The following is a 141,553-nucleotide window of genomic DNA, read 5'->3' on the forward strand; positions in this document are numbered from 1 at the left end:
ATCTGAATAGAATAATTCGTAGTAAGCCTGCAGAGGGTTCAAATTAGACTCGACATCATATGTATATTTTGGTCATTAAGCTTGCTTGTTGAAATGTTTGCTATTTTGACTTTTATATGTCGCAGTCGGTTCAATTTTGTCTTGGACTTTCATCTCTAGTAACATGTCTTTTGAACTTGTTTTTGTTTAGGTGACATTTCCCTTGATGCCCCTTTGCATAATGCCACACTAGGATTATTTTCAAGTGCTCTTTTATCCTGGGATTATCCCATGATGCCTATTAGATCTCATTCTGGGAATGACTTGCTTTTACTGCACTACTATGCTTTAGCTAATGTGGGTGGTTTAAATTTTTCTTTTGGCAGAGTATGATGCTGATGATAAACCCCAAGAAGAAACTGTCAAACCTATGGTAGATGGTGGGACTGAAGGTTTTCAAGGACATGCCAGGATCATTATGCCAGGCATCACTCCATGCTTTGAGTGTACAATCTGGCTTTTCCCTCCTCAAGTGAAGTTCCCTTTATGCACACTTGCAGAAACCCCTAGAACTGCTGCTCATTGTATTGAATATGCTCACCTAATTAAATGGGATGAGGTAATGGATTAGTCGTTATGTTCCATCTTCCCACTGCTTTTACTTTAAAAAAAAAAAAAAATGCTATTACATGAATATGCTATCTAAACTTGCATTCTACATATAGGTACATAGTGGAGAGGCTTTTGATCCAGATGACCCTGAACATATGAAGTGGGTGTACGATGAGGTCAATTATGTGCAATTATTTAGTGATTTCTCTGTTCCCTTTATGGACCTTTATATATGTTCCTTTCATTTATTTATTTACGTATTTGTTTTTTGCTCCCATCCAATAGGCTAACAAAAGAGCTGAGCTGTTTGGTATTCCAGGAGTTACATTGTCTCTCACTCAGGTATATATACTTAAAGAAGTAGTTAGCCCTCAGATTATTTTTGTCGAGTTTTTTCTGCAACATAACTGCATAGTTTGGCTTTTGCTGTTAAATCATGTGGGTGAGAAAAGGATTTAGGACTTTGAAACTTTGGGTAACTAATCTTTTGGCTTACAGCTTTTGAACTTTTTTCTGTCACTCTTGTTGGAAGCTGATTATGTTGTCAACAGGGCGTTGTGAAAAACATCATACCGGCTATTGCTTCCACAAATGCGATTATATCAGCTGCCTGTGCACTAGAAACATTGAAGATTGCATCTGGATGCAGTAAAACTCTATCGAATTATCTAACGTGTGTTCCTCTGTCTCATCAATAACTACACTAAATATCCTTAGAAATTTTTTCCTAGATGTCATAAACCATTTTTGGTTGTATAACAGATGCATTGGATTATCATTTTCTATGTACGAGCATAACATTAGATCCAATTGTTTACTTGTTTGGGAAGTCATTATAACACTCTCTATTAGAAATACTTAGCACACCTATTATTATACTAGCAGAACATATTGTCTAGGTCCTGGTACAAAGGAAATCAGAAGTGGAAAGTCTTCTGGTTGTGTGTCTAATTTGTGTTCACAGTTCTGATAAATATTTGTTCCTCCAATTTCTTATTCGGACCTGATAGCAAGTGGTCTCTGCATGTTGATATGAAGTGTTGGTGCAAAAAGTGGGTTCTCACTGAGGAATCAATTCCCACTAAGTTTTTGTAATTTGTATGTGTCATATATAGGTAGTTAGTTATCCCATTCTAATGAGATATTTTTGATGCACCATTGCATTCCAACCTCTTTTATGCCACCTCTGTGCACGATTGATCTCTGTTAAATATAGGTTTGTAGCAGCCAACTTTCTGCATAGATGTAGGAATCAAAACCCATTCTTTTATTCTCCTACTCTGATAAGTATATGGGACTCATAGACATCTTGTCATTGTTACTAGTTTTCGACATTCCCCCATATTTTTTCACGATCAAATGCAAAGGTCGTGCAAACTACCAATGTTTTCTTGCATGTTCAAATTAGCAGCTCTGGCAGCTCCTGTTAAATATCAATGTGAAGAATAAAGTGAACACTTGCATTGTCTTTATTGTTATACTCTAATCAAACAAAGGCACTTAAGTGATCAGAATCTTTTGTAGGTATAATGGTGCAGAAGGTCTCCACACGAAAGTGACTGAGTTTGTTAGGGACAAAGACTGTCTTGTATGTGGCCCAGGTGTTCTTATTGAGCTGGACACCTCAGTTACTTTGCAAAAGGTATTTTCAGTTTCCTATGGTTTTATTGGATTTCTGTGAATTATGAATAGTAAGAGAAGAAAGGTCTAGATTAAGAGTACTAACTGGTATAGCCGTATAGATAAAGGCTTCTATAAATGATGCTAGAGTCCGTGTTGTAGTGTTCCTCAGATCAATTAAAAGTGTTTGCTTGTCTAATCCTTGTTTAATTGAACTTTTGTGTCAACAGTTCATTGAGCTACTTGAAGAACACCCTAAATTACTGTTGTCAAAAGCAAGCATTGCACATAGAGGGAAGAATTTGTACATGCAAGCGCCACCTGTACTGGAAGAGATGACCAGATCAAACTTAAGCAAGTCTCTCTATGATCTAATGGGTAAAATTCCCAAAGATGTTGTCCATGCGACTGGTACTACCAACAAGAATGACAAAAAGACTTCAGTTCTGAGGAAGTTACGAGTTGTCTTCAAGGGAGTTGATGAGATTACGGATATGGAGACTGCAGCAGGTGGGGCATGAGTTTTATACTACATCATCTAATCAAACGCCAGGACTTGATTAACTTTTGAAGATTGTCTATTCTCTAAAATTGTGGAAGCGAGCACACAGTTTGGTGAGGCAAGGTCGATTACCATTCGAACCTATAATTTTTTGTTTCTCGAATACAGATAAGAAAGCATCAATCATTTGATGTCAGGGAGAGAGCAATGAGATTTCACAGTTCTCAGTTGCACTCATAAGTCATTTGGATGAGAATGTGTTGGATGAAAGGTGCAGGGGGCTTTTGTTATGAATTCCTATAATTTCCAATTACCTATGCTTCATGCATTTTAACCTAGTAATATTAGTGTAATTGTACATTTTTGTTTCATTAATATCTGAGCTTACCTCAAGGGAGAATGATTTTCAGTACATCATGAATATGATTTGGATATGATATAACTGGGAGTGCTGTTGGCGTCGATAGGCCATATGGGTTTGTATGGTGGAACCTATCCTGTGGTTTCAATTTCTTTTGGGAAAACTTAGGTAGATAATATGCCCTCTTGTTGAGGGATTTCACTGCAATTTTTCTGTCAGTCCTAAACCCAAAGATTCTTGTCCGACCAAAAAAAAAAACCCAAAGATTCTTATGTTTCGTTGCCAAGGAAAACTCAAGAGATCCAAATATCACACCAAGTCAGTTGTCGAGTATCAAGTAATTTTACTTAAGAACCTATTATCTGCCTAATTTTCTCAGGTTAGGAAAAAACATACTATTCTGAGTTTTATACTATTCAAATAGAGTCCTATATTTCTCCAAATAACTGCCTTATATCTACTTATGCATGGTATGGATTCTAGTTGCAACAAATTAAGTGGAACTTGTTCAGGTTGTAATGCCAAAAATTTGTCCAAATCCCCAACTAATTGGAACGAATTTAGAATGAGTTTCTAGTTCCATTCTAGGATCCCACTGCAAACCAATATTCCACTCCAAGAACTGAGGACAATTTTTACATTAATAATTCTTATTCAATGCTTATAATGATAACCAAAAATTATTGTTGTTTGAAGATAATCTTGAGGGGTCATGAAAAATTCCATGAACCACAAAGCTCAGCCAACGCCAGCCAGGAATGTCGAAGCAGAACGTGGACTACAGAGCACCCACATACATGTAACTTCAACCCAGTCGCTTTCCAGAGAAAAGAGTAAAAGTACAAATGCAGCTGAGGCCTGAGATATTACTATAAATATCAACAAGTGGAGAGTAGAATAATCTTTGTTACTAAGTCTGGTGCTAGTAAACAAATTGACTGACTGAAACAGTTGGAGCCTAGTGTATGACAGCACCAGCTCTATGCCTTTTATTGATATTCTTCTTTCCCTGTTCGGTTTCTTAAAGAGGAGATGAAGAGGTGAGAAGCACCAAAAAAGTCTATTTTCTTAAACCACTGCAAGTGGCCTAGTGGTTCTTGCCTAGTTGGGTGTGCTCCCCAACCTAGGTTCGAACCCCGAAGCTGTCAAAGTAGCGAGGCACTGTGCTGCAATGCACAGTTGGAGCATTTCACATGCGCCGAAGGGGGTTTATCTTGGGCCTAGGAAGCCTTTGGGTTCCCCTTGACAAAGTAAAAAAAAAGTCTATTTTCTTAGTTATGAGTAGTTGCCCCACTCTACTTGACTCCAAGGGTGGTTTAACAAGGATAGCATTTGGGTTCCCCTTGACAAAGTAAAAAAAAAAGTCTATTTTCTTAGTTACGAGTAGTTGCCCCACTCTACTTGACTCCAAGGGTGGTTTAACAAGGATTTACAGTCTCTATGAGTATTTTGTCAGAGACCAACATGTTGCTTAACCATGTCTCTCACTCTCTTGTGAATCAAATGGTGTTATTTTCATCCTCTGGTGATATATTTTTATTTCATGCAAACTTTCATTTTCAAGCACCCATCACTTATCCCCTTCTGTCTTGTACATGTACAAGCCTACAAGGTCTGAATCTTGGAAGTAGATTCTCTGCAGTGCTTACTTGTTTCAATTTCGGCGGCATTACAAACTTAAGAATTTTAGCATTTAGATCTTGCATTGACAGATCCATGAATTTATCCCTCTATTCCTAGCCTTTACTTGCCTAGTTGCTCTAGCCTTAGTGTATTGAAGAAATTTGTTGCATACTCTGACTTAAGCTTTTTACGCATGCGTTAACCCTTGATTGTACTTCATCCTTTTAATTACCTAACCATATTTCCAAGCATGTTAACAAACATCTTACTCCGAACCTTAAAAGAGAGAAAATCATAACAAAAAAGTTGAGCAGACCGGGTTAGTTGACTTCGATTATCCTCACTAGATCCCACTTGGATCCTACACGCTCAAAAGTTTGAGAGTTCATTACTTTGTTGCCTTCTTCTTAGTTTTTTTAAGACAATTCATTGAACACTTTGTCTTAACCTCTTTACACGCGCATGTGAAGTAAAGCTGTAAAGAGAAGCAATATTACATTCAATCACCCCACTGATCATGCATACTCCCACTGATCATGCATACTCACTTCTTTTTGCTTGCATGCAACATTAGATCTATAATAAACGTCAAAGATCATACAAAAACAAGTAGATAAACACCTAGTTAGCAGAGGATTTGGACTCGTGCATCTTAGAATGACAATAGTTTTCCCCTCAACCCTATTATACTAAAATATCCATACAGATAGGATATAAGCACTAGGCAACATCAATATACTATATATGACTGTTTATGTGGACTGTATATGAATCTTGAACCACAGAACAAGTACTCTCTTAGGAAAAATATGGATGAGAGGCAGAGAACTGATTCACAACCAAGTGTCTAAGTTTTGCTTGAGATTTTGAGTCTATCTTGGATCGGATTTGATATCTGAATGTGGGTTGTTGCCGGCTGTTCCTCATCTCTTTTGGGGCAATTGGATAATATGATGACACACTTCATGATTCTTGTGGGGGCACTCAAGACTTAATTTACAGATAGGTCCAACTGCCACTGCTAATACCCCACCACTCCACATGGCTTCACAACTCCATGTGTACGCATCATCCCCATGCCTCTTTCCCCTATTTAAAATCCTACTGATTCCCCCATTGGATTTGAAGAGAGCTTGAGCTTGAAGAGACTTGCACAGACCCAATTGCTAGATTAAGCATAAGAAGAAGTATGGAGGTGGCCAAGGAGCTTGAAGATGACTTGTTCTTTGCAGACTTGACTAAGCAAATCTCTCTTCTTATCATGGATGATGATGATCAAGACCCTATTGCCACTTGCCCTTCTGTTTCTCTTCAGGTACGTTATTTACTCGCTAGCATACCCTTTATGCATTTCATTGCTTGGTTATTCATTTTCAGCTGATTTTAACCGAAAATGCACCGGATCCCATTAGAACTTCGGAAGTTAAGCTTACTTGGGCGAGAGCAACGCATGACATGGTTTTAACTTTGTTTATACTTTTTTTTTTACAGGCTTTCTCTTGTGCAATTCATCCACCAGCTCAAGTCCCTGCTTATCTGTATGAGCAATCTTGCAAAAGAGAAACCAAAGGAACTGGAGTTTTCATCCCGCAATCGACAGCGCCGAGAAGAAAGCATAATAGGCCAGGGAAATACACTAATGCATACAACAACACAAAACCCCACAACAGATCACAAGCTGATCAGCCCAACAGGAAAATGGTTTCCCAACTACCTTCAGACTTTGCTTTTAGACCAAGAAATGGCAGAGAGTAGAAGAACAACAACCTTACTAAGTTTACAGTGAAATAAAATTTCCACCGATGAATCCCTTTTGGGCCAAATTTGGCCAGGCAATTCAAGGAGTTTATGATACTACTTTTAAAGTTATGGTGATGAAGATGTACATGTATGGCAGGGCAAGGAGAATAAAGCTACATATTTTTGTAAAGGGGGAGGCTTAACCAAAGGTTTTTAAGCCTCCAATTGGGAACATGTATGGTTATTGTTAGGTTGGATATAGGATGAGCATTTCTAATTCATTAATTAGATGCTATTAATCAAATTGTTTTATTCTTATTTTTGTATCAGTTGATAACCAACTCAATAATGTAATTGATTTTCTTGTCCAATTTGTATGGAAAATTTCAATTTATTGAGTGAAGGTGCCATAGGATTCGAATTTACGATCCTATGAATTGAAATAGCAACATAATTAGCAGATCTTATGAGATTCTGCATTATGGTTTTCTGAAAGAACAAGTACTTTAATGCTTGATATCCAAGCAAGTTACCCAGTTGGCGAGCATAAAATCAAATTGGAGGAAGAAGATCTTGGAGAAATTGATTGAGCTGAAACATTCAGAAAACAAAGATCGTTAGCTTGTTGGATCTTCAATTAGAGAAAATAACTTGGTTTTATTTATGCATGGAATAATTGGAAGAGGAAAAGGAGTTGAAATTATTGTGACAGCATGTGAGCAATTTGGTGGGTTGCAAATCGACCTAAAAGGAAAAAGGAAAAGCTATCTATTGGGTGTCAATATATGCTCTTGTTCACCATTGGAATCTCTTAGGGTAGTAAGAGCTGCATCATTGCAGGCATAAACTTTCAAACTTCACTTTAATCATGACATAATTGATCAAATCCCTTTCCTACTAGCATTGAATATGATTAGGCCTAAGCTAGCTAATTGATCTGTTAATCCAAGAGGAACTAGAAGCTTAATTAAATTAATTAGCTCAATTATTAAAGAAAGCTTCACACTCAATTAATAAATAGCTGAATGATCCTAGCTAGCTCTCTTTTGCTGCAAAAGCCCTTTAAACTCATCACTCTCTTCATGTCATTTTTGCAAAGTGCATACATTCCATAAGCTATTCCATTCATTTTAGTGGTCATATTCTTTGATGTCCTCTTTGACACCATGTTTTCCATTTCTTTAGCAATCGGTTTCATTCATTTTCTTGTATAGTTCTCAACTTCTCTGTCACCACTTATTAGTAGCCCTTCAAGTACTCGTGAATTCGTGATCATGTTTAGGATACTAGGAAAGGCCGCCCCCTAGGCTCTATTATCCTTAACATTATTTTATAGCTACATATGTTTTTCACTTTTCTTTATAAACTTAAGAACAAAGTGTTCGATGAATATCGTTAAAAGAGCTAAAAGCCTAAAACAAACTACTAGTGAGCCCTAAGAAGAAAAATTCATAAATCTACGATGCTAGATGCATGGCCTTTCACTCCCAATAGAAACCTTATCCAATCATTTGATATCTTGAGTTGTGTGAATCGTGCGGGCGGGCATGTGTTGAGTCCCAACATTAGTAATGTAACCAACATAAGCCACTGCAAAGAGCCTCATTACTGAGTAATCCTTAGCAGTGACAGATAGACTGATGAACTAAGAACTCCAGTAAACAAAAGAGTTTGCAGGATACTAATTATTGATGAAATGGAACATTAAAAAGACTGGGAAGGACAAAGTACAAATTAAGTTGAAGAAAAAAAAGTAAGAATATCACAAGTCAGGGAATATTTGCTTTGAGATGGATCTGGTCCTATATAAAATTCTTTTTTTGGTTCAGATTTGAGATCAGAGATCTAGATAACAGTTGCCATCTGTTGTTGGGTGTGTGCCAAACTTGAAACAATCGGTGAATTATTTAACGAACAGAATGAATCCTGTGGGTGACCACCGCAACAGTATGTGTCTCTCTCTGTTTTTGATAGAAAGATGCATTGCTATCAATAGTTAGATCGATCAGAACATGCCTGGATTTTCATGAATCAGATTCATTATTTCGATTTCATGTCATTCTCAACAATCCTTAATCGTTGTAAAGGAGGATGGATGGGAACTATAGAAGGACCAACATCGTAAGTGAGAACTATAGAAGGGCAACTTTGGGAACTATGTTGCCCTAAACGTGTCGATCTAGGTCGACGACCCAATCAGTGAGGCCAGGTTGGAGCTGCAAAGTTGATCTTGACAATCCATGAGCCCACTTCTTGTTATGGACCACAGGCCTATCAACAAGCCCACTATTTTCCTAATAAATAAATAGACTAAATGAAACAAAGGGAAAATGGTAGTTGTATCCAACTGAAGTATGTATATTCTCATCTCATATGGACAGGATAAACTTTATGAAGTAAACCCGACAAATCAAAGGACTAAAAGTCCAAACGCCAAGATGCCCAACATACGAGTAGTAGCCAATATCTAGCCGTAGGAAGCTTGGAGAACCTAGCAATTATTGCAACCACAAATCACAATCCCGTATATCGCAAAGAATGAGAATGCCGAGATAATCACAAAGCCAACCAAAAATTCCCTAGTTCATGGAGCCACAAACACCTCTACCATGCGAGTCGCCATCTTCACAGATTGCATAGGACGATCATAACTAGCCCTGGGCCTAAAGGAGATTGAAGTGCTTCATGAAGGCAAATCTCTAAGGTTGAATCACTGCTTTTAGAGTCTTAGTTATGAGATATAGAGCCGGATACATCTAGGGGTCATTATTTGGCCCTTACTCGGGCCGATCTGGCATTTTTTCAAATAGGATAAGGTAAGGGCTATGGAAATGAGGCCCGGCTCGACCCATTTGAGCTCATAAGAGCCAATTCCGGCTCAGTCTTTTAAGCCCGCCCAAACAAGCCCTAATAATTTTTATTTTTTCTATTTCTTAAATATATTCATCTTTTTTTATTCACATACAACTTATCCCTTTATTATTTCGTAATTAATTTAGAAAGTTTTATTTTCTTTAATATTTATTTTCTTTGTTAAATAATAATTAATTTTGAGAGATTTGGAGCTAAGGGACCCTTTGGGTTTGTGCGTCTGCGGTGCAGTGGATTAGTCTGGCTTTGCCAGGCTTTCGCCGCAATGTCGGTGCAGGTGTCCTGGCGCTGGGATACCACTGCATGGGTGTGTGAGTTACTAACAACTAACCCGATCAAAAAAAAAAAAAAAAAAAATTAATTGTATATAAGTACCATAACTAACATTTATAAATGTTATTAAGGTAACTTCAAAAAAATGTGTATACTAAATAGGGTCAACAAAAAAAAAAAGAGTCTTGGATTACCCATCAATACAACAATTGAGCCACATTTTGCCAAAAAAACAAATAATGTAGTTTATGTTTAAGGAAAACTGAAATTGGGACAGAATTGAGTCGTGCTTTCATAGAGCTCTATATTCTCAATATTCTCAGGAATAGGTTCTGACGTTGAGGCGTCCCCCAACGATAACCATAATCCGGAAGATTCTCATGAGACGGATTTTGAGTCTTGATGATCAAAAGATTGGAATGCGCCAAAGTATCCTTCGAACGCATGGGCCTCCTATGCATCCTTGCTGAGGCCATGGCCTAGAGTGCCACTCTCTTTGGCGTTGGCGCTATGCCTACCTCCGTGTACGGTGGTGCTACGTCCTCTCATAGGGACGTCATTCCTTGTAGGCATGTTTGCAGCATATTTGTGTGATCACGTCACTTTAACGGGGATCGAGATGAGACATAGTGGGGACATACCACAACAATTCTTGTCGTTCCTGCTGAACATTAGTGTTCTTATCTCCCTCTAACGAAGGGAAGACTGCTTATCAAAGTGACATCCGCAAATCTAGCGGTAAGGAGATCGCCTAGCAAGGGCATTAAGTGGCGGACGATTGTTGGAGTCTCAAATCTAACGTAGTTGCCCATTCGTCTGTAAGGACCCATCATAAAGCGTTGTAGCGGCACAATTGGCACATAAATGGCACACTCAATTATGCGTAAGTACGATACTTATACCCAGTTACTTGCTATAACGCAGAAGTAGATTGAGTGGCGGTGGGTCGTAGATAAATTAGCATAGCTGCATGTTATATTGCATCACCCCAAGCGGATATTAGGAGATTGGTGCGCATTACTAATGTTCGGACAACCATCGTAGTCGTTTCCGCAAGACCATTTGGGTGTGCTCATGGGAATATGATGTCCAACATCAGACTCTCTAGCATAGTCAAATCCAATTGACTGAATAGGATGATTCGGAGAGTGATCTCGTTGTCATATCATATGTGCTAGGAGTGTAGCATAAGCAGCATTACAAGTGGACAATGGCACAACACGTGACCAGCATGTTTGCGTGTCAACCAACATCATGAGATATTTAAACGTCCGCAAGTTGGTTGAACTAGTCCACAGAATCCCCACGGATTCTATGTAAGAACAGAATGAGTATGTTCATTTTCTTTGCATAGGACGGTCTCAGTCCTAATTTCCCTTAGGAACGGGCTTTGTAAATTGATTGATATGCCTTAGAAACAACCAATGAGAATTGTGGTTGGGCCTGAGCGTCTGAAACGCTATTGGAAGCAAAATTGGTGATTGCAGCATCACCAGGATGGACACCATCCATGGCGTCATGGGTAGGGACTGTGCCAGCCCTAGGCTGGTGGTGGACGGCGGCGGCGCCAAAGGCAGCAACGGTGGTCACACTTAGTCCAGGAATTAACTTTTGATTCATGCTTCGTTATGCTCGAGAGAATAGATGTCTATGTGAAGTCTTTAGTAGACGGATCATCATATCATGACTAATTAAGATGACCTATCCTGTCGTGACAAAGCCAATATGTGTCTAAATCCAAGAGATCTTCTCTCATGACTTTATTGTATTTAATAGCTCGAATAGTGACATAGAGTCTACTAGAGAGACACATATCTCTAAGATGCGCATTTGTTCGCAATCATTAGAGGTATTGCAAATGAACTCATTTCCGTTCTCTACATGCATTTTCGCATGGAATCCGTTGGCTATTCATAGGTGCGATTTGCCCAGGAGCGTAGAGAGTTTCTGTGACGGTAATCAAGGTGCCATTTGGCTAGGGGAACTTGGGCTAGTCCATGTCCTTGAATTAACACTGATGGCCTTGTTTGGCTCCAATTTTGTTGCAGCTGGTCAACAGTCTCTTTTATGCGCGGGCGTGCCAGCACCGTTCGGGTGCGGTCGTCCGGGGTGTCCCTTGACCTGACTTCTATCAAGCGATTGTAGACGAGGAGAGCACCAACCTCGTCGTGGGATTCTTTATGCCTCGTGGCGAGGACTTTTGCTGAGCTTCTTGAAAATCACAATCGATACTCGATGTTGTAGATCGAGCAGAGCGAGAACCACTGGGAAGTAGAGAGAACTTGCTAAAGCGTGACTTTAGCTTGGCTGGGTTGCTAGGGCGTTACCCTTGCTTGGCTGGTTCTGTAACCGTTGTGGTCGCGGCACTACCGTCGGCTCCCGAGGAGACTAGGACCGAAGCACGTTGACAGAGAGTTTGGTGGCACTGAAAGTCGGCTTCTGAGAAGACTAGGACTAGGAGTGTGATCACCGGTAAGAGAAAGAGAAGGAGAGGAGTTGCTCTTAGAGAGGTTGCTCTAGAGAGAACTTAGATCATCTTAGAGATGTTGTTGAATTGTGTTGTTCTTCTTTGGTCGCGGCACTACCGTCGGCTCCCGAGGAGACTAGGACCGAAGTACGTTGACAGAGGGTTTGGTGGCACTGAAAGTCGGCTTCTGAGAAGACTAGGACTAGGAGTGTGATCACCGATAAGAGAAAGAGAAGGAGAGGAGTTCCTCTTAGAGAGGTTGCTCTAGAGAGAACTTAGATCATCTTAGAGATGTTTGTTGAATTGTGTTGTTGTTCTTTGATACTTGTTGTAGCCTCTATATATAGGCTACCAAGCAACACTATTTGGCCTTAAACAACTCATAATGGGTTAGGTTTTAGCACTTAAACATTAATGGAATGTTAGGTTTAAGCACTTAAAACACTAATGGAATGTTAGGTTTAAGCACTTAAACACTAATGGAATGTTAGGTTTAAGCACTTACTGCTCCAATTTTGCTGCAGCTATATCTCCACCAAGAACTCAAAATGGGTCTTCGACCTCTTCACATCAAATGATCCACAATGAGTGTAGATCATTGTGGCAAATTTTCAGAGCTTTCTTCCATGTGGTTGGGCCGGAAACGCTGCTGGACCTCTTACAGGTCCAGTTTTCCAGTTTTGCTTCTGCAGAAAATTGGACTGATTGTTTGAAGGCCTTCCACTGAAAACTAGCTCTGACACTATTCATAAGAAATGATCCTTGGGATGTCTAGAATGGATCTGCAGAGTTTCAGATCATTTAGAGTTCATTTGGTCAGGCGGCCGCTCCTTCTGTTTAGCTCGGTTTCTCCTAGCCGAAGTAGGAAAATGTGCTAAAGTTGACTTTTCATGCTTCCATAGTAGGCTTTATTTAGCCTCTAAATATATATTTCGAACTTGTCGACAATATATAGCTTGAGCCACTGACTTTGGCTCAATTTCTCCAAGACGTGCCTTGTCAGGCAAAAATGCTCATTTTGGGTCCAAACAGGCCTAGCCATCGTAGTCACAAAGTAATATGCTCAGAATCAAAATGGAATCATAATGAAAAGAACTCAAAATTTTATTCATGAGCCAATGGAATACATCATTGTCTCTTAACCATTAGGGTTAGTTTCGGAGCATAAAAGGCTACCACGAAAACGTATAAAATTTCTAAGCGTAGTTGCTCCCAAGAAATTATGAATTTATGAGCATAATCGCTTCCAAGAAATTAGGAATTTCTTAGGATAATCGCTTCCAAGAAATTCAATTCCAAGAGGTATTGGATTAGATCAAAACAATGACATAAGTGGTCGATCATAAATTCTCTACAAACTCTAAGTTTGGAGATCTCAACAAGCTCCAAGCTTGGAGTGAACACGAACCCCCACAGTTCGGCTTAATTAGGTCTCCCCTATGTTGAAGAAACGGGGGTAGAAGAAGGGAGTTTGCAAGTCCCCGAGAAAAAGAAGAGAAATTGAATAAAAACTCAAAAAACGGGAACTTTTAGTAAAAATTACCTCAAAATAAGTCGCCGGAAAAATTGGTCGGAAAAAGTCACCAGAAAATGGCCGGAAAACTGGTCGAAAAAATCGCCGGCGGTGATGTGGCAGTACTGGAGCTGACGTGGCAGTGCTGTTGCTGACGTGGCTGTGGGTGAGCTGGCGTGCTAACGTGGCACCGGAGGTGAACTGACGTCAGTGGGCAGTGGTCTAAAGTCAGTGGGCCAGGTGCTGCACTCTGGGCTTGCGTGGGCTTCTGGGCTGCACTCTCGGTCCTTCCTTTTTTTTTTTTGGGTTGTGTCTCTTTGGGCCGCGCCTATCTGTTCTTTTTTTTTTTTTCTCATCTGCCAGTTTTTCTGCAACAAGTTGTGGCGACCGGTTTAGTTTCTTCTGGACCGGTTTCTGGTGTTCTGTTTCCGGTTCCTGAATTCCTGGTGTGGAGGGCTTCAAGGGGTGAGGTGGAGGCAGAAAAGGATTCAAGGTTTTGTATTCGAATTTAGGGTTTTAGTTTCTTAAATCAGGGTTTGGCTACTTGTTTCAAGGTTAGGGCTTCGTGCTGATAATATGTTTGAGGAAAACTGAAATTGGGAGAGAATTGAGTCGTGCTTTCATTGATAATAGGGGCATCTTTATATAGAGGATTACAAGACATAGAATCAGAGTTGTACAAGGAAAGATAATCGTACAATTAATCTGATATCTATGAATATCTCCGAGAATATCTCTAATTCTAAACTCTATTACAACTATGTCAAGTAACCTAGAGTTTGGGCTAAACACATATTCTGGGTTTACTTGAACAGTTTATTCATTTTATTAAACAAAGTAAGGCTCTTTCTGCCCTTGTTAACCCTATTAGGAAGGCCGGCCCAGTCCTTTTGACCCTTATGGGATGGACCTTAGAGAAAGTTCACCCTTGGGTCACTAAATCAAGGCTAAGGCTACTGGTCACTGGGTCATATGTTGTTCACTGCTTTTTTATGTTTGTTTCCACCCATTGGGTTTGGGTCAGTGTCCAAATTGACCTGGGTCACTTTGGGTCACTCTCTGGGTCAGTTTTCTTACTTACAAACTGACCTAGGTCAGTTTGGAAACTGACCCTGTGACCCAGACCCAACTGGTGGAAACAAACATAAAAAAGTAGTGAATAGTATTTGACACAGTGACCAGTGACCCTTACCTAGTGACCCAACGGATGAACTTGCTCTTAAAAGCGGGTAATGGCTTACATATTGAAGGCTCTGCCTGGCCCGGCCCTAAGTTTCATTGACTTTGACTAGGCCCAGCCAGACCCTATCCTAATCCCTAAAATTTAGAATAGGCCTGGCCCATGATGACTTACCGTGGAATTATTTGTCAGCAACAATCTTTATAAATAAATCAAATAAAAATGGATACATGTTAGCAGACGAACAATTCATCGTTATAGCCTCCAAAAAAATAATAAACAGGCTAAAAAAGGATAATTTTGTGCGACAAATTAAATAATTTAAGCCTCCATAGAGAAAATAAAAAGTGACATACTTGTAGTAACAAATCTTTCGTTGACAAGATCCTCACATGAGAAAAAAAAAATGTCGACCAATGACAAAAATTATGTCCAAGAAAGCCTCCAATAGAAAAAAAAATTAAAAAATAGGAACACACGTATAGTCCTGTACCACCAAATCTATTGTTCCTACAAAATTCCATCGTTGCAAGCTTGCTATAGGAAAAAAAAACCAATCAAGCTAGGAGGTTATCCCCACACGTCCATGTTATTATTTATCCAAATTGTAGCATCGCGGGGGTGGGGGGCGCCCCAGGGGGGGTACGTAATACCTAAACCCCTAGTGTTCATAAGTGCATTACATCTAGTGACAGATCAATGACATAACCTACGCAAGTAAAGTGGGTTAATCTATCTACCACACACCTATACTATTCGATTCCCAAAAAATGTGTTGAATTACAATAACATCAAAGCATGTAAATAATCTTTACAATCATCAATAATTTGACTAACCTCTAAATTATCCTCCCCTTGCCAATTAAGAGCATTCACCAAAATGGAGGAACCACTCTCTAATTCAATCTCCTTCCACCCTTGAGGGACAGCTAGTAGTAACCCTAGTCTACATGCCTCAACCTCACAGTGAAGAGCTGAACCCACATAAGGCAGAAACCTGGACCATGCACACCTAAAGCTTGCAGCCTCATCACACACAACCACACCGATTCCTTCACTGTCATAGTCACTCTAAAAAGCACCATCAAGATTTATGTTAGAGTAAAAACTCCAAACAGTACCTGAACTATTGCGAAGGTACTTTTTGGTACCTATGAATTTTTCTACCTCAAATTGTACCTGAAGTATTGAGCCGTTACCAAATATAGTACTTACGTTAACTTTTCCGTTAAAGTCGCCTACATGCCATGTATTTCTTTTGATAAAACTACAAATGGTACCTGAACTATTGCAAAATGTATTTTTTTGGTACCTATAATTTATTTTATTTTTACCTCAAATGGTACCTCAAGTATGTATTTGGAGTTTCATTTTGAATTTGTGATTAAAATATATTTGAGGTACCATTTGGGGTAAAAGAAAATTATAGGTACCAAAAAATACATTTTGCAATAGCTCGGGTACCATTTGGAGTTTTTATTCAAAAAATACATGCCATGTAGACAAATTTAACTGAAAAGTTAATGTAGATACTATATTTAGTAACGGCGCAATATTTCAATATCATTTCGGGTAAAAAAAATTCATAGATACCAAAAAATACCTTTCGCAATAATTCAGGTACCATTTGGAATTTTTATCCTTTATTTTAAGTCTACCACGAGGTAGAAACACCCACTTAGCAGCTTCCACTCTCTTGCTCTTCTTGGTGACGTTCAAAGGGTGGATGCGTTGATATTCATTCAACAAGTTCAGAGACCAAGCGGCAGCAAGCATGGGAATAAAGCTACCTCCATTTCGAATTTTTCAAAGTATATTTAATTAATACTTACCGAATTATTCACATACGTATTTTTTAGGGCTAAATACAGATTACTACCCTGTGGTTTAGGTCCAAAATCAATTCAGTCCCTGTACTTCTAATTTCATTAAAAACACCCCTGCACTTTCAATTTTGATCTAATAGGTCCAATTTGTTAGTTTTCCGACAATTAAGTTATTTAACTTATTAATGTGACTCATATATGGCCTATGTTTTATGATGTGATGTCGAGGTGGTCTGCATAGTCAATTTAGGAGTGAGTCCTACTATTAAAAATAAATAGTTTTTCAACAAATAATCCAACTATAACTTGAACCCATAACAGAATATTAACGAATTGGACCTATTAGATCAAAATTGAAAGTGCAGGAGTGTTTTTGATGAAATTAGAAGTCCAGGGACTGAATTGATTTTGAACCTAAACCACAGGGTACTAACTAGTATTTAGCCCTATTTTTTATGTTTAATTCCCATTCCGAATTAATATTACTAACTATGGGTTTTTAATTAAATATATGCATTAAAGTATTGATCCATTCAGCATTTCATCAGTTCATGAAACCAATCTTTTACTGATGATTGGGATCAAATATATTTTTCCATGATTCTCCGGGATCGATCTTTACCGTAAATGAGAAAGCAAAAAAAGGAATTTTGCAGCCATGGTATTTGATATGGAATAGATGAGCCGGTTTGCCAAGAAACTGATAAGGGTAAAATCTTTATATGGTACCTGAACTATCACGAAATACACTTTTTGGTACCTATGAATTTTTAGGGAGTCTAGTGGTACCTGTATTATCCCTCCGTTATCCATTTTAGTACTTTCGTCAATTATTCCGTTAAAGTATGGGTAAAATAGTAAAACACCTATTTTTTATATTTCTTTTACAAATTTTTAACTAAACTAAATTAAACTAGGTTAAAAAAAAGACCTAAAATTGAATGTAGTGAATATCTAGATTTACCTACCAACTCCATTGCTTAATCCTATTAATTGTTCGAGAAAAAAGTTATCTCATTAGTTGACCCAAATTAATATATATTAAATTTTCATAAAAAAAAAACTAAAGAAAACTAGAAGTACTTAAATAATTGCCCCAAGTATCTCGAGAATAGTGAAGAATAAATTGGGTATTATTCTTTTTTTTTTATGTGTCAAATTTTTTCTTTAATTATAGATATTCAATATATTAAATTCTATAATTTTTAAATATGAATGAAAGACTATTTTACCCTTGCTATTTTTGTCACATGAGTGTCACATAACCGCCACATAGACATTTTTAACGGAATAATAGACGGAGGTACTATAAGGGCTAACGGAGGGATAGTACATGTACCACTAGACTCCCTGAAAATTCGTAGGTACCAAAAAGTGCATTTCGTGATAATTCGGGTACTATATGAGGATTTTACCCAACTGATAATGTTATTGTTCAGATACCCTAATAGTACAAACGAAGCTATAGCTTGCAGAAGAAGGCAGGAAACGTCTTCTGCTTATAATATGAGCGTTGCATATCAAGATCATGCATGCCATAGACACAGGCATGCTTACTCCAAAAGAGAGATCATGCATACCACTGTATGAGTTGGTCGCCAAGATCCCCAGAAGAAAGGTCAAGTACTTTTGGCAACAAAATTTTGTTAGTAAAATCCTCTCATATAAAACAATTAAATTTGGGACATTGACAATACTTGTTGGTCGACAAAAGCCTCCTATAAAAAAAATGACACTTGAGACGACAAATTTAAGTCGAAAAAAACTGGTATAAAAATATTAAAAAATAGGGACACACTCTATGCCAAGTCAGTGAAAATTATGCTCAACTATCCTTAGATCTAAATCTAACGGTGGGAATAATCAATTTTTAAGTTTAAGTAATTTTATTTTCTACCTTTAGATATCTAACGTTGGTTAAGCATAATTTTCTTACTTAATTACTGTGTAGATGAACAATCACTGTATATCGACTATATGTCTAAATGTTTGTTGGCCTAAGCCAAACAATTAAAAAAAAAAAAAAAGGCCACACTCGTGTCGATGAAATTTTTTTGTTGAAAGGCTCTCAAATATAAAAAAAATTTGGCCATGCTATACCTGGAGAAAACAACCCTAATCTCTCTCGCAACGCTTATTCTCACACTCCCTCTAACGCCACCTCCTGTTGGCGATGCATACAGTGGTTCCGACCGACTCCTTAGCCCAAATTTTTTGGGTCCGATCTCTGTTACCTTTGTGGGTGATGGGAATAATCCTTCTTGGAAGAGCAGATTTCTGCTCGAGGAAAGCCTGAAGTGGTGGTCTGATCTCCCGGGCTATGGTAGGGGCGGCAGCGAAGCAGTCTGGCTGCTAAAGACCTCCCAATCTCTCTCTTTGTCTTCAATGGCGTTATCGTCGTTGCTTGAGACGCAAATGACAAAGGGTGCTGAGCGAAGGTGCAACGCAGAGGTTACAGATCTGGAATGGATGTTGAATGGAGCTTGGGCGCCGCTGCAGACGTGGTCAAAATTGTCGATGACTTGCCGATGGATATGGGTGTCCAAATCAATAGGGCAGGACTGTTTTTTGGCTCATACTCGAGCCCAGTTCTCGGTGATTCTGATGATGATGGCCCGGTGGTGTTCTCTAAAAGCTACGTTGGTCTCGAGTGGTGGTCCAGGTGGCTGGGTGACTCCCTGCGACGGAGATGGTGGTGGCTGTAGCAGAGAGGCTACTGCCTTCGTGAGATTGGGTTTGGGCCCAAATGGGCTAGGGCACACTGTTGGGCCCGTGCTTAGGGCTGCTGCTGTGGGCCAGAAAAGGAAGATGCAAGAAGAAGGTGATGGGCTCGGGCTAGCTATTCCTTAACAAATCCATTCGGATCTTTAAAAGTTTGGGCAGTTGTGGGGCCCACTTCACCGTGCTATTAGGCCCAATCTCTCTATGGATCGGACAACTTTTGTGTTCGACAAAATCTCCTAACCCTACCTTGAAGGGCAAGGAAAAAATATAGATAGGTGTGGTAGGGGCCTATTTACTATGTCTCACTCTTCTCCATAGTTTATAGGCTCACTTTAAATAAGTGAGCGATTAGTTTGAATATAGGTGGTCTGTTTCTATGTATCACAGTAGTTCTCTTATTACAACTTCTTGATCTGTCTAGTCGAAGGCAGCAGAAGGATATGTAATGACCATCTTGGCATGCGTTAATGAAATCCACATTTCTTTCAAAAAGCTGACCTCTCATAAAATATAAGAAATTAACATGCTGGAAATGAGGAACATTTCTTCGGAGAAAACTTCCCATTAAAAAAATAAAATAGGAACACACTTGTCCCGATAGCTCTTTCATTGACGAAAGCCTTACATGCATAAAAATAAAATCACAGAAGGGACACTAACAAAATTGTCGAGGTTAAAAGCCTCCCACAGGAAAAACAGAAAAATTAGACACCTTTAGCCAACGAACATACCTTTGCCGATGTTACCAAAACCACACATGAATGCACCTTGCCAACAAATAATTAGTCAATAAAATCATCTCTTAAATAAAATGAAAAAGATGTATGGCCAACGAAATATTTATCGATAAAAGCTTCCCAACAAAAAAAAAAAAAAAAAAAAAAAGATGGATTATCGTCATCTTGAGTGCAAAATGTGTAGCAATTTACCACTTCGTCTAACGAATTTAGAACCTTAATTTTGTTTTTATCTAAAAAGAAAATAAAGTTTATTATTTCTCTTTTGGTTTGCATGAACGTACTCATTCATCATACTGATAGTGATTCGGTCGTCGATCTCTACCAAAAATAAAAAGAATAATAGTGCTATGAACGTACTCATTCTGTCATTCGTCATACTGATAGTGATTCAGTCGTCTCTACCAAAAACAAAATGAATAATAGTGATCACCCTGTAGGCATGCAGCTTCCTACACCACCCTATTCTATATATAACCATTGGTAGCTACTCCTGCTTCCATTCAAACTCAAACTCAAACTCAAAGTCTTAAACCAACACAGGAAGACACTACTTATTACTACTACTCCACACTACTTGACTCCACACCACAATCAATGACGGACCCCAACTTCTCCTCCCTCTCGCTCTCCTCCTCATCCTCCTCCTCCACTTCATCGTCCGCCCCCGACCCACCACCGTCCCAATCAAGAACCGCCACGTCTTCATCACCAGCGGTTTCAGCGGCATCGGCCTCGCCCTAGCCCACCGCGCCACCTCCGAGGGCGCCAAAGTCTCTATCCTCGCGCGCTCCCTTGACAAGCTCGAGGAGGCCAAGAACTACATCCAGCTCTCCATCGGCATCCACATCGCCATCTTCACCGCCGACGTCTGTGACTACATCCAGTTTCGAAGGCTGTCAAGGCGGCGGGCCCGATTGACGTGTTCGTCGTTAACCAGGGAGTGTTTGTGGCCAAGGAGTTGGAGAAACAGGTATTGGATGAGGTCAAGTTCATGGTGGACGTCAATCTGATCGGTAGCTTCAACATGATAAAAGCTGCTTTGCCGGGAATGAAAGACAGGAAGGACCGTGGACCGGGCTCGACTTTTCTAATGTTGTCTCAGGCAGGTCAGGTTGGGATTTATCTCTATGCTGCTTATTCAGCTAGCAAATTTGGGCTTCAGGGTTTGACTGAAACTCTATAGCAAGAGGTCATTGCAGATGACATTCACGTTTCGCTGATTTTCCCTCCGGATACTAACACTCCTGGACTCACTGAAGGTAAACAAAACATGAATGATGTGGTAATTATTGTCAATTTTAGCAATGTGGGATTTCATCCCATCGAGCTTTGCAGTCTGTGTCTGAATTGCAACACTTTGATTGGGGATTTATGAATTCCTTTGGTTAGTAATGTAAATTTTGAAATGTGCACTCAATTGCAAAAACTAAGACAAGGCCGCAACTTACCAGCACTATAGTGGAAACCTCTGGTGCAATGAAAGCCAAGGAAGTTGCGAAGAAAGCATGGATGGAATCAAGTCTGCTTCCTTTATTGTGCCTTGCAACTTTGTAGTGCTTTTGTTGTCCATTGTTAGTGTAGGGTTGTCGCCCCAGAGATCATTCGTCATGGCATTTGTGGAGGTGGTTGCTGTTGGTGTAATACAGATAGCTGCTCTGGGATTTTAGTGAAATTGGTATGCAAGTATACACAAGTTTCATGGACAAAACAAAGTAAGTAGTCTGCTCTTTTATTTCACTGCTGCTTGAATAATCTTGTTTAATATTGAATTGGATATTACTGCATAGGCCAATTATTTATGCTTTCTGTTACTCTACCTTGACAAGTAATCTGCCTAGTTTTGATGCTGCCTGATATCTTTTGCTCTCTCTTGTGTTTACACTTCAGATATTGCATGCACTTAAAACTTGAAAGTGAATCATTTAGCTAAAGAACTTTGAATATGAAGAGGAGCTTAATATGTTAGAGAGAGTTATTATAATTTCCTTGGTATTTTGGCTTCTGTGTCTGCGCTCCAAGCCTACAAAGTATATTGATCAATGGATCCACCACCGAAAAGGAGTGACTTAATCAACATAGAGGATAGTGTTAAGAGAAGAAGATTAGAATAGAATAGTGCATGTAGTGCTTCACTGCTTGGTATTAGGTAATGATTTAAAAAAGAAAATACAGTCCATCATAGGATGCCCCTACTAGTTGGTAGTTGGCTTCCACTAATTAGGGAAGAGGAAGGCTCTGGTGCTGCCCCTGCTAGTTGGTAGGAGATACAAGTGAAATTATTTTGCATCCAACTAGCTATAGCCAGATTAAAGAGTTGCAGTCTATTCTAGTCTTTGTTTTTTCTGCTGTGCAGCTCCTTTTTTATTTGGTGTATTAACACTTAAGTAATAGCTAGATTCCTATTTCCTTTATTGATTTTTCCACAATGGGCATCTGTTCTTTGTTTGTCCAACCACAATGGTATCTAAAAACCCTCTTTTCCTTCTAAAGCAACACTCTTAAGAATCCCGTTTTTTCCTTTGCCAGCAATGATTTCCATGCACTAATTGGTTATCAGTGAAACTCACACAAATTCTTGCTTTCATATGATATCGCTTATTTCAGGGACCTGAAGTTCTTGCTGCATGAGTTGGTACTTGTTAGTTTCTGAAGTTACCAGAAAGTTGATTTTAGCTGTTGAATTATGCGCTGAACATAGATGCTGGGAGGAGAATTTCATTTTTTGACTATATACATTCACAGAGTTTTAGACACAGGGAAGCCGAATTATATCTTTGAACGTTGAGTTTAGGCTTGGAATTCCATTTTGCTTAGATTATCGTTTTATTTTTTGTTTGAAATAGATATCATCGTGTTTATTAGTGGTGTTGAAATCGAAAAGTGTAGCGATAATTTGAAATGGGTTACCCTATTTCAACAGCAAACATTCAATAATCTCGTCTAATGAAATAATTTGCTGCATAAAAAGTTCAAAATGAATGAAGTCCTGGACTTAATTGTAAAAAAATTAATTTGTTTGTTCACTTAATTGCTATGCTATAAATATGCACTGTTAATAGTAGAATCTTTTTTTTTTTATTCGAATGAGGTCAAAGTTTATTAAAATAAAATATAAGGATTACAACAATGAGATGCAAAAACGCATCAGAAAAAGAAAAAGAACAATGCAAACTAAAAGATGCAAAAATTGCATTGAAAATGCCTAGAAATTGAAATAATCACTTCAACACAGAAAGTATCAAAAAGAACTTTGACGCAAAACAGAGGGCAATGTTCCACCAAAAGATCGAAGCCGGTCAAGGGTGTCAGAGCATGACCATGTTGGCAGGCGATCATTTACGAACAAGTAGCATAAATCCAGATCCCTAATCCAATACCAATAACAAGTAAGGGCCCAGTACCAATCTCTTTAGATTGAAGCCCAATGTGCATCGCAGAGGTTACGGATCGTCACCATGCTATCTCGTGTTGTTAGCAGGGTGATGTCAGGCGAGGCTCGGCCGGAGTTGAATAAGATGTCAGAGTTAATGGGACACGCCAATGGATTTGGGTGTCCAGATCAGTATGGAGGACTATTTTTGGGCTCAAATATAAGCCCAGTTCTCGGTGATTCTGACGGTGGTTGCCTGGTGATGTCCAAGTAGCTGTGTTGGTATTTGGCAGTGGTCTAAAGGCATGCGACTAGCTGGGTGATTCCCTGCAACAGAGATGTCATGGATTATGGCAGTAGTGCTGCTGCCTTAGCGATATTGGGTTTGGACTCAAATTGGCTAGGGCAAACTATTGGGCTATGCTTAAGGCTCATCAATGCTGATGTGGGTTAAAAAAGAAGATGAAAGAAGAGCGTGATGGGAACGAGGCATCCAAGTCAATTATGGTTTTCAGGAATTTGGGCAACTGTGGGGCCCACTTCACCCTGTTGTTAGGCCAAATCTCTATATAAATCAGGAAGCGATTGTGCTCGACAAAATCTCCTAGCCCTAGCTTGAAGGGTGAAGAAAAATCTAAGTTTATGTGGCACTAGGCCTATGTACTTTGTCTTGGTGTCTCCATAGTCATAGGCTTGCTTTAATAAGTGAGCGTAAAGTTCAAAAATAGGTGGTCTATCTTTATGTATCACAATAGTTCTCCAATTACAACTTCTCAATATATCTAGTAGAAGACATTAGCTGGATATGTAATGGTCATCTTGACATGCGTTTAATGAAATCCACATTTACTCAAAAAAAGAAAAATATCTGGAGTGTTTGGATGAGGGATGTGAAGGAGGGAGATGACTTTTAAATGGGATTAAAAGTCCCACGTGGAAAATCCCTTGTTTGGTAAATAAAAGAGGAAGGGACTTAAATTACTGGGATTTTGAGGGGGACTAATAGACGGGATATGTACTAAGTTACTAAGAGCAAGTTCACCCGTTGGGTCACCAGGTCACCAGGGCACCAGGGCAGGAAACTATTCACTGCCACTGGATCTTTGCTTCCACCCGTTGGGGCAGGGTCACCAGTCAGTTATTGTTCATCGAATATTTTATTAATTTTTTTTTTGGAAAATGAGAAATGTATGATGTAAATAAATAGTATTGATAAACAATTTTTTATAGAAAATTTTATATTTTTTTCATCTTCATTCGGACACATTCAGCCACCGTTGGATCAATGGAAAGATTCAAAACCAATGGTCCAGATTTGTGGACCGTTGGCTTCAAAAATGAAACCAGCCCAACGGCTAGTCCACGTCAGCGCGCACATGATGGCTACCGGACAAAACCGTGTAACCCACGCGACCTGCAGCTGTCCCCGCTAGAAGACAAGAATCCTTGCCTTGGCGCGTCCGTCCGCTTCTCCCATTTTGGGCCACGCTGGCGCCCTAGGTCACGGGCTCAGTCACGAAGTTGCCCGAGCTAGTGACCCAAGACAATTACTGTTGAGGAGCCCATGCCCGGTGGAAGGTCCAATTTCGATTTTTTGGTGACTTGGGTCACCAAATGACGTGGTGCCCGGGCAAGAGTGACCCCGGTGAACTTGCCCTAACAGAACTCCCTACGTTGAGTTCCACCTCTTCAGTCCCAGAAAGCGAAGAACGACGATCAATTTCTCGCTCTCTCTTCTTCTTGCATCGCTCATCTTCAGGTTCGGTCTCTACCTTGGGCTTTAGTTTTTCTTTGTATTCTAGGGTTTGATTGTTGAGTTTTGGATCTTTGCATCTCTAATTTGATCGATCCATGGTTAGGCATTAGGATACTTGATAATTCTTCATATGTGTTTATGGTTTAGTTATCTAATTTGATTCCATTGGCTGCTGGCTTGTGTTTCTTTCATTTGAATTATAGTTTCGGTGATTTTTGCAACTGGGTTAGCTGCACAGCCTCATTTTGGGTCTGGGTTTTTGGAGAACTGTTTCTGTTTCTGATTTCTGCACCAATACTAGTTGCATTAATTAAGCATTTATGCTATGATTATGTTTGTCACACTTGACCAGATATCTCACACTTGTCAAACTTGTGGGGATTATGTTTGTCTTTGATTGAAGTAATTATGCTATGTTGTCAATTAGTCATCACTAATATCAATACTTTAGCTGAGCCTTATAATAAGCATGCATGATTCATGAATCATGACTTTGTCTACATAGCAACAAGTTAAGGTTCAGTAAGCATATTTTCAATTTGACCTTGGGTGACAGCTGCTCTTTGCGTTAGAACCTAAGAAGCACCGAAACGGGTACGAGTTTCCGGATACGATACGATCGGAAACGTGGAAACGGCAAATCTTAAATGTAATAGGAAACGGAAACGTGAAGGAAACGCCAATTAAATATATATATATATATATATATATATATAATTAGAAAAAAAATATATGAAACATAAACAAAGTACTAGTTCATGACCTCTCTCTCGATCTAGGTCTGTTGTTTTTTTTTTTTCGTTCAATTTTTGCAAGTAAAAAGTCAGTATTACCCCCACGTTTCCTATTTATTTACATTCTGGCGTTTCCACATTGGATACGGACGTTTCCAAACCGTTTCCAAATTCGGATACGCGTTTCCGAGCGTTTCCAAGCGTTTCCGACCCGTTTCCGTTTCCGAAACGGGAAACGCGGCCATTTTGGCGTTTCCATGCATCATAGGTTAGAACTATGTTTGCAGTTTGTATTTTTTGGACAATGAAATATCAATCTGTTAATGAAGCAACTCGTTTCAAGTTTTAACACATAAGACCATGTGAGGCAGAGAGCCACAGGATTGTTTGTAAATTAATTTTGTTGTAACGTTTAGGATGTTATCACTATTATTTTTATCAGAATATTTGACATTTTAAGTCTATGAATTCAAGCAAGACCAAAATCGAATTGTGACTGTGAAATTTCAGTTGTTGCATTTTTCAAATTTCTAGTGTTTTTCATGATTTTTTCATTTTAATGGAAGTTTCGGAACTAATTAAATCCCTTCATTAAAAAAATTACCCAAACAAGACACTTAAATAATCCACCACTTTATGTCCCTTTATTTTAAGATCCCATCACTTATAATCCTTTCACCTTATAATCCCATCACCTCAGAATCCCTTGGAACCTCCAAATCCCTTACCCAAACACTGCCTAAGGGTCTTGCAAGAGAGTATTCAGTACATCAATGTGCACTTGCACTAACAAGAATGAACGACCGGAGAACATCAAGTCCATGTTTTTGTTATTAAAAAAAAGTTGTCTATAAATATCAATGGTTGATATCTGCTGAATTTGTTGATTAACTTACAGTGTCAGTGCCTAGAAGAATTTTTCATTGCTGAAAGGATTAGTGATACATTAACTAAACTAGTTCGATTAAGAGATAAAACTGGTATGAAACTACTCTACTTGTTATATCGGTATCTTAATCTACCACAAAACATGTCAAACTACAGAAATCTGGACATAAATTTCTTTGCAAATAACGAAATTTAAAGAGAACTTATAATATCGAAAAAAAAAAATTTAATATGCTATTATTGGTCAGCCATTGACCCGACGGATCTACCCAACTTTAGAGGCGGAGAGCACAAACACTAGTTACTCTATTCTAAATGTCTAACTAGTGAGAGCGCTAGAGAACCTGGAGGTGGAGGTGGAGTTGCTGGTTTCAAATCTTTTGGAATTGCGTTGGGAGAAATAGAGGCACCTCTTCTCAATTTCCAGGTAACCTTCAGATTACATCTTCTCAAGCCGATTTTGGGCCGAAAAAAAAAAAAAAAAAACTATGTATATACTTTCGCTGTTTCGCAGCCGCATAGCGGCATAGGTCTGAGACTCTGAGGTCCGATTACCGATGACCGATTCTTCAGATTGAGTTCTACTCTTCTTCTTCTTCTTCTTCTTCAGTTCTTCCTCTCTTAACTGTGTATTGCAATTTGGTTGAGTTTCAATCGATTCTTTGCTGGGTTGCTGGCACTTTGTTCTTCCACTGCGGACTAGTATGAATACGGCAAATGAAATGAATTGATAGCATAACTAGTCATAGTATATCAAGCTTTCCACTTGGGGTTTCGTGTTCTCTTTCGGGAATCTAAGGGATGACTTTTATCAGATGCTTTGATTTTCTGTTTTATAATTGTAAAAGCAGCATTCCTTTTATCTAGAAACTATGTATTTGCTGGATATCTGATGTGGGTTTGTATTTTCTTTATTTTGTTTTCTGCAGATTTAATGCTGTTTGCAATTAGGATAGCATGTTTGTGTTTTGCTGTGAATCTGATAGCATAATTAGGATACCAATCTGATAGCATGTTTGTGTTTTAGGCATCCAAATGACCAAATTATAAACTCTAGTTGTTCTATTACTCAAACGGGAATTTGATAGCTTTCTTTGACTCAGAATGCATATTCAAAACCAGTTCAAAAGAAGTTGGCTAAAAATCTAGGTAGTTTTTACTTCAGTTCGTGGATAGACAAAATAATATTGTTCTTCATGATTACATTTTCTAAAAATCACCTTTTTTTTATTTTTATTTTTCCTTTTCAAATTGATCTTTTCCTGTACATTAAGCTCTAGAGGAACAAAATCACCAACCTGAAGTTCATCTTCACTTCTTTTAAGTTTTTCTCTGTAATCTATTACCCATTACTGTTTGAAAAATTTAGAAAATTATCTGCAAATGACTCATCATTTTGGTGGCTGCTATTGGAACAATGCTACTTCTTAGCTTTACCCATGTCAGGAATTACTACAAATTTGGTTCTCATCTCATTATTACTGATCAAGTTGTTTTCTTTCCGAATCTTCCATCGTGTGCTTTTTCTGTTTACTTTTCCAGGATTTGAATTCCACGTCTGATATATAGGTCAGACTCTATTAGCTAAGTTTGGTTTTCTACCCTTATAGCACATTGTAAGGATGGGTTGCAATTTCTTGATTTCTATCTGTTGAAATGTTTTGTTGGGATATAAAATTGATAATCAATGGTGTGATGTTCTGAAAAATTGCACAGACTTGGGCTTAAGCATGGATTTTCAAACGAAATGGCTTAATCTTATGAAAGGGGGAAGAGTGTAAAGATTCCCCCTTTTGTTTGGTGTTGGCCTTCACCGAGCAATTCTTTAAGATCATAGTTACGTTGGCGTTGAAGAGTAGGGGACTTGATCAGGGTCTATCTATGCTGGCATTTGTTCTAACCGAATGGAGTTTGTCTGTCTTTAATTGAGGGTTTAGTACTCTACATTTGTGATTGTATTATAAGTGATGAATAAAAGTTGGAACAGTGATACTATATCTCTTTTGGTGTTTGAGGTAGAGGTGTGGATGTAGCAATCAAAGTTTGAACATGGACCAGCCCAGCTCACCTCTACGCCAAGGACAAATCCTACTTCTCTCAATTTCACATTCTGCTTATTCTTTGCTTTGGACTTAGGGTAGGATAGAGTGAATGGAGAAAAACATGTACAACAACTGTACTTTTTGTTAATGCATGACCTGCTACTGCTGTCCAAAGCAGAATCCTTTGTACAGTGTCCATAGAAATAGTTTGTCCTCCTTTTCAATGTAAGTATTGTGTTAATATATACCTCCAAGATAAAGCAAAAACTTATTTTTGATTACGAAGAAAATCATTGAAGTGATATAAGAATACAGATTTCTGTTTGAGATGGTGCTGCAGCAAATGTAGCTTTATATATACCACAGCTTATTTTTTTCTCTTCTATTTTTCATCTATTTGTGCAGTGGTGAAACCTGTCTGAGCTGGCATCTCTCTTATTGGATATTGTTTGAATTAATTGATTGTTTATTAGTTGAGACAATGATAGAGGAAAACAGGACATAAATTATAGTGCCCGCTTAAAGTCACTATCTGAACCCTATATTGTCAATCAAGGGTTCTATGATAAGTTGTGAAAAGGATTCTGTGTGTGCACCAGATTTTTTTAATTTTTATATATAATTAAGAGACCCAGAAAATCATGTAAATAAAGTGGAAAAGGGGCCTAACTTATATCACTTGAAATCATGGGCATGCCTTTCTGTCTGATTTCCCTTTAGTATAACATCTATCTTGATTTTTTTGTTTTCTGCTATATTAATTTATGTATAATCTACCAGAAAAAGCCCATAGATGAAGTTTATAGGGAAAGAGAAAGAAGGGACCTTGACCATAACTTTGCTACTTTCTTTTGGTTACTTTTGGGGTTTGTAATTCTGTCGGATTGAGTGATTGAATGCTAGGGTGAAGTATTTGCTTACCATGAAGGTCCCATGTTTAGGGTTTGTTTCTTTTCTAATTTGTTTTGAATTGGTTTGACTATTTGGATCATATCCTGGTATAAGACCTAATTTCTCAAACTCTTCTGTCTTTGAACTATATATGTCTATAAGCCAATCTTGAAATCTTAAGTTGACTTTTACTGCTCCATATTGCTTTTGTGATGCTCTCCACTAAATTTAACGTGTTGTAGTTAATCCAATGAAAGGGACTGAAAAGTCCACATTAGTGAGCATACATGCAAGAATTTGTATCGGAAGTTGATTTAATCATAACATAGGTGTAAATGGTGGAATCTGGACTTTGTAGGTAAACAATGCAGGAGTGGTTGGATGCATACTAAACCCTGAAGCTTTTAGAGCAGTACCCAGTAATGTAAGGTTCAATATACCCTATATATCTTCGTAAATGATGACTTTGTTTGATGCGGCATTATTTGATGCTCACTGTTGTCCTTATTTGGCTTCTGAAAGTAAATGTTTTTAAATGGATCTGTGTAGTTCAGTGCCTTGTCCTCCCTTTCTTACTGAAAAGTACACATTCCTTAAGAATCTAAGATCATTCTAGCTTGCATCTGTAATATGATATGTGTTGAAGCCGAGTTTGGTGTAGTATGATCTATGCTTTGATATGAATCTTTCAATTTTGGATGCTGCTGAGTCTATTGTTAGTGTTCTCAAAGGAAATCATGCCATATCTAGCGATACACTTTCAAATTTGAAACACAAGTCTTCTTTCATTTGTAACTTTCTTCACCTTCATGCAGAAGCCAGAAGAAGTCGACTGGGCTGAAGTTTCAACACCAAAGTACGAGTTATCAGAAGAATACCTGAAAACAAACTACTACGGCACAAAAGGAGTGACAGAGGCACTTTTGCCCCCCTCGAGCTATCCGATCACTAACAAAAAAAACCAGCAGCAAAGCGCAGGTTGTCTCACTAGTTACTACTACTAGTCCACTACTCAACTCCACACCAAAATCAATGGTGGACCCCAACCTCTCCTTCCTCTCCCTCCTCCTCCTCCTCCTCCCTCTCGCTCTCCTCGTCCTCCTCTACCTCATCGTCCGCCCCTGCCCCGCCACCGTCCCAATCAAAAACCGCCACGTCTTCATCACCGGTGGATCCAGCGGCATCGGCCTCGCCCTGGCCCACCGCACCGCCTCCGAGGGCGCCAAAGTCTCCATCCTCGCCCGCTCCCTCGACAAGCTTGAGGAGGCCAAGAATTACATCCAGCTCTCCACCGGCATTGACGTCGCCATCTTTGCTGCTGATGTCCGTGACTATGACGCCGTTTCCAAGGCCGTCGAGGCGGCGGGCCCGATCGATGTGTTGGTCGTCAACCAGGGAGTATTCGTCCCTGGGGAGCTGGAGAAGCAAGGATTGGATGAGGTGAGGTTCATGGTGGATGTCAATTTGATGGGTAGCTTCAACATGATCAAAGCTGCTCTGCCAGGAATGAAGGACAGGAAGGACCGCGGACCGGGTTCGATTGCTCTGATGTCGTCGCAGGCCGGTCAGGTTGGGATTTATGGCTACACGGCTTATTCAGCTAGCAAATTTGGGCTTCGGGGTTTGGCGGAAGCTCTGCAGCAAGAGGTCATTGCAGATGACATTCACGTTTCGCTGATTTTCCCTCCAGATACTGACACTCCTGGACTCACTGAAGGTAAATAAACCATGAATCCTGCGGTAATTATTGCCAATTTTAGCAATGTGGGATTTCATTCCATCAAGCTTTGCATTTTGTGTCTGAATTGCAACACTTTGATTTGGGATTTATGAATTCTTTTGGTACTGTAAATTTTGAAATGTGCACTCAATTGCAGAAACTAAGAAGAGGCCGCAGCTGACCAGCATTATTGCGGAATCATCTGGTGCAATGAAAGCCGAGGAAGTTGCGAAGAAAGCTTTGGATGGAATCAAGTCTGCTTCCTTTATTGTGCCTTGCAACTTTGAAGGGCTTTTGTTGTCCATTGCCACTGCCGGGTTGTCGCCTCAGAGATCATTCGTCATGGCATTTGTGGAGGTGGTTGCTGCTGGTGTAATACGGATAGCTGCTCTGGGATTTCAGTGGAATTGGTATACAAGTATACACAAGTGGCATGGACAAAACAAAAGTAAGCAGACTACTCTTTCATGTCACTGCTTGAATAATCTGGTTTTAGTATTGAATTTGATATTACTGCATAGACCATTCTGTTTTGTAAACACAGTTGCCATTTATTTCTAATATTCTTTCTGTTACTCTAACATAACAAGTAATCTGCCTAGTTTTGATGCCTGATAGCTTTTACTATCTCTTGTGTTTGCACTTCAGATATTGCATGCACTTCAGCTTTTACTAGTAAGTCATATAGTTAAAGAACTTTGAATTTGAACCGGAGCTTGAATGTCAAAGAGACTTACTATCATTTCCTTGCTATTTTGGCTTCTTGTTTGTGTGCTACAAGCCTACAAAGTATATCGATCATCAATAAATGCACCAACTAGAAAGAGTGACTTAATCAACATGGAGGATAGTGTTAAGAGAAGAAGATTAGAATAGAATGGTGTGTTTAGTGTTCTGTAATGGGTAATGACTTAAAAATAATCATATCATAGGATGCCCCTGCTAGTTGGTAGGAGATACAAGTGAAATTATGAAATTATCTTGCATCCAACCAGCCAGTTTAAAGAGTTGTAGTATATTCTAGTAATTTGTTTCCGCCGTGTATTAACACTTTTACTATACTAGCTTCCCATTTCCTTGTTCATTTTTCCACAATGGCATCTGTTTCTTTTCCTTTTAAAGAAACACTCTAATCGGTTAATTGGTCGTTTCCTTTGCCCGTGATGATTTCCTTGCATTAATTGGTTATTAGTTATACTCACACATATTCTTGTTTTCATATGATTTCTTATTTCAGGGACCTGAAGTTCTTGCTGCATGATTTGGGTACTTGTTAGTTTCTGAAGTTAGCATAAAGTTGGGTTTAGCTGTTGAATTATAGCGCTGAACACAGTTGCTCGGAGGAGAACTTCAATTTTTGACTATGATGCTTTCATGGAGTTCTAGACTTTTAGACACAGGGAAGCCGAATTATATCTTCAAACTTTCAGTTTAGGCTTTGAATTCCATTTTGCTTAGATTGTCGTGTTTGTTGACCCAGAACGAATGTAACTCCTATAAGGGTATTGATAATCGAAAAAGTGTAGCGATAATTTGAAATGAGTTGCCCTATTTTCAGCAGCAAACATTCAATAATCTCTTCCAATGAAATAATTTGCTACATAAGAAGTTCAGAGTGAATCAAGTCCTGGAATCTTTTTTTTTTTTTTTTCATTTTTGGCAATGTTTCTTTGTCAAAGGGTTAATAGTGAGCCCGGGTGAACCGGATGAACCGTTACGTCATCTCTGATAGACCGTAATAACCAACTATTAGTTTAAAACCATTATCACCGATACCCAGTGTGTTGTAGACCAAAAAGCAAACCCAAACGAATCGAGTGAGTCGACTCAGCTCAATGGCGTCTACACTTCTAAAGCGAGCGTCCTACTCCGCGATGAGATCGGCCGTCGGAATCGGAGCCTCCTCACGAGGCTACGCGGCGGTGGCAGTCGGGACGGACTTAGTCTCCGCCGCACCCGATGTTTCCCTTCAGAAAGCTCGGAGCTGGGACGAGGGCGTCTCCTCCAAGTTCTCCACCACTCCTCTCAAAGACATTTTCAAGGTCTCCCCTTTTGTCTCTCTTCTCCACTACCTTTCTTCACTTCTTATTTCCAAACATTTTGGGTACTCAATTTTCGTGAATTCTGTGTTTTCAGGACAAGAAAGTCGTCATCTTTGGCCTCCCTGTAAGTTGCTCTCTCTCTAATGATTTATGTTTTGTTTTTGTTTCTGTTTTGCTGAGTGTTTCAAGTTTGCAAGGGATTTATATAAATGGGTTATTGTTATTTGTGTGTGTTTGTGTCAGGGTGCGAATACGGGGGTTTGTTCCCAGCAGCATGTGCCTAGTTACAAGAACAACATTGATAAGTTTAAGGCTAAAGGGATTGATTCTGTGATTTGTGTAGCGGTTAATGATCCCTATGTTTTGAATGGATGGGCAGATAAACTTGAAGCCAAAGATTCGGTATGTCATTTATCTAACTGCTGTTCCATCTCTTCGGATTTCCAGAGATATATATATATGTTTTCTCAATTTGCGATACCATGCTCCTTTTGTACTGAATATGAATTCCCTTATTCTCTGTATTCGCTCTTTATTTTACTTGGGAAAGTAGTTACTTAACTGTTAGCGTGGCCACTCATGGATCACTGGATCTTTTCAATTTTTGCATTGTAGTGAGAATTATATTATGAGGAAGTTATCTGAGTTCTAGAGGATTTAGCTTTCCTTTATGTGTAACTTTTTTTTTATATTATTTTTTCTAATCAGTTTTAAGTACTTTAGGAAATAAGGTAACTCGTGAGCAATTCCTTCAAAGTGTGGCAATAGTGTGATTCAGTTTTTCCTTCCGTTCAAGGTTCCAAAATCATATTTTGCATGGTAGTGAATTATATTACCAGTCACTATTGAGGTAAATTGAGTTCTAAAGCAATTAGCTTTGTTTGTTCATACTTCATAGCTTCTGTTCATGTTTGAAATGTTGTTTGTCAATGTAAAGTAAACTAATTAAGGAAATAGCGTAACTTGTACATAATGCAAAACTCCTCCATAGTGTGGCAATGGTGTGATTCAATTTTTCCGCTGATGCAATAGTAATTTTATTGTTTCCGCTTAAACTAGAGCAGCATTGTTTGACTTAGTTGAATACTTGCCTTAATAGATTGAGTTCTATGGGGATTTTGATGGGAGCTTCCACAAAAGCTTGGAGTTGGATAAAGATCTCTCTGTTGCTTTGCTTGGACCTCGTTCTCAGAGGTATAATCTCTAGTCCAGTTTGTTTGTTGTTAGAAATTGGCTGCATTGAATAAAAAAAAAAAAAGAAATATGAGATGTTCTCGAACTCATTCTATCCAAAATTTATCAACACATTCCCTCCTCCATCCTCTTTTCCCTACTATTGATGGGATAGAGCCACCCTCAGTCTGTCATTCTATTTTTATTTTACTGTATCGATTAAAGTTTGTCAGTCTTGAAGATATGGTTACTCTCTTTCTGCAGATGGTCGGCATATGTGGTTGATGGGAAGGTTAAAGTTCTAAATGTTGAGGAAGCCCCATCAGACTTCAAGGTCTCTGGTGGAGATGTCATTTTGGGACAGATCTAGAGAGACAGTTTACATGAATGCTTCTGAGACATGTCATCTGTTTGCATCTTGATAACTTCAAGATCTTGTATGCTAAAAAATTACTCCTGGACCTCAGTAGTTGTTCTCCTTCAAAATAATATGCTTCCTATGCAAGCTTCAAACTACTCTGAGTAACTTCTCTTTTATAATGGGGCAAATGGTAAATGGCTTAACTATGATGCAAAGAGTTATCTTCACCACATCACCATATCCCAATCACGAAGAGCTAGCTCCAATAATCCAATTGGTTCAAGTTAATACCAGAAGGCAAAAGCTGAACAAGCTTGTTATACCATCAACCCCATAGTGCTTGCAATGAGGAATAATATTTGTGGCTTCAGGTTTCATAATTCATCTTGCCCCAACATCAGTATAAACAAACATTAGAATGATTAGATCGAATTTAACAAATATTGAAAAACCCACAGTTACATAATACAAAAGAAGTTCCGATCACAAATGGGCAATGACCCACAAAACAAATGAAAGGGTTTGCTAATTCATAGGACTATAGGAGATGCAACATCCACACTCACAAATGACAACTACAGTTTTTGTGCCGGTCAGTCTCGGAGTTGATAATTATTTCAATCTCACAAGTCTTGGAGCATTTTTGAAACTTCAAAGCTTTCTTATGCAACTTCTCTGCTGTCATTCGTCGAGTCTTAAAAAGATAACTCTCACGGGTTGAAATAGTTAACCTCCTAAGAACTTCACTATACTGCAACAAATATTTGACCACTTCAAACTCATCATCATATCCCATGAAATTAATGATAGAAATGGTCCTGAGGTGCGAGGAAACACAAATAGGAACAACCTCTGGTGGATTGAAGGCCCGGTACCCTTTCACATATTCTTGTTTACCCCATGTCCAAGTCCAAATATCCAAAACAATATCTTCCAGATTTGGTGATCTCTTGAGCAGCTCGATTACATATCCCCAATAAGAGCAACGAAACAGGCCAACCTTCAAATGCTTCAAATTATCGAAGGAAGGCAGAGAACGTGCCGAAAACATAGGAGTTAAAAGAGACAAATATTTAACACCAGAGACTCCTTCTAGCAAAGGAGGTGCCCTTTCAACATGATAAATATTCTCTCTGCTATCACCATGGATTAAATGGATCTCAGCTTTGACCATGGCTTTTGCATTGTTCGAAAAGTAGTAATTTGATGAACCAACTTGACCTGAGACGACAAGGTTTTCAAGCTTTGGGGCATTGATAGAAAACCTGTACTTATCCGCAGCCATTAAGCTACCTAGAATTCTAAACGTTTTCATTTGCTGCAGGGATATTTAGAGTATAGACATTTCCAATTGTACATACATCGATGGTCAAGTCTTCAAGCACAGGACACTTGGAAGCGAGCATTTCAAACATTGAGGCACTATCAGGCCAACCAAGTCTATAATGGAGGGACTTGAGACTTGGAAAACAAGCTGATGCCGAAGGAGGAGGAGCAAGGTTCATACAATTTGAACTCACCTTCAAAGCCACAAGAGTTTTGCATGTGAAAAGGCTCACAGGCAATTGAAGGTCTCCCAACCTGCTAGAACCATGATTATCAAATATATGAAGATCAAGTTCTACTATGTTATGCCTCATGGCGTCGCATATCCATCTAGAATTGCGAGACAAATATTCATCTCCATTATTATAGGAATTTCGACTACATAGACGAAACTTTTGGATGTTTGAAGAGGCATGCAGTGAAAGAACACCATCAACAAACTCCCCAAATTTATCACTTGAAACCTCACGCTGGTCGAAGTCTAGGTTGGGAATGGAAATCCAAAGGTTGTTCCATCTTTTAGGCAAAATAGTGGTTCGTACTGCATCTCTCGTGGGAAGGAGAGAAAGGATGTGAGAGAGAGTATCATCCGGTAATTGACTGATCCTGTCTTTATGTATAGCTTCCCACGCCATTCTTCTTGCCATTCTGGCCTTGTTCGCATGCTTCCGAATTCTGCGATCCATTCTTCTTTTATTTTTGCTCGTACTTTTTCTTTTCCCGTTGTTACAACTCTACCAGTCTTATATACTACTTGATCGATGGCTTTCTAGAATTCCATAGTGGATTGGGTTTTTAGGCTGTTATTTTAGGGATAGGAAAACGGCCTTTTAATGTATCGGAAGCCAAAGCAGTATGGTAGTAGGAAACCATCCACCACAAGAAAAGGAACAAGTCTATCTATATACGACTCAAGAATATCTTAAGGCTGTGGCTGTTTTCTTATTTTACCCTATTCTCTCCTCTCTGCATCACCATAACACACGATTTTTTCTTATAAATCTGATTTGTTACAATTGCTTCTATACTCGGTGTCCAATTTGAATGTAGAAACAACAAATAGGGTCGCATCAATTCAAAGACGTCGTATAGTAATCTGGAATTCTGGATATACGAGTCTTATTTGAAAAGTCATAAAACCATTTGATGTTAGTTGTTAGTGATTGATACAGCTGAGTAATACTTTACCAACTTAATCAATGTTAATGAATATGATCGAGTATATATATATATATATATATATATATATATATATATATATATATATATATATATATATATATATATGTCCTCTCTCGATCCGCTCCATATATTAGGCCCGATCAAGAGAGGACATCCGCACTTTCGCTAAAGTGTGGACGACGGCGCTGCAGCCCCGCTCAGGCCTCGACGGCGGCGCGAATCGGGCCGGAAGCATCCCAGACGGCTTCTGGACAGCGATCGAGGTCGGAGGAGGTCGTGGTTGCAGGTTTCTGGGCAGCAACCTCACCTGCAACTGCAACATGACCTGCAGTGCTGCAACCTCGTTGCCGGCGACTCCACCCGACAGCAGACTGGTCCGTCCGACCCCTGGCCTCCCTCCGGCAACTGGCGCCGCACCATCGTGGCCTGAGTTGGGCTGCAGCGCCGTCGTCCGCACTTTAGCGAAAGTGCGGACGTCCTCTCTCGATCCGCTCCATATATATATATATATATCACTTACAATTCTAGTACCTGTAAAGACTTCCTCGGGTTGTTTCATTGATTCGCACACATAGATATGATGCTGAAATAATACTAGGCCAGAGCAATCAGTTATTTGCACATCCTCAAGAGAGGTGCAAAATTGGAGCCCACTCGGTAGGCTTAATAATCTTTGACAAGAAACGATCCTCAACCTCCGGAGAGATGTGATGCCCTGGGTGAATGGAATTGATGTTAGATTATCACATCCCCATAGCTCCAATTCCTTAATAGAGGCGCAGTGTTGAGCCACTTCCTAGGCTTGATATCTCTGACACCATTGGATATTCAATCTCCGGAGAGACGGCGTTCCTTGTGCCGTTGGACTTATATATTGACATCAGATTAGGGCAATGACGTATAACCAATTCCTGAAGAGAGGTGCAGTAATCGAGCCCAACCTCTAGCCTTGATAATCCCTCACACCTATAGATCTTCAATTCATGAAGAGATGCAATGCCCTGTGTTATCCGAATCGACTCTAGGCTGGGACAACGTTCTATCCTCAACTCCTCAAGAAGAGGGAGCGTGTCCAGCCCATCAGGCAAATGCCTAGTTGCTTACAATTGATAACAATCAGTGATCGAAGAGATGTGCAACAACCAGATACATGGGGAGCAATACAAGTTAACTCACCACAATCATGTATCTCCAAATATGTGAGACTCTTGTTCTTCTTCAACATCCCTTACGCCTATAGTACAACTCTACGTGTCTTCTTTATACTACTAGATCGATGGCTTTTTACAAGTAATTGATTGGGTTTTCAGGCTGTTATTTTAGGGATAGGAATTCAAAGCTTCTTGTTTTTATGGTACTAGGAATCCATTTGTGTGTGTATCTTGAACTTAGTTTCCCAACTTCATCCTTGGATTATTAGTATTTGATTCTTCTAACCAGTTCAATACACACACAAACACATATTGTTTTTAGATTTTGCAAGTTACTTGGATTACCCAAAAATCGTTCTGCCTGTTTGACATGAAAGACAAATCCAATGCATTTCTATGATAGATTTTTTGAAGAAAAGATAATTTGATTATTTATCCATGGCCAGAAGACACGTGTATCAGATGCTGTCTTATACCAAAATCATAAATGGCACAAGCCGCCAAGTAAAATATAGGTGACCCTCACTGTTAACACTTACGCTCCATTATTGGGCCTAAAACAAAGAAAACAAATCCTCACTACCTACCTCCCTTTGAACAGTAACCTAATCGCCTAGAGACCTCAATTAGTATACAACTAGAGGAACTAAGATGCTAGCAGTAAAAGACCATACTTCTAGTGTTAGACACAGAGGATTAGAGGGACATCTCACCCCCCCCCCCCCCTTGCAAAAAAACAATTGCCAAGCTGCTGAGTAATGGATGAGGGTGTCAAGGCACCCTCCATATATGCCCAGCTAGCAAATGGGTCAAAGACCCTACAATCTCCTTGTAACCCATTTCTAGAGCAAAGCCGAAGAGCCCAAGCCTAGAGACGGGGAAAGGAGAAGCAGCCTATAAGCTCCATCACCTCGTCGGGAGGTCTTCCTCCCCAGCAAGACATCGTCGGCGATGGACTCTGCAAGCTGATGTCTGATGAGCCTAGAATACCGATGATGTGATCGACAACGAGGTTGGACTTCAACCACCGACTCCACGGCTGGAAATGACTAAGAACCACCAAGAAAATGATGATTGATAATGCTGGGAACTATAACTACGCCACTGAAATTGAAACGAGGACGTCGCTGGGATGACTCGCGTTGCAATTGAGAATGACAACTAGAAGACTCGCGTCGCTGGGTTCAGCTCGCGCCGCTGGGGTGGCAACAAGTGCCGTTGTAATGGAGAAGAAAACCTTGTGGAGCTAGGGTTTTGGCCTCCTCTTTATTGCCTCTGAGAGTCTGTCCGCATTTCTATGATAGATCAATTGTGAATAGTTTACTTAATTCCAAAGAGGACTCTTTCATATATTAAATTTGGTTAAGTTAGCCATGATATCAATAACTATGGATTATGGCATTTTTGCACAGTAAGCCAAGCTTGAAAGTAGTCAAGGCCATCTTGAACATAATTAATTAAGCTTCTCGACCTAGCCAAATCAAGTCAAGCATTATGCTCAGTGATGCTCAGTTTGGTTCTGCTCTCTGAGTCACATTACTGTGGGTAGATGCCTAGTTACTCCTCCCTTAATGTCTTTTCTAGAGTCTTTCAAATTAGAGTGTTCTAGCTCTTTAATTTGTTGGAAGCATAGCTTCATGTTATAAGGAAACCTTCTGCCACAAGGAAAAAGCGAACAAGACTTATAAAACACTATTTTCTATTTTTTTTTTTAATGTAAACGTCAATAAATAACTAAATGTTCAAGTAAATTCTTATTTGTGTGTCTGGCCCAAACTCTAGGTTACTTGACCTAGTGGTAATAGGGTTTAATTAGAAGGATCTAGATATTCCTATTCAATGTATGATTACCTTTCCTTGTATGATTCGGATTCTATGCATTGTAATCCTCTATATAAAGAGACCCCTATTATCAATGAGAATATGCAGCAATTCTCTCTCAAATATCGTTTCCCTAAAACACATTATCAGCACGAAACCCTAACCCTGAAACAAATAGCCAAACCTTGATTCAAGAAGCTAAAAACCTTGAATCCGAATACAAAACCTTGAAGCCTTTTCTGCCTCCACCTCACACCTTGAAGCACTCGATCCCAGCAGTCCAGAACCGGCGGCGCCACCCCAAGAACCGGCCGAAAACCTACCGAACCGGCCACCGGAAGCTCCATACAACCCGCAGCAAATATTCCACCGGTTCACCATCTTCCGGGCATCCAATTTCAACCAAATTTTGTCACCCAACACCTCTCAATCTGACGATTCAGGAACTGAAAGAAAAGGCACAAAAAACGGCCTAAAAGTGGGTGAACCGGCCGACTAAACCTTATGCAGAAAACCGGAAGAAAAGAGAAGAAAAAAGAAAAGAAAAAGGGAGGAGGCAGCCCTAGCCGAACCCAAGCCGCGGCCCACTGACGCAAGCCACGTCAGCAGCACGTGCTACGTCAGTACTGGACCCCATTGTCACGTCATCATTGGACCCCACGGCCACATCATCAGTCAACAGCCGGTCAACGACCGCATAAGACTTTTCCGGCGACTTTTCCGGCGACTTTTCCGACCACTTTTTCCGGCCAAATTTTCCGGCGACCTATTTCAAGGTATTTTTTACTAAACGTTCCCGTTTTTTTAGAGTTTTTTAATTCAATTTCTCTTCTTTTTCGGGGACTTGCAACCTCCCTTCTTCTACCCCCTTTTCTTTATCATAGGGGAGACCAAATTAAGCCGAACTGTGGGAGTTCGTGCTCACTCCAAGCTTAGAGCTTGTAGAGTCCTCCAAACTTAGAGTTTGTTGAGAAGTTATGATCGACCACAAACACATCATTGTTTCGATCTAATCCAACCCCTCTTGGAATCAAATTTCTTGGAAGCGACTAAGCTCGGAAATTCCTAATTTCTTGGAAGCGACTACGCTCAGAAATTTTATATGTTTTCGTGGTAGCCTTTTACGCTTCGAAACTAACCCTAATTTCTTGTTCTCTTTCAGGATGAGTAACCTGAACAAATTGGACTTTGCTCCATTAGGAACAACTGGCCCTGAATATCACAGGTGGGTTCATGATGTTCGCCAGCATCTCAAGGCCGATGAAATCCTGGATACGATTCTCGAGCCTAGCCAGGACGTGCTAACTGTTGAGCAAGCTCAAGCTTTGGAAGCAAATAGAGCAGCCTTAGAGGCAAATAAGGCGAAAGCCATCATCCTAATGACTCGTCATATGGATGATTCACTCCAGTATGAGTGTATGAATGAAGAAGACCCCAGAAGGCTGTGGGTCTCACTCGAAGAAAGATTTGGCAACGTCTGTGACTCCCTGCTTCCTGAACTAGAAGTGAGATGGCATAGCCTCCGCTTCTGTGATTTCAAGTCAGTTATTGACTATAACTCGGAAACACTTCGCATTAAATCCTTAATGGAATTCTGTGGGAAATATATCACAGATGCGATTTTGATTGAGAAGACTCTCTCTACCTTCCCCGTCTCTGCATTGATGGTTATTAAGAACTATCGAATCAATGTTACTGCAGGACGGATCACAAGGTTTCATGAGCTCATTGGAGCTATGAATGTCGCTGAAAAGCATGATAACATCATTGTAAAGAACTATAAATCGAGATCCGTAGAAACAGAGCATATTCCGGAATCCAATTATAGTTGCACCCCTAAGAGAGGACGCCAAGAGTGAAACCCTAATCTCAGGGATACTTCTGGACGTTCTGGTCCATATAATCGCTCTACTTGGGAAGGTAACCGCCAAAATAGGCGAACACGGAACCGAAGAGGTCAACGTGGAAAGAGAGAGGGAGGCGCCACCAACACTAAGAGCCATCTAAATGACGCTTTCAAAGCGCCTCAATCAATAGAGTCTGAGCAGAGAGATGTATGTTCTCAATGTGAAGTATTCGGTCATTGGGCACACATTTGTAGAGCTCGTGAAGAAATTGTCACCGCATACAAAGCATATTGTGAAGCAAAAAAAGCTCGCTATGTGGAACAAGAAGATCAAGAAGTTGATCTAGAGTGAAGGGTTAAAAACTACAAATCTGGCTGGGATCAATAGATCGCCAATTTTGTTTAAGTCTTTATTTTTCCAAGAGATGTAATGAGCAATTGCCATATATTTTTGTAGTAGATGAAAATGGTTCAGTCTCTCTTCAAAGTAGGCTCACCCAAAGTAAGTGTGATGTCTAGGAAGGTTCTGAGATTAGTGGTACTTAAGCAAGCCTTGCTCCACCGACATCTCTCTACTCACCTGATCACATTTATTTTGGAATTGCCGAAAGAAGTTAGACGACTACCATTGTTTTGCATTAGCTAGCATTTTGGATTAGATTTTCTTTGGTCAAAGAGACAATGATGTAACTCCGTTGACTTATGAATAAAATTTCGAGTTCTTCTCATGATGACTCCATTTTGATTATGAGCATATTACTTTTGTGACTACGATGGTTGGGTCATCAATATTAATTCAAGGACATGGAATAGTCCAAGTTCCCCTTGCCAAAAGGCACCTTGATTACTGTCGCAAAACTCTCTACGCTCTTAGGGAAAATCGCACCTATGAGTAGCCAACGGATTTCATGCGAAAAAGCATGTAGAGAATGGAAATGAGTTCCTTTGCAATACCTCTAATGATTGCGAACAAAGGTGCATCTTAGAGAAGTTTATGTGTCTCTCTAGTAGACTCTATGTCACTATTCGAGCTATTAAATCCAATGAAGCTATGAGAGAAGATCTCATGGATTTAGACACATATTGGCTTTGTCACGACAGGATAGGTCATCCTGGTCATGATATGATGATCCGTCTACTAAAGACTTCACATGGACATCTTTTGTCTCGAGCGAAATGAAGCATGAATCAAAGGTTGATTCTTGGACTAAGTGTGACTGCCGCCGCTGCCTCTGGCACCGCCACCGTCCACCACCAGCCTAGGGCTGGTGCAGTCCATATCTATGACACCATGGATGGCGTCCATCATGGTGATGGCGCCCCAGGTGATGCTGCAATCACCAACTTGCTTCAAATAGCGTTTCAGTCGCTCAGGCCCAACCAAAATCCTCATTGGTTGCTTCTAAAGCCTCTCGCTCGTTTTACAAAGTCCGTTACTTAGGGAAATTTGGACTGAGACCGTCCTATTCAAAGGATATGAAAATACTTATTCTGTTCTTACATAGAATCCATGGGGATTCTGTAGACTTATTCAACCACCTTACATACGTTTAAATATCTCATGATGATTGGTTGACACGCAAACACGCTGGTCACGTGTTGTGCCATTGTCCACTTATAATGCTGCTTATGCTACACTCCTAGCAAATATCATATGACAACGGGCTCACTCTCCGGATCATCCTATTCCGTCAATTGGACTTGACGATGCTAGAGAGTTTACATCGAAGACTTTCGATTGTTATTGCATTGGGACTAATGTTGGACATTATATTCCCATGAACACACCCAATTGGTCTCGCGGAAACGACTACGATGGTAGTCAGGACATTGGTAATGAGCACCAATCTCCTTATATCCGCTTGGGGTGATGCAATATCGCATGCAGCTATGCTAATTCGTCTACGACCCACCGCCACTCAATGTACCTCTACGTTACAGGTAGTGACTGGGTACAAGTATCGTACTTACGCATATTTGAGTGTGTCTTTATGTGCCAATTGCGCCACCACATGGCTCTATAATGGGTCCTTACAGACGAATGGGCAACTATGTTGGATTTGAGACTCCAACAATCGTCCGCCACTTAATACCCTTGCAAGGCGATCTCCTTACCGCTAGATTTGCGGGTTGTCACTTTGATGAGACAGTCTTCCCGTCGTTAGGGGGAGATAAGAACATAAATGTTCAGCAGGAACGACAGGAATTGTCGTGGCCTGTCCCCACTATGTCTCATCTCGATCCCTACTAAAGTGACGAGATCACACATCTGCTGCAAATATGCCTGCAAGGATGTACGTCCCTACGAGAGGACGTAGCGCCACCCTACACGGAGGTAGGCATGGCGCCAACGCCAAAGAGAGTGGCATTCTGGCGTTACAGGCCATGGCCGCAGCTAAGATGTGTGGGAGGTCCGTGAGTTCGAATGATACTTTGGCACATTCCAATCCTTTGATCATCAAGACTCAAAATCCGTCTCATGAGAATCTTCCGGGTTATGGTTATCGTTGGGGGACGCCTCAACGTCAGAACCTATTCATGAGAATATAGAGCTCTATGAAAATTACACTAGTGTACATGAGACGTGGGATAGAAACTCCATCATAATTGATGATGTAGTTGCGCATTTTGTTGTGCATGAGTTTGTTTGAGTCCGATGACATCGAACCACACTCCGTTGATGAATGAATGCCAACGTAGAGAGATTTGGCCTAAATGGAAAGATGCGATCCAGGTTAAGTTGGATTCTCTAACGAAGAGGAAGGTTTTTTGAGCCAGTAATGCCAACACCTCCTAACATAAAACTTGTTGACTAATGGGTCTTCGTTAGAAAGCGTGATGAGAAAAAGAGATGGCAATCTCGCCTTATAGCGCAAGGCTTCTCACAAAACGCCCTGGAATCGACTATGATAAGATATATTCTCTCGTAATGGATGTCATTGCACTCCACTACCCTGTCAGTTTGGTAGTTTCCGAATAACTGATTATGCAGCTTACAAATGTGGTCACTACGTATCTCTATGGGGATCTAGATACGGAATATACATGAAAGTTCATGGTGAACTTCATTTACCCAAGTCAAGTGGCTCTAGACCACGGAGCGCGTTTACAATAAGGTTGAAACGCTCACTAAAGTGACTACTTGATTGAGAAAGGATATGCCCGCGCGTTTCTATAACAAGTTTCGGATTCTATCGCGGTTCATGTTGGACATGATCTTCATTGGAAGGCCTTAAAGAGTTAAGGGAAACCGCTGAACACTTGAAATCCGATTTTGAGATGAAGGATTTTGGGAGAACATGATTATGTCTCGGTTTGGAACTTGAGCATCGTGTTGATAGATGCTTAGGCATTTTGACAAGGTCAAGCCTTCAAGCACCCCCATGATCGTCCGTAGTCTTGATCCTGAAAATGATCCTCTTCGTTCAAAGGATGATGACGAAGATGCGCTAGGGGCAGAAATGTCCTAGTTAAGTACAATAGGCTCATTATTGTACTTAGCTCAATGCACAATACCGGACATCTCATTTGTCATGAACTTGTTAGCTAGATATAGCTCTGCGCAAATGCGACGCCATTGGATTGGTGTAAAAGATATCTTTCGGTACTTGAGATGTACGATTGATATAGGCTTGTTCTATCCCTACAGAGAGATGATAGATTCGGACCCATCACACACTAAGAACGCCGCCAACACTGGCCTGCTTCCTCTATCCCCATCCCAAAACGACATAAGTGTTTTGGAAGGTTTTGCTGCTATTGGGTATCTCTCTGACCCACACAATGGTCGTTCCCAAACTGGTTAAGTGTTCACCATGGGTAAAGACCGTGATATCTTGGAGGTCTACAGAACAGACCTTGGTCGCTATATCTTTGAACCATGCAGAGATTATTTCTCGTCACGAAATGGTTCGTGAATGTTTATGGATTGGATCCATAATTACGCATGTTCGAAACAATTGTGGTTTGAAGTCTACCACAGATGAGCCTACGAGCATTTAGGATAATGTTGCTTGCTTTGAACAAATGAAGCAAAGGCTACATCAAAAGCGACAACACCAAGGGTAATTAGCAACAACAAACTCTCGTCAAGATCAAAGTGAACTAGGTTCAATCTGAGGACAGTATGACAAACTTGCTCACTAAGTCATTGCCTAAATTTCACTTTCGAGAAACATGTTAGTAGTATCGTTTGCGGAAGTTATCCGAACTCCAATGACCGTAGTCATCAGGGGGAGATGCAGACATCAGGGGGAGGTGTCTACATGTATGGTCTCGAAACGTGAAGGGTGTGTTGTGCTCTTTTTCCCCTTCGACCGAGGTTATTTTTGTCCCACTGAGTTTTTGTTACTCGGCAAGGTTTTTAGCAAGGCAACGAGAGAAGCACCACGTTTGGGCGACACAAGGGGGAGTGTTCAAGTAAATCCTTATTTGTGTGTCTGGCCCCTATTACTCTAAGTTACTTAACCTAGTGGTAATAGAGTATAATTAGAAGGATCTAGATATTCCTATTCAATGTATGATTACCTTTCCTTGTATGATTCGGATTCTATGCATTGTAATCCTCTATATAAAGAGTCCCCTATTATCAATGAGAATATACAGCAATTCTCTCTCAAATATCGTTTCCCTAAAACACTAAAGACATTATAATTTTTTTATTACAATTAAAAATGTACAAAACCGAATTCATGTTCGTAAATCTATATAGATCGCAGGCCTCCTCGTGGCCTTCATTTTGGTCAAGCAGATCAGATTGGAGGTGGAGGCTGCAATTTTTTTTTTTTAGGTTGTGAAGTTAGGTAAAATAGTGATTCAAAATGTTAAAATGGGATGTGTATTATGTTGGTTCCAAAAAATTGCTTCATTTGATTGGGCTGTTAGGGTTAGGGCTTCTATTTCGGTGACAAGAACATATTGGGCCGATGGGGTGCTTTAATTTCATTAGTTCCAAATGTTAATAGGAAACCAAATGTTAATAGGAAACCTTCCGCCACAACTCTATAAGAATCGCCTTGCATGTAGCAAAACCTAAACGCTGCGAGAGGCGATGGATTCGAAATCAAAACGTCCAGACGGAGCTAAAGATAGGATCAGCCAATTACCGGACCATATTCTTGTTCATATACTATCCTATATTCCGACGGTCTATTCTGTCCGAACCACGGTTTTGTCTAAAAGATGGAACAACTTATGGACCTTCGTCCCCACCCTAGACTTGGACCAACAAGATTATTCCAAAGAACACGGTCATCGAACTCGGAATAGTTTTGATAAATTTGCCAAGTTTGTTGATGGTGCACTCTCGTTACACAACTCGTCGACAATCAGAAAGTTTCGTCTTCATATTGAACGCCACATTCAGCTTGGAGAGGAAGGTGTTTCTCGCATTCGTGACTGGATATGCACTGCCATGAGGCATGAGGTCTGTGAACTTGATCTTTCTTTTTGCCCTTATCAGTGGAGAGAGAAGATAGAGTTGAACCTGCCTCGAAGAGTTTTCTTGTGCAAAACTCTGGAGGTTTTGAAGCTACATTCAAATTGTATCAACTATCCTCCTACTAAACCCGGTTACTTTCCAAGCCTTAAGTTCGCCAAAGTTACTGCAGAATATGGAGATCATTCCTCAATGGGAGAACTTTTTTGTAACTGCCCTGTACTTGAAGAGTTGTCTATCGATGTCCATCTTATGGAAAAAGATGTCCAAATCTGGATCTCTGCACCTGAATTGAAAACTTTAAGGACTAGATTTCTTGTATATGATGATGAAAGAAAGGCTAAAGGGATTTCTATCAATGCCCCAAAGCTTGAAAACCTTTTTGTCTATGGCTCTGATTTGACAAGGTATGTCTTGCGGAATGCAAAACCCCTCGTCAAAGCCAACATAGAACTCAAAGATTTAGAAGCAAATTTGAGTCCAGAGCTTTTGAACCGTGCAACTGCTTTACTTGCAGGAGTTTCCAGTGTTGAATATTTGTATATATCAGGTCCTAATTATGTGGCATGTTCACTGCCTAATTTCTGTAATTTGAAGCAATTGAAGCTCATTCTTTTTGGCTGCTCTTATTTGGAATATGTAATGGAGTTGCTCAAGCGATCACCTAAGCTTGAAGATCTTGTCTTAGATATTGATGTCCGCTCATGGTATCATGAAGAATATGTCGAAGGATACGAGCCCTTCAAGCCACCAGAGATTGTGCCTATTTGTGTGGTGTCCCACCTTAAGACTGTTTCCATTACTCACATCACGGGACATGATGATCAGTTAGGTGTGGTAAAGTATTTGTTAAAGTATGGTCAAGTTCTGAGGAATATGACTATATTCACCTGTGGTGCTCTTCTTTTCAAGACTCGTCATATCACAGAAGAGAATTTCCAGAGGAAAATTTTGAAGTATCACAAGAGTTCAAACACTTGTGAGGTTGAAGTTAAGTATGAAAATAAAGGGGTAGTTTCATTTGATTGTTCAGACTGTTCAAGTACCATCCTCTATGTAGATCGAAGATAATTTTTTTTTTTCAAAAAGAATGATCTTTAGAGTTTGAATTCAGTTTGTTTTAAGTTTTTACTCCATTTTTGGAGTTTGGATTTGTCCTGTTTAGTTGTCGGTGTGACTCGGGGATATAACTCCCATCTGTTCGTCATTGAATTTAGTTTTCCATGCCAGCTCCAATTGAACTCTAATCATATAAGAAGACTTTGTCTAAACTGTTACATATGAATTTGTACTGTAACATATGCATTTGTGCATTTGGGAAGTCTTCAGTAAAGAAGTTGAAATCAAACAGACACACACATACATATACATATGCAATGGGAATATATGGGATTTGAAGGTACATATTGTACTGTCCAGAAACTTTCATATAAACTGTCCCATTGTATTTTTATATTGAAATTCTTTATTTAGTTCGTCTAAACAATTTGAAGGTACATATTTGTTACTGGACATTGAAAGTGCGTATATATCATAGCTGGATCTGTAACCTTTACTGGCATAGTTATTAATGCTGGATTTGCAAGGAGGAGAAGCAATGCAAGGTGCACTGCGAGGCTGGTGAAGCGGATTTTGAAGAGCAAGGAAGTGGAATACTGTCAAACCACCATTGCCTAAGCTGGTCTCTGTTGCTGTAATTGGTTGAGACTAGCTCTTTGTGTTCTGTCATCATGGGGAAAATAGGAGTGGCTTGCAAGCTGAGTAGAATTCATAGATATTGAGAAAATTGGTATTGAGGCTAAGCGGTCCAACTGTCCTATTAGAAAATGTGCATGCATCTTATTGAGAATGGGAAGAAGATTGCTGCCTCTGTGCCAAATGATGGTTGGTTAAACTACATCGAAGAGAATCACAAGGTGTTGATTGCCGGATTTGGACATAAAGGCCATGATGTACAATGGTGATATTCCTGGAATTAGGTAGGTAGTACAGGTTTCAGGCGTGTCTCGTATATATAAGTGATGTTTCATCTGTCATGTGCTACTAAAATGTTTTGATTTAGATAAATTTTGTCATCAACGAGAGTAATGACTTCGATCGAGGCCTGGCAACAGGTAACTTGAGTGTACCGAGGTGGTCGTATGTGTGTGGCTAATACATGCCTGAGGATTAGCATGCGAAGCAGCGGCTTAATTTTCAAGTGCTTGCAACGCCATGCAAAGTTCATCCTGGAGGCCGGGGCTTCACAAATGCTGAGAGAGCGAACTGGATGAGAAACTAAAGACCCCTCATTGCAAATGGAGAAGTTCCAAAACTTCCATGGAAAACTTGCAGCCCTGAAAAATGTGACTTGAACTCATCACATCTCTAACGCCAGGAATGAGATATGCACACCATCAGGGGATTGAATTCATTAGCCTGCTGATATCAACTTGGAATAGGATTGAGAGTCAATCGCCCTGCCCTGCCCTGCACCCACAGGTAAGTCGCTGTAGGATCCTAAAAACTAATTTAATTAGTAGCTCTCCTTCTCTTTTCTTGACTTTTTGATAACGTCGGTACTATGCACAAAACCAATTTAAAGAAGACTATTTTATAATAAAACGCTGAGAGAGCGCTAAACAGTAAACTCCCCTTATGAATAGTGTGCTGACGACTTTACCCCTGCCTGTCTCAAGTAAATCTCGATTGCCCCGGATCTCTTTCTGGCCATCTGCCGTGTTGTTCTGTTGCCACGAAGAGAGAGAGAGGGTTCGATCAGTAGCCTAAAAGAGAGAGGTACAGTATCGATTTCAGCTGTTTTGGCGCAGAGATTTTGGTTGTCGTTTGCTGACGAGGTTGGGTTTTCATCAGGCATCAAAGCGGTGAATTCAGATTTTCTTTGACCCAGAAGAGTTTCAATTGATCTGATTTCTATTTATTATGGTTGTCTTGCAGTTGTTTACTATTTATTTGGTTGGAGCGCAAGAATTCTTTAGCTGGCATAGATTTGGTATTCAAAATGGAAACTGATGCTGTATGAGGTTTAGCTTGGGTATTAGTTTGTTTATTATGTTGGGGATGTTATAGTTTAGGGATTCAGTATGTAATGGACTGAGCAATGGGATAAACTCTGCTTGAGCCCATAATATTATCAGCCTCTTGCTTTTGGAGTTTTGATAATAACTTTCTTATATGGGGTTGTGGGATTCATTTGATTGAGCAGAGGAAAAAGTGACCTTCGAGCATGTTCATGAATTTTTTGGATCTGTGAAATTTTTTTGTTTTTTCTGTTTTTGGTGTGAATTTATTTCGCTGACTTTTATTTCGATTTTGAATAGGTGGAGTTTAGAGAGAAGTACAAGAAGGAACAATCCAACAACAAATCGGTCAGTACTATAAGTAAATCTCATTTCCCAGATCTACATGCTCAATTCTCTCGACTTCTCCTTGCTGTGATTTTTTTAGTCAAATTTTGAATGATTTTAATTGTTATATATCTTCTTTTACGGTATTGACCAGGTTGGTAAAACTGGTGATGGGTTTTTAGGCTTTTCTTTTTGTTAATAATTTGTTAATTGCTGGAATATTCTCCAGTAGTTTTCTGATTGTTGCTTTTTGGATAAAAATTATACAGGAGAGAGCGCCCTACCAGGCCAAGGCAGAGAAGAGAAAGGTTGAATAGAACAATAACATGGAAGTTTATAACAAGAAACAAGTAAGTGTTTCTGTTTTAATTGTTAATCTCTGGGAAATATTGGTATGATCACTGAACACTATACAGTTGTCATAGCAAATTGGTTTTAGGCACGGCGTTATGTTAGAATTTGAACTTAATGATTGCCCCCGCTGAAAGGGTTAAGACAAGCTAGAGGTTCATCCATGAGTTTAAAAATTGCACATAAGGTGTACGATGAAATGCCTAGCTCACACATTTCGTTATGAATGGATGGAAATAATGACACTCACATTTCAGATTATCACAACTCCTTTGTAAATGACATTGTTGTCACATAGACTTGGGATTAGCATTGAATTCACTTAAACTTATTTTCTTTTGATATTGCCGTGTTCCTAATGCTTTTATTGATATTTTTATTCTGCAAATTTTACTTTCTGGCTTTGGGGTGTTATAGGATGTTTGGGTCTTTACTTTGAACAGATACAGTGTAGTGTGATTTAAGCCCCTGGGTATGGACTGGCGGGACTTATAGTTAGATGCATCGATCTTAGTTTAACTTTGTGTTGCATGGCATGGATCAAGTCATAGGCAAAAGCCTGTTTTTTGGGGTTAATATGCATGTCATGTGTGCCTGTGTGGTGCACTTTATGATTTCTTTTGTTTTTGTTTGCTTTTCAGGAAACGATTTGGTGGAAGTTGTATATGTTTTTGTATTTGCAAGTTCAAGTGAATAAAAGTGGTCCTTATATATAGGTTTTCCAATTAAATTATCAGTTGATCCATAAGCGAGAGTTATAATTGCTCTCCACTATTTTTGACTATTAGTCTGGAATTGCATATTTTTTTGTTTTTCAATTTTTTTTTTTCTGAACCCTGAAGGTAGACGTTGAACTTTGAATAAATTGAAGAATTGTTCCCAACATTGTTGCTTCACAAATACCACCCGTTGGAGTGCAACTTTAACTACCACTTGCATAAAAAAAAAAAAAAAGATATTATCATCCCCCATTTACATACCTGGTTCACACTTAAGTTCACTATTTCCTTCCATTTTTGTTTTCAGGTAATTGTGTGATAGAGTAAAAGCTTGGTCGTTTAATGTATCTGATAGCTGCAAAGGTAAATGTTCTACATCATTATTTCCTCCATATGTATATATATCTCAAGTATCTTGAAAAATCTCTCTCTGTATAAAGTATCTCAGCCAATGTTTAGGGTATTTTAAAGTTAAGAGTTAGGTGAGAGCCAATGAACCCAGCTTCTCCAGTAACCAAAATTTGCATGTTTGCCTTGAAGAATTTGCATCCTCTATTAATGGTCATTTGAAGAACTCCTCAACTTCAAGAAAAATCCCCAAATTTCCTAAGCTGTTTTCAGATTAGTGCAATTGCAGTATGAGATAAAGGAGAGAGTGTTATATACAGAATGCAATGAGGTCACACGACTTCTTTTCTCTTAGTCTGGATTAAGGACTCAACTGTCCTTAATGTATAAGGACTTAAGTTAATTAGTGCAGTGTTTGGATTGTTTTCTTTTTGTTTCCAAATTTAATTAAGATTTCTCTTCTTCTGTTTTTGTTATATGATTGCATATTATAATTAAACAAATGAGAAAGCGATAACAATATAAATTCACCAGAGAGGGAGGAATCCATGGTATTTGAGGGGGCAGAGATAATGAATTATATTTTTGTACTTCCTGTTGTAAATTTTTGAAACTACTTTCAAATCTTTGATATATTACAATGTTCACAGTGTGTGAACAATGATGAAAAGCCCCTCATTGATGTGGGAGGATACATTTTCTTTTTGTAGGTTTTTGCGTTTGTAGTAGTCATCTTCACTTTTTCATGGAAAGTGATAGTTCGTGCTCTTGAAGAAAATGCTAGAGCTTCCTACAATTTGGACACTCTTTGAACTATAGAGCCTTCTGAGAAATAACTGATTCAGGTAAAGTTGAAGTTGAAGCCTTTTCCGTCATATCTGCTTTCCTTATATAACAGTCTACATCATTCTAGGGTTATACACAGAATTACAGATTGAACTAAAACAAGTTCATGAACACACCAAGTTGAACAAGTTAGAGATAATTAATCTGTGCCATTCTGTACATACTAGAACTGCCTATTTTTGCTTAAGATACTGAGACCAAGAGAAGGAAATAAGGGAATGAGCATAGTTTGATTCTGCACCTTTTTTTTTTTTTTTTTGAATTTTGTTGCAGATTTCACTGAGCTGTAAATGAAGTTCATGAATTGTTCTGTTAATTTTCTTTTTTACTCTGTAATTCCCTTTCCACTTATTTTTAGCATTTTATCTACTCTGTCCATTCAATTTAGACATCCCTTAATTAATGGTCCAATCTTTTATATATAACCTTTATGTGCTCTGTATATTTCAGTGACAACTTTGAACCATCAGATCAGACCAGAACAAATACATCGGTTCAATCTGACACAGAAGACCTTACCTAGCCACTTCTGCTCCGCAATCTTAAGCTTTTTGTTATGCTGTGTAACTCTTTGTGATAAAGACCAATCTCTATGGTTTTTTGGTAATGCTAACGGTGCTTAAAAAACAATGTCATGCTATTATACTATATACGAAAGGCCGGTTGGGTGGTTACTGTTACTACTGTTCATCAGGTCTTGAAAAGGCCCTTTTGCCCTTGCTTTTTTTTTTTTTTGATAGCCCTTGCTTTTCTTTTTGAATTACACTTTTTTTTTTCTGGTTACTGTTTCTTTTGTCAGTTTCCAAACCGCGTTTCCAGATTCTTTGAAAAATATCTGGTCTTTGTCTTCTTTATCAAGTTCTAGATCGATCTGAACTCTACCTCAATTTTCAGTTCTGCCATTTTCCCTTTCTGGAAGCATCTTTCTGCACCGACATATCTACACCGACATCAACTCTTGCAGACTATAAATTGAAATCAGCAGAGGCGAAACAGCCCTGAAACGTGAGACAAACATCTGAGAGGGTTTTCAGGTAGCAATCCGTTTTCTCTCTTTTCTCTTTTACCAATTTTTTTTCGTTGATGTCCCAATCTTCTTTTGTGTTGGTTTCGCTGATTTTTATTCTAAATAGGAGTCTGGGTTTTGGTTTTTGCCTTTGTTTTTGTTCTGAGTTTCCAACTGTGGAATTGATTGTAGGCTATGTAGAAATGTAATGGTAAGAACCCTCTTCTCATTCTTTCTTCTTTTCATGATCAGAGTAATCAGCAAAAGAAGAAGAGGTTTTATTTTCAGCAAAAGCAAAATAAGAATGGGGTTCACTTGATTTGATGGCTTCAATTGCATGATGGCTGTTTTTTTTTTTTTTTTTAATTATGAACAGACATAATGTTTAACCTTATACTTAAATACATTATTCGCGGGTGAAGCTATTTGGTTGGTATGGATTGCTATTGATCTTTCTTCTGTTAACTAAAGCTTATCTGATTCAACTCTTAATGTATGCGATTTGGTCTCCTTCTGCAGCCTGGGTTTTAACTTTTCAACAGTTCCAAGATCCAAATTTTTTTAGGCTCTCAGGGAAAAGGGTTGGGTTGAAAACAAATAGAACAGGTTTCGTTTTCAATCTCACTCATCTTTGTTATCATTTAGTAAATTGTCATTGGTTTCCATTAGTAAAATATTTTCTCCTGCTGATAGGTGATAAGATTGTGAGTGTGTGATGACGTGAGAGGTTCATTACAAGTACTATATACTTTAAAGTTACCAACTGATGTATGAATATGACCAAAGAACAGATTAGATTGGTACTTATTTCTCCATTGTTTTCTTCTGCAGCGTTAATTGTAATTAGTCATTATTATATTATCTAAAGAAACTAATTCATATGGTCGTTTCAAATATAGAATGCAGGAAGTTGTTCTTACTTGGTTTCCATAACGACATGTTAGTCTTCACTGTTGTTGTCTTATTTATTTTTTATGATTTCTTGATATCTAGGCTACAAAGTTATTAAAACCAAACTTCACAAATCAATGGAGATGGGCTCTGTTATACCTTTTTATGTATGTGGAATGCAGCTTTCTTCTGAAGCTTAAATTCTTCGTCTGACATTTCCATTTGCTTTATTGTGCAGACCACAGTAAAGTTTAGTTGATTAACCGATCAGTAAGAAGAAAGAGGCCTAGGTTTTTGGAGTGTATTGTGGTCATTAAGTTTGCTGCAGGTAGATTTTGTTGAATTTAGTTAGTTTTGTTCAGTTTTTTGATCATTTAAGTTCTGGACAAGTTAATCATTGGGAGAAGAGATTTAATTAGTACTAGAAGATGCATTTATGATCGATGATATCACTGAAATGGTTCATGCATATATGGTCCCGTCTTGAAATATTTGGTGGATGCATCAAGTTCAACAGTGTATGCTCTATTATTTTAGTAGAGTAGTTCTTATTTTAATCATCTATTGCTTTCTTTGCTCTGTTGATAAGCAGCAAGGCAGTTGGAATTCCTCAAAGGCAGGAGTTATTCTACTCATCATCAATCTTCAGCTTCTCATTATAAACGCCCCCATTCCAATAACAGGTAAAACTGTTCTTCACAAATTCATTACTTGGTTTCTGAACACTACTTGCATTGCTGAAATCCTCTATAAACACCATTTTTGCAGGATTCTATAATGCCTGCAACTAATTTCTCAGCTTCACCCCTCCTGCTCACAACATACAGCAGCTGTCCGAGACTTCTGATACACCAAGTTTGATACCAGTTCATTCATTGTAATCAAAACATCACATAAAATATGTCTGACCTCATTATAACAAAATATTTGAACTTTGTTAAAACCTTTTGTACGAACCAAAACCTTTATACCATATAACATTACAAAATCAATAATATTATTATTATGTATAAAAATACAATGTAGACAGATCAAATCCGCTGTAAAGCGCGGGCAAATCTTGCTAGTGTACATATAAGCACTGGTTGTCAGGACCATTCTCTATGTTTTCTGTAATGCCTGAAAACCAATCGACCAAAATAGCAGACATTTTGTACATCTAACAATCAATGTTCATAAAAGCTTTTTGGCTATTCTTTGTTTTCTCATTCCCTTTTTTTTTGCAACAAGACACCAATTATTACTGCTACTAAAAGACCCGCAGCATCGTGCGGGCCTTTCTACCTAGTATATACTAATTGCTTGGAATCAACGACCACCTGAAAGTAGTGCCGACTCTGCAACAAATGATGAATGATGCGATAACTTATTGCCTAAGGAAGACTGATACGACAAAGTATAGGCATCAAAACCTTCACGGTGTCCACCCGTTAAGCCACTAGAAGAAAGCCCGAGAAGTGACACTTCCGGCAAAGCAACATCACCGGCCAAGTACTGAACGACTTGTCGCATGCTTGGCCTTGCCGCTGGCTCCGAATGAGAGCACAAAAGCCCAAGCTTCAACACCAACTCCACTTCCTCGGCTACGAAATCCGTACCAAAGCTCTGATCTCTTGCCTCAAGGATGTCACTACGATTCCAACAAGAACACACCCAATCAACCAAAATCACATCTTCTGGACCCTGTGTCATAATTGGCCTTTTTCCACAAGCAACTTCGAGCAAAAATGCCCCAAAAGCAAACACGTCGGTGCTCGTGGTGGCCCGACCTGTTCTTGTGTGCTCTGGGGCTAGGTACCCAAGTGTTCCAACTATATGAGTAGTTTGAGGATCTGTTCCATGGTCGTATAATCTTGCAAGCCCGAAATCTCCTAGCCTTCCATTCATTTCCCCATCTAGCAACACATTACTGGCCTTCACATCTCTATGAATCACAACCTGTTCCCATTCTTCATGAAGATAGAACAGTCCGGAAGCCACACCTTTGATGACTTTAAACCTCTGGCTCCAATTAAGGGTCACCTCAGGTTGATCATAGAGGTATTTGTCCAAGCTTCCATTAGGCATGTAGTCATAGACCAAAAGCAGCTCCCCTTTTCGCCTGAAGGCATTAAACATCCGTGTTAAACGAAATATTAGTATACAAACGCTTATTGTGTCTTAGAATATTTAAACTGTTGAGGAATATACAGCCAAAATTCACACATTGAGAGACAAACATATCAAAATATATATAATTTGACTACATGAGAGATGTGAAAACTCCAGACTTTATGCAAATAAGGTTGTGATAACATGTTAAGCAATCTTTGTACTCCAAAAGTTGAAGATTTTAGAGAATAAGTAAAATCTGAGCCAAAAGTTGAAGATTTTAGAGATTAAGTAAAATCTGAGAAGGCATGACGTCCAGGTTGAATGTTAATTTTGCCATATATGACATATGGTTGACTTGTACTTAAGCTACCTTCTTTATAGTTTAGCAGGCTAGCTGCTGTATTTGTGGTTCCATTCCTCGGAAGTACTTTTAGCAGCTTTATCTGACGATAAAATAGTATGACAACTTCTAAGTACTTTGTTGTTCTTTTTCAGCTCCCTTTTTCTTCTCCGGACGTATATGAAGGCATATGCAGTAAGTTTGCCTTCGATGACACTGATGGGTTAGTTGCCTTGCGTACAGAGAACTATCGCATCCAGTTTTACAGCTTGTTTGATGACCGTGAAATTTCTGAGGTAAAGATGTTTTATTGGTACTTGATGTTTCCCATGGATTAAATGGTACAAAGATCTTTTTATTGCATTTTGTTCTCTTATGTCTCCTTCTAAAAGGCAATTTCCCACATTGATAGCTTACCACAGCAGCAATCCTTTTGATGAATTTAACTTATTAGTGTCGTGACATCAATTCATTGCTATTACACCAGAGTTTAACATCAGAAATATAAATATCAAGAGAGTTGTATGAAAAAAAAATTACTAAAATTTACTGGAGTAAAACAGAGAACTAGAGAAATTTGGTGAATATATTATCAAAATTTGAAGACCATACCTGCAATATCCCAACAGTTGTACTAAATTCCGGTGACGAAGCCTGCCAATACTAACAATTTCTGCTACAAATTCCTTCATCCCCTGTCTTGATTCATGTGATACCCTCTTCACTGCAATCTCAATTTCAGAGGAGGGTAATAAACCTCTATAAACTTTACCAAATCCCCCAGTTCCCAAAAGCTCCTTTTCCCGAAACCCTTTGGTGGCTATGTACAATTCTTTGTACTTAAACCTCTGAGGACCATACTCTAGCTCCCAATCTTCAAGCACTTCTGCAAACTTCCTCTTCCTTCTTATGACATAAAGCACCCCAGAAACCACCAGCAAAAACAAATTCACTGAAATCAGAGGCACACCAAAGGTGAAAAGCATGGACCTCTTTTTACCTGCAATGCTAGGCAACTTGGGAAGTTTGGAAGCTATAAGATCTTGAGCTTGGCCATTCATCCTAAAGCTCCAACCCACTACATAATGGGATGTGAGGAATGAACCAGTTGAAGAAGAAAAGCCAACATACATCGTTTTGTTGAGAATTGGGGAAAGGTCATATTTCAAAGACAAAAGTGGAGTTGGGGGTTTCGTTGCAACAGCAATTGGAGCAATAGTAACTTCAATTTGCTTCTTGGTACCATCATATTCAACCCAAACTCTCATTTCTTTACCACTGATAAGACTCAGGTTCTTGAAGTGACCATCAAAATAATCAGCTGCAGCAGCTTTGACAGAGTGCAAACCATTGATGTCGATCCCAACATGGTTTTCATTGATGTCACTGAATTCCGTGTTCTGGATCGTGTCAAGCTCCACAGCAAAAACATGATTGGAGAAATTCCCATTGTTGGACCCGTTGAACAAGCCCAAGTACTGGCTCGGCAGAGCTCCGGGGAGGCCTCTCGTCGGAGCGATGACAAAGGCGATTCCATGGCCGCTGAGAGTAGTGTACTCTGATCGGATGGCAAAAACAAAGTTGGTGGAGAAGGAGAAAGCGGTGTCGTTCTCTGAGTTCTTGAAGGTTACTGGGTTAGGGTAGAAGGCATGACCACTTTTCAGTTTGGTGTCGTTTGTAAGCTTCAAGAGACCTTTTGGTGTGATCTCTGCTACGCCGTCTAGACTGAGATTAAGACCAGAACGGCCAGAGAAACCATCATTGTAGATGAAATTGAGGTCTTGGGCTTCTACTGGTGCCAGAAGTACTAGTAGTACTAGGAGAACAGAAAGCTTGACAAACATGGCTGGCTAGGCGTCTGTGAAGTTTCTGGACCTTCCTTCTTAGGTATTTATGGATCTAAACCCGCCAAAAAAAAAGGAAAATCAAGGCATCTTGCCGATATCCGAGAAAGAGTATATTGGGTTAAAGATGTTGTTTTCATGCAGAAGGTCATGTGATATAGACGATCCAGCTCCTGCTATCGTACGCAACGGGAAATTATAACATGGTCCCGTTTGGATTAAGATATCAACTCTATAACGCATTCGATAGTTTAGTCACTCAATTTTCAAATATATCACTTTAATCGCTCAATTATTACTCTGTCAATCACTTTAGTCAATCTGCTAAATCATTCGTCAAAATCTCAGTTAAATAGACAATATTTTTGTAAATATGCATTTTTTAGAGGGTAATTTTGTCAAAATTTCACTTTAGTCACTTCTTCCAATCAAACCAATTCAAACTTCTCAGTTTTTTAAGGCTGGGTGGATGAAAATTTCCTTGATATTGTGGCAAAAAAAAAATTTAACGGAAAAATAACAAAGTGACTAAAATGAATAACGAAAAGTTGAGTGACTAAAGTGATATATTCAAAAAGCGAGTGACTAAAGTATCAACCAGGTAAAAATTGAGTGACATTTGTGATATTCTCAATTGTATTTCATGGTAGCCCTTCTAATGAGGAGTTGAGGACCACTAAAATGAGGACTAGCTGATGACTTTTGTGTTAGACCCACTTTTGGATCACATTTCTGCAAATCAACCGTTAGATGTTTAGATATTTATGTGTAGATCATTTATGCAATTTTTCAACCAAATTGAAAATCTTTTAAGACATTTATAATCTTGATTAATCAACTATGAATATGAACGGTTCATGTTTGACATATTTAGTTCGTCCATTGATTTGATCTAGTCCGGTACTTTAACGATTAACAATTTGGAAGAAAATTTTCAGAAGTGATCTATTGATGCATACAAAAACATTTAACGGTTGATTTGTCTTAATGTAATCGAAAAGTGGGTTTCCTAAACTGTTGATTAGAAAGTTATCGACTAGTCTCCATTTTAGTGGTCCTTATTAAAAAGGCTCCCTGTATTTCATATATTTATGATCCATTTTTTTGTCATTTTAAATGATCGCTTGTTAGACCAATTTTTCAATCACATATCGATATCTCGATCGTTCATTTTTTAGGTCTATATGAGTATATCACTTATGCAAATTTTCAGCCAAATTGATAATCATTAAGATATCCATAAGCGTGATTTACAATTGTAAACATAAATGGTTTAGGTCGGACAAATTTGGTTTGTCCATCGATTTAACCTACTTTGTTATCTTAACAGTCATCCATTTGTCTAAAAATTTGTATAAGTGATCTATTCAGGAGGAGTTTTTCTATTGGGACTTCCATATTTGCTCATTTGACCTCACATGCTCTTTACGTACACCTCCTACTTGCTTTTTAGAAAGTAAAATTTGCTATCTAAACCTCTTTCAGATACCTAACTTAACCTTACTTACAAATGGAATGTTTCGAGCATTAAAGATGAGTTTCAGTGCTCCCATAATTGTTTGTTTACCAACAAGAAAAACTCAAATAATTATTGGAAAAAAAAAGTCATAGCTTGGTAACTGATTAAAAAAATATTACCATAATTGTTTTCAAGCCTAATGTTTCATATTTTATGGTTGCTACCGTTTTGGCTAGGTTACAAAATTAAATTTGCTCATTTAATTGCTTTATTTAGCATTATCTTATATGCTGCTTCACAGGCTTATTTGGTTTAGTTTACATGATGTCTCTCTATCCCTCATTTCATGATCTTGTTATACTAATGAGAAAAACCTTTTTCTAATTTTGTTCCTATTGCATCATAGTTTTGTTCTAGTATAATTCACCAAGTAATTTTGAATACATTTTCTTTTGAATTTTTTTTTCTTCGAAAGCTTTCAAGAACAAAGAAATGAGATTTGAAAATGGAAATAAATAATAAAAGTAACGTGAATTGTGTTTTTATTATTATAAAGCTTTGGAGAGAGAACAAAAATATATACTTTCTTAATATTTTGTTGTCTATAATAGTCTTTTTATATAAGGATATATAAGTCATTTAATAATATAATAGTCTTTTTATATAAGGATATATAAGTCATTTAATAATTAAAAAATGAGGGAGGTCTAGTAAGTAGATTAGGAGGTCCCAATAAAAACTCTCATTCAGGAGTCCTAAGAATTGAACGGTCGAAATGCCGATATATGATCAAAAAATGGGTCTCAAAAAGGTGATATACATATGTATGTATGTATGTATGTATATATATATATATATTTATTTATTTATTTATATATATTCACAAACACACACACACATTTTTTTGGACGAATTATATATATGAGAAATTTACTATATACTTAATACACACCTCTTAACTTTTTTTGTCCAAATTTTTTCCCAAAACTTCCTTTTATGCCCTCTTTATTGTACTTAATACACACCTTAAACCCATCATCTTCTTCCTTCTGCCAAACCGAACCCAATCAAACTACTCTCAATCTTGCACTATATTTCTCACTTCTATGACCCATGCCACAATCCCCCAAGTGAAACCAAATCAAAGGAAACTGGCAAGCAAATGAAACTCAGCAAACAATCAATGGAGACAAAGTGAGAGAAGATTTTTTAAATTTTTTTATTAATTTCCCCTTCAATTAATAAACCTCCAAGATTTTCAATCAATCAATATAGCATGAAAGTTGAAATCACCAGGAAGCTTGCAAACCGCAAACCACTTGGATTCCTAAATATGTAGAGAAAATCAAAAGCTTAATATTCAAATATGAATTTGTTACTTTAACCATTCAAATCCATGAAAAAACTTGAATAGAGTATGAGAAGTTTGTCGAGTGCATGGATAAATTAGTTGTATGAATGTGGGATCTTGGTTGCTGACAGGACCCGCCCTAGATTTCATCCTGAAATCTGAAGTGGCCCTGCGGGACCCACTTTTAAAGAAGGTTTACCAAAAATTTCGGCATAACCTCCCTTAAAAAGGGACAACCCAAAAACCTGCGGAAAACAAATTTCACTTCTAATAATCCAACCATATACTTCTGGAGCCACCCTGCTCCCATCATTCAACCAACCCAAACTCAAAAATAATAATAGTGTATCAAGTACTTCAAGTCTAAGAAACTCCAAGATTTAGGATACTACAATTCACAAAGTTAGGTCGTAGACCTCAAATATAATTCATTACAAGCCTGGGTCACAAATCCCATAGTAATCAGAGCAAATCTAGGAACGTAAATTAACATAGAGTACGGTAGGTTAAACAGGTAACCTACGAAATGTGATGACGGAAGCAGATGCGGTCACTATGGCTCACTCTTGAACGCCGAGCAGCAATACTGTAAACTGGGCATTTGAAACCGAAGGGCCCAGGGGAAAAGTATTGAAAAACACGTTAGCGTGAGTGGACAAAAATAAACAAATTTTAACAAAAGGAATTTAATACTTTCCCCGGCCATTTATTTCTCTAAAAACTCCCGATGCATGCAATGTTTAAGGACAACAAAACAAGAGAAGTTCTGTACAAGAAAAACCGACTAGCCCCGCTAGTCACAAACTAAAAGAAAAGATTGAAACTCCGGTACTCAAGAAAATAGGACCAGCCCCGCAGGTTAAACGGAAATCGAACTAGCCCCGCTAGTCAAAAATAGTAAAGTGAGTAGGGGAAGACAATAGCCATACGAGTGAGCCTCCCAGGCTCGGGTGATAGCCTCCCAGGCTAAAGTACTCCCATTACTCCCGTAATATACCCTTACGCCACTAAGTGTAGCGATAGGATACTGGGCTTCAGAATTACTGTCACAGAGACAGTAACCAGCGCCACAAAGGCGGAGGGCTTCGGTGATCCCATCACCTCGCCACAAAGGCGGAAGATCAAAGCTAGCAATGATAAGTCACCCAAAGTATGGCAAAAGAAACTCCGGAAACCACAGTAAAATCATAAATACATAAGGCTTCCCCAACTCTCGCAAAAGAATTCCCATGACGTGTCCCACACGCCAAGATAAACTCAGATTCAAAAAATAAATAAGATAAAATAAGCATAATCCAATGACGTGACCCCGCACGCCATAAAATCTTCAAATAATCAAATATCCAAAACCATTTCCGAAAATAACCATATGCACGAGAAAGTAATACGATAAATAAATTATCATCTCGGAAACAAATAAATAAATGCATGCATCATTCTTTGAAAATAAAAGTCCACTCACAGTATATGGTCAATCCTGACGTAGCTCGGTATTTTCCTCGTACGAAGACTCCTCTCGTCCTGTACGAATAGCACTCGTAAAAATATATTTACAGGACGGAAATTAACTTTACGAATATTAAAAATTGAAATTTAAAGCGTCCCCCTTCAACATCCAACTCCTTAATTCACATCGAATCCATCCGAAATTCTCCAATAATATTCATTCATCGATATATAAATTCTAAAGTGAATTCGAAAGAAATTCGGCGATCGAATTCACGTAAATCACCAACCGATAATTTATATTCAATTCATAACTCCTCAAATTTTCAATCAAACTTCATGTATAAACATTCTACAACCAATGTACGATTTATTGGGCCAAAGCATTAATTAAAACTCATCCCTACGCGCTACCACGCGCCACCCACAGTGGAAGCGCGTGGGGCCCACGCGCCGGTGACCACCACCTCCGATGGCCACCAAATTTTGACAACAGCAACTTCAAAACAGGCCCAACCATTTTCTCAACTACAACTTATTACAATTTTACCTTGATACAGTCGAAACCGGCTGGAGAAGTTTTTCCAGAAAAACTCAAGAACCCTAGAATTTGAAATCGTCGATTCGACCTCCACACTGCAAATCGTGACTCAAGGCTAGGGGCAAAACAATCCTGGGCAAAAACCGAACCTTCGATGGTGATTTGGTGGTCGGGGACGGCCGGAAACGGTGGAATCGCTGGAAAAACTCAAACTGCCCCTAAGAGGGAACTTGCTTCGATTCGAGGTTTTCCGGCCAAATTGTTGAAAACCAAGGGCACCAGCGTGTTGAGGGGAAGGAGGCGACCCCGTGGTGGCCGGTTGTCCACCGGTTGATGGCCGGACGGCGGCAAATCGAAGGGGAAAGCAAACCGCCCGAAGAGGAAAGAGGGAGAGATCGGGGGAGAGGAGAGAGGAAGGTAGGTTTCCGGATTTGGAAACCTACCACAGTAAAATTTCCAACTTTATATATTTTTTACCATGAACAGTAAATTTCTTAAATCACTCAAAACTTTCGCATACGAACTCCGATTTAAATGTACCACATGTCCACGGACTCGGTTTAACGTCCCCTACAACTTACGTGAAGGAAATTTTCTCAAATTGTTAACCCATAAAAAGTCAACTTCTAGCAACCCCTAAATTGATAAATACGGGGTGTAACAGTTGCCCTGATCATTTCCAGTATGGATAAATTATTGCTATGATAAATTATTTTGTTTTTTTTTTTTAGTTTTCTTTTCGTTCATTTTTATCAAAAGGGGTAAAAATGTATTAAAAAAAGTTTCAAAAAATTGGGGTGTGCATTAAGTAATTTGGTATGTGTGAATAAAACTGAACGGTCGAGATGTGGATATGAGACCGAAAAGTGACCCTAAACTCTAACCTCGCTCTGAAATTTCAAAGCGAGGCATCGCTCTGGATAAAATATATATATATATATATATATATATATATATATATATAACCAAAAAAGAAGGGAAAAAAACCAAAACAATATATTGTTTTAGAAGAAAGCCAAAATAATTTAGAACCATTAGATTTTGGAATGATAAGATAATAATTTGTTTTTTTTTTTTGAATAAATGGGGACCAAACGGCCCAGCACCAAAGAAGAGAAAAATTACACTCTAGGAACTACTGTCCTATATCTAGGATATTCACACAAGTCATCCAACAAGAAGGAAGTAACTTGTGGAGGAGGTTGCTCTATAACATGCACTCCAATCTCAACATCCACTCCAGATTTAGAAAGCACATCAGCAACTTGATTAATCTCACGATATATGTGGCTAACTTCAAAGTGAGGAAACTGTCTAATCAAAGATTGGAAGCAGTCAATAAGAGTTTTAGAAGGATGTAAATCATTCACACCCTGCTTGATCATGTTAACTAGAACTTCAGAATCACTTTCAACCATCAGATATAGGCATGAATATAAAATAGTATTTTTACTCAAGAATTACATGACATGTTTTGGCAAATAGGTGATGTGTGTAGGTGACATGACATGACATGACATGACATGACATGACACCTAGTATTGAGGCCACAAATCCTAAGCTTCATTGAGGCCACAAATCATTTTTCTGTTAACAAATTAGCTCTTCTAGTATGAATCATTTTTCAACTGGACTTTTATAATGTTGATACCTATATATGATTAATGATCAAGGACAAATTTAAGACATTGCCTTGTATTCTAGATCCCTATCCTTTATTGCTAAATTGAAAACAGGGACGACTAGACCGAAAATTTGACCAATTTAGCCATCTTCCCATTTCAATCAAATAAAGAGTATGGGGTCCTCCCTTGGTCTTAGTCTTAGATTGATAAGGACGAGTCTTATATGGTAAAGACCAACAAAATAAGTCCATCTATGCTTTCTGTTTGTTTAATTGTGTTTATTCGTATGTAATGTTTTATTTAGGTACCAGCAATTCTTTAGCTTTCATGGCAAAGTTGATCTCTTTTGGGTTAAATACTTGTTACTCCTCAAACTTTTGCCTGAAAAACAGTTTAGTCCCTCGCCTTTCAAATTAAACTGGATAGTCCTTATTCTCTCTAATTCTCACACAACAGGTCCAAAACATGTCTAAAATGACTATTCTACCTCCAAGATCATTTTTTTATTTCTCTCTCTCTCTTTTTTTAATTTCTCTCACTTTATTTATTTATTTTTCTGCTTTTCTCTCTCTCCCTCTCCACAGATCGATATTGTCCTCCTCAGTCCTCACTAGACCCTCGCCGGAGTGCAACGACACGCCGTTGAAGACTCCGCCATCGCCCAAAACGACATCAGCTGGGAACTCTCTGTCAAGAGTGGAAGCTCCGACTGTAAGAATCCAAGGAGCGATGTTGGTGGCGGTAAACGCGCCGGGCCCGGAGTTTCCTGCAGAGGCCGAGACCAAAACGCCGTGCTGGGCCGCACCGAAAGCTTCGATTGTGATGGAGTCGCGATCGTACGACGGAGCTCCGCCGCTGGCTCCGACGGAGAGCGAGATTCTGTGGACTCCGTCGGCAATTGCTTGGTCCATGGCGGCGAGAATATCCGAATCAAAAAATCAAAAGTCCAGCAGATTTTATAGGCGGCGATTTTGGCTTTGCTGGCCATACCTCTGGCTTCGCTGTAGGCGTATTCGTAGAAGCTGGCGTTAGAAACCCTAGACCCGACAGAGGGAAATTATAGAGAGTATTGAGGACTGAGGAGGACAATATCGATCTGTGGAGAGGGAGAGAGAGAAAAGCAGAAAAATAAATAAAAAAAGAGAGAGAAATTAAAAATAAAAAATAAAAAAATGATCCTGGGGGTAGAATAGTCATTTTAGACTTGTTTTGGACCTGTTGTGTGAGAATTAGAGAGAATAAGGACTATCTAGTTTAATTTGAAAGGCGAGGGACTAAACTGTTTTTCAGGCAAAAGTTTGAGGAGTAACAAGTATTTAACCCATCTCTTTTTCTTTTGTGTACAAGATTGCTTTCATATTGTACTTGCTTTGACTATTCTTTCTGTTAGCCACTTTTGTTATTCTTTTCATGTTTTTGTTTTCGAGTATGCAACTCTGAAGCTCAAAAGATCAATTCATTGGTATTTAGATTATAAAGAATGAGATCTTGAAGCCAATTACATGGATACAGAATGCTAAAAACAACAGCCAATTCAAAATTGATGGATCAATCTGTTGGGTTGGTGCCTATCCCTCCTTGGTGGAGATATTTTGCATGGCATGAATGCATGGTATTAATTGTTTGCGCATTCAAGGTGACAACTTATGCATGGAAATTGATGCATGGTCAAGTTGATGCATTGGGAAGAAATGCATAGTTAAATTCATGTTTTGACATTTTTTAGTCTTCCTAGGGAGTTAATTAATGTGGGAGATGGGTGGTTAATTCATGTATGAGCATTGATGAAGTGAGTCTAGAGACTTCTATCAATGGTATAAATAGATGAAGCTTGTGTGGAGGCAAGCAAGGAGAGGTCAAGAGCAACTCTATGGGTCTTCGTGTATTGAAGCAAAGAGAGTTGTGTTCAAGAGTGTGAATAGCTCTTGGGGTAGAGTGATCTTCTAGGTTGAGAGAGGGTGTACAAGGGGTATCCTATTGGATACAAGGGCTTGGGTTGGGCATAAACTTGAGCGGTGTAATCTTGTACTTGTGTAATTCTCTCATTAGTGAAGGTGAAACAATCCAAGGACGTAGGCAAGGATATTGGCCGAACCTCGTTAAATCTTGTTGTCTTCTTGGCTTGGTTATTTCTTCTTTATATCTCTATTTTTAGTACTTGCGTGGCGGAGGGATTAAATTCCCTAACACAATCTGCTATTGGGTTGTCTCCTTGGAAAAGGGCATTATGCGCTTCTTAGACAAGCAGAGTTAAAAACATTGGTGGATCTGCATGCGAATGAGGTTTGCTTCTTACTAAATGCATAGAGCAAACAAGTTGAAGGAAATCTGTCTTTTGTGACAGACATCTGTTATGCAAAGCAAAGCCAGGGAAATGTGGAGATTTGTTACATCATGAAAGTACGACTATTGGTGATGCTTTGGATTTGATGTAGAAAACTTTTGCTCTGTGCCTTTTCTTATCTGTGTGTTGCCTGATTCTTTGGATTTGTGCTTATTTGTGGTTGCATAATGTTGATTTTGCAGGTGAGGCTTACTCTTGAGGAAAGGAGAGGAGACAATATGTGGGTTCCGACGATACACAGCAAAAGAGAGGAGACGAGAGGAGGGACAAGGGGATGGGAAGAGCATGAATCTGGTATTTGATTGTTAACGCATCAGGTGAAAGTCATTCAGTTTGTAATTGTCTCTTTGACTGCATGGGATGTGCTTATCTTTAGTGGATACAAGTTTTTCACCGGAGACAAAGGCAAGAAGGAAGAGATATTTTCATGTTTTTTTAAACCTTCAGCATTATGTTTTTTTTTTTTTTTTTTTTTTTTTTTTGGGATACGGTTTGGCCTAGACATTAAATATGCGAAGTGACATTTCATTTCGAGGTTGTTTTGGATGTGTATTGTTGTCAATATGAAAAAAAATGTGTGGTGGATTCTGCTCATAATTTTAAGGCAGTCAAGCAAACTCATATGGATGCCTTTCTATGATTCTTTTCCTAGAAGATCCCATGCGAATATTTTGCACATCATGTTGTACTGCAACTTCATTACCTTCAATGTTATTTGCTTTGGGAACCAAGAGTCAAATTTTCTAGAATTTCTGCCCCTCTGTCTAACCGTCATCTCTTTTTCATGCTTTCACTGAGATTGAAGGTTGCATTATCGAGCTCACCGCTAAACTGAAGCTTTTTTTAGTTTTACCCACTTAAGAGAAAGTCTTATGGAGATTCAATGCTAAATCAGACTTGGTAAGTTTGGTGGTCAACTGCAATGTCAAAAGACTCTTTAACCTGATAGTTAAAAACTTATGGTTCCCTTTGAGTTGCATTTAGTAGCACGACATGGTAGTAAGACACATTGATAAGTTACGTTTCTGAAAAGTGAAAACCATGTAAACAAACTAAGTTGATCATCTTTGAACAAAAACTTTTACTGTCCCAAGTTTTTGTTTTGTTTGGATATACCTCATGACATTTGGAAGCATTGCTTTTTTATATGAGTTGATTAATGACTGACATAGTCCCTCTATACTTCCTCAATGACTTATCTAAGGCATCCATCACCAGGTGGCAGGATGGAGTTCGATTCTATTAAGTATCATGTACATTTCTTCCCCTAGATTGGATCAACAGGTAATGGAGCACCTAGAGGAAACAAGCACTCTCAGCTTTACAATGTCAAGAAGGGTAAGAGTATGTAAAAATAAAATTTGCTAAATTTTGATCATATTAATTATTTCCAGCCACCATTCCAAAGCTTATGAGATCAAAATTTTTTGGATTATATAATGATTGAGATCAACCTTACTTTTGTAATTGTTTTTATGTCCCATAAAATAGCTAGGCAAGGTAAATTTGGGTCAGGCGGTTTGTTGCAGATGTAGGAGTTCATAGAGGTTTTTCAACAAAATTGTGGCCTTTATGCATGATTTTGAAGACAAGGAATTAATTGACATTTGAATTGATAGTGGCTATATCAGCTACCATTGGTTGTATTGCTCATTCAAAAAAATAAATTAAAATTAAAGAGACGATCACCAGAAAGGAAGGAATTGTTCAAAGCAAAACCGAGCAAGAATCCAAAAAGGCAAGTTTTAAAATTTTCGCTTCAATTCTAATTTCAGGATAAAGTTTTCCACTTAGTTTTTGCGTTTTATCTACTCTGTCCGTTCAATTTAGTCATCCCTTAGTTAATGAGCCAATCTTTTATGTATAACCTTCATATGCCCTGTTTATTTCAGAGACAACTATGAAGATGAAACAACACTATAAGATCAGACCAGCACAAATACATTGGTTCAATCTGACACAAAAGACCTTACCTAGCCACTTCTGCTTTGCAATCTTATGCTTTTTGTCAAGCTGTGTAACTTTTTTCAATAAGGATCATTCTCTATGTTTTTTGTAATGCTAACAGTCCTTGAAAAACAATCGACCAAAACAGCAGACATTTTGTACATCTACTTATCAATATACGTAAAAGCTTTTTTGCTATTCTTCTTTGTTTTCTCATTCGGTTTTTTAACTTTTTTTGCAACATTACACCAAGTTATTGCGACTAAAAAACCCGCAGCATCGCGCGGGTCTTTCTAACTAGTCTTTACTAAAGACCCCTCATTGCAAATGGAGAAGTTCCAAAACTTCATGGAAAACTTGCAGCCCTGAAAAATGTGACTTGAACTCATCACATCTCTAACGCCAGGAATGAGATATGCACACCATCAGGGGATTGAATTCATTAGCCTGCTGATATCAACTTGGAATAGGATTGAGAGTCAATCGCCCTGCCCTACACCCACAGGTAAGTCTCTGTAGGATCGTAAAAAATAATTTAGTAGCTCTCCTTATATTTTCTTTACTTTTTGATAACGTCGGTACTTTGCACAAAACCAATTTAAACAATGAAGCAAAATAAAGACTATTATAAAACGAGTTAACCAGTCAAGGCAACTGGTATACATTAGGAATTCCCCTGGAATCCATTTGCAACTGGTACATATAAGGAATTCCCCAGAATACATAACCTACGCAACTAAGCAAAATAAGTGCGCTGGACAGGGCACACAAGTCATCCACATGGAATAACTAAGGGTTCTTTTGTTTTGCATAAATAGGCAATGCAGGACGCAAAACCAACCAGCAGCTTGGCTTTAACCATAACGTCACTTGCTGATATGCCTTTGTGCTTGAGAAGTAAAACACAAACAATTATTCTTCGATGAGCTAAATCCAAACCCTGTAGCAACATTGGCCACTGCAAAAGAAAAACAGATATAAGTTAGTGTTGGGACTGTAAATATTAATATTACTATGTAATAATAAATCATTAGGAAAGTAAATATTTAGGACCTGTGCAGAAACTTCAAGTCAGCCTGATGATCTGAGAGGGTGCTTCAGAACTTTCATCAGCAATTCTTCCACTACTTTTATTACACGACTGAACAATAACATTCTCTAGCACAGCTTTTCCCTTGACGGAGAAGTTTGAAGTACCCCCACTACGACCAGAAACTGGAGTAGGGGCACCAGGTTTCTTTGAGGTAAGGTCTAGGCGCTCGAACATTCGTGCAACACCAGCAATTCCTGCAGTCATCTCACGTTGAACTCCTTTGCTCATCTCCTTGACTGAGTTGTTACGAGCAAGTAGCTTTTCCTTCAACCCTCGGGTGCCTTTGGAGATGGACTCTTTGTATCTTTGACAACATGAAAATTGTGCATATGAGCATAAAACAAACAATAGCAGTTTTTTTTTTTTTTTTTTTTTCTATAAAGAGTAAATATTATCTTAAATGAGGAGCGTGACAGAAACATTTGTACCTGGCTGAAGCAGCAGACAGCTTTGATTTGATTGACTCTGGAAAATTGAGCATCTCAGATGGGCTTTGTCTTTGTGGTCCATTAGGTGTTGGCTGGCCAAAGAGAACTCTGCATTGACCAAAGAAGTGGTAAGACACAGAAAAACAAACAGAAAAGGATGTGTAGGCAATAAGAAAAATTGAATAACTAAGTTTAGTTCATGATTCATTTATATATGATATAAATACTTTCTCCGGCCTTAATATTTCAGTGCAAACTGTATTCTACGTGAATCAATACAATGCAGTGGCTGGGAGTATTAATTTTCATTCATGAGCTTCATGGAATATTTTCTCCGGTTCTGGAGTGCATGCTAAAAAAACTGAATAATAATTTCATGCCTGGCCACATTTGGAAAATACTTCCGGCCCTAGGTGCATACCTTGGTTTGAAAGGAACATCATTGTTGGCAGCAGTGCTGCAGATAAAAGATGGTGGAGGTTGAACAACAGGTGGTCTTGGAGAAGTTGGTGAATCACCTCCTGGTGAACCATAGGTGAAACTTGGACGTTCTTCAGGAGAAGTTGGGTGTGCTTGCTCCATACCAGAAACATTTTCACGAGGGGAAAAATTAAAACCATTGGAAGGGCCCAGTCCAGAATATCTGTGTCTTTCCCTTCTGCGTACATAACGAGCCCTGCTAGACGCAGCAGCAAGATGCTGCATAATACGCTCGTCCAAATCGGAGTCATCTGAGAACGAATCCTAAAAATGCAATTTTCCCATTAATAAAAATCCATTCTCAACAACCAAATATTTCAAGTATAACAAATTTCTCAAATCATTAGAATCTCACATGTTCAAAGTCAAAGTCCTCAGAGGAATTATGAAAAGTTGGGGGGGCAATGGAAGATATGTTTCTTGCCCTTGAGCGCTTCTCATTCTGTACAACATCTAGAAGCCCTTGGCTGAACAAAACAGTTAATTGACATATTCCAAAACAGTTAATTGGCTGAACAAATAAGATTATCATAGAGAAATTAAAGAGAAGTAGCATATTCCAAAACTCGAGAAAGTAACATACCTAGCCGGATCCTTCAAGACAAGTAACTGCCAACAAATTGGGCATTCTTTACTTCTTTGTGACCTGAAGAAAGATCAAGTTCAATAAGAAAAAACCATTCATACAACACAGCAATTTGCATCTGTGGGTAACAGATAAATAAGAGATAACTGATTCGTAAACTAAATTGGCTTTACCATTCTAATATACAGTGGAGATGATAGTCATGTTTGCAGCTGGTAATCTGAAACAAGAACGAAATTCTAGGAGTCAACACTCATTTAACACCTAAACTAACAATCACCAAATAACTTTCAACTGATCACATCATCACTCCAAATCCTCATATCACCAAGAAACAGACTATGCTTGACAGAACTTCACATGCTATACGATAGTTACAAATCAACCAATGGAACTTAACATCTGAACCAACGAATAGCTTAATATAGATGTATTATACATTATTTCCATGCTACAATAATACAACATATCGAAATTCAATCAAACAGAAAACTACACACACTGCTCTATCACCAAAAACCAAAACCACAGTGGATCACAATTCATATCCCGTATAAAAACCAGCAATTACAGATTCCAAAAGTACATTCAAAACTAGAATCACTCTTTACGAACAGCATTTCGAAACAGAGACCCAGTGATACTGTCACTTGGGTAGTGCCAAAAACACCGAATTCAACCAAAAGAAACAAACTTTTTTTCGAGCTGTGCAAATGATCTTACAGTGGCTGGGTCATCGGAGCAGAAAGGCTCGAGGCAGATACTGCAGGAGTCTTCATACGGCTCGTCGGGAAAAGCAGATACAGAGGAGGATGGAGTCCAGATGGGTATTGGGTTATCAGAAGAAGAAGAGGAAGGAGCGAAAGATGCCATTTTGGAGTGAGCAATGTGGGGATTGGAGGGGATGGCAGAGGAAAAGGTAAAGGTAGTGACTTTATGGTGGGAGGAGACGATGGAGATTAATAATAAGAAGAAGAAAAGAACCCTACAAAAGTGTCGAATGAGGGAATGAGAGAGTACACAGGGTCAAAGTAAGGAATTTTAAGGGGCAGAGAAAGATGAAGGGGCTCAGAAAACTCTGCCACCTAAACCGATTCACACGTTTTTTTGATTTGATGGAATCAAAACTCGATTTGATGCAAATCAAACCCTGATTTGTTCTTTAGTCTTTTTATCATTTCCTCCTTTCAGTTTTGGGTTATTGCTCTCTAGTACATTCTTCTTCTTCTTTTTTTTCTTTTTTTTTTAATTCTTTTACGAAATGCAAGAACACTGCAATCTATTTAAAACCACAAAACTTTAAGAAATATCGTGTGTCAAATGATTAGAAAGTAATAAATTTGATAAAATAGGTCAAAGTTTTGATTATTTGTTACAAAATGACAATTCATATGAGTAGTGTTGCTACTAATAAGCAAGTCAAATATTTGAAGAAGAAGGCATGTAATCTCTTACATATCCACGTTAACATTGCACAAATTAATACAATTATTAAGTTTGGAGAAAAAGATATAGGTAGATTACTAAAAGAGACTAGAGAATAAAATCATACACATGTAATTGTTAATTGATACATTTGTTTTTAAGTATGATTCGTAATCAAAACGATTTGAGAAGCTTTGGAATGATTCTGCTATTGTTGCTCCTGCTATTGTCGCTAGTACTATGGCCTGGTTTGAAGAGTATAGTAGCATAAACAAGGCTACTGGCAGTCAGGCTTCTCCTCGACTTAAAGGCAATCAACCTTGGCGCCCACCTATAGCAGGGATGCTAAAATTGAACACAGATGGAGCATTTCTACACTCAGCAACTCATGGAGGGGTGGGAGGTGTCTTGCGGAATGAAAATGGTGAATTCATTGCTGGATTTGCTTATCATAAAGAGTATGTCACTTCTGCAATGCATGTGGAACTTCTTGCAATTAAACATGGGTTAGAATTGTTGCAAGCCATGACAGTAACGAATGTTATTGTTCAAAGTGATTGTCTCTTGGCTATAAAGGCTATTTGTGAGGAGGGTGAGGATTTCACACCTCTAGGCAACTTAGTGGACGATATCAAGGCACTTCTTCATCAGTTGCCTTCGATTGGGATACAACATGCTTATCGAACCTCCAATAGAGTAGCCCACAGGTTTGCAAGTTATGGTTTTGATGCTAATACCCATATCGAATGGTTCTCAAACGCTCCAGAGTTTGTTCTGGATGCCCTCATTTACGATTGTAATTGTATGTTTCAATAATAAAAGTTTTTTGTAAGCGATTTGAAAGTTTTTATTAATCATTCAAGTATTAAATTTAAGAGTGATTTTTCAATACTTTACCCAAACTTATATGAAGAGGGAAAAACAATGACACGACATTGATAAAGATGTTCCCGGAGTAACTAGCGCCTCTAGATGAAAATACTAAACCTGAATTTCCAAGCGGTAGAACGAGATTCCTAAAATGAGTAAGCCCTTCAGAAGAAATGAAACAAAATGTGAAGGGCCATAAGGAAAGAGGTACAATGATGGTAGATTTTAGAGCTTAAATTAGGACATGTCTCATTGTATTGACCGTCCACCAACTCCAACCGCACTCCCAACCGACGTGTCTATCTACGTGACCCTCTTAACTCATCTCCAACCAAAACAAATAAAAAACGTACACCCAATACGACACCGTTGGCTTTTGCCGCCGCTTCTAGACAGTAACTCCCATCTCTAATCCTCTACAGTCCAGTACACACTTCATATCCTCAGACTCTGCTTCAATGGCTACACTATCACCTACCCAGCTTCTCCCTCTATCACCCCCAATTCATACTTCAAATTCCCGCCATGCCCATTTGAGCTTCCAATCCCTAAACCCTAACCCTAGAATCTTCTCATTCAATTCCTTTGTATCAAATTTTAGTCCTTTACCGGCGGTTCTGAGCTCTTCTCCGACCTCCACTGAATCCGACTCCGATAACGATGACGTCACTCTCCGGCGAATTTGCGAGCCCCATGTTCCGGACCACATACTGTGCAGAATGGAGGAATTGGGATACGTGGCGCCGACGCCGGTGCAGCGGCAGGCTCTGCCGACTCTGTTTTCCGGGCGGGACTGCATACTTCACGCCCAGGTCTAAATTCGTAATTACTTTGATGGGTCCGGGGTTGTTTTGGAAAGGTAAAGTTTGAATCTTGGGTTGTGGGTTTTGGTGATTTGTGTAGACAGGTTCTGGGAAGACGCTGACGTATCTGCTTTTGATATTTGCTGTGGTGAAGACTCAGAGATCGGCTGTGCAAGCCCTCATTGTAGTGCCCACTAGGGAACTTGGCATGCAAGTAAGAAACTTATATTGTGTTTGTATTGTATCATTGTAATGGTGATTTCCTGTGATGCGGTTGAAAGGAAATGACTGTGTGTGTATTGATGAGTTAGGTTACGAGGGTTGCTAGAATGTTGGCGGCGAAGCCGAAGGAGGGGGAATTGGAGCAGAAAGGTTGTACTGTTATGGCTCTTTTGGATGGAGGAATGTTGACAAGGCACAAGAGTTGGTTGAAGGTGCTGCATTTTTAGTTTATACTATTACTTGCATTTGCATACTAGTAGTGGTTTGGTTTTCTTTAGTTGTTTTATCTTGTCGTGTAATGGACTAGATTCTATCATTCTGAGGAAGGAATATACACTATCGAGGTGCTTATTGAGAGTGATTATATTGTCTCAGGCAGAGCCACCTACAATTGTTGTGGCGACGATAGGGAGTTTGTGCCAAATGCTTGAGAAGCGTATCATTAAGCTTGAATCTATGCGAGTGCTGGTGATTGATGAGGTAAATTGGAAGAAAATTTTGTATTTAGTTATCCCGTCAGCTATTTTGTGGCATAGATTTTAAAGTTTCAACACTATTATGGCAGATGGGACGTTCTATCAGTTTTGCCATATATTAATGTTTCATATGCATTGTTTGGTTAGGTTGATTTTATGTTTGGTTCAAAACAAGTCAGTTCTCTTCGGAAGCTTTTGACATCATATTCGTCAATCAATAGCCGTCAGACTGTTTTTGCCAGTGCTTCCATTCCACAGCATAGGCGATTTTTACATGATTGTATACAACAGAAATGGACCAAGGTTTGCTGCTATAGTTCTTGTTTCCACTTTACACCTTTATTTGGATACTCTGCTGCCTCTATGTTTTTCTGTACATGCATAATGGTGTGTATACACTGTGCAGAATGATGCAATTCATATCCATGTCAATCCGGTTCAGCCCATGCCATCATGTTTACACCATAGATTTGTGGTATGAAAATTCTTCAATCCTTGTAACCAACTTCATTCTGCTATCTGGTTTTTCTGTCATTTTATGTTCTTACTAACCTGATTTAGGATCTGCAAAAATCTGTCATGTCTTAACAGATAAGTGGTAAAAACAGAAGGCATGAAACCTTGTTGTCCTTATTGCAGTCCGATGCACTGCAGTCTGGCATTATTTTTGTCGGTGAGCAGGTTTGTGCTACATATCCTTGTCTCTGTTTTGATTTTTTAGGCTGAAGAAATCCTATAATTTTATGCTGAAGCCGAGCGTCATCTGATCAATGCTTTACCCAGAGGTAGTTATATAATGAAGGGTGTCATTTAGGCAATTCATGTATATAAAAGCTTACAATCTATAGTTGTTTTCTAAGTTGGATGTTTCATGTTCCTTATAACTATATAGATGGATTCCTATCTAAGTAATATAAATTCTTATCTATTTGTTCAGTCCGAGAAGTCAAAGAAGGCTGGAAATGCTCCACCAACAACTCTATTAGTTGATTTCTTGAAGGCTTCATATCAGGGATGTTCAGACATCCTCCTTTTGGAAGAAGACATGAATTTCAACTCACGTGCAGCTTCTCTATCAGTAAGTAATGCTGGAGTCTTCAAAACTAAACACATTATATTTGACTTTTTATTGATTCATGTGACATACATTGCAAGTATACATAGGAACCACTGAGATATAATCAAGCTAATGTCATCTTCTCAAAACCAAAAACTGATGATAGTAGTTTAAACAAATGTTGAAAGTTGTCATTAGAGCTTTGGGTCGTGACATACGGGCAATTACTTCTTTGCAATTTCATATATAAGGGAACAGAAACTGAGATGGAGTGCTGAAAGCCTTGAATAGGAAGGCCTTTCTGTTTTCAAGTCCCTGAGATACCTTTTGAAAGTATCCAAACTTTCCAATTCTTGACCCTGTACTCTTGTTGTTTGGATCAATATGTTTTCATTGTTGAACTCTTCTGACATATCTATCTATTTAATTTAGGAACTGAGACAAGGAAGCAGCTATCTCCTTGTGTCAACAGATATAGCGGCTAGAGGGGTTGACCTACCAGACACCACTCACATATACAACTTTGATCTACCAAGAACTGCTGTTGATTATCTTCATCGAGCTGGGAGAACAGGTAGGAAACCGTTTTCAGGCAAGAAATGCACTGTAACCAACATTATAATGTCAGAGGAGCGATTTGTTTTGCAAAAATATGAAAATGAACTGATGTTTAACTGTGAAGAGCTAATTGTATAGAATCAATGTTATCTCAATTTTGTACACAACTTGCCCTTTCTTTGGAGCTGTTTCAATCCATCTTGCTTTGATATCCAAACACATCATGTTTGAGACTAGAATGAGTCACTTTCCTTATGGGAGGACGATTATACAGTGACAAAGAGGGGTCTAATGGAAGAACAATTCTGGAAATATAATCATAAATGCTTTTTGACCTGCAAGTTTGATAGAGATGGAAATGCGTTATGGCATCTAAATCATATCAACGTTTAATGGGTCAAGCCACATGGGGATGTTCAATCAGTCTTTCTTCAAAATCCTTATCTTTCGTGAGAAATTAATGTTGTCACACCTTCAGCCGCTGAAGGTGTATTTTGGCACCCTCAACACGCTCAATACATTGTCATCACTGGATAATTATGACTTGCGCAAGTCTTTGATTTGATGAATCATTGAACGAGTTATTGTATATAAATAAAATGGCAGAATTTCTTGTACAACAAGGTTTATACACATTCGCATGATAGAAGTGTCTTGCTCTACTTACATGAGTAGTTTATAGAGGGATATTGCATCATCTCTTTTAGTTCGGTCCCTCTCTTTTAGTTCCATCCAGATATACCCAAAAACCAAGGATGGAGGGATGTTTTAGATCGAAAGTCCATCTTGGATAGTTGAATTTTTCAATATAACAGTTACACCAGAGCGGATGTAAAACCCTTCCGAAGATCTGTCAGCCTCTTGTACTCCCTGAAATTACATACATAAACAGAAAATGGAAATTAAAAGGAATTGAATAAACTACATCAATGTTGTAAAGCACAGAAAACTGATCTGGAAGATCAGAAGTCGCATTCAAGTTTTAGGAAATGTAACTCGGCCGTACCTCGGTGTTTGCAATAACAACATTCTTCCCGATTCTAGCGTTTTTGTCAATAATGCAGTCTCTGCAAATAACATCAAGATTCATGAATTATGAGAAGAAAGAATTTGAGCATTGTAACTAGTGAAAAACAAAGGGAGGTTTTAAGCAGCTTGTACTTGATTTTTGTGTTCTCTCCTATTCCAACGGGAACTCTTCCTTCAGCTAACAGTGATACCACCTCAGAATCGGTTTCGTAGTAATCAGCACCAAGCATCACGGTGTCCTGCATGTATTTTGATAATCATAAACAACCTTGCCAACTTGAGCTACACATAATGAGAAACTGTAGAGAGCAAACCTTAAGGTGAACATTTGCGTTTATCCGGGATCTGATACCGACAACACTGTGCTCTATAAAGCAATTGGTTAAGAAACTTCCATGCGATATGATGGAGTCAACAATCTGCACAAGAACAAGGCAGAGTGTTACAAAACAAAATTATCTGGCTTGATACATCTTAGAGGTACCTTCTCTATATTCTTGGTTTTGTCGAGAGCATTGTTGTGCTTGAACAACTAATCTGATTTAGCTCTTCACATGGATAGATATCATGCATTTTTATGCAACTTCTTTCTTAGTTGAGGAGCTTCAAGAGAAAATCAAAGACGAGTCCTTCAAGACTACTAACCTTGCTACCATCAATCTTTGATGGAGGTAAGTTTCTTCTTGAAGTATACATTGGCTTTGCTGCATCATAGAAACTAAACTTGTTTGGCTGAAAGAACCGAAGAAAATAGGGTCAGATTCTGTACAAGTTCATCCAAAATTATGATTAATGAATCATGATACACCCGACATTAGAAGATCACCATTGTAACTTTGTTTAAGCACTTGCTACTTTACCATCTTGCTTTCTACTTACATGCTGAGTGAGGGCAAGGTTTGCCTCGAAGAAGGATCTGATGGTTCCGATGTCTTCCCAGTAATCATTAAACAGATAAGCCTGCACAAAATACATAGCAAAGTCAATAGCAAGGTTAGTGAGTTCGAATTAGATGTGCATGTCTTGATAGCATGTATATTGAGTTTAAAAAACACATATAAATATTATGAGACAGAGATTCAATATAAACCTTTATGAAAAATTCATTAGCTGAGGCTGGAATAATCTCTGATCCAAAGTCATTTGCAGTCGGGAAGCGCCATCTGGCTCAAATAGTTAGCACAATTTTCAAATATCTGTAACATTGGGTGTGTGTAGGTGCATATGTATATGAGTTTCTTTAACCCAGATAAACTTTACATGATTAGCACCTTAGAAGATTCAGAAGTATCTCCTTCTTGAAGACGTACACTCCCATTGAAGCAATGTATGGCTTCTTTACTGCCTCATCCACAGAAAGTCCCAGAACTGTCGTATCTACTGCCTGGAGTTTGCAGTAGTGTGAGCATATAAGTCACTATAGGCTTCTGCCAGTTCAAAATGTCAATTATTAGTGATAGCATTAGGTATGAGTGTATGACTATTACCATTGCCTTCAGGTCAGCTCCTTTAGGCTTTTCACTGAACGAGAGGACCTTTCCTTTCTTGTCTATCTTCATCAGACCAAAATCTGAGGCACGACTGCCATGGAGAGAGAGAGAGAGAGAGAGAGTTTAAATGTTGATCTTCAAATTTATATTACCAGGAAAATTTAAAGTCAATAAAACTAGGAAAATTCAAGAGAAACATAGTTCTGGTGAGATTAATAGCGTACCTGTCATCCATTGGCAAACAAGAAATGGTAATATCTGCACCACTTTCCCGGTGATTCTGTAGAGTGAGATAAATTTATTATGTTTGAGAATTGGAGTTCTGAATGTATTTAGCTAAACAAAGCTAAGATGCTGTGGTTTACTTGAATGTAGTCCATGTAGTCCATTCGATACAAGTGATCTCCAGATAGAATCAGGACATCCTCAATGTCTCTACTTCTTGCATCCTGCAGCATGAATAAGACAGGTGTATGTTATCATGCCACCAGTTTTTTAGGGCCATCCTACTCAAGATACAGTCTTTAGTTCCCAAAAACAACTATGTGCATAACAATGAGCTAGAATTTTTATCGGTTTATGGAATGATGATTTTTTGTGTGTCTAATCATAAACAGCTCAGAGTGAGAGTACTAGTTCAGTTTCAACCCACTGTAAATGCAACCACTTGTGAATATGTGATTGATATATTTTTATCACAGTGTGGAAGCTAGTGAGAAGTTCATGAGCCAATAATGACTTCAAAGTAAAGAATAAATAGTTTCATCCTCACTGTATTTCTTGTTTAACGCATGCCATGACTTTTGCTCTTCAATATAACTGGATGCTCCCTCAGCATACCGTGGTCTTAACTAATATGATTGTTTGAACAAAATAATGACCTCTGAAGTATAGTTTTCTAATCCTACTCACTTTCCGGTTTGTAAATGCAAAGTTCTTTAGCAAAGGACAAGATTTGGACTTATGAACTCAAGCCAATATAAACTAGTTGCTAATGATCGAATAAACAAGATGGTGGTTCAAGAGGACCCAGACATCCGATCGTGTTATTTGGAAAGTGAGTAGGTATTAACCAGAGGGTCAGCATCCATTTCTCGTAGTTTTAATGGTGAAGGAGTTCCTGCAATCTTCTTGTTACTGTGATGTACACATTCATTGAAAATAAAATAAAAAATTGATTGTGACACTGAAAGTGTAGCTCTAAAAAAGCCTACTGCAGTGAATCTAACTGACCACACTTATTGGAACCTAGGTGGCCACAACATGCAGCAGCAACATTATTTCAGCCATGATGTACAGATTTTTAGTGCCTATTCCAACTGATGAAATTGTTCCGGTGAATGAAACACTAAATGATCTCCTCAAACCGCACACCAATTCAGGATCAAGAAACTACTATATGGTTTTGTTATCAACTATGTGCTTGATGGTTCGAAGGGAAAAATTACTAAAAAGAGCAGCTGTGGTGCAAGAGAAGAAATCAGGAAGAGTGTTTTGGACTATGCTCCAGGTATGCAATTCTAAACAGCTAACAACGTTAAGGTTGTGAAGGGAAAAGGTGGATTTGTCTATAGAGTGATGCAGGAGTGTGTTTGGAGACTCGGGAATTCGCTGATGCAGTGAATCACACCAATTTCCCTTCAGAAATTGTAACCAAAGGAAAGCCTTGCACACATTCTATGCTCATAGCTAGTTTTCCACAGTTTGTATAATCTCTATACTACAAAATTCAGGTTCTGAAATTTTTTTGGATTTTATTAAATGAATTGTTGGGTTTGAGTACCTCAAAAAGCCAATGGAACTGTCGAACAGCATCTGCAGTGCCCTGGAACCATCTCTGACCTGACTCTCCCGGAGTTTGAGTAGCAGCTAGAACCTGTCATGCCAAAGGGTGTGTGTAACATTTTGTCAAAACTACTTGCTGGCTAAGACAATATTAGTTTCATTGAAGCTAACATACCTCTACATAGCCATCGCCAAATGTTGTACCGCTGCCAAAGTTGTAAGCTCGGGAAATGTGCCTGTTGAGTGATGCTGAGTTGTACTGAGTGAGGATATAGACTTTGTTGATTCCACTGTTTATGCAGTTGCTCATTGGCACATCAATAAGTCTGTATGCTCCCCCTATTGGGACCTAAGAAGAACATAATGTAGCATAACAAGTAACATTAATCACTCAGAAAGTGTTGACGGACTTGTATATGATCACACAAAATAAGGAAGTTGCAGCTTTGTAGAAAGAAAGAGAGAGCTTACAGCAGGCTTTGCTCGCCGTTTGGTGAGTGGGAAAAGACGAGTACCAGCTCCACCTCCCAGTACAATTGCAACGACGGTCTTTGGATTTCGCCTCTCTACATCCATGTCCCTTAACTGCACTAGACCAATTGCCAGTTGGTTATGAAGCAGAAACTTGTTACAGTCCTTTGATCTCCCACTTCAGACGTTAATTGGGTGTGTTCATATTTTCACTTGGTAACAAAAGTAGTGGTAGAGAGTGCAGTCCTTTCTACAGTTAAAGTAGTTTTTTTTTTTTTTTTTTTTTTTTTTTGTCTAATTACTGTTATATATAGTAGTTATGAACAAAAATTTGAAATACATAACTAGTTAACTACTAAGACTGAAGTTTGAGTCTTGCTCTCTTAATCATGGACTCCAATTCGACCGATGTGAATTGCTTAATGATGTCAAATATGTGCATTTGCATGCCATCTTATGTCCAAAACATAAGCCTAATAAGGTTTCAAATAATTTTAAAGGTCATCGAAGATTTAGGCCTCTGCATCTAAAAGCATATATATTGTGTTTTTCACATTGCATCGCATTGCTTAAAAATTTCAAATTTCATCATTAAAGTAAAAAAATGTAACATTTTAGTCCAATTGTTAATTTTGTGCTACAATTTGATAATTTTTTTTTTCTTTGTAGACAAAGTCGAGATAAGCTATTTTTACCTCAAGACAAAATCAAACTTCTTAAACAAAAAGGTGCAAATGTTAAACATTATACTCGAAGGGGGAAAAATTTAATTAGTCCCCAACCAAAAATCAAATAGAAATATCAAAAGTCATGAACTCATGATTAGCAATTAGCTTACGACATGCATTTTGTTTAATACTACTTATGATTGTCTAAATGAGACTCTGTTTAGGCCAATGCATGCATGTTTCATGTATTCGTCTATGTTGTGAGTTTTTGAAAGCTCACCTTGACCTCACCAATTACATCAGCGGCAGTAAGAGACATACAAACATGTCCATTCTTCTTATTCTTCATGCTACCACCTCCTTGCTGAACCTGACTCAGCTGCAGCTTCTTCCCCATCACTTCTCCATTGCAAAACTTCACAAGCCCCCTCGGATTCCTCCCCGCCAGCCCCGCTGCGCCGCATGACTGGATAGCAGCGGAGAGGGAAATCCGGCAATGATCGGCCGACACTGCCATTGTTGTTCTTGGATTTTGAAAATCCAAGGAGAAGATTGGAATTGCTATAAATGGAGGGAGTGGTTTATATGTGCAAGGTCCGTGACTCCGTGAGTAAGGGAGGTCTAAAGTTTACATGGATGATGCATGATATTTTGGCCACGCTATCCATATTCATTTGCATCCACCAGTTACATATTGTGTTTGTCTCCTTGCAAAAGAAGAGAAACATCCATTTCCATATTAATCCTCTCTCTGGTTGAGAATTTACGGATCAAAGAATATGCTGAAGGCTCAAGGGTTGCCTTCAGACCACCAGATTCCCTTGCAAAGTATTAGCAAGTTACATTTGGACGTGAGTTTTTCATTTTCTTTGACAATCAAGACTGATCAAGTACCATATATTAAAACTCAGGGTTGTAAATATATAAGGTCTTGATTACATTTCATCAAAAATAACCTTGGCCGAAATTTGAGTAAAAATAGAATTAACTTGCACAAAGATTTTCTTTTTATAACGGTATAGAAACAAATGAACTATTTAATTATAAACTAATTGAAGTTATACACAACCGATTACAAATATTGATTTCTGCAGCTTGACTGAATTAAAGATCCTAGTTCTTCTCATTTTTTAAAACTACATACAGATATATGAAAAGTGGTACTTCTTCATAGCAGTAAAGTCGTGTATAGCCACTTAATTTCCTGTTGAAGTTGACAACAAACAAACCTATAGTTTTGTCCAATATCTCATTTGGTGATCACTCTTTTAGTATATAGTTCATTTAAAACCTGAAATTACAGTACACTAATTACACACGACTCCAATTCTCTTCCATCTCATTATCTTTGTCTCTACTATAATTCTTATTCTACACTTGCATGGTATGTCAGTATTGTATCTAGGCTCTTGTAATGATAAATAGAAAAATAACACAATCGAAAAATATAGAGGATATGATTCGCATTTTCGCATGCATTATCTCATTCATGCACAAACACTGTGGCTATTTAGTCATGAATATTATATGTTTTTGTTGCTCATAAATACCATGTGTAAATCTTTCATTCTCAACGGCAACTTCTCCAACGATGAGGGTTTGGGTGCTCTAATAAGGCCTCTCTGGTTTGGGCTCATGTTCTTCTTCTGGTCTTATTCTGTTGGTAGCTGGTCTTGTGGCTTTGGGCTCTTGGGCTGTTATATTGTTTTCTCAGCCTTCTGGCTTTTAAGTTTATGGTTTGCTGTAAGGGAGAATTCCACAAATGGTCACTCAACTATGACGCATTCGACACTTTGGTCACTGAAGTTTCAAATATATCACTTTGGTCACTCAACTATTACACTGTCAATCACTTAAGTCACCCAAAGAGTATTTTTTATAATTTTTTTTAATGAAAAAAATTAACAAAGTGACTTAAGTGATTGACAATGTAATGGTTGAGTGACCAAAGTGATATATTTGAAACTTCAGTGACCAAAGTGTCGAATGAATCATAGTTGAGTGACCATTTGTGAAATTTTCCCTTGCTGTAATTCCCTTGGTTTTGAATAGATCAATATATTGATTCTTTGCACATCAAAAATAAATAAATAAATAAATGTAGTATATGTAAAGCCATGTGGAATGAATGGATACAAATTGAATTTCCTCTCACTCTATTTAAGTTTTAACCAGAGTATAGTTAGTATTACATCTTGGCTATATAAAATGCTTCTCCAACAGTCTTTCGAATAGCAACTGCTAAAATACTTTTACAAAATATAAAAATGGTAACATTTCTAGTTATGCAGAATTTAGTCGAAGGACAAGTAGAGTATTAGTTACCTCCTTCTTCTTCTTTTTTGGGACAACTAGGGTATTACCTAGACTACTTTTATATATGTTCTCAAATGGATGACATTTTGACACACAACTCAAATCTATTAGGTGCGGCCTAATAAGTCCAAATGTCTGAAATACACACGACACAAAATCACTAGGTGTACATTGTTGAACTGCACACACACAACACCAACATGTGCACTTCTAAATTACTAAGAGATGAGTGCTCATAAGCGAATTTTTGAAAATATATAAAATCATTTCAAAACAATCATCTAGCTCATGCTAATAATTTATAAAAGGATTAAATTCAGTTTAGTCCCTTGAACTTTAGAGATAAAATCAGTTTGATCCCTCTTTCTGAAAATCGATCTCGATGGTCCCTATACTCTCAAATGACATCATCCGAGTCCAAAATTTGAATTTGACTCCAAAAGTGACATCAGCTGCTTACTTGGAGCAGACATAGAGCCCCACTTTTCAGTATTTGACCCTTCAAGAAGGGTAAAACGGACATTCTGCCTTTGAACCTTCTTCTTCAATTTGATCAAAACTAGTATCAAATGTGTCAGGCTCCTCCTCCTTTTTCAATTCAATCCCCAGACCCGATCGTCCACCTAATCCAGATCCTCCCCTACACCTTCCTCCGACCACCTCGCCTCCGTTTTTCTTCTAATCACACTCCTCTCTTCTCTCTACACCTGCAATTCCAACCGACCACCCCAATACAGAGCACGACCGCCACCGCCCCACTCCAAACCCTCCTCGACCTCATCAACTTCCAACAAAATCCCATACCCATGATATCAAACTGAGCTCAACCTAGACAAAATCCAATTTGCCAAACTGCTCCCAATCACATACACAGATTTGGGATTCAATCCAAAACCCTAAAACAAGAATTGAAGTAAATAGGAATGAGGGAGGGGGGAGAACACCTATTTGCAGAGAGCAGGGGCCATCTTATTTGTGAGAGTACATAATTCATCGACTTCGACGCAGGACAAGGCACTTTGAAGGGAGTGTTGAGCCACGTGTCGACGATCTCGATGGCGGATTCCGGCGCCGTGGACATGCAGGAGACGGGAGGACGTTGGAACTGGGCGTTGAGGGCGTCGGACGGGGAGAGACACGTTGCCGCGAAGACTCCGAGGAACTTGTTGGCGAAGGTCGCGACGCCAGTGCTGCAGGCAATAAGTCCACGAGTTTTGGTGTCGACGGCGAGGAGGAGACGCGGCGGCGATGGAGTAGTAGGAGGAAGTGCCAAGGTCCTCGACGTCGATGTTGAGCGAGCCACTGCTGGGATTTGATTTTGATTTTTAATTTATGGGATGTGAATTTTGGTTGAGTTCATGGTGGAGGTGAAGAGAGAGAGAGATGAGCTCTTGGGTTTTGGGGCTTTGATTAGGGTTTGGGATTGGGATTTGAAGATGGAAATTGGGTCGAAGAGATGGATTGAGAAGAAGAAGAAGAAGAAGAAGAAGAGGAAGAGAGATGAGGAAAAGAGTGTGGGGTCAAAGGCTGAGTCAAAGGTAATAAGGGGTAGTTTGGACATTTCGTCCAAATGAGGGTTAAATGCTTTAAAACGGGGCCCTATGTCAGCTCCAAGTCAGCAGCTGACGTCACTTTTAGAGCTAAATTCAAATTTTGGACTCGGGTGATGCCACTTGAGAGTATAGGGACCATCGAGATCGATTTTCAGAAAGAGGGACGAAACTGATTTTAGCCATAAAGTTCAAGGGACTAAACTGAATTTAATCCTTTATAAAATCATTGAAATTCATAAGATTAGTTTCAAAACAAAGGTCTAGCCATTGATAGGAAAACTAAGCGTGTTTTTTGCTTCATTTCTTCTCTGGTTTGTCCTAAATCCTTGAAACCACCCTCAATTTCATGTCTGAAAGCCTGACTATTTGACATCTCGAAATTTTAAGGGTAAGTTATCTATTTTGGTTTTCAAGTACCACCAATCCTCCTAATTCTAAAATTTTATTCTTCTATGGATTAAAATTATGAATTTTCAAAACAACATTACAAATCAACAGTTAAATGTACATGTTGATTCTGTAGCACCTAAAAAGACAGCTCATATATATGTTTTCGCTTAATTACAAATTTAAAAGTTATGGCTAAACTCTTTTAACTTAAATGTTTAAGTATCCAAAAAGAATACTTTCGGTTGAGTTTTTGATATTGGTCAAACTTTCTAACAACAAGTTTGATCTAGAATATAATGGAGTTGGTTCTTAAAGCTATACGAGTAGTTCATGAACTTTATGAGCTAAAACATGCTTGATTCGTTTTTCTCACTCAACTAGTTTCCTTTATCAACACCAACCTAACAACCCAAAAACAAATACCATTAAGACACTAAAAGTATATTTCGAAATGATTTGATTCGACTCAGAAAATTGCTGGTCGGTTCTGACTGTGAAAGCTTACCTCAAACGTCGTCGTGGGCCGTGGGGTTCAGTTAGGACATAGTCATCAAATAGGTTTCTATGCTCCTAGCTTCTACTTAAAGCAAAGCACCCTCTCTCGAGAACTTATATTGTTTTCTTTTGCGACCCTCTTCACCAAACTGAACCCTCTTCTGCCTTCTTCACCAGCAATGGCGTCTTCTCTTCGTCTTCTCTTTCCATTGTTCCTGTCTTGCATTGTTTTGTTGAATCACCAAGTCAAATGCGATGAAGGTATTATTGCTCTTCAACTACATTGTAGTAAATTTCCTTTCTTTTCGTTGCTTCTTTATATGGGCCTTATTTTGCGGCGATGGGATTTACATATTTATTACACTTGGGATTCAGAAGATCTTTTTAGCATTTTATTTCCTTTTTGGGTTTGTTGTTGATTTATGGATATTGTTTGAAAAACCCATTTCATGTGAGATCTTTAATCAGTATACTGATCTGGGTTTAGAATGCGTTCTTAGCTTACTGGATCGATCTTATAGATTCTCTATCAGTTCTTTCAAATGGGTATTTGGAACTTGTATCCTTAGCTAGAAAGTTCAAATCTTTGGTGAAACTGCGTTCGCCTGAATAACACTGATCTGTATTTGAAGTTGTACTTAATCCTGATCAATCGTAGTGTTACACTTGCTTAAATCCTTGCCAAAATGGAATCCTTTACTTATGTTTTTTGTGCTGATGCTGCAACATCAAGTAGTCCCGTTGTTTTCAGCACGTGGGCTAATTTTGATAGAGGCACTGCTAGATCACTCTGTTGCCCTCTTTTGGAATTGTGTAGCATTTTGACATCAAGTTCTTTCAAGGTAACAAGTCATCTCGCAGACAAACATACGAGTAGCTGATCCTTTACCATTTACAGCACATGTTTTGGCATTAGCTGTTGTGCCATCACTTCCATCTGCAGACACTTGATGTTTTTTCGCTAGATTACTAATGCATTTTCACCCTTAACCATTTAGAGCACGTCTGAGCATCAGTTGTTTTCACCATCACTTTTATCTACGAACACTTGATGCTTTTTGACTGGATTATTAGTTTGTTTATGCATCTATTTTGTTTTCATGAACTGGTAGTAGTACACTATCTGTTGGTGTTATAATAGTAACTGTGACCTAAGATCTGAAAATTGTGGTGGACCAAGCAGCATGGATGCTGGTTAGTCTAAAGTCTCAATTATGCTGGCGGTTTGGTTCAATGGCTTTGATGAGTTTGCTCGAAAAAAGCAATGGTGCAGGGGTTAGTTGTCTACAATCCAGAGTTGTCAGTATTTCTCACTGAGCTGCTTGCTCGACACACATATATGGTTGTCTATATTGTTTCTTGGTTTTTGGTAGTCCCATGAACTTTAGGAACACCGTCCTTTGGGCAAAGTCTATACCAGAATGCTTGTTGAAAAGACAAGTGGAATAGGGCAACCACTACTAGGTAGTGTAACCCAAATCATTGTTGAGGTCAAGGCTTCACTGCAGAACCCTTGCTGAACAACCTGAAATAGAACTCAAGTTCAATTAATCTGCTGCCATATGATTGTATAGTTACTTGGAAGTATATTTGTTTCTTTTCCTTGAACTTCTTGATGATGAAATTTTAATTCTTTTTTTTTTTCCAGTTGATGAGGAGGATAATCTTCTTCAAGGCATCAACAGCTATAGGGCTTCTGCCAACTTAACAGCCCTTACAAAGAATGACAATGCAGAGTGCCTGGCAGATGAGATAGCTGACCAATTCAAAAAGCAACCCTGTACAAACACCACAGGTTCCTTCACAGTACCAGGCACTGAAACCCAGTTTGCCAACTTTCCAGACCTTTTAGCCAAATGTCATTTGAATGTCTCAAACACAAGGGATGGAGTCATAATGCCTTCTTGCATTCCGAATCTGGATCCTAGTCTCGTCCTTACCAACTTCACTAAGTCTCAGTACTCGTCGAATCTTAATCAGACAAATTTTACAGGAATTGGAATTGGTTCTGAAGATAACTGGATTGTTGTTATTTTGACCACGAGCACGCCCGAAGGAAGCTATGTTCCTGCACAAAGCACTGACAGTGCCACTGGCAGTGCCAGTTTAGGTTCCAAATCCAAGATTAGTTTGATTCAATACTTGCTGTGTTTGCTGATGGGGTTTGTCTTTCATTTGTAGACCAAGAGGTTTATCATACCAATTTTCTGCTTTTCCAACCTAGAGAGGACAATGATTCTCCCATCGGAGCTGCTTCCATGGTGGAATTCGATTTCGTACTTGCATAACTTGATGTGCTCTGTTGTAGCTGATAGTAGAATGTTGAAGAGTTGTGTGAACCATCACTGTTGTTGACCGTTTTCTCCCAAGAATTTATGATATGATCATATGAATGAGATAAAGAAAAAGAGGCTGGATTTACTCAGTTATTGAATAATATTTGCAGTACTTTATTTTATGTCTCAACGTTTTTGTTTGTCACATTTCAATTTAAAATGAGGGCTGTTATCAGCACTCCTCATTACTATTGATATTATATTATCTTCTTTCCTTAGGAGATGATCAGAACTCAGAAGGGTTCAAGGCACCCCCAAATTCCTTTTAGCTGTCACGGCACCAATTCCCTTTGCTTTTTTATTTTTGGGCCATAATTCACTATTCCAATTTTTTCTTTTGATCACTATTCATTATTCCAATAGAAGATTCATTAATATGCCCAACCACACTACTCTGCTTCGAGCTAATAAAAACAACCATGACAGATTGACAATATATATTTTTTTCCTGCTCTTTTCAACAATATAACTTGCCAAGATGCTAACAATTACAAAATACACATGAAGAATAACTTCGTCTCCAATCCATATTTTCCTTGCTAAACTTTCAGCATCTCTAGTTTTTATGACACCTTTTATGTATCAATCAAATCGTGAACAAATCCAATGGAGCATCTTTAATAAGAGGAGTTCATCTCTACATCAAGCGCTCTTTAATCGGCTTTGCTTGAGAAAGAGAAATTTCTTTAGTGCAATCAATAGGACCCAGGTGGTCTTTGTGATCTTCTCCTTGATCATCAATAGCAATGCCGAGCTTAGAACAGTTTTTAGTATCTGAGCCTGTAATCCTTTGAAGAAACCCAGTGGCCCCTCCCTTCTCCAAATGGCATAAAATGCATCTGAAACTGTCTTTTTGGTTTTTGGAGACCTTTCATGAACTTCATTGCTACCTTCTTCATCTTCATCTGCAGCTTGAATCATCACCTTGCACCTGTTGCAAGTCATAATCCAATTTCATTGTTGAAGTCGTACCAAAAGATAGAGAATGGTGCAGCATGTATCAATGTTTAAAATTTGCTAATCTTTTTCTTGAAAGACTAATAATAAATTTATGCTGCATAAGGAAGACTGAGAGAATTGACTATCCACCTGATGGCAGGGTATGTCAAGCAAGATGCGATACACTTTGAGACCGCACCCAAAGCGAAAGCAGAAAAAGCAGAAAGAGCTTCTGGAGATGACTCTGTACCTGTTCTTTTGCTCAGCTGCCCAATCAATAGCTTTTGCTTCAGCTGATCAAATACCGTATACTGCATAAAAGAGAAGTCCAGGATTCAACTTTAAGTTTCTTTTCTTTCAAGCTAAACATCATACTTGCGCAGACATTTAAAAAAAGAAGATGGAAAATCTAAGTAATAGCTAAAGGTAGCAGTTTAACCTCTTCAAGCAACAATGTAACCTAAGTTCACTTCTTGACAATATAATAATGAAAAGAGATAATCATGACTTCATTTATCTTAAATCGCAACAGAACCAAGTAAATAATACATGTGAGGCACACATTGTTATATGGTGTGCCAAACAAAAGAATACATGTAACCTAGACTGCACACTCAAGTACCTGGATCGATGGATTAGAAGTCAAAAGAAGTGATATACCAAGACCATCAAACGCCTCAATCCAAGTTCCCTCTGACAGGGTCTTCCAGAGTCCTTTGGATTTCCCAAACTCACTTGTTTGCATCCTTGATGATGCTGTATCCAATGGCTGCAAAGTAAAATTTAGAAATCTGAATATTGTAAAGACTAAAATTAGTTGCTGAAAACCATATTTCACAAATAAGATACACATTGGACACTACATGGGCTGCAAGGGAATTTGTTGTTGATAACATATGTTTGCAAATGGTCTATTTGACTTTATATGGCTCAGGACTAACAGGCGTATGAAACTGAAAATGAAAATGTACAATGACTCACCATTGTCACTATGACTGTACAAGCTCCAGCAGCTGCTGCAACTATAAAGTTTGCTTTTGTACCCATGGTTTTGTTTCCACTTTTCTCCAAGTACAACCTTTTAAAAAAACTGTATCCATAGAAGTAGATGAACTGTGAAATAAAGGACTGCAGGTTCTTTGTCCCAAGGCCCTGGTATAATGAAAGCACCTGACGGGTAGAAATTGCTTCCCAGAAAACATCAGAAATGTTCCTGCAAATCCGAGAAATTAAAATTTAGAAGAAAAAGAAAAAGGAAAACATGCCCTATGGATCACTAGGAAAGGCAGTTGTCATAACAAGACTCTTCAAGCCAAGATAATCTGAACTGGATACAAATTCCTGCTGTGCATCAAGATTCCTTCCTAAACGTCTAGGGTGAATTTTAGGGTATATCATAGTACAAATTAGAAAATTCCCAGAATAAACAAGCACAAACTTTTTCAGTGACAAAATTGATTCAAACAACAAGTCTAATCACACTAGCAACTGTATTCTTATCAACATGATTATCGCATAAAGAGAACATTTTGAAGGAATAGGGAAATAGAAGAACATGGCATGAGCATATAGGACATCACTGCAGGCCAGGCTCATAGGAGACCTTCAGTGGATACTTTTTAAGATATTGTACACATGAGAGAGCAATACATTAAAAAACTCAAGTTTGACTTTCATATCACATTAGCATAGCAATAATTTATGCCCTTAAATCTAGAACATGATCTGTATCTGCTTACTAACAGCTGAACACTATACAACAAAGTCAACTCTAGTAATACACCAACCCAAAAGCCAAAACCTTTGAAGAAACCAGTCTGCATGACAAATTACAGTTACATTCCCATTGAAATTTGCAATCTGGGCAACAAGAAAGCTCAATACATACAAGCAGTTTGCACCAAAATTAACTACAAGAAAAACCCAGAAAAAATAAATGAAAAAGAAGTAAAATCAAGTACTATTATGTGGAAGGGATAGGTTGAAAAATCAATCAACCTGTACTTTTGCTGATTCTGAGCTCGGACTTCAGCTTGGTATTTGGTCTTGCAGGTATCAAGTGGGTACAAGATGGTGGTGCTGACCAGAGCTCCAATGGCCCCTGAGGTTGCCTCTGCAACAGATTCAAGATCAAACCCCATCTCTTCTACGACAAATGAAATTGAAAGAATTGGGTTTTAAGAGATGGGGAGTGCATTTAGGAGGAGGGCATGTGAATAATATGTTCCGTGGTGGTGGTGGTGCATGTTAGTGGGGAACTGAAAGTGATGCAGAGGAAGGAGCAAGCCAACTGGAATGAGTAGTAGCAGAAGCAATGGGTTGGTTTCACTGTGTTTGTGTATCAAACGTGATTACTCTGCCCTCTCTCTCTATCTATCATTTGTCTTTGTCCCATGCTTTTTGGAACCGGGTGTTGGGTTAAACTAAACAAATATGGGTTGTCAAATACGAATTTCCAGTGTAGAGAAGTAAATACGAATCTGTTTAAGGATATCTCTATTTGTGTTTGGCCCAAACTCTAGGTTACTTGACCTAGTGGTAATAGGATTTAATTAGAAGGATCTAGAATCCTAATCAATGTAGAATTACTTTCCTTGTATGATTGAGATTCTATGCATTGTAATCCTCTATATAAAGAGACCCCTATTATCAATGAGAATACACAGCAAATTCCTCTCAATTTCAGTTTCTCTACAACACGTTATCAGCACGAGCCTTAACCCTGAAACCATAATTTCGTAGCCTTCAAATCCCAGAGACCACCGCAGCCCACCTTGAAGATCTCAACTCCAGGAGCTCAGAACCGGCGGCGCTTCCCCCAGAACCGGTCGGAAAATACCCAAACCGGCCCCCGGAAACACCGAAAGTCTCTCTGCCCGGTTCGAAGCCTTCCTTCCTGCCCCCTGCTGCCATACTCCACCAGAGGCTGCAGCCTAATCCCAGATTGCCGGAGAAGAAAAATCGTCACCGGAACCGGCCGATTACTGCCTGAACCGGCCGCCTCAAGGCACTGCACCACTGAACCGCCGCCTGCCTCAGTCAACCTCGCCCAGCCCAGCAGACGAAGCCAGGCCCAAAGGCAGAAGGAGCAGCCGAGCCCAAGAAGCAAAGAAACAGGCCCAAAAGCCCACTGACGTCAGCCTGCCACGTCAGCGCCCACGCAAGCGTCCAGTCAGCAGCCCACGTCAGCGTCAGAGTGCCACGTCAGCAACCGACCGCCACGTCAGCACCCCAGGTCAACGCCGGTCAACCCTCCGGTCAACGCCGGTCAACCATCTGGTCAACGACCAGTCAACGCCGGTCAACCATTTTCCGGCGACTTTTCCGGCCGACTTCCAGTAACTTTCTGGCCACTTTTCGACGACTTTTTCCGGCCAAATTTCCGGCGACTTATTTTGAGGTATTTTTTACTAAACGTTCCCGTTTTTTAGAGTTTTTAAATTCAATTTCTCTTCTTTTCTCGGGGACTTTCAACCTCCCTTCTTCTACCCCCCTTTCTTCTTCATAGGGGAGACCAAAAGCCGAACTGTGGGGGTTCGTGCTCACTCCAAGCTTGGAGCTTGTAGAGCCCTCCAAACTTAGAGTTTGTTGAAAAGAAAAACGATCGACCACATACATCATTGTTTCGATCTAATCCAAAACCCCTCTTGGAATCGGATTTTCTTGGAAGCGACTATGCTCAGAAAATCCCTAATTTCTTGGAAGCGACTACGCTCGGAAATTCCTAATTTCTTGGAAGCGACTACGCTCAGAAATTTTATATGTTTTCGTGGTAGCCTTTCACACTCCGAAACTAACCCTAATTTCTTGTTCTCTTTCAGGATGAGTAACCTGAACAAATTGGACTTTACTCCATTGGGAACAACTGGCTCTGAATATCACAGGTGGGTTCGTGATGTCCGCCAGCATCTCAAGGCCGATGGAATCCTGGATACGATTCTCGAGCCTAGCCAGGACGTGCTAACTGTTGAGCAAGCTCAAGCTTTGGAAGCAAATAGAGCAGCCTTAGAGGCAAATAAGGCGAAAGCCATCATCCTAATGACTCGTCATATGGATGATTCGCTCCAGTACGAGTGTATGAATGAAGAAGACCCCAGAAGGCTGTGGGTCTCACTCAAAGAAAGATTTGGCAACGTCTGTGACTCCTTCCTTGCTTCCTGACCTAGAAGTGAGATGGCATAGCCTCCGCTCCTATGATTTCAAGTCAGTTCTTGACTACAACTCGGAAGCACTTCGCATTAAATCCTTAATGAAATTCTGTGGTAAAGAGATCACAAATGCGATGTTGATTGAGAAGACTCTCTCTACCTTCCCCGTTTCTGCATTGATGGTTGCTAAGAACTATCGAATTGATGTTACTGCAGGACGGATCACAAGGTTTCATGAGCTCATTGGAGCTATGAATGTCACTGAAAAGTCTGACAACATCCTTGTGAAGAACTATAATTCGAGATTCGTGGGAACAGAGCATATTCCGGAATCCAATTATAGTTGCGCCCCTAAGAGAAGGCGCCAAGAGCGAAACCCTAACCTTAGGGATACTTCTGGACGTTCTGGTCCATATAATCGCTCTACTTGGGAAGGTAACCGCCAATATAGGCGAACACGGAACCGAAGAGGTCAACGTGGAAAGAGAGAGGGAGGCAACGCCTCTGGCCATGTTGGTGGCGCCACCAACACTAAGAGCCATGCTTTCAAAGCGCCTCAATCAATGGAGTTTGAGCAAAGAGATGTATGTTCTCAATGTGGAGTGTCTGATCATTGGGCACACATTTGTAGAGCTCGTGAAGAACTTGTCACCACCTACAAAGCATATTTGTGAAGCAATAGAAGCTCACTATGTAGAACAAGAAGATCAAGAAGATGATCTAGAGTGAAGGGTTGAAGACTACGAATCTGGCTGGGATCAATAGATCGCCAATTCTGTTTAAGTCTTTATTTTCCAAGAGATGTAGGCAATTGCCATATTATTTTTGTAGTAGATGCCTATGGTTTAGTCTTTCTTCAAAGTAGGCGTACTCAATGTAAATGTGATGTCTAGGAAGGTTTTGAGATAAGTGGTAATTAAGCGAGCTTTTGCTCCACCGACATCTCCCTACTCACCTGGTCACATTTGCGTTGGAATTACCGAAAGATGTTAGACGACTACCATTGTTTTGCATTAGCTAAGCATTTGGATTAGATTCTCCTAATGGTTAAGAGACAATGATGTACTCCGTTGGCTTATGAATAAAATTTTGAGTTCTTTTCATTATGACTCCATTTTGATTCATGAGCATGTTACCTTGTGACTACGATGGCTGGGCCATCAGTATTAATTCAAGGACATGGAATAGCCCAAGTTCTCTTTGCCAAATGGCACCTTGATTAATGTCACAGACACTCTCTACGCTCCTAGGGCAACTCGCACCTATGGATAGCCAACGGATTCCATGCGAAAACGCATGTAGAGAACAGAAATGAGTTCCTTTGCAATGCCTCTAATGATTGCGAACGATGGCGCATCTTAGAGAAGTTTATGTGTCTCTCTAGTGGACTCTATGTCACTATTCGAGCCATTAAATCCAATAAAGTTATGAGAGAAGATCTCTTGGATTTAGACACATATTGGCTTTGTCTCGACAGGATAAGTCACCTTGGTCATGATATGATGATCCGTCTAATAAAGACTTCACATGGACACCCTCGAGCGAAATGAAGCAAGAATCAAAAATTGGTTCCTGGACTTAGCAAGACCGCAACAATTGCAGCATCTGGCGCTGCAGCTGTCTTGGGGCGCCATATGGCCGCCCAAGTCCCTTGTGACAACGCCATATATGGCGCTACCCATGGCCATGACGCCATGGATGTCAATCCCCATGGTTATAACGCCATGGATGCCACTTCCCATGGTCTTGACACCATGATGGGTGATGTAGTCACAAACTTCACTTCAAAATGCGTTTCTAACGCTCAGGCCCAACCAAAACCCTCATTGGTTGCTTCTAAGGCCTCTCGCTCATTTTACAAAGCCATTTCCTTAGGAAAATTAGGGCTGAGACCGTCCTATGCAAAGGATATGAAAATACTCATTATGTTCCTACATAGAATCCGTAGGGATTCTGTGGACTGATTCCACCAACTTACGGACGTTTAAATATCTCATGATGTTGGTTGATATGCAAACACGCTGGTCCCGTGTTGTGCCATTGTCCACCTGTAATGCTACTTATGCTACACTCCTAGCAAATATCATATGACAACGGGCTCACTCCCCGGATCATCCTATTCCGTCACTTGGACTTGACGATGCTAGAGAGTTCACATCGAAGACTTTCGATGGATATTGCCATGGGACTGATGTTGGATATCATATTCTCATATACAAACCCAAATGGTCTCGCGGAAACGACTACGATGGTAGTCAGGACATTGGAAATGCGCCCCAATCTCCTTATCCGCTTGGGGTGATGCAATATCGCATGCAGCAATGCTAATTCATCTACGACCCACCGCCACTCAATCTACCTCTGCGTTACAGCTAGTGACTGGGTACAAATATCGTACTTACGCATATTTGAGTGTGCCATTTATGTGCCAATTGCGCCGCCACAGCGCTTTATAATGGGTCCTTACAGACGAATGAGCAACTCAGTTGGATTTGAGACTCCAACAATCGTCCGCCACTTAATGCCCTTGCATGGCGATCTCCTTACCGCTAGATTTGCGGATGTCACTTTGATGAGACAGTCTTCCCGTCGTTAGGGGGAGATAAGAACACAGATGTTCAGCAGGAACGACATGAATTGTCGTGGCCTGTCCCCACTATGTCTCATCTCGATCCCTACTAAAGTGACGAGATCACACAAATATGCTGCAAACATGCCTGCAATGATGGACGTCCCTACGAGAGGACGTAGCGCCACCCTACACAGAGGTAGGCATGGCGCCAACGCCATAGAGAGTGGCACTCTGGCGTTACAAGCCATGGCCCCAACTAGGATGCATGGGAGGCCCGTGGATTCGAAGGATACTTTGGCACATTCCAATCCTTTGATCATCGACACTCATAATCCGTCTCATGAGAATCTTCCGGGTTATGGTTATCGTTGGGGGACGCCTCAACGTTAGAACCCTATTCCTGAGAATATAGAGCTCTATGAAACTTACACTAGTGTACATGAGACGTGGGATAAAAACTCCATCATAATTGATGATGTAGTCACGCATTTCGTTGCGCATGAGTTTGTTGAGTCCGATGATATCGAACCACGCTCCGTTGATGAATGAATGCCAACGTAGAGAGATTTGGCTTAAATGGAAAGATGCGATCCAGGTTAAGTTGGATTCTCTAACGAAGAGGAAGGTTTTTGAGCTAGTGATGTCAACACCTCCTAACATAAAACCTGTTGACTAATGGGTCTTCGTTAGAAAGCGTGATGAGAAAAAGAGATGGCAATCTCGCCTTATGGCGCAAGGCTTCTCACAAAACGCCCTGGAATCGACTACGATGAGACATATTCTCTCGTAATGGATGTCATTGCACTCCACTACCTTGTCAGTTTGGTAGTTTCCGAATAACTGAACATGCAGCTTACAAATGTGGTCACTACGTATCTCTATGGGGATCTAGATACGGAATATACATGAAGGTTCATGGTGAACTTCATTTACCCAAGTCAAGTGGCTCTAGACCACGGAGCGCGTTTACAAAGAGGTTGAAACGCTCACTAAAGTGACTACTTGATTGGGAAGGGATATGCCCACGCGTTTCCATAACAAGTTTCGGATTCTATCGCGGTTCATGTTGGACATGATCTTCATTAGAAGCTCTTAAAGAGTTAAGGGAAACCGCTGAACACTAGAAATCAGAGTTTGAGATGAAGGATTTTGGGAGAACACGATTATGTCTCGGTTTGGAACTTGAGCATCGTGTTGATAGATGCTTAGGCATTTTGACAAGGTCAAACCTTCAAGCACCCCCATGATCGTCCGTAGTCTTGATCCTGAAAAGGATCCTCTTCGTTCAAAGGATGATGACGAAGATGCGCTAGGGGCAGAAATGCCCTAGTTAAGTACAATATGCGCATTATTGTACTTAGCTCCATGCACAAGACCGGACATCTCATATATTGTGAACTTGTTAGCTAGATATAGCTCTGCGCCAACGCGACGCCATTGGATTGGTGTAAAAGATATCTTTCGATACTTGAGATGTACGATTGATATGGGCTTGTTCTATCCCTACAGAGAGATGATGGATTCGGACCCATCACACACCAGGAACGCCGCCAACACTGGCCTGCGTCCCCTTTCCCCATCCCAAAACGAAGTTAGCGTTTTGGAAGGTTTTGCTGATGCTGGGTATCTCTCTGACCCACACAAAGGTCATTCCCAATCTGGTTAAGTGTTCACCATGGGTAAAGACTGCGATATCTTGGAGGTCTACAGAATAGACCCTAGTCGCTATATCTTCGGACCATGCAGAGACTATTGCTCTTCACGAAGAGATTCGTGAATGTATATGGATTGGATCCATAATTACGCATGTTCGAACAATTGTGGTTTGAAGTCTATCATAGATGAGCCTACGAGCATTTAGGATAATGCAGCTTGTTTTGAACAAATGAAGCAAGGCTACATCAAAGCGACAACACCAAGCTTAATCAGCAACAACAGACTCTCCTCAAGATCAAAATGAACTAGGTTCGATTTGAGGACAGTGTGGCAGACTTGCTCACTAAGTCATTTCCTAAATTCCACTTTCGAGAAACATGTTGGTAGCATCGTTTACGGAAGTTATCCGAACTCCCATGACCGTAGTCATCAGGGGGAGATGCAGACATCAGGGGGAGATGTCTACATGTATGGTCTCGAAACGTGAAGGGTGTGTTGTGCTCTTTTTCCCCTTCGACCGAGGTTATTTTTGTCCCACTGGGTTTTTGTTACTCGGCAAGGTTTTTAACGAGGCAACGAGAGAAGCACCGCGTTTGGACAACACAAGGGGGAGTGTTTAAGGATATCTCTATTTGTGTTTGGCCCAAACTCTAGGTTACTTGACCTAGTGGTAATAGGATTTAATTAGAAGGATCTAGAATCCTAATCAATGTAGAATTACTTTCCTTGTATGATTGAGATTCTATGCATTGTAATCCTCTATATAAAGAGGTCCCTATTATCAATGAGAATACACAGCAAATTCCTCTCAATTTCAGTTTCTCTACAACAGAATCAAGAATTTTTTTTTTTTTTGGAATGAAATGTATACTCTTTTTTCCTTTTTTAATTAAAATTTTTATATAAAGACAAATTTAAGATATTAAAAATATATATATAAATACGAATCACTTACTTTTTTTTTTTATTTACAAAAAAAAGTTATGACTATCACTTGATTGGTTCGGATCGGTTAACCTCTATTAAGTTTGAGCTCTGGTTTGATCTCTCTCTCCTTCACTTTGCTCATGTCTACGATTAAGTCTTTGGACTTGAATTTGGTCCCAAGTCTAACATCATCCACATGCCTAAGATTCATGATGAACTATTTCATTGTTGATATTAATTAGAAGAGGAGCCCAATCTGCTTGTATACTACTACGATTCATTAGCTCTACACTGATTAATATGTATCACTTAATTATTTTAGATTAAGTTGTTCTAATCTTGATTTTCTCGGGTTTATAGATGAGAAGATTGGTTAGAATTAGAATATGAGGTCAAATGATGGCATTTACAATCTTCTAAAACATAGCGGCCTCAGTTCTTTTTTTTTTTTTTTTTTTTTTTTTGAGGAGATGGGTCTCAGTTTTGCTGGGCTTTTGTAATACAACTTAATCATTTGTTGTATTAGAACAACTTAATGTAAAATAATTAAGTAATACATTTTGTACTGAAAATTATTTGTTGTTTGTATTGGTTATCAACTATAGTTTATTGTTGTTGTAAACAAATTTCAATTACAATCATCTATCGTCTTAACTCATAACAGAAGACACTTATTTATGGTTAAAGTTGTGTTTAAGATACAATTTTATGTTGTCTGAATACATATAGAACAATAGGTTTTTTCTTCTATTCTATTGTTTTTCAGTTGCTTTAACAATGTTGTTCTTCAAATTAGTTGTTGCCTTGTATTTCAGATAACACATAAGTTTGCTCCTGCCATTCATTGATGTTCTCATTCATTCTGGAAACTCCAAAAGTCATTTCACTATAACTTTTTCTTCTTCTTTTTTCCGAAAAAAGGGTCGTCAATCCATTAATAGTAATCAAGAATGTAGATAACAACATAGACACAACCCGCCCTCGCGGGCTACGTCAAAATTGAGTCATGCAAGGTAACCCTAGAGGTACCTAAATGTCGCTACCCTAAAATCAGCACCAGAACCAAAGTAATCATGACAAAATTAGGGTGGTGGACCAGAGTCTGCCCTAACTTATTTGAAAACACATGGACCACCCTACGCAGAGAGGGCGTCCCCAAGGTCTATTCGAACTGGAGAGGTCTAAAAACACCAAATTAGTACACCGCTGCAGAGGTCTAAAAACACCAAATACATCTATAATAGTCATTAATTGGTCCATGAAACTTAACTATCGAAGTTGAATAGCAAAATAATTTGCAATGTACTCTAAAGCTTGGACATTTGTTTTACCTCCTTCTGTTGCTTGGCATCCTTAGCCTACTACAATGTCAAACTTCTGCTGCATTATTGGTTTGTGCTGCATTATTGGTTTGTTCAGAGTCCGCAAAGAGACTTTTTTCACTGCATATGATGGAAAGTTAAAGTTACCAACTATTCCAAGGAACATGCTGAAACTGCAAGTTTTCTATCTCAGGAAAGCAAACAATCTGATAAATGTTGTTTTGGGGACTTCAATGCAAAGAAACAGCAAGCCATGCTATACGAAAGTGTATACCCACAACAACATATAATAATGATTGGATAATTAAAGGTATGCGGAGACCAAATATTCATGTTTCCTCAATGAACTATATCTCTTTTTTGGACAAGTAGACAGGGCCGGTCCTGACATTTTGAAGGCCTGAGGCAAATAAAAAAAGTTTAATTGAAAAGAAACGAATTAAGAGAAAGAAAATTAAAGACAAAAAAGTGCAATTAAACTAATTAAGAAAAAAAAAAGACAAAAAAAGAGGCCACTGTGCTTCGAACCATAGTGCTGCAAGCAACAACAAATCAATGTTGCCGCTGAGGTAGCGTGGCCATATTGTAATGCATACGCAAACGAAGATTATATAATTATACAATGAATATATGTAAAATTAAAAAAAAAAAAAAAAAACTTGGTTGAGGCCCGTCAGAGAGTGGTGGCCTGAGGCGGCTGCCTCAGGCAGCAGCCCTCAGGGCCGGCCCTGCAAGTAGACGATCAAATCAGTACACATTTCTTCCAATGCATAGCATTGTTGTTTTCATCAATAAAGGCATAGTCAATTAGAGGAAAAAATAAGGCAGATGACATCAAAGTTACTAGATTTTGATAGGGTGTTTCTGAAGACATCAAGACCTTGGCACAGGTTCTCATTCCACTACTCAAACTCGTGATTACAAGAAAAAACAATCTCTACTACTAAAAACCTGATTCACCAGAAACACTCCTTGAATCAGAAAGAGAAATAACCTCTTCAGAAAACAGAATTTCAATAGTAGAAAAAAATCTTCGAATATGAAACTAATCCAATTGATTTTTTCTACGAGAAAAAATATGATCTGATAGAATAATCACCAAACAAGTGCTACAAACAAAAGTGCTTCTAGCAAACCCAGAAAATAGAAATATATACAGTTATACACAAAATTGTTCCTACTCGGTCCTTGTTTAGTACACAAAGATGCAAAGATCAGGCCAACTAATCCAAGACTTATCTCTGGTGAAGTTAAGCCTCTCCGAAGGTATTCCTTGCACACCTGTGAAGCAGAAATCCTTTATCCTAAAATAAATCAATTTGAACTTCAATTACAACTACTCAACATTCATTAATGAAATATGTATCATCTTAAACTATATATATGTTTTTCATTATATATATATATATATATATATATATATATATATATATATATACAGCAAGGTTCCAAAGAGGACGTCCTTGCTATAGTTAAGTTGCGGATGGGTCAAGCACAGCCGTCCATTGCTTTAAATGAAAAGCAACAGCTCAGATCGATCTCTTCCCAAAAACAATCAGAAATCGAAGTAGAAAGCCTCAAACGCACTGTAGATTCTCCACTTCGATACAACCAAAGTCTCTGGTTCTCCACTCTGATGAGTCTCTTCTCACCCAAAACCATTAACAGCGCCGGAGTGATTCCACCGGCGACGCCTGATATCAGTCCCCGCCGAACCTCGTCATCTCCTTAGTCCTCCTCACTGCTGGCGTTTGGTTCGACGATGACGCGGTCAATAGAGCTCATCACCGGTGAAGACCCCGATGAAGGTCCCGAAGTCGCAACTAAAGGTAAAGCTTTGAGTTTTCTGAGTTTGAAGATTTGGGATTTTTCACATTTCAGATTTCAGATTTCAGATTTCAAATTTCAGATTTCAGATTTCAGGTTTCAGATTTTGAGGGTTATGGATTTTGTGGTGTGTGTGATTTTTCTTTAGGTTACTAAACAGGTTTCAATTTTTTTCTTGTCTGAAGTAAAATTCGGATAGGAAATGTTCTTAGATATTTGAAGTTATTGTATAAAGGAATTTGATTCTTGTTGAGGAGTGAGGATACTGCTTGGCATTTACTAGTAAATCAATTTGGTACGTCCCTTGCAATAGAATAAAATAGAACTCAATAGTCTGAGAAGTAGAAATTGACAATCGATAGAGAAATAAGAACTTTTATGGTTCTGGAAGAGTTTATTTCCACTGAGGAAAACCTACACTGGAAGAATTGGATACCATAGTTGCTTCTCCTCCTCCTCAAAACTCTCTATGCAGTCGAAACAAATTGGCCAAGTTGTATCTCATTTGATTTGTGTTAGAAAGGGAAAATTTGCATTTGGGCATATACTCCAAAATTTGAAAATAGATTGAGCAAGTATGGTGAATCTCAGTGACCAACATAAAACAACTTAATTATTGTTGATGCTTCAGTTTTCATGAAATCTCTCTGTCCTCTTTATTTTATAGCTTTCTGTGCTGCTGCAGGCTGTCTTTCAGTTGATAGGAGTCCTATATACATTTCTTTTTACTTCCAAAGGGGAAGGTCCTGATGTGATTGCTATCTCTTTTATAGCTACTGGTTCAATTTCTTTGATACTTGGGGACTTAGGTAGATATACAAATCTTGCATCTCTTTTAAGTGACTTCATTATTGTATCTGCTCTTATACCACAATTTTTTGTTGAGCCAAGGTCGAAGGCGTAGTCGAGTAACTTTGTTGAAAGTTTACATGGTTGCATCATTATACATCAATGATGCCCCAGACATTACAGTCTCACCCTAATGATTAAATACCACAAAAACTCCAAATATGATTGGCTTCATTAGTTCTATATATATGTAGTGTCAAAACTCATAACATCACCAAATAAACTGCAATCAAGAATCATCTTCGCATCAACCCAAAAAATATTTGTTATTAATTTGCTCATCACTATCAAGAAAAAAGAAAGTCTTTTTTTTTTTGTCTCTCCCCAGGAACCTGTTATCTCCCCTCTCTCTGTTCTCCCCCTTTCTTTTTCCTTTTCTTTTCCTCCCCAAAGACTCTCGACCCTTCCCATTTTCTCTAGATTTAATTCTAGGGATTTTTTCCCCCTTACACCACCTACTTATTTTTTTTCCCACTTACCCACAAAGACTCTAATAAGGTCTTCCCTAATACCCAATTAAGTTTTTTTTTTTATATTTTTTTTCGAGACTATTTTGCCCTCACTCATTTGTTACATCGAGAGAGAGAGAGAGAGAGAAGCCATAGGAGATTACACCGGACTCCGGTCACCGATCGCCAGAATCCGGTCACCGGCCGCCACCCATCGGACTACTCTGAAAACCTAGCCGGAGGTCGTCGGATATCTCATAGCTAGGTCACCAGAGAGGTTTATTGCCCCTGAATAGACCTTTATTAGGGGGCAATAAAAGTTTATGAAACCTCGCCGGAGGTCCTTAAGGAGCTCGTCGGAGATCTCACAGGGGGCGGAAAGGTTTATGGCCCACCAATAAACCTTTCAGTTGCCGGAACGGGAACTAATCTCCCTAAAATTAGACAAATAAAAAATTGATTAAGAAAAAAAAAACGAGGAGATTACATCAATTTAGAACAAGTATTGCCCCCTAATAGACTTTATTACGAGATAATAAAGATTTTTTTTTTCTTTTTTTTCTTTCCTTCTCGGACTTCTGCCCACAGTTTACAAAAAAAAAGTTTGGGCACCCACGTCTTCTTCGCCGGTTGCAGACTTGGACTGTGAGAGTCCAACGGCTGTATAATGGGCAGAAGGTGCAGTCATGGATGGCGTACGACAGCCCAGATTCATGAGTCACGATCCAAAACTCGAAGTCGGGCTTGGCCAGGTCAATATTGAACCCAGAATTGAGAGCGAAAAGAGCGGCGACCTTGGATTTGTGGCCAAGAATGCTCCTAAAGCGGGCTCCGCTTCGGAGGGGATGATGGTGATGGTGCCGATGACAGTGTCGCCATGGCGGTACCGGAGAGGCGGAAGCTTCTGGAGCAAAAGGCAATCGCTGTTCGGGTCGCTGATGAAGCCTCGGGTCTTCTTGTTCCGGTCACACTGAGGCATGAACATGAAGTCGCCTTTCTTCCGGTGAAAAGGCTTCTTCCCGCTGTCGGAGTCAAGCGCGAGATTCTCCACAGGCAGTGACTCTTCCCGGCGGACGAAGTCGATGATGAACCCGATGTTCATGAGGTCGGGAAAGCATAATGAGAGTCCGATTACGAATCGGAGTCGCTGGTTTCCAATGAATCAATTGTTTATGGTTTACAGAGAGAGAGAGGGAGGGAGAGAGAGGGAGCCAGAGAGAGAGACAAAGACAGAGAGAGAGTGTGGCATGATGTAGTTTCTTAATTAGGTTAAGGACAAAATTGTCATCTTATTTTGAATTGGGTTAGTGGGAAGAAAAATCTGTTGCTAGAGTAAGTGAGATAATTTTGGCTAATTTTGGTGTTTTGGGTCAATGACCGTTAATTATTTGCATCTCTATTATCTTGTTCCCTTTGTCAATTATATTTGCTATGTCTCAACATGTATAGGGTTTAGGTACCAACCAATATTTGCAATATGAAAATAGAATTCAATTAAATTTTTTTGACACATTGATGAAAATCAATAGTAGTCAATTTCCTATTTACTAGAAATAATTAATTTAAACACTCGGTTCTTTTATTCACTTTTGAGTACCCGGTACTACATTCAATCTTAAACAACTTGCAACTACAAGATACTATATTGTCTTTCTTCACTCTGACACGTCTCTCGTTTGGCCGGATTACCATTAAAGGCAACTTTATACATTATTATACGCATTTCTATCTACAATAATAGAAATAATCTAATCACTAAGTCAATTAATATGTAATTAATTTATTTTTATTTATTTTGTAGAAGACGAGAAAATGGAGCAATTCAGAATTTCCGACAAAAAACGAGAAAGTCAACATTGGTCAACCACGGTCAATTCCAACAAAGAAGTGAAATCACCACCCATGTTAGTTCTTGTGAAAATATCTCGAGAACTCCATAAATAGATCACTTTTACAAATTTTCAACCAAATTGGTGACCGTTAAGCTATCAAATTAGATTAAATCAATGGACGAACCAAATCTGACTTGGCTGAAAATTTGCATAAGTGACCTACTCACATAGACCAAAAAAACTTAACAATGGAGATGTCCATAGGTGATAGAAAAGTTGGTCTAATAATCGATCCCTTAAAATAGTAAAAAAAAAAAAAAGGGATACCTCACTAAAAAGACCCTCTATATATATACTATACTATATAATGAATATATTTCCCATATGAAAAATTTATGTGCCTGGAGCATGACTCTTTCGTTTCACTTTTAGAGCATCTCCACAATTATGCAAATATAACCATTGGAGCATTAAATAAGGAAATCATTTCCTAGCTAGTTGTTATGGGATTCAATTCAGATTAAAATAAGGAAGCTAGCTGCCAAAGAATTCATTCACTACTTTATGGGCGTTGGAGCGTTAAATCACATGATTTTGGTGATTCATATTGATGGAGGAAAGTCAGTTGAGCAACAAGGAATCAGTTTTGTCACTCAAATAGTTGACAGAAAATTCAGGCCCCGTAATCTCCCCAAATTACAAAGAAGTCATCTACACAATTGTTATTGGCCTACATTTTGCACCCACGAAAACCAACTCCTACACTCAAAAGGTTTACAAGATTACTCGAGATTCCTAGAAACTCATGTTCGCCATCCGCTGGTTGATATGGTGTCCACACTTACTAGCAGCCTCATGGAGCAGAGAAAGAAAACCAGGCCAAAATAGCGTTAATTCCTCTTCCAGAGTGTCCCTCTGACATTTACTAGCCTACAAAAAAATAATAAACATTAATAAAATTGCATATACATGACTAACCAAACATTTTATATGCATCCACACGCATTTAACTCAAACATAAGTAGACTACTTATCTTGTTTATGTTACTGTGTCTGCAAAACCTCACAAAGGACATTGCATCATCTGTGTACGTTTCTGTGCATTTACGATCCTTAAATGCATGTTGGATCCAGTCCTCAGTCTTAGACGGCGGATGTCGTTGATTCAGAGTGTGTGTCCAACAGTAGGATGCATTTCTACAACGAATTACATATTGTAACGTTCTTATGATGTAGAAATGATCATATTTAGAGAGCTTCAGATCCTCACACATCAACTGGAATTCTGACCTATATGAAATCCGTTGTTCTTTGTTAAGAAGAACTGGATGATTGACAGCATTTTCCATACAAAGCCTGCAAAAAAACCAAAATAATTGTATGACACAAAATGTCAGATAATTAACATTATCAAATCTTGAAACACTTGAAGTTTACACAACTAAAATCAACCTTAAGTAGTATGTAGTTACACTTGAAACACTTACCTATTGTAACAATTCTCATCCAAGAAGTCAAGAAAGAATTGAAAATCCAATGGAATCCTACTTGTGAAAAAGCCTCGCACTAATGAAGTGAAAGCCCTCACTAAAGAAGGCAGCTGGGTGATGATTGATTTTTGTAAGATCTCCTCAAGCGTGAGCCTACATGAATAAAAAAGAAGATCAAAAAATAACAAAAGGAAGTTCAGAAACATAGTTGTCTGAATTGACTTCTAACTTCATTTTCTAAATCTAACCAAAATACTCAAATGTCCTTGATGGCGCCTCCCTCCCTCCCTCTCTAATTTAAGGTTGGCAGCAGATCGACTTTGAAAAGAAAATATTTAATGCGTCTCAAAGAATAATAATGAGAGCCCAGCACCTACTCTCAAAGAATTAGACAAGTAAAAGTGACTGTGTCTGCACAAGTATCTTAGCCTGTGTGTGCATGTGCACTTGTAGTGAGCAAATGTTAGAATGGATTTTCATGCAGAATTCTACTAATCATACATGCATGACTGGATAAGTACATTAACATAGGCTAGTTCACAATTAACTTCAAATGTTATCCCACCTAGGCCCGTATTCATACCACAGTTTTCCTAGATCTCGCTTGGCTATGCCTTGTCTCATTAATAAGATGCAATAAAACAGCAAATAAAATTCAAGCCAAGAATCTCTTCAATTGATGACCACTTTATCTTAGAAATGAATTGAAACCTATTCAAACATTCTGACCCGACGAGAATGTAGCCTTATCCATTGTTGCTTGAACCCTTAGGCGACTACTGATTGAAAACAAATCAGCAATTGTTGAGCAAAATCTGTCTTTATCCTTGTTTTTTTTTTTTTTTAATTCCAAATGAAAAGATCATCATGAATTTGTGATGAGTTTCTTGGCTTGAATTTTATTTATTGCTTCTTGACTCTCGACGAAAATCTCATCAATATATAAACAATACTTAAAGATCAGGTTGTTTTAATGAGTCAGAGAGGGATGTATTCAATCCTTTCCAATATGGAATGTCAGGCTCTAAGATTTAAGAGGAAGAAAGCATTGGACAGGTTATTAAAAGAATTTAAGAATACTAGCTAGAATGAAGTTAGTGAATAAAATTTTATGTTATGGGCTTGTTTTTTTTTTGAGAGAAAGGTGAAAATTCCATTAATGAACAATCAGATTACAAAATATTTGGACGAACGTGGAACAACCAGTTACGGGACTGCCAAAACACATGACAAGCATGAGCCTAAAAGGCCCAATCCCTAACCAACTTTTACGCCTGCAGGCAACATTGGATAACAACCAAACCTGACAGGCTACTTCGAGTGACAACCAAACCCAACTGTATCGATACAACCCCGCCACCAACAGAAAGATGAACCGATTCACCCGTTCGGACACCGCGATCCAAAACTGCCAGACCACGTGTAGGGGTGAATCGTCATCATGTTGACAACCAGAAAGCATCGACAAACCCAACCCTCGCTCAAAAGAGGAGAGACTTATTGTCAACAAGACAACAACAACAATAAACAACCAAAATACAAGCAACCAACAGGAAACACAAAAACACCCAAAAAACCGCCCAAGAACAAAGGATCGGCCCAAAAACCAACTCCCCCGGCAAAGAGCAACCGCATCAGACAACCATTCCCGACTCCGGCCAGCTCCAGCGTCACCCCATCGCTGCCACACACCACCACGTCGCTCCGCCGCAACCTTACGTCGCCGCGCCGCCTGGCCATGTTGCAGACCGATCCGAAACCCACCTGAAGACCGCAACCAGAACCAAAACCGAGCCAGGAACTGGTCTCGGTTCGATCTCGTCCGCCCCAGCACAGATCGCCAGATCGGAGACGCAAGAAACCATCGCCGGAAAAAGCCGTCACCTCGCTGCTCCACAACCACCGTCGTCACCGATCCGAGAGAAACAGATCTAGATCGGTCCTCCCGAACCGAGACCAAAAACACATTCTCCTTCCCAGGACCTCGCCGCTGCCCCGAAGGCTCTCCGCTACTCAGCATCCCCATCCTCTCCCGGTCCGGAACGCGGCGGCAGAGACGCCGGCAGCGTTCGGCCGGGAGAAGAACACACCGTCGAACCTCTCCTTTTTTTCTTCGCGCGTGGGGCGCGTTCCCTAAACCTCAACTTTGTATCCCCCCAGATGCCTAACCACTCTTTTATGTTATGGGCTTGTTATGTCTCAGGGGGTTACAACTATATGCCCCAAAAGAGGTTATCTTTAATAAATTTCCAATTAACAAAACTGAACAATTTAAATACATACCTCAGGTGATTGACAAAAGTGAATTTCGGTAAACCAAACTGGTCGAACAACTCATCTATGAGTTCTTCTCTTAAAGTCATCAACCAGTGCATCAAAAAACAAACACATAGTAAAAGAAAAGTAGATGAAACTTTTAAGGATATAACAGAAAAGATAAAAATTAAGTTAAACACACTTAAAGTCAGATAAACAATAATTAAAAATTTAAACACTACTGAACCTAAATTAGATAGTTAGAAAATCCTTAGATAACTGACCAAAGCAGCAGCGGTAGACAAAGGAGACCATACTCTCAGATCAAACAATAATTGTAAGGAAGTCAATTACGTTAAAGATACCAATGTATAAGGCTAGCATTACGTTATTCACTGTATATTACAAGGGGGAGAGAGGGAGGGAGGGAGGAGGGGGGTCGTCTAGCATCAGCTACAAGAAGAGAAGTATCTGAATCTGTCTACTATTGTATCTCATTGAATACAGCTAATTCTATTCTGCCCGTTTCATTTAAGACGCAAATTTGAATTTCTTTCTTCTCTTCATACTAAAAAGTCAAGTTTAATTCAATTAATCAACTTGGGCGCTACACTTATTCCCATGATGTTAACCTACGCTCCTTTGAAATTTTATTGTGACTGTAATGAAAATGATAAAATATAATTGGCATTAGTGTTAATAACAACTCCGTAAAATTATGCATAAATGAATAGAAATAGGACCACTCAGATAAGGAAAATTCTCTGATTCAAAATGAAAGATAAGCAGTGTTCCAGTCAAATAAATGGTAACAATTGTTTAAGCAAAATGGTCAGAAGAAGATCCACTAAAAAAAAAAAACAGAGATAACAGAGACCCTAATCTCAAATAAATGAAGCTTGATCAATTGCTTCTTCTTTTTTTTCACGCTGTTCAATTCAATTAAACGACTTAGGAAACAAAATTCAAAATGAATATAATTTCCAATATATATATAATTATTATTATTATTATTATAATTCAATTCAGATCGATAAGATACTTCACTATTCTTTGATGACTACTTGACTATCAAGAAAGATAACCCTAACAGAAGCTAACAATTATTTGAGGAATAGCAAGCAAGAAAAAAGCACGTAATGGATCTTCAGAGACTAATTAAATCAGTTACTTGAAGCAGTTTTCTAAAATAAGTTAATAGAAAATAATATAGCTAGATAAGGTGGAGAAAGACCAGAAAAAAAAAAACTAAAAAAAAGCTAGACAAGGTGGGGACACAAACAAAAATGGCAGCTTCCATGCCCTTAGTTTGGGTAAATTCATTAAACATAGATTTAAAAATCGATTAGGATGTCCAATTTGAGCCTTTGAGACCTATGAAAGCCAAAGATTTGAATTCCTATGAAATCACAAAAGATGAATGCCTTCCCTCAAACCACTCTCCCAACTTTGCAAATGACAAAATACAAAATTTTCAAGACTAATGTAGACTAACAAAATGACAACATACAAAAATTTCAAACAATTTGAGTTCAACAAGGTAAAGTTAAACTCCTTCAAAGCAGATGGAACTTCAGTTATATATGCAAAATTGTAATGGTTCTTACTTTGAAGTGATACTATGGTTCAATATGTCTTTGTTTTGGATGAGCTTTGATTTTGATCAAGCTTGAGAGGATAACAAAAACAGAAAACTGTTTCACCTAATCCCTTAATTCTATTCTTGTTCATCAGTCTTAGTTCATACAGAGGAGTGTTATCAGTTCCTTTAATTTTCTGCTTTGCTGGTTTGACCATCAAGGAAATGCAGAGTTCATCAATTTCTTCCTTTGTGTTTTCTAGTCATGTTACATTTCTAAGATCCCGAATCTACAAATCCAAGCCTTATTATCTCAAATCAAAGTAGGGGAACAAGAGAGACAAACACCCACGAAATTCTTGGACAACTAAAAGAGAATGACAGAAATCACAAACCTACAGATCGAAGGGGAGAGAAAACTACTATAACGAGACAAAAGCACAAAAGACAGCACAAAGCCAAGTTGCCATTGCAAAAAGGAGACGGAGACAAAAAACTGTAACTGGTCATGTAACTGACCATGTCACTGATCAAGTAACTGTAACTGGTCACGTAACTAACAATGTCACTGACCAAGTAACTGTAACTGGTCACGTAACTGACCATGTCACTGATCAAGTAACTGTAACTGGTCATGTAACTGGTCACGTAACTGACCATGTAACTGACCATGTCACTGACCAAGTAACTGTAACTGGTCATGTAACTGGTCACGTAACTGACCATGTAACTGACCATGTCACTGACCAAGTAACTGTAACTGGTCATGTAACTGGTCACGTAACTGACCATGTAACTAACCATGTCATTGACCAAGTAACTGTAACTGGTCATGTAACTGACCAAGTAACTGTAACTGGTCACGTAACTGACCATGTCACTGACCAAGTAAATCAAAAAGGAGACGGAGACAAAAATCAAAATTTCTGCAAAAGGAGAGAGAAAGCCAAAAGCACAAATCTTAGGGCATACCTCGTCTTGAAGGACAGGACAAGGATGAGTCGAGCTTTTTCCTTCAATTGTTTGCGGCTTCTTGTTTGTTTCTCTCTCTTCTTCTTCTTGTCTAGAAAGACCTTGTTTTGTTTTTCTGCCGGCAGCTGCTTAGGCCATCTCCAGTAGGAAAGGGCTATATTGGGGCCAGGGCTATAATTTAGCCCCAAAAATATTATTTTTTATTCTTGAAATAGTGAACCATCTCCAGTAAGGCAAGGGCTAAATTTTAGCCCTTTCAAGTATTTTATAGTTTTAAATTATATTTTTCAAATTTATCATTTTATTGTATTATAATAATATTGTAATTTAGACATAAATTAATTTTAATTAATTTTAGAGACAAAAATTATTTTTTTTAAAGTGTATGTTTGGATGAGGTATTTATGTGGTATTTTTTATAACATTTTCGGATGATATTTTTTACACGTAACTGACCATGTCACTGACCAAGTAACTGTAACTGGTCATGTAACTGACCATGTCACTGATCAGGTAACTGTAACTGGTCACGTAACTGACCATGTCACTGACCAAGTAACTGTAACTGGTCACGTAACTGACCATGTCACTGATCAAGTAACTGTAACTGGTCATGTAACTGGTCACGTAACTGACCATGTAACTGACCATGTCACTGACCAAGTAACTGTAACTGGTCATGTAACTGGTCACGTAACTGACCATGTAACTAATCATGTCATTGACCAAGTAACTGTAACTGGTCATGTAACTGACCAAGTAACTGTAACTGGTCACGTAACTGACCATGTCACTGACCAAGTAAATCAAAAAGGAGACGGAGACAAAAATCAAAATTTCTGCAAAAGGAGAGAGAAAGCCAAAAGCACAAATCTTAGGGCATACCTCGTCTTGAAGGACAGGACAAGGGTGAGTCGAGCTTTTTCCTTCAATTGTTTGCGGCTTCTTGTTTGTTTCTCTCTCTTCTTCTTCTTGTCTAGAAAGACTTTGTTTTGTTTTTCTGCCGGCAGCTGCTTAGGCCATCTCCAGTAGGAAAGAGCTATAATTTAGCCCCAAAAATATTATTTTTTATTCTTGAAATAGTGAACCATCTCCAGTAAGGCAATGGCTAAATTTTAGCCCTTTCAAGTATTTTATAGTTTTAAATTATATTTTTCAAATTTATCATTTTATTGTATTATAATAATATTGTAATTTAGACAAAAATTAATTTTGGAGACAAATTTTTTTTTTTTTTTAAAGTGTATGTTTAGATGAGGTATTTATGTGGTATTATTTATAACATTTTCGGATGATATTTTTTACACGTAACTGACCATGTCACTGATCAAGTAACTGTAACTGGTCACGTAACTGACAATGTCACTGACCAAGTAACTGTAACTGGTCACGTAACTGACCATGTCACTGATCAAGTAACTGTAACTGGTCATGTAACTGGTCACGTAACTGACCATGTAACTGACCAAGTAACTGTAACTGGTCATGTAACTGGTCACGTAACTGACCATGTAACAGGTCATGTAACTGACCAAGTAACTGTAACTGGTCACGTAACTGACCATGTCACTGACCAAGTAAATCAAAAAGGAGACGGAGACAAAAATCAAAATTTCTGCAAAAGGAGAGAGAAAGCCAAAAGCACAAATCTTAGGGCATACCTCATCTTGAAGGACAGGACAAGGGTGAGTCGAGCTTTTTCCTTCAATTGTTTGCGGCTTCTTGTTTGTTTCTCTCTATTCTTCTTCTTGTCTAGAAAGACCCTGTTTTGTTTTTCTGCCGGCAGCTGCTTAGGCCATCTCCAGTAGGAAAGGGCTATAATTTAGCCCCAAAAATATTATTTTTTATTCTTGAAATTGTGAACCATCTCCAGTAAGGCAAGGGCTAAATTTTAGCCCTTTCAAGTATTTTATAGTTTTAAATTATATTTTTCAAATTTATCATTTTATTGTATTATAATAATATTGTAATTTAGACAAAAATTAATTTTGGAGACAAATTTTTTTTTTTTTTAAAGTGTATGTTTGGATGAGGTATTTATGTGGTATTTTTTATAACATTTTCGGATGATATTTTTTACACGTAACTGACCATGTCACTGACCATGTAACTGACCATGTCACTGATCAAGTAACTGTAACTAGTCACGTAACTGACAATGTCACTGACCAAGTAACTGTAACTGGTCACGTAACTGACCATGTCACTGATCAAGTAACTGTAACTGGTCATGTAACTGGTCACGTAACTGACCATGTAACTGACCAAGTAACTGTAACTGGTCATGTAACTGGTCACGTAACTGATCATGTCATTGACCAAGTAACTGTAATTGGTCATGTAACTGACCAAGTAACTGTAACTGGTCACGTAACTGACCATGTCACTGACCAAGTAAATCAAAAATGAGACGGAGACAAAAATCAAAATTTCTGCAAACGGAGAGAGAAAGCCAAAAGCACAAATCTTAGGGCATACCTCGTCTTGAAGGACAGGACAAGGGTGAGTCGAGCTTTTTCCTTCAATTGTTTGCGGCTTCTTGTTTGTTTCTCTCTCTTCTTCTTCTTGTCTAGAAAGACCTTGTTTTGTTTTTCTGCCGGCAGCTGCTTAGGCCATCTCCAGTAGGAAAGGGCTATATTGGGGCCAGGGCTATAATTTAGCCCCAAAAATATTATTTTTTATTTTTGAAATAGTGAACCATCTCCAGTAAGGCAAGGGCTAAATTTTAGCCCTTTCAAGTATTTTATAGTTTTAAATTATATTTTTTAAATTTATCATTTTATTGTATTATAATAATATTGTAATTTAGACATAAATTAATTTTAATTAATTTTAGAGACAAAAATTATTTTTTTTAAAGTGTATGTTTGGATGAGGTATTTATGTGGTATTTTTTATAACATTTTCGGATGATATTTTTTACACGTAACTGACCATGACACTGACCATGTCACTGATCAAGTAACTGTAACTGGTCACGTAACTGACAATGTCACTGACCAAGTAACTGTAACTGATCACGTAACTGACCATGTCACTGACCAAGTAACTGTAACTGGTCATGTAACTGGTCACGTAACTGACCATGCAACTAACCATGTCATTGACCAAGTAACTGTAACTGGTCATGTAACTGACTAAGTAACTGTAACTGGTCACGTAACTGACCATGTCACTGACCAAGTAACTGTGAGCACACTCTTGTATTACAAGATCATGGCTGTGAGTTTCTTCAAATTGAACAACTCTCAAAATTTGTGGGAAGAGGTGTTTTTGCCATCGAGATTTACAACTCTAAAAATTTCTAACATTCGGATGAGCACCATTGAAAAATTCTTTAAACTTTTGCTCCACTTGTTTCCAAATGCCGGTCTCTTTTTGGCTCGTACCTTTGTCGGAGTTTTCGGATACTTGGATGAACACAATGCAAAGAGCTTCATCTTCCTTTCTTGTCCAATTAGCTCCTTTGATGGACATACTTTTCACTAGAAAGATAATAGAAAGATGGAAGAAGTTTGTTGAAGTCAATTGTAGAAGGAAAACTAAAGGTGTGAAATTATAGAGAAATTATGGTTGTATTTATAGAGAAAATAATGCTTTCAAATTTTATTGTTTTGTTAAAAAAAAAAAAAAAAAAACCAACTAGCCGTTGCATAAATAACGGCTAGATAATAGCAGCCATTGATTTGCAATTATTGTGATAATTCCTTAATTGATAGCCATTAATCAATTATGACCGTTGGGAATCAAATAGGTTTCATTTAAACCAATAGAAAGCTGCCACATGCCCCCCATTTTCCTTCTTCTAGCAGCTCATTTTCTCCACATTTGGGTCTGCTGCTGGGACCACAAATTCTGGACTAGGCCAGCCAAAGGGCTAAACATAGCCCTCTCACCAGCCCGATGGCATTTTCATGGCCCTTTGGCCCTTTTAAAACTTGCTATTGGAGATGAAATAATGGCTAAATTATAGCCTTTGGCCCTCTAGACCTCCTTATTGGAGGTGGCCTTACGCTCGAATTTGGGTAGTCTAAATCCTAAAAGTTTTTTTTCTTTTTTTTTGGTCAACTAGTCCCCTAAAAGTTAATAAAGCTCATCTTTCTTTTTTGCGATCAACTTAATTCCAATTCTTTTTTTTTTTTTTTTTTGAAAAACAACTCAATTCCAATTCTACAAGGTTTTGGAGTTTATCTCATGCACATATAAATATATACTTTATGTTGACAATTAAGATGTGAGCGAGAGAGAAAAAATGCCTGCAACTTCAGGCTCTTCTTCTTGATTTTTCTATTAGTTTATCTTTTCATACTTTGTTTGGTGCTTCCGACCAAAGAATTAAAGAGGAACATGCCTCTTGTGTATATCATAAGCTCTCTCTACTACTAATCAAGTAGCTAGACGAGTCATCTATGTAAGTGGCATCTTGATCGATATACTTAACATATTAATAGTGAACGAGCAAAACATATCCCTTTTTAATTTCCTAAAGTTCTCGGTGATCATGTTTATGGATGAACAAATGCTCCATTTTTGTACCCACCTAAATACATATTGTTAACGTGTGTGACTGAGGGGTCTAGTTAACGTTAGAGAGAAAGAGAGAGTGAGCAAGACATAATAAGAAGTATAGTACGTAGTTCGTTTCCCACCTTAGCGGAAGACTATGTCCACTTGAAGTGTTGCACTATATGGGTTTGGGCCTTACGGCCCAAATGGATTACAAAGTATGTAATTGAATGATCTCTAAGTGGGAGGAGAGGTCCCTTTTATAGGTAAGGGAGCCCCTCTCCTTTATATTTTCTTCAATGTGGGATGCAAAACAACTATTTTAGTCTAGAAAGCTTCATTGTGAAGCATCTTGGCAAGGCCTGGAAGATGGCTTCCCGGCGGGGCCTTGGCTGCTTCCAACTACCACGGAGTAGTTTGGACGTCAGGCTACGAGATGTATATCGCGGTTGGGTCCCACCATGGCTTGTGGGGCCCTTAATTAAGAGGGTGTTACTTATGCTTGGTGAGATAGCAAACCTTCCATGCTAGTAGGAGGTGTCTACAAGTCCCCGAAGTCCCCAAGTAAGAGGAGCTTCTTGGTTGGGGAGTTATACACATGATGTCATCAAGCATAAGTGACGTTTGGGCGGCGCCTAGCCCCTACAAGTCCCCAAACTCCGTAAGCAAGAAGGGACTCTTTAACCTGCAAAACAAAGATAGAAGCATGCGCATGTAGAATGCTTGTTGTATTGGGCAATGTATGTGAGTTGCTCCGATATGTATTAGCATGTACAAATGTACGAGGTGCATGATACATGATGATGTATATAAGTGAATGGCGCTGAGTAGGATTGGTTATGAGCTCGAGAATGCACATGGTTATGTCAGCATACAACAAATGAGCATATGAAGTGCATATGATGCATAAATGTGTGATGTGCACAAGAAAACGAACAAGGTCGAATTAACGAGGTTACGCCTGTAAGGTGTAGGTTGGATGAGTGCCATGAAGGCAAGAGTTTGTAACTCATGAAAGATGAATATGTAAACGTTTGTGTTAGTTTGGTTTTCGCTCGTGTTAATGGAACGTGAAAAGAATTCAATTGTTGCAAATGACAAATTGTAGAAGAATTCAATGTTCCATTAATGTGTATTATGCCGAGGAGACATGAGTGTAAGGCTCGGGGATGCCAGGAAGACAGGAGCGTTAAAGCTCGGGGATGCCGGGAGGGCAAGAAAGTTAAAGCTCGGGGATGCAGGGAAGGTAGGAGCGTTAAAGCTCGAAGATGCCGGGAAGGCAAGAGCATGAAGCCTGTTGTCGGGAAGGCAGAAGCGTTAAAACTCGGGGTTTGTAGGGAAGACAGAAGTGTTAAAGCTCGGGGATACCATGAGGCATTAACCGGTAGCTCGAATGTGATGCCCTGAGACATGAGTGTAACCCTTGCAAATTATGTTGGGCTGTATGTACAAGTCCCTGAAGTCCCTAATCGAGGGTTTTCTTGCGGGGTTGATACCAAAGCGTGGCTTTGTGTCGTATAACGAGCATAATTAGTGCAATTGAGTCGTCCATCTAGAATTTTGTCGGAGCAAACACTTTATGCCCTTTCGGGTGGGCCCCTGCTAGGCCCTCGATGGAGTCCCCCACTCCTGGCTATAGTCGTATGGTCAGAAAATTGTTTGATGAGGGGAGCTACGTTAAAGCAGTGGACGTTAGGTAGCGAACCTAATCTTTTGATACCTAAGCGTCAGGGATTAACTACCAGATCAATGGCTTCCGTGGGCTACGTTAACCGGTCCCTTTACTCTTTCCCGGAGGAGAAAAATTTGACTGCAATGCCGCGTAGCGGTCATCGTCATTATGAAGTGTTGCCTTACCGCTTGGCGACTGATCATGGACCATAGACTCGTGGAGTCTAGACTCGTTTAGGTCATTTTCCCGTATGGAGAGTTTGAAAAAGTGTGGTGCCGAGAGGCTAGACAAAATATTTACATATAGAGTACATGTAAAGTTTGCTAATTGTATGAACAATGACAAATAAGCGTAGCAAGTAATATTATGTGGATCTTATGACCATGTAACACGCATATTAGATAGTGGCAAATGTAATGGGTGTCCATATAAAATTTTGGAAATAGCGCCCGATGAATAGTATGAAGCATAGTGCACTAGTGATGTTTAACTAAAGCATGTTGGATATGTTAGATCGAGTTGGATTGTGTTCGAGCAAGTTGGGTGTAGCTGAGCGGGAAGGCACTATGCGAGCATGCGGGGCTTGGCCCAAGCAAGTCGTGGCCATGCTCGATACCCAAGCGAGTCGTAACCCAAGCAAGTCATAATCCGGACAAGTTTAATTAAGTCATTAGTGGCACAATGTTTCAAGCATGGCATAGTTTCCTTCCATGAGTGTCACATTAAATTGATTTAAGCATGGTATGTGTATAGCATGTACTTGTAGTAAAGCTTGCTAATAACATTTTTCATTTTGTGAACATGCTTAGGAATCACGGAGACATGTGAAGCATGGCTTTGAGCATAGTAGATGTACTAGTAAAATTGATACATAGTGTAAGCATGCATAAATGTATAGAAGCATATAAATGCATATCAGGTGTGATATATTATAGGCATGCTTAAATGTAGTAAAAGCATATAAAGGTATGACAATAGCTCTAATTTCCAAAGCTTGTATTGAGATATAGCATTTTACTTATCTTATATATGCCGATTTGGAGTAGGTTGGAATTGAAATTGGCATAAGTACCCAAATCATGTTAGAGTTGTCCAAGCAAGACTCTCCATTGCTTCGGCAAAGCACCATAGTAGAAGGCTCGTTAATTGAAGCGGTTCTCGGTGATTATTTCACCTTAACAGAAGGTAAATGATTAGCAATTTGGACATATTAGATTAACTAAATGTGTGCTTTATGTAATCATAGTTGAAGCATAGTGTAGTCATTACTACATGACATTAGTTGACAACATGAGCATATGCAAATGTTAATTCCACTTGAACTATGCAAAGCCCACAACTGAGAATTGATCCGCATGGTATAATGAACATAGGACGGATATGTAATATGCATGTGTGATTAACCATGCAATTGTACGTAACTTTAGATTCTCAGCAATTATCAATGACAGATAAAAAGCTAAACACATAATGTGTATGGAATTAATGTTTAATTGCTACCATAAACGGAGTAAGAAACTCGCAGAAGTACCATGAATAGTGACAAGCTTAGCTTGTGTGTGATAGAATCATTTGGCAAACATATGTGTTGGTCAATTAATGTGGCGGTGATTATAATATTGATGTGTCATGTGTGTAAAGCATGCAGACTATAAAGCAACGACATAACATATTGTGCGTTGGCAAAGTGTCAGGTGTATGTATCGTGCAATTGATGGGCGGCCTTAGATTATAAGCCATGCTTTTGTGTTGACGAAAACTTAGTTGTGCGTGACAAAAACATAGTTGTGCGAAGCACGTGGTGCTCATAGGTGTATGAAGCAAAGTGTCACAAGCCGCACTTAAGAGTAGTGCTATCGTGACATTTTGTGGCAGAGATGTCAAGAGGGGCGAGCCTTGAAGACCCAAGGGCGAGCTTGGAGCTAATGGAGGGCGAGTGGCATTGTCATAATTAAGTGGAACTTCGGGTTCGAGGTACTTTGGCTTGGAATTTGGGAAAACTCAAAACACGAGAAATGTCTAACGCACTTGACAGCATGTCATTTGGATTTTCTATGAATTAATTATGGATTATTAGTCTCCTCGGCTATTGTGATGTCTCCTCCCACCTTGACCATTTAAGCTCGATATGCTCTATAGGGGGAGACCTGGTGTCTAGCTCTCCACCACCCCTGATACTGGCCTTTATGGGGCACTAAGTGAGCTTCTCCTGGGCACCCGTTGGGGACCTAGGGGCCGGGCATATGTTGTCAGAAAGAGGCAACATATGTTTCCATAAGTCTGGAAGTCTCGTGGACAGTATCGGCCGAAAGGTCGATATTGCGGGTCGGCGTCGAGGGCGAGGTTCGTATGTGAGCGATCCTTATGACATCAGCGTTAAACAAACACCACGCTTAGAAAAGATATGTCGGGACCCCATGGTGCTCATTGGCCACGGAGCAAGCGATGTGGGCATGAGTTAGGGTTCGACCTTGCCCAAAGAAAAGTGATGTCAGCAAGCACGTGAGGAGCGACCCCGTGCTAGACTAAAGCAAGCTCAAGAGGGGCATCGAGGGTGATTTTGCTCACTCGAGCGGCGTGCCAACATGGAAGACGGCACTCCCGCTTGAGGATTGGCCTACGGGCGAGAACAAGCCTCAGAACCATGACAGTCATCAAGAAGAGAGCATGGTTAGCCTCGTTAGAAGGGAAAGGTCACATGGCCAAGATGGCTTGTCATTAAGACACTCAAGGCTTGAAAATGCGGGGCATGTGTTGCCTATGAGCCGACTAGGTTGTACAAGTGAAGCTCACGAGGCAAAGTATGCGGGTAGGTGTTTGCCCATGAGCCGAGTGGGTTATGTGAGTGGTGATCACAAGGCAAATGAAATGTGCATGTTACTAAGGAAGGACCCAACAAAGGAATGTGAAGGCCAACTAAGTCTTGGCACATTATCATGTCACTAGCTATCGGTGTGCGGTACATACGCGGGTCAGCTATGGGCTATCACAAGCTGGGATGACACAGGGAGCCTATCGGTTGGGCGAGTGTCTTGGAAGTCAACCATGACACAAGGAAGCGATAAGTTAGTCACAAGGTGTAAGACTCATGTGTAGTAGCTTTCGTTGGTAAACCTCAACAAGTATGGGGGGACGATGTCGAAAGGGGTCTGGTTGACAAGAGAAGCATCCAGATAAAAAGAAAAATGGAGTATCAAGGAAGAAAAGAAGATAGGCTGGCCTCAGTTCAGAGGAACCTTGGCGCCTCACGGGCTAATTATGCTGCGTAAAAAGTCAGCTCGTGACACAAAGCCTGGAGTAGGAAAAAAAAAAACTTAACTTTTTCAGTTATGACGAGATGCTGCAATCCCTAGGCAGTTGACGAAGCAGGATCTCATAATTAATTTCTCTGGTCAGTGCGCCAAAGACCGAGAAGAGAACTCAATCTGGTGATGATTGATGGATAAATCTACCAGTGCTTGGTGAAATAGAGATGGCCGGTGTTGGTCAGAGATACCTCTAGGTGTACAGAGTAATTGTGGGTGTGCTAGTGAGAGCAGAGGCAATATGCTTGGAGGAAGACCGGTCTTAGAGTGGCCGGCAGCAATACTTGGAGAATGAGCAAATGACCAGAGGTATGCTTTGGTTTGTGGATTGGTTGATGATGATCTTGTGCCTTGAATTGATCGCTACTCATTCGACGATAGTGGTGTGACAACCTTGGGTGCTGAGATTGAGCGTTAAGGTTGTGCTTGGATGTGCCGTGCCTGACGGAGGCTTGCTTAGCTGTGTCGTGCCTGGAGGAGGATGCCTGGCGGATGCTTCTTGGCAAGGGGTCTAGTTAACGTTAGAGAGAAACAGAGAGTAGGCAAGACACAAGAAGTATAGTGGTTCGTCTCCTGCCTTAGAGGGAGATTACGTCCACTTGAAGTGTTGCACTATATGGGTTTAGGCCTTGCGGCCCAAAAAATTACAAAGTATGTAATGGAGTGATCTCTAAGTGGGAGGAGGGGTCCCTTTTATAGGTAAGGGAGTACCTTTCCTTTACATTTTCTTCAATGTGGGATGCAAAATAACTATTCTAGTCTAGAAAGCTTCATCGTAAATCATCTTGGCAAGGCCGGGAAGGTGGCTTCCCGGCGGGGTCTTGGCCGCTTCCGACTACCACGACGTAGCTTGGACATAGGGCTACGGGACGCATATCACGGTTGGGTCCCACCATGGCTTGTGGGCCCCCTAAAAGAGGGTGTTACTTATGCTTGGTGAGATAGCAAATCTTCCATCACTACTACAGAAATTGAAACAGACGACGGCTAAAAATTGTCGTATGATATGGAGGCTAATTGCCATATATCTCGGTGTCGTCTGATGAAGACCGATTTAGGGAACTGTCGTGTGAAAAACTCGGCATCCATGTCGACAGACTCTCGACAGCATTAACTGTTATGTGAACTTTACTCAGACGACGGGCAACTTTAATTAGCAGTCGTTGTGTGATCGTGATTAAGAGGTCGCTTTATTTCATGACCATTGTGTGAATTTTATTCAGACGACAGTTTTTATTTTATAGCCGTCGTGACTATTGTATACATTCAACAATTCTTTTGGCAGAAAGTGTGGTGTGAAAACTAACAATTAAATGTATTTCTGCTTTAAGACGACACGTTGAGCTTTCACCGTTGTGTTATAACATGTTGGACAATACTTCTCATTTATTCTTGTTGTCTAATTGTTACAAAAGTTCTAAACAATCGAATTAACTCAAATCCCACCATACATAAAATGTATTCAGTAAATTGATATCAGTGAAAGAGTTAACAAATTCATATCCTCCAGGGATATGAAATACTACAAGAAGTTGAAACCAGAAAACCAAAAGCAACTTGTGGATGAGCATAACACATCAATCGTTTGAACTCGCTAGTGGCACCTCCCAAAACTGCAGCACCCTTTCTATGTACAGTGGCCAAATAAGTCCCACGGGCAACCATTGCACGAAGCATTCAGCCCAGTACTGTAAGAAAATACAACAATTCACTGTCAAAATGTTGATATACTCTCCCGTAATTGACTACAAGGAGACATACTCTCTCGTAATGGACGTTATAACGTTCTGCTAGATAGTTAGCTTGGTGGTTTCCGAAGGACTGGAAATGCAGCTCATGGATGTGATTACTGCATATCACTATGAGGATCTTGAGTTAGATATATATATATATATATATATATATATATATATATATATATATATATATATATATATATATATATAAGTGCCTGATAGCCTTACATTACCCAAGTCAAGTGACTTTAAACCACGGAGTGCGTTTGCAATTAGGTTGAAACGCTCACTTTACGGATTGAAACAATCCGGGCAGATGTGGTATATACCCGTCTAAGTGATCACTACTTGATTGGGAAGGGATATAAGAACGATGAATTATGCCCCTGCATATTCATAAAGAAAACAAGTTCCGGATTTGCAATTGTAGCTGTATATATCGATGATATGAACATAATAGGTACTCTTGATGAAATAAGAGAAACCGCGAGCTACTTGAAATCCGAATTTGAGATGAAGGATCTTGGGAAAACTCGATTCTGTCTAGGCCTTGAACTAGAACACTGAGTTTGTGGAATACTAATGCACCAGTCTTCGTATGTCCAAAAGATGCTCAGGCGATTTAACATGGACAAAGCGCATCCTGTTAGCACTCCCATGATCGGTCGAAGTTTGGATGCAAGGACAGACCCATTTCGTCCAAAGGAAGATGAAGAAGAGGTGTTGGGAGCTGAAATTCCCTATCTAAGTGCCATAGGCACATTATTGTACTTAGCCCAGTGCACTCGACCAGACATTGCATTCTCAATGAACTTGTTAGCTAGATTTAGCTCAGCGCCAACGCAGTGTCACTAGAATGGTATCAAGAACATTTTTCGATACCTAAAAGGAACCATTGACTTGGGATTGTTCTTTCCCTACAGAGAGACAAGAGGGACCGCAAATGGAACTACAATCCCTAAAGGAAATGTTGATGGCAAAAGCACCACCCACTACACTGAAACCCCAAATAATGTTTTGGTTGGTTTTGCAGATGTTGAGTACCTCTCCGACCCACATGAAGGTCGTTCTCAAACTGGTTATGTATTTTCCATTGGCAACACGGCGATATCTTGGAGATCAAGCAATCAAACCCTTATGGTTACCTCCTTGAACCAGTCTGAGATCATTGCTCTACATGAGGCGGTTCGTGAATGTATATGGTTAAGGGCTATCATTACACATATTTGAGGGACTAGTAGTTTGAGTTCTACCACTGAAGAGCCTACTTGCATTCATAAAGATAATGCAGCTTGCATCGAACATATGAAGCTAGGTTATATCAAGGGTGATAATACAAAACACATCACCAAAGTTTTTCTACAATCAGCAACAACAGGCTCTCCTCAAAATTCAAGTGAATCAAATAAGGTCTGAGGAGAATGTGGCAGATTTGTTTACCAAATCATTGCCTAAGGCCATATTTGAGAAACATGTGAAAAATATAGGAATGCGAAGGTTTTCCAAGCTCCCTTGACTGATGAAAGGATCAGGGGGAGGTATAGACTTCAAGGGGGGGGGGGGGGGGGGGTCTAACACACACATGTCATCATCAAATGTAATAGGTGCATTGTGCTCTTTTCCTTCGACCAAGGTATATTTTTCCCACATGGTATTTATTGTTACTTGGCAAGGTGTTTAGTGAGGCAACAATTCATGCACCATTTCGTATTTCGTATTTGACTTGGCACAAGGGGGAGTGTTAAAGGAAAAACACGTTATGTGCCTACGTCAAAGTAACTGACGAAGAGTGAATTAGGGAATTAGCGGTTACAGCTCAATCATCCATTATTGTAATTGCTATTACCATTGTAATCCTCACCCTATATAAAGGGACTAGCTAATGAAATGAGTAGACGAATTTTCCCATCACTACTAGAATTATGGCCCCAAACATCAGCCAAAAACCGATGAGAAACAAAAACCCGACCGATGTCTTTGTGGGTGATGAGAAAGATCCGGAAAATGCAGACATCAGTTTTTAGCCGATGTCTAGTATTCGTGTAGACATCGGTTCCTAATTATAAATCGATGTAAATAGGTTTAAATGATAACAAACTTACATGTTTTACTATTGTTAAACCCACATTTTATTGTATTTAATGCTTAAAGAAATATAGATTACACAGCACAAGTTTGCGTTTTAACATCGTTATTGATTTAAGAACCGATGACTGATACTGTTATAGACATCGGTTCCCATTTTGGAACTGATGTCTAGTACTCAGTAACATATCGTTTTTGACAAAAAATCGATGTCTGTATATTTTAGTAACATCGATTTCCATTTTGGAACTGATGTCTGATACTCAGTAACATATCGTTTTCGACAAAAAATCGATGTCTGTATATTTCAGTAACATCGATTTTCATTTTGGAACTGATGTATCTGTATTACTAGACATCAGTTTTTATGGTTAAAACTGATTTCAACTTTATATCTAGACATCATACTAGAAAGTACGTACGCGCGATGCTGCGGGTTTAGGCGATAAGAGTAGTAATCACAATCTTATAATGTTTGCCGAATATGCTATCGTTTTACATATCATAAAAGCTGGTTCACAAACTTTTTCACTAACTCTTACAAACTCTCTAATTCTTCCATTATCAAATCTATACATTCCTCCATTTCTGCCTTACAGATCACCAGCCTCTTCCACATTGTAAGTTGAATTAGATGCAAGAGAATACTTCTGTGTGGCTGAAAATTCCAGCATGACCAACCTATATATAATCTCCTCCATTTTGGCTACAAGGGACCAATATGCCACAGCCAACAATTCCATAGTCAAAGCTTTGTTTTCTTTTCTTCTTTCACGTTTGCTCTTCTCTTTGTGAAAAGTATCTACACAACTGCAAAATTCAAAAATCAATGATCAATTCATGACAAAACAAACATAACAAAAATCAATCACTGTATATCACTAAAAATACAATCTTCCAATTACAAAAACACCTCCAATTTATCAAGTTATCAATCAGTGCTGCTGGTCAAACCAAAGCTGCTGGTCTTGACAGAAAAACCGTAAACTTCAGAGGCAAACAGAAAAACCGTACTTACAAAAAGAGTACTTACTACTTTAAGAGGGAATTAATTACCTGGATGCATAGGAAGAAATGAAGGAAGAATCCAAAACTCTAGGGGCTTAGGGTTGCTTCCAGACCAATCAAACAAACCAAGTATCTACAAGAAATTATTTTCGTACAATTATAAGCACAGCATTTGAGTCTTTAAGCGTATTGCAACTAGTCTCCTCCTCGGGACAAAAATATAACTTATATGTGTAATGAATACTGGCAGTCACCAAATAGTCCAATTTTGTCTAAATTAGCATAATTTATTTGAAATAAGGTACTGATCAACGTCATTTGGTGAACAAATTAAAAGATTTGGGTGCCCTGGCATTACTGGTATCCTTACCGAAAGCCAAGTCTTTCCCCAAGAGGGCATGTGTGTGACACCATCATGATCAAGAATCCACTTTGTAGCTCTTGGACAAGCATTGTCTTGGCCCCCATCATCAGGTCCTTCTCCGAGAATACGCATACAAATATAGCTGAGAGCTGTGCTGAACATGGTGCTGTGACCTTCGATGTGTAGTCCCCAGCCACCATCGTCATTCTGAAGTACCCGAAATATACACTAAAGATTAGATTCTTTAATCTTTATACAGTTGCAGATCGAAATGGAAAGATTTTGGTCATAATTGTGCTAATAAATGTTAAAAACTATATGCACCTGATGATAGTATATAGGTAACGCAGAATTTCTTTCTGATGCTCCTCGGGGAATACACTGTTAAGATGTCCCGTAATATACATACATATGACCTGAATGTTTAGAATAGAAACTAAACTTCAGGTAGCAGTCATAAACTTATAATATTGTATTAAAAATAAAGAAAATAAAAAATAGAAATGAAATTGTACTTTACATAATTACATTAAGCTTAGCATTTCATAGACACACACACACACACAAGGAAAGTAGCAAAACATCTATTAATAAATGTAAGTTATATAATTATATAAAGGACTAAATTCAGTTTAGTCCCTCGAACTTTAGGGCTAAAATCACTTTGGTCCCTGACTTTTTTTTTTAATCACGATGGTCCCTAAACTTCCAAATTACATCACGGTCGTCCAAAATTTGACTTTGACTCCGAATATGACGTCATCTGCTGACTTGGAGCCGACATGGGGCCCCACTGTTCAACCTCAACCCTCACTTTTGGACGAAATTCCCAAACTAACCCTTAATACTCTTTCCCTCATCTCTCTTCCTGAAACCCACCCGAGAGCTCCTCTCTCTTTCCCTTTCTCCCTCCCCTTTCCTCCACCACATCTCGACCCATGTCCTCTTTGCCCTCAGAAGTCAGATCAAACCCACAATAACTTGACCCAATCCCGACCCACCTCTATAACCCGTAGCAGGATCTCCAAGATCCAATTCGAAACCTTTACCAGCTCCCCACCTCGCTGGAGTTCCACTTCCTCAAGGAGGATCCCCATCTCATTGGAGTTCCTCAACTCCTTGGGCCACACAGGTCAATCGAAGGCTGTCTTTTCTCCTACGGTGACGGGCTCGCTCTTTTCTCTGAACCAAGCCCAGCTATCGAGGGACCTTCAGAACGACGATGTATTGTCGTGGGAGGAGGAGGAGGAGTTAGCGGAGGATTTAGGTCGCTGCTGAAGATGAGATATCAAAACCTTCCGATCAATCTCAACCTTAAAACCGACGCCGATCTTCCTATGGTCTTCGTTTGTACAAACGACGATTAATGATGGAGAAACGAAGATCGAAGGCTTCGGTGGTTCCGTCGGTTTCACAGCGATTTCCGGCGGCTGTGGCTATTATCGGGCATGGGTAAGGTACCAAATAAAATCCTCTCATTGAGCTCTACCTCCTCTGTATACTAGAATTCGAGTTTAGCTGAGATTTGAAGAAGTACTTTGAAGAAATTAGAATTCTGGGATTTTACGTTCACTGTTGTTCCGGTGGTTTTTGGGATTTTTGTATGATAAGTGACTGTTCTTGTGGTGTTGGAGCAGAATAGGTGCTGTCAATTTGAACAAAAAGAAACTTCTTGATGACATCTTGATGAAATGAAGAGGAAGTGATGGAATATGATACGGGTATGAATCTAGTATGAAGTATGGGTATGAATCTAATATGGGTTTTTGTATAAATCTGGTATTGATATTGGTATGGGTAAAATGAAGAGGAAGTAATGGAATATAGGAATTAATGGCTGGTGATAGTCTTTGGTGGTGGAGTTTCAAAAGGGTGAGGTGATGAGATTGGATGAATGAATGGGAAGAGTTTGGTGAATTCTTTTGTGCACAAAAGTGTCAAGAAATTGGAAGTATTGGGTGAACGAGAATCAGAGTAAAATCTGAAAAAATAAGAAGATTGAGATCGGAGAGAGAGAGAGAGAGAGAGAGAGAAGAAGAAGAAGAAGAAGAAGATAAGGGGAGGAAGGGAAAATGTCAATTATACCCTTCTTAGAGGGTTAAAATCTGAAAACTGGGGCCCCATGTCGGCTCCAAGTCAGCAGATGACGTCATATTCGGAGTCAAAGTCAAATTTTGGACGACGGTGATGTAATTTGAAAGCTTAGGGATCATCGTGATTAAAAAAAAAAGTCAGGGACCAAAGTGATTTTAGCCCTAAAGTTCGAGGGACTAAACTGAATTTAGTCCTTATATAAATCGTTTCCACAATTTAGTCCTTATATAAATCGTTTCTCATCCATTTATGTTTTTCTGATGTACGTGATTGTTTAACATGGACGTACTGATCTGAATTTTGGTTTTTCGTGATCTTCATAAATCTTGGATCGCCATTTGCCACTTTGTTTTGGATTTGCAAGGTGGAGAGGATGGGGTTGTATGCACATACACACGTATATGTTTCTGTCTATCCACAATATTCACCATGGTACCGATAGTATTGATGACTATAATTTACAGTTACAGAGAATCAAAGAACTTATCAAATTAAGGAGGAAGGAAAAACAAAGGGCCAGCATTTTCCGCAGGCCAATGGCCATCGCTTGCCTGCAATGCTGAGAAGAAGTGGACAGACCTTCTCAGTGCATCTGTGATTTTTTTCATAGGTTATAACCTCGCCATCTTCAACTTTTACTGGAGGAATTGTCTGAATGAACTTTTTCTCTCTCAGGAACTGCAGTTTCCAACAGTGAACATAATCAATAATATATGGTAAGAAAATTTAGTTCTCATTTTGTAAAATGTTCTTTTAGTAAATAATTCAGTTACTAGATTTCTACATAGAGTAACCGATACCAAATGATTCTTCATGGAGAAGACATGTAGTTGAAAGGTCATCCCATTGTATCAAGTACCTGCATCCGCCAAAAAAGGTCGCCACTGGGCTTAACCTGATAGCGGTTGTTGTAGAAATGAAGACGAGCCGCTTCAACCTCAGCAAGCTCTGGCATATCTCAAGTTATCAATCAGAGCTGCTGATCAAACCAAAGCACACAGCTGTTGACAGAAAAACCGTAAACTTCACTTAGATCGAAGATGCAAATTGAAAAACTTCGCCCAATCAAAAAGCTGAGAGATTAGAATTAACAAATTTTCAGAGGGAATTTCAAAGGGAATTTCAATTCCCAAACAATGAAAGAATCAAGGGCCCCATAAACCTCCTCTTTCACATTTGACAGACCCTTAATCTACAAAAAAAGAGTACTTACTACTTTCAACACTAAACATAAATATATGCAAAAGGGTGCACTGATAAAATAAGCAAAAAAAGAAAAGAGAAACTTACACACTCAACAAGCTTGAGGGACTTCAAAATGTCCCAATCTCCTTATTGCTTTCCAGGCTCTTGGGTATCTGGGTCTTGGACCCTTTAATCTATATACCTGAAAAAAGAGGCAAAATTCAACAACAAAGTGATAATTTTTAGGAACAAAAACATGTAGAATTCTCTCAGAATGATGCAAATTACTAAAATAATAGGCCATTGTTTCTGAAGCTGACCACTACACTGCTTCTACTGTGGGAGATTCTGCCAAATTCCAGTCACTTAGTAAAGATCGGCAGTGAGTATGTCAAGGTAAGCATATACTAAGAAAGCATTTGAAATTCTCAGAAAGAAAAAAAATGAATGGCTCAGACCAGAGCCTCAGATGTATTACTCCTTCATTCTCACAATCCAATCCAACCAACACTACCTGATCACAAAGATTAACTCAATAAACTTCAAAGTTTGAACCTTTACATGGTTTTACCACTAAGAAATTTACTTTTTATAGTTTTCAAAGAGAAACACACTCACATTATCATAATCGCACTAGGCCAATAACCTCAACATACAACACTTTTTGCACAACGAAAAAAAAAAAGTGTTATGTGATGAAGAAAAGTGAATCACACAACACATTTACAAAACTTGCGTTGTATAAGGTGGTTAAAATTCTGAACTTTTTAGCTAGTAGATCATTGCACAACAGTTATAAGAATATTTCGTTGTGTGAATGAAAAAAAAAATAGCGGCAGATTTCCCTCTTAGCCTAACTCAAATTTGGCTCTAAATTGGTGCTCCAAAGGACAACAGAATAGTTATATATGTTGTATGAGTGTAGCTTGCAAAATGTCATACAACAGTTTCTGTTTTTGTGTTGTCTGATCAAGGAAGATATATTGGCAGGTTTGGATGTGCCTCCAAAAACCACTCATTCCCCCCTTAAAATTGAAACTTTGATTGCATAGAGCGGGAACTTCCCCTCCTTGCTGCCTCAGCTCAAAATTAAAGTGTGCAGAATCAGACAACATAACTTCATTTATGTGTTGTGTGATTCATGAATACAAAATAAAAAGAGCCAACCGCCAGGTGTTTGACAACTTAAGTTAGGGCTAGCAACTTGTGTATATCCTACTTCATTTATTTCAGTATACAAAACACCATGAAAACACGATTTCTTCGTCAGTCTCCTTCTCTCCCCGAAACACAGATACCTTCCTCTTCATCCACAGCCAACCCTCATCCATTAATCGAACCGCGCTCAGCTACTCACCTAAGTGCCCAGTGGATTTCACCCTCTCTCCACTGAAACCCATTCCTCAGATCCCTAATCATCAATCGCAGAACAATGGCGAAGCAATCTAAAGCCAAGAAATCGGAGAATTTGGGAAAGTGTACCGTCACCCCCGTCCAGATCGCCTTCCTCGTCAGCCAGTTTCTCTTTGATAACAGCTACACCGATTCTGAACTGAAGCCTCCTCACTCTTCTCTACGTCTCCGATTCAAGAGGTACCCACTTCTTTTTCTTCATCAATTTGGACTGAAATCTTCTAATATTTTTCTGATTTAGGGTTTTTAATTTTGGGTTTTAATTTTTTTTAGGTGCCGAAGAGCCTGCTGAGTTTGTCTGAGATTCTGAAAAGTACAAAGCATTGGGGAGCAGAAGATGATTCGCGAAGCCAATGGCGACCCCAACAAGGCTAACAAGTTGTTCATACGCTCCTCATCGAGCAACCCCAATAAATGTATATTTAATTGTCTATTAGTTAATTGTTCTATTTTATTGTTATGGTTATATGGTTGTCTTTTATTTGCAGATTGATTTCTTCACATAATAAACACCCAATGGAAACCAAGGCCACCCAGAGTTCATACGACGTCGTTTGGGAGCTCGAAGAAGACAGTGTGGGTTTGGACGGAGAGCAAGCAGGTCATGACGGCCGCCGTGGAGAGAGGCTGGAACACCTTCCTGTTTCAGAGTCAGAAACTCGCTGATGACTGGTCTTGTAAGTTGATTTAAACTTTCAGAGTCTATTTTGATCTGGGTTTTTGCTGTAAGTGTGAGATTTTGATAAAGGTGGAAGCTTTAGGTGGAATTGCATTTGGGTTTTGTTGGGTTTTTGCTGTAACATTGAGATTTTGATAAAGGCGAAAGCTTTCGGTGGAATTGGATCTGGGTTTTTGTTGTGAATGGAATTTGAGTTTCATTTAAGGGTTTTATTTTGAATTTGAGCAGCGATTGCGTTGATAGATCCTCTTTTGATCAAAGAGAGAGGGATTTTCGATAGCGAGAACACGAGAGTTGCCACAGTTGTTGAGGTTTCCAATCCCAAAGAGTTGGAAGAGCTTCAACCCGAAAACGGGGTGGCTGAGAATGTTGTTGTTGATTTGCTGGATTGGCAGGTGAGGTTTTAGATGACTGATTAGATAATATTGCTCCTTGCTGGTATTGATTAAGGATAATTTGGGTGCTTGATATCATATGATTTCACTCGTGTTCAGTTTGGGGTAGTTGGTTATATGATGTCTTTCAAATGTAATTTTATAAGTCTTACATTTTTTTATATCATTGATATTTTAATACACTGTTCTGGATTTGGTTTTAAGAATATGATTGTTATAAGCATGCTTTGGTACTTTTTCCTTAGTCTTTATTATTAGGTTATTTGTGGTAGTTGTGATACCTGCGATTCTTATACACTACTAGAAAAATGGGCTACAAGGACTCCTTATAAGGACACATTTTTATCAAAGTGTCCTAATAACCCTATAAGGACGGCTTAAAAAAAAAAACAGGAGCCCCCGCCTATTGTTTTTGCCAAAAGTTGAACTTCCCACTTCTTTTTCCCACCCACATTTAACTCTCTCTCTCTCTCTCTCTCTCTCTCTCTCTCTCTCTCTCTCTCTCTAATTGAGACTTAAGAGAGGTCAGACCTAAATCAAAATCAGATCTACCAAAACCGCAACCCCCACTCTCCCTCGTCTACCACCGTTTCCGATCCATATCTCAGTCTTCTCCATTGGCTCGCCGGCTTCTCGGCCTCTACCTCTCTTACTTTGATTTCTCACTCTTGAAATCTCAGGCTAACACCTCAAACAAGCCAACCCAAAATCCGAATGCAAACCGTTCTTCGTCGGCTCTCTTTGTAGGTATGGATTTTAACTAGAACAAGATTGAAATGTATCTCTCTTGTAACTCTAGCTTCCAGATTTCGTTTTGTCTTATCTCTTCATGGGTATGGACTTTAACTGGAACAAGATTGAAATGTATCTCTCTTGTAACTCTAGCTTCCAGATTTCGTTTTGTCTTATCTCTTCGTGGGTATGGATTTTAACTGGAACAAGATTGAAATGTATCTCTTCTGTAACTCTAGCTTCCAGATTTCATTTTGTCTTATTTTTCCCTTATATATATATATATATATATATATATATATATATATATATATATATATATATATATAGGCCCTATATTAGGTGTAAATTAATTGTAGATTAGCTGTAAAAAATTTGTCTTCAATGATTTCTTAATAGGTTAGTGGAATGATGACTCAATCAGCATATCCCTCTGGTTCTCCATAAAAAGCCGTCTGCATTTCTCCTTATCAGAGACTGTCTGCTGATGTTCTGGTACAACTTCATGAGAGGTTTCAAGGTCCGTCATAGTCTAACTTTCTCAGTTGCATCCATTTCATTGTAGCTGGTAGTTATTATGATTATAATGTTATATTAAATTCATTGCTGGCTCAATGTGTGTGCTGCTGCTGCAGGTGAGAGTATCACTAGGTCCTTAGTTATAGAGGAACCTGGAGACCATGGAGAAGCACACTTAGTAGCTCTGGGTGAACTAGAATTCCGTAAACAATTTCTAATATTAAGTTATGCTGGAGGGTAAGGAACATTTTTCCCTTTGTGTTTTCCTTGCTTATTTGGCTAGTAGTCTTGGTTAAATTGTTTACCTATTTTGGGTGGTCATTTTGTTTTTATTTTTCAGAATGAAGTTGAATGATCTGATAGCTGCAGAGGACATTAGGCATCACTCAATCATCTATACTTAAATGTTTTTGATCTCTTATCTCCTAGTTTTCTCTTGTTCAGGGATGGAGTGAGTGAGTCATAGTTCAACCAAGCCTTGAATGTAGAATTGGATCAGATTATTGAGCTTTTAACAAAATCTTTCCAGGCTGGTGGTTCTCCTGACAATGTTCCACTTGGTTAGTCGTCTTACCATTGTGATACCCCAACCCCAAAACATGGAATTTTTTTTTAAGGTTATTTTTGTTTGTTTTGGTATCTCTAATCTAGTGCTATTTTTGTTTATTTTGTTATCACTTTAATTAAAATGGTTTAGTTATATGTGCATATCTACATATATATATATATATATATATATTTCAATTCGTTAGTGTCACTTGCATCGGATTCGTTCTTTTCTTCCTGAGTTTGTTGTTGAGTTTTAAGGGTCTCGGCGTATGGCTTCTGGTGGTTAGTAGTGAAATCAGATCTCTGAAATGTGATGCTTTCGTGTAGTTGTTCATCTGTGAGAAGCAGGAAATAGTTTTCAGTCTTGATTAAGTTGCCTTTGTATCCAGTGTATCCTCTTGTGAAATGTATGTGCTTTTGTGTGATCTGTTGTGGGTGTGGTGAGAAGATTTCTATTTTTGATTTCCCGTTCTTGTATCTGTGCATCAAAATGTGATATCTTAATCTATTTTTTTGAATCTCATTTAATATGTTCTTACATTTGTGTTTGGTTATGAAATGATGACTTTGCTCTTTCTTCAGATGGTATAAGAACTGGTCCATTTTTTATAGATATGGCATTTTTATTACAAGAGCGCTAAGTATATACAAATTTGCAGTCTCCTTGTGTTATTGCTGCTATATTGATAACGTACAGTCTCCTTACACATAACTGATGAGTTAGTATAAGGACATGAAAGCAAGTATTATGAGGAGATTGTATTATATCTCTGCTTGCAATATAAAGAGGTCATTTTAGAGCCCTTTATTGTTTTCCCTTAGTGTCTTCAGCTCTAAAATGACCACATGAATTGAGTTCCACTTTAAATTGTTCCAGCATATTGTATTATGTATTCTACTTGCTGCATTTTTAGATTAACATGAGATTAGATATTTTGCAATGTGATAATCATCTGCTCACATTCTGTGAGATCTCAAATACTAGGATATAAAGGGTCAAATTTCTGGTAAGTTTTTGCAGAATGTATAAAATTTTGCTAGGATGCATCTTAAAGTTGTTTTTGGACATTTGTATTTTCTTTTGCTTCAGCTAATAACATAGGTTGTGGACTTAACTAACATAGTAGTATCACTTTGAAAGTCCCAATTGTGCGTACATGTATAGATTAAAGTTCTATATTAATCCAGCCTATCCTTTTGCTTTTGCAGATAACTGAGATCCTCAAGCTAGTAAGAAGGCTTTACAGACTCATTCTAGATTCTGCAAAAGAGAGGGAAAATATTGATGGGCGCACCATTTTCTACGTCTGCTGGCATATAATATTCACATGCAGCAGCTGCTCATATTTTTGTCAATAATCATATTGATTTTTGATGGTTTATTGATATTGATAATGGGATGGCACTAGAATGCTATCTTGTTTTGGAATAATTTGTATCAGTTTTGGATATCCCAAGTAGATGGGCATGTATTAGAATACTTTTTTTCTTTTAATGTTGGCTTGGATGATTGAGAAATGCTCCCTTTTAACATTTGATGTATATAGAATGGGTTGGATTACTCATTTGATGGTTTGTAATGTGTTTTCTTTTCAATTGATTGCGTTCATTAGGTAAAATGGAGCATTATTGTGCACAAAATATAGAAAATGAAAATGATTGTACAACAGTTTTATAGTGCGGCAATTCAACATTGTTTGAATACACAAAATTAGGTCATTCACACAATGCATTCATTACAATCACACAACGGTAAAAACTAAACTCTATTGTCCAAAACCAATTCACACAACAACCATACTGCACAACTGAAGTGTGATGGTATATCAGACGACGGTGAAATTAAAAAAAAAACTGTTGTCTGACTAGGCTTTCCAACAACAGCTTTGGAACAAGTTCTGTTGTCTGAAGGATGCACATGCCACGCACATCATGACTGCGCGGCAACTGTGGCTGCCATCTGCCGAGAGAAGGCACAACACTTTTAACAAATAAGTGTTGACTGTTTGTGTTTCACACAACGGGTTTCCACCGTTGTGCCATTTTTCATCACACAACGCTCCGATACACAACGGAGATCGTCCAAATCACACAATGAATTTGGTCCGTTGTCTGTTAGCTTTTTTGGCCTAGTGTCGGAATCAACTTCTCCAATCCAATGCTTTACTTGCCGAAGTACCTAAGAGAGACTAACCCGAATTTCTGTCTCTTTGGTCACCCAAACGACATCTGGTTCCTGCAAAAGAAGAGATCAATAAGTTGGATTGTATATACTGATGAGGATTCACCTCAACTGATGAATTCTGTAATCGAGTCTGGGTTGGCTCTGATGTTGATCTCAGAAGCAAATGAATAAGATTTGAACCCGGCTAGCAATTAGACATTCAAGATTGAACCAAAGTCGATCGATCTGTAGGAAACATATACATACTGTGAGTATATATGGTGTGCAAATGAAGTATGAGACAGACTGAGTCTGTGTTGAATTGGATTGGCAAAATTTAAACTAATTGAATAAGAAGGAACAGAAACAGAAAGTCTCTAAAAATAACATACCCATTACTAAAGCAATGGAAAAGATCCAGACTTACCAAAACAACCTCAAAAGAATAAACGGAGCAGTAGCAAGTTTGAGATTTTGAGCAAGAGACGGATCTCTATCTCTTTGGTTTTGTATTTCTGTGCGAGGAGAGCGAGAGAAATTTGTTGATTCGAGCGGAGAGAGAGCGATTTGGACTGGGTTCAGTGCGACTGGCGAGAGAAAGAGGCAAACAGATCGATTGATCGGACTGGGAGTGCAGATGATGATAGATCAAGCTCGAGGTCTAGAGGTCTGGAGAACGAGATAGGGGACTCGGGGTCAGAGAGCGAGGCAGGGGAACACGGGGTCAGAGACTGACGTCGGGGACTCGAGGTCTGGTCGGAGGCGGCTTGGAGAATGATGAGGTCGACAAGGTGAGCTGCTGAAGAAGGAGGTAGGGTTCGAAAGTTTTAGAGAATGACGAGGTCGACAAGGTGAACTGCTGGAGGTAGGGTTCAAAATTTTTAGAGAAAGCAGAAAAAAATACTAAGTGTGGGGGGAAATGAAATTATTAGTCCCCGCATTCTCAAAATTTAAAATTTAGTCCCTCCGCGTTTTTTTAAAATTTTTCAAACAAAACTTTTCTCATCATTTTATTTGGTGACTGATATCTATAATAACCATAGAAATCGGTTTCTTCACATATTGATGTTAACATGTTTTTTAACATCAGGTGCAATCTTGACCGATTTAATAGTGGTGATGTCTAATGACATTATTCTAGTAGTGCATTTTACTTTTACAACTTGAGTATTGTATGTTTACCTTTACAGTTTTACATTATTGTTGTACATAAAATAAAATAAAATAAAATAATAAAATAAAACTCCACTGCTGAGTGTTGACTGGTCGAACTTCCTTTAGAAAAATAAAAGACAGGTTGACTCGGTGAGACCCGACATCTTTGTTTTTCTCCCTTCCACTGGTCCATTGACTCTACTAAACCCTAAACCCCAAACTCTATCAGTTCAATTTCCCTCCCGTTATTTTTGCCCAGGCTTTATCGTCCGCTCATCCCCGTTCATACACATCAAGGAACCCTAGACCTTACAGATCGAGATGGATATGGATTTCAGCGAATTCGACATACTCTTCCGTCAATTGCTTTCTATTTTCAAATTAATTCGATCAATCGAACCTGTAAGTAAGCAGAAAATTTCAACTTCAATTTCAATTTCGGAAATGCTCATTAGGTTTTAGTTTGATACTACTTGCTAGGGCATGAAACTAAAATCGATTAAAAGATTACGTTCTTCTGTGACAATTGGGTGTATTTTGGTGTTATGAATTATGATCATATTAGTCTGCAACGTTGCAGATGAGTTAGATTTAAGTTTAGGCTTTCATCTAATTTCTCTTTTATATGTGGAATTGGTTTTTATGCAGACTATTACTTTCCAAGTTTCCATTGTCAATTCGTTAAAATCGTATCAGAAATTCACCTCTCCTTTCTCAGTCGCACCTCCTTGTCACGCATATGCCAGACTAGATCACGGTGCCCTTCTTCTCTGTTCAGATCATATTCCAACTTTAGTGTGTTTGGGTTTGTCAGATGATCCTATGGCAACTGCTGGGGAAGGAAGCTTAAATGGACAGTCCATATATATGTGTTTCTCAGAGTACACCAAGGATGGCGAGGTGTCATATGTAATCACATCCATAAATTTATTCAGTGTTCCACAGCTAGAGTTATAGCAAGTCTCACGAATTTCCATGATGGCAGGGGGAGGATATGTAATGGTCATTTCTGGCTTTAGATGAATGATAGTCGGCCTATTTGGGTTTGTTAAAAAAAAAAAAAAAGTCTCACGAATTTCCGGCAAAAATGTGCCTATTTTTATAGGTTGCGGAGTATATATACGAATCCAAAATTGTGTTTGCTGGAGGGTTTAAAGCAAAATTCAAACCAGCACAAAAAAAATTCAAACCCTTTCTCAGCGGTGATGGCTGCGCCCACGCCTACGTTTATGAAACCAATCCATCTGTGGATCCCAACTCCAGGATAAATCCTTATTATGAGCTGCCGATTTTTCCACAAGAGCAACCTCAGCCCTTGCTATGGGAGTTGGGTAGGAAACTTTATGCTCTTGCCAAGTTCTCCCGTGACCTTTCTGAGGACCTGTAATCTCCTCTCCCCGAAACCTCATGGTTTCAAGTGTTCAACCCGGACAATGATGGTAGATGGTCTTCATTACCAAACCCTACGTGGTATGATACAGGCTCTTTATCAAACTGGTGTTTTCACAACTTTTCCTATGCAGTTGTGAGCACCAACATCTTTGTGTCTCATACGCATCTTCCAATGCACAAATTCAACATAGCATCTTGTAGAGGGGAATGGGAGGAAAAGTGGCCCATATCCAAATTTTATGACCCGGCTATAGGTTCACCATCATGGAGGGTGCTTTTTTAGTTTTTTCTTTAGCTGGAGACTCGGATGAACGAATATGTCGTAACTACATATCCGTACACCTTTTGTCATCTGATGGTAACGTCATCCTCCATCAATCGAATCTATTGCCAAGAGTTACAGAAAGTTCAGTTTTTCAAATAAAAGGAGGTAGGTTTGTCCATCTAGGGGGTCAACTCGTATGCCTGCTCTTGTATGGAGTTGGTTTTGTTCTGGGGGCTGACAAGATTTATATTCAAGTTTTCACATTCGAGTTTAAAATGGTGAATATAAATACCATTTTGGCCATTGAAGCCAATTTCAAGCCTACTCAAGTGATTGAATACGTACTTAACCAGGGAACTGATGATGCACAGATGATTAGTGCCTTTCTGCTCTAAGATTCACTCCTACATTGTGCTTAGATTGTCAGGTCAGTATAGTATTATGGCTGACAACTTTGCATTTTCATTTCTCGTGCAATTGTTTGAGGGAATTGTGCTCATTGTTATTGCCCTATCTGAATATTAAGCAATATCCTCACACCAGCTTAGCATAATAAATGTGAGGGTATACGTGATCTGTTGAGACATAAACATAAATCTAGCATGGTCCTCCCTCTCTCCCCAAGTATAGGCTCCTATTTACACAACAAATTAAAAGTGTCATAAGCCATCCATCTAGATGTTACCGGTTTTAATCAACATGTTTTGGGAAAGCTC

General features: G+C 39.0%; 12 protein-coding genes, 3 long non-coding RNA genes and 1 pseudogene across 37 annotated transcripts in view; 9 read left to right on the forward strand and 7 right to left on the reverse strand.

Annotated features, from left to right (window-relative positions):
* LOC133710858 (NEDD8-activating enzyme E1 catalytic subunit) overlaps window positions 1–3,125 on the forward strand; it is a 4,162-nt gene extending 1,037 nt beyond the window's left edge. Inside the window, exons 3-8 of the mRNA XM_062136992.1 lie at window positions 366–598; window positions 705–767; window positions 877–933; window positions 1,143–1,264; window positions 2,116–2,233; window positions 2,442–3,125. Coding sequence (XP_061992976.1) covers window positions 366–598; window positions 705–767; window positions 877–933; window positions 1,143–1,264; window positions 2,116–2,233; window positions 2,442–2,732 — 884 coding nt within the window. The 3' untranslated portion in view covers window positions 2,733–3,125. The remainder of the gene's footprint in view (window positions 1–365; window positions 599–704; window positions 768–876; window positions 934–1,142; window positions 1,265–2,115; window positions 2,234–2,441) is intronic.
* Window positions 3,126–5,810: 2,685 nt separating this feature from the next.
* Window positions 5,811–6,835, forward strand: LOC133710026 (uncharacterized). Its single transcript, XM_062135997.1, has 2 exons — window positions 5,811–6,012; window positions 6,189–6,835. The coding sequence occupies exons 1-2, from the start codon at window positions 5,887–5,889 to the stop codon at window positions 6,450–6,452; spliced, it is 390 nt and encodes a 129-aa protein (XP_061991981.1). The 5' UTR covers window positions 5,811–5,886; the 3' UTR covers window positions 6,453–6,835.
* Window positions 6,836–13,260: 6,425 nt separating this feature from the next.
* On the forward strand, window positions 13,261–22,853 carry LOC133707831 (3-dehydrosphinganine reductase TSC10A-like; annotated as a pseudogene).
* A 2,196-nt stretch (window positions 22,854–25,049) lies between these two features.
* LOC133708675 (3-dehydrosphinganine reductase TSC10A-like) lies at window positions 25,050–33,037 on the forward strand. 4 transcript variants are annotated; one of them, XM_062134155.1, is made up of 5 exons: window positions 25,053–25,160; window positions 30,071–30,136; window positions 30,528–31,429; window positions 31,590–31,880; window positions 32,670–33,037. In XM_062134155.1, the coding sequence occupies exons 3-5, from the start codon at window positions 30,745–30,747 to the stop codon at window positions 32,675–32,677; spliced, it is 984 nt and encodes a 327-aa protein (XP_061990139.1). In that variant the 5' UTR covers window positions 25,053–25,160; window positions 30,071–30,136; window positions 30,528–30,744; the 3' UTR covers window positions 32,678–33,037. The 4 variants fall into 4 exon arrangements, with proteins under 4 accessions (XP_061990140.1, XP_061990139.1, XP_061990137.1 ...); XM_062134153.1 differs by lacking the exon at window positions 25,053–25,160 and adding an exon at window positions 27,028–27,206; XM_062134156.1 differs by lacking the exon at window positions 30,071–30,136 and having other exon boundaries at window positions 25,050–25,160.
* A 170-nt stretch (window positions 33,038–33,207) lies between these two features.
* LOC133708676 (peroxiredoxin-2F, mitochondrial) lies at window positions 33,208–35,163 on the forward strand. Its single transcript, XM_062134157.1, has 5 exons — window positions 33,208–33,474; window positions 33,569–33,598; window positions 33,718–33,876; window positions 34,574–34,668; window positions 34,912–35,163. Exons 1-5 carry the CDS (start codon window positions 33,268–33,270, stop codon window positions 35,015–35,017), a joined length of 597 nt encoding a protein of 198 aa, XP_061990141.1. The 5' UTR covers window positions 33,208–33,267; the 3' UTR covers window positions 35,018–35,163.
* A 407-nt stretch (window positions 35,164–35,570) lies between these two features.
* Window positions 35,571–37,020, reverse strand: LOC133711354 (FBD-associated F-box protein At4g10400-like). Its single transcript, XM_062137488.1, has 2 exons — window positions 36,370–37,020; window positions 35,571–36,326 (listed from the first exon to the last, which is right to left on the reverse strand). Exons 1-2 carry the CDS (start codon window positions 37,018–37,020, stop codon window positions 35,571–35,573), a joined length of 1,407 nt encoding a protein of 468 aa, XP_061993472.1.
* A 10,364-nt stretch (window positions 37,021–47,384) lies between these two features.
* LOC133711355 (F-box/LRR-repeat protein At4g14103-like) lies at window positions 47,385–48,842 on the forward strand. Its single transcript, XM_062137489.1, has one exon. The coding sequence runs from the start codon at window positions 47,385–47,387 to the stop codon at window positions 48,840–48,842; it is 1,458 nt and encodes a 485-aa protein (XP_061993473.1).
* A 1,588-nt stretch (window positions 48,843–50,430) lies between these two features.
* LOC133710412 (uncharacterized) lies at window positions 50,431–56,249 on the forward strand. 17 transcript variants are annotated; one of them, XR_009846640.1, is made up of 14 exons: window positions 50,431–50,608; window positions 50,709–50,805; window positions 51,092–51,139; window positions 51,388–51,468; window positions 52,496–52,551; window positions 53,247–53,381; window positions 53,833–54,076; window positions 54,277–54,416; window positions 54,908–54,994; window positions 55,082–55,188; window positions 55,288–55,327; window positions 55,518–55,607; window positions 55,872–55,962; window positions 56,048–56,249. It is a non-coding gene; the product is annotated as an uncharacterized LOC133710412 (long non-coding RNA). The 17 variants fall into 17 exon arrangements; XR_009846639.1 differs by lacking the exon at window positions 55,288–55,327 and having other exon boundaries at window positions 50,432–50,608; XR_009846634.1 differs by lacking the exons at window positions 55,082–55,188; window positions 55,288–55,327 and having other exon boundaries at window positions 50,432–50,608; window positions 51,092–51,152.
* Window positions 56,250–56,257: 8 nt separating this feature from the next.
* On the reverse strand, window positions 56,258–59,661 carry LOC133710411 (L-type lectin-domain containing receptor kinase IV.1-like). The gene is made up of 2 exons (XM_062136480.1): window positions 58,326–59,661; window positions 56,258–57,380 (listed from the first exon to the last, which is right to left on the reverse strand). The coding sequence occupies exons 1-2, from the start codon at window positions 59,555–59,557 to the stop codon at window positions 56,588–56,590; spliced, it is 2,025 nt and encodes a 674-aa protein (XP_061992464.1). The 5' UTR covers window positions 59,558–59,661; the 3' UTR covers window positions 56,258–56,587.
* Window positions 59,662–70,878: 11,217 nt separating this feature from the next.
* LOC133709900 (E3 ubiquitin-protein ligase RHF1A) lies at window positions 70,879–73,953 on the reverse strand. Of its 2 annotated transcripts, none has more exons than XM_062135846.1 (8): window positions 73,581–73,953; window positions 73,031–73,077; window positions 72,855–72,917; window positions 72,627–72,738; window positions 72,213–72,535; window positions 71,792–71,899; window positions 71,324–71,667; window positions 70,879–71,228 (listed from the first exon to the last, which is right to left on the reverse strand). In XM_062135846.1, exons 1-7 carry the CDS (start codon window positions 73,728–73,730, stop codon window positions 71,337–71,339), a joined length of 1,134 nt encoding a protein of 377 aa, XP_061991830.1. In that variant the 5' UTR covers window positions 73,731–73,953; the 3' UTR covers window positions 70,879–71,228; window positions 71,324–71,336. The 2 variants fall into 2 exon arrangements, with proteins under 2 accessions (XP_061991830.1, XP_061991829.1); XM_062135845.1 differs by having other exon boundaries at window positions 70,879–71,210; window positions 73,581–73,951.
* A 1,494-nt stretch (window positions 73,954–75,447) lies between these two features.
* On the forward strand, window positions 75,448–78,435 carry LOC133709899 (DEAD-box ATP-dependent RNA helicase 58, chloroplastic). Of its 3 annotated transcripts, none has more exons than XM_062135842.1 (9): window positions 75,448–75,964; window positions 76,056–76,169; window positions 76,267–76,389; window positions 76,553–76,657; window positions 76,801–76,956; window positions 77,060–77,128; window positions 77,245–77,334; window positions 77,591–77,731; window positions 78,143–78,435. In XM_062135842.1, the coding sequence occupies exons 1-9, from the start codon at window positions 75,611–75,613 to the stop codon at window positions 78,404–78,406; spliced, it is 1,416 nt and encodes a 471-aa protein (XP_061991826.1). In that variant the 5' UTR covers window positions 75,448–75,610; the 3' UTR covers window positions 78,407–78,435. The 3 variants fall into 3 exon arrangements, with proteins under 3 accessions (XP_061991826.1, XP_061991827.1, XP_061991828.1); XM_062135843.1 differs by having other exon boundaries at window positions 75,831–75,964; window positions 76,060–76,169; XM_062135844.1 differs by lacking the exon at window positions 75,448–75,964 and adding an exon at window positions 75,966–76,011 and having other exon boundaries at window positions 76,110–76,169.
* A 400-nt stretch (window positions 78,436–78,835) lies between these two features.
* Window positions 78,836–84,323, reverse strand: LOC133712569 (glucose-1-phosphate adenylyltransferase large subunit 3, chloroplastic/amyloplastic). The gene is made up of 15 exons (XM_062138674.1): window positions 83,992–84,323; window positions 83,044–83,157; window positions 82,748–82,921; window positions 82,571–82,663; window positions 81,153–81,236; window positions 81,012–81,067; window positions 80,785–80,878; window positions 80,569–80,681; window positions 80,388–80,460; window positions 80,177–80,257; window positions 79,943–80,029; window positions 79,612–79,716; window positions 79,430–79,536; window positions 79,275–79,335; window positions 78,836–79,138 (listed from the first exon to the last, which is right to left on the reverse strand). The coding sequence occupies exons 1-15, from the start codon at window positions 84,226–84,228 to the stop codon at window positions 79,037–79,039; spliced, it is 1,581 nt and encodes a 526-aa protein (XP_061994658.1). The 5' UTR covers window positions 84,229–84,323; the 3' UTR covers window positions 78,836–79,036.
* A 4,172-nt stretch (window positions 84,324–88,495) lies between these two features.
* Window positions 88,496–90,923, forward strand: LOC133712573 (uncharacterized GPI-anchored protein At3g06035-like). The gene is made up of 2 exons (XM_062138676.1): window positions 88,496–88,726; window positions 90,114–90,923. The coding sequence occupies exons 1-2, from the start codon at window positions 88,645–88,647 to the stop codon at window positions 90,644–90,646; spliced, it is 615 nt and encodes a 204-aa protein (XP_061994660.1). The 5' UTR covers window positions 88,496–88,644; the 3' UTR covers window positions 90,647–90,923.
* Window positions 90,924–91,206: 283 nt separating this feature from the next.
* Window positions 91,207–94,096, reverse strand: LOC133712570 (peroxisomal adenine nucleotide carrier 1-like). The gene is made up of 5 exons (XM_062138675.1): window positions 93,739–94,096; window positions 92,722–92,953; window positions 92,363–92,509; window positions 91,891–92,051; window positions 91,207–91,732 (listed from the first exon to the last, which is right to left on the reverse strand). Exons 1-5 carry the CDS (start codon window positions 93,879–93,881, stop codon window positions 91,444–91,446), a joined length of 972 nt encoding a protein of 323 aa, XP_061994659.1. The 5' UTR covers window positions 93,882–94,096; the 3' UTR covers window positions 91,207–91,443.
* A 13,822-nt stretch (window positions 94,097–107,918) lies between these two features.
* LOC133708166 (uncharacterized) lies at window positions 107,919–111,167 on the reverse strand. The gene is made up of 3 exons (XR_009845617.1): window positions 111,096–111,167; window positions 108,810–108,965; window positions 107,919–108,678 (listed from the first exon to the last, which is right to left on the reverse strand). It is a non-coding gene; the product is annotated as an uncharacterized LOC133708166 (long non-coding RNA).
* Window positions 111,168–131,018: 19,851 nt separating this feature from the next.
* Window positions 131,019–132,199, reverse strand: LOC133712719 (uncharacterized). Its single transcript, XR_009847563.1, has 3 exons — window positions 131,895–132,199; window positions 131,249–131,776; window positions 131,019–131,067 (listed from the first exon to the last, which is right to left on the reverse strand). It is a non-coding gene; the product is annotated as an uncharacterized LOC133712719 (long non-coding RNA).
* Between the last annotated feature and the right edge of the window lie 9,354 nt (window positions 132,200–141,553).

Source organism: Rosa rugosa, chromosome 5 (genome assembly GCF_958449725.1).
Source record: "Rosa rugosa chromosome 5, drRosRugo1.1, whole genome shotgun sequence".
NCBI classification, from domain to species: Eukaryota; Viridiplantae; Streptophyta; class Magnoliopsida; order Rosales; family Rosaceae; genus Rosa; species Rosa rugosa.

Bases quoted from the DNA above. Each gene is read 5' to 3' on its own strand.
- LOC133709900 (XM_062135846.1), bottom strand. From the start codon at position 73,730: ATGGCATCTTTCGCTCCTTCCTCTTCTTCTTCTGATAACCCAATACCC. The intron at 72,918-73,030 runs GTAAAGCCAATT...ATCTTTCTTCAG, and splicing joins CTCCACTGTATATTAGAATG to GTCACAAAGAAGTAAAGAAT. The intron at 72,739-72,854 runs GTATGTTACTTT...TGTTTTGTTCAG, and splicing joins GTCTTGAAGGATCCGGCTAG to CCAAGGGCTTCTAGATGTTG.
- LOC133708676 (XM_062134157.1), top strand. From the start codon at position 33,268: ATGGCGTCTACACTTCTAAAGCGAGCGTCCTACTCCGCGATGAGATCG. The intron at 33,877-34,573 runs GTATGTCATTTA...TTGCCTTAATAG, and splicing joins AACTTGAAGCCAAAGATTCG to ATTGAGTTCTATGGGGATTT. The intron at 34,669-34,911 runs GTATAATCTCTA...CTCTTTCTGCAG, and splicing joins CTTGGACCTCGTTCTCAGAG to ATGGTCGGCATATGTGGTTG.
- LOC133712570 (XM_062138675.1), bottom strand. From the start codon at position 93,881: ATGGGGTTTGATCTTGAATCTGTTGCAGAGGCAACCTCAGGGGCCATT. The intron at 92,510-92,721 runs GTGAGTCATTGT...TTTACTTTGCAG, and splicing joins GTACAGTCATAGTGACAATG to CCATTGGATACAGCATCATC. The intron at 92,052-92,362 runs GTACTTGAGTGT...TCTTTTATGCAG, and splicing joins CTTCTAATCCATCGATCCAG to TATACGGTATTTGATCAGCT.
- LOC133712573 (XM_062138676.1), top strand. From the start codon at position 88,645: ATGGCGTCTTCTCTTCGTCTTCTCTTTCCATTGTTCCTGTCTTGCATT. The intron at 88,727-90,113 runs GTATTATTGCTC...TTTTTTTTCCAG, and splicing joins CCAAGTCAAATGCGATGAAG to TTGATGAGGAGGATAATCTT.
- LOC133711355 (XM_062137489.1), top strand. From the start codon at position 47,385: ATGGATTCGAAATCAAAACGTCCAGACGGAGCTAAAGATAGGATCAGC.
- LOC133711354 (XM_062137488.1), bottom strand. From the start codon at position 37,020: ATGGATCGCAGAATTCGGAAGCATGCGAACAAGGCCAGAATGGCAAGA. The intron at 36,327-36,369 runs GTATGTACAATT...ATATCCCTGCAG, and splicing joins TTGAAGACTTGACCATCGAT to CAAATGAAAACGTTTAGAAT.
- LOC133710411 (XM_062136480.1), bottom strand. From the start codon at position 59,557: ATGTTTGTCAAGCTTTCTGTTCTCCTAGTACTACTAGTACTTCTGGCA. The intron at 57,381-58,325 runs GTATGGTCTTCA...TAATGCCTTCAG, and splicing joins CAACTGTTGGGATATTGCAG to GCGAAAAGGGGAGCTGCTTT.
- LOC133710026 (XM_062135997.1), top strand. From the start codon at position 5,887: ATGGAGGTGGCCAAGGAGCTTGAAGATGACTTGTTCTTTGCAGACTTG. The intron at 6,013-6,188 runs GTACGTTATTTA...TTTTTTTTACAG, and splicing joins GCCCTTCTGTTTCTCTTCAG to GCTTTCTCTTGTGCAATTCA.
- LOC133712569 (XM_062138674.1), bottom strand. From the start codon at position 84,228: ATGGCAGTGTCGGCCGATCATTGCCGGATTTCCCTCTCCGCTGCTATC. The intron at 80,879-81,011 runs GTACGCTATTAA...TCTCCATGGCAG, and splicing joins TGTTTGCCAATGGATGACAG to TCGTGCCTCAGATTTTGGTC. The intron at 79,139-79,274 runs GTACGGCCGAGT...ATGTAATTTCAG, and splicing joins TTGTTATTGCAAACACCGAG to GGAGTACAAGAGGCTGACAG.
- LOC133708675 (XM_062134156.1), top strand. From the start codon at position 30,745: ATGGTGGACCCCAACCTCTCCTTCCTCTCCCTCCTCCTCCTCCTCCTC. The intron at 31,430-31,589 runs GTAAATAAACCA...ACTCAATTGCAG, and splicing joins CACTCCTGGACTCACTGAAG to AAACTAAGAAGAGGCCGCAG.
- LOC133709899 (XM_062135842.1), top strand. From the start codon at position 75,611: ATGGCTACACTATCACCTACCCAGCTTCTCCCTCTATCACCCCCAATT. The intron at 76,170-76,266 runs GTAAGAAACTTA...TTGATGAGTTAG, and splicing joins CTAGGGAACTTGGCATGCAA to GTTACGAGGGTTGCTAGAAT. The intron at 76,658-76,800 runs GTAAATTGGAAG...TTGTTTGGTTAG, and splicing joins GAGTGCTGGTGATTGATGAG to GTTGATTTTATGTTTGGTTC.